At 39.5% G+C, this 144,179-nt stretch overlaps 2 protein-coding genes and 1 non-coding gene across 3 annotated transcripts in view; 1 reads left to right on the forward strand and 2 right to left on the reverse strand.

Moving 5' to 3' along the window:
- Positions 1–24,419: 24,419 nt before the first annotated feature.
- On the reverse strand, positions 24,420–113,397 carry LOC120804384 (vitamin D3 receptor A). Its single transcript, XM_040153822.1, has 10 exons — positions 113,299–113,397; positions 112,124–112,291; positions 55,201–55,348; positions 53,798–53,928; positions 41,408–41,592; positions 39,193–39,292; positions 37,992–38,169; positions 33,767–33,918; positions 32,961–33,077; positions 24,420–29,611 (listed from the first exon to the last, which is right to left on the reverse strand). Exons 3-10 carry the CDS (start codon positions 55,344–55,346, stop codon positions 29,358–29,360), a joined length of 1,263 nt encoding a protein of 420 aa, XP_040009756.1. The 5' UTR covers positions 55,347–55,348; positions 112,124–112,291; positions 113,299–113,397; the 3' UTR covers positions 24,420–29,357.
- Positions 113,398–136,056: 22,659 nt separating this feature from the next.
- trnaq-uug lies at positions 136,057–136,128 on the forward strand. The gene has a single exon. It is a non-coding gene; the product is annotated as a tRNA-Gln (tRNA).
- Positions 136,129–138,302: 2,174 nt separating this feature from the next.
- LOC120803943 (calcitonin gene-related peptide type 1 receptor-like) overlaps positions 138,303–144,179 on the reverse strand; it is a 25,750-nt gene continuing 19,873 nt past the window's right edge. Inside the window, 8 exon segments of the mRNA XM_040152991.1 lie at positions 138,303–139,531; positions 139,533–139,760; positions 140,020–140,061; positions 140,637–140,855; positions 141,651–141,717; positions 142,082–142,142; positions 143,177–143,330; positions 143,576–143,705. Of these exon segments, the coding sequence (XP_040008925.1) occupies positions 139,460–139,531; positions 139,533–139,760; positions 140,020–140,061; positions 140,637–140,855; positions 141,651–141,717; positions 142,082–142,142; positions 143,177–143,330; positions 143,576–143,705 (973 nt within the window). The 3' untranslated portion in view covers positions 138,303–139,459.

Genomic DNA, 144,179 nt, shown 5'->3' on the forward strand with positions numbered 1-144,179 from the left:
AGTGCTCATGACTTGATTGGCAATGAAAAATAAAATCAGTTGAGTCCCTCTTTAAAGAGGACTATCCACTGGCTGGAAGCCGTACCGAACAGCCATACTACAGCAGACTGTGTTTCTAGAAGTACAACTTGGCCAGAATTGAATCAATATGGTTACCATCTTTTCTGTTTCTGAGCCAAACGACAAATGGAACAGAAAAAAATAAGTTCTTGTAAACTTAATTTGGAAACAAATCTACTTTATCAGACTGTTCACTTACAATATGACTGAAATTAACTCTGTCCAAACCACAGCCATTTTATTAGAGATATTAGAGATATGATAACCCTGTTAAATATTTAGCTATTATTTGTTGACAGCCAGCTCGCCACTTGACATTCATGATAGAGCCAGATGTGGCTTGTGATATCTGAATTCAGAACCCTGAGGATGTGGAGATGGATGGAGGGAGGAAGGAGGTGAAGAGGGAACACAATGGGTCTGGGAGAAAGGGAAGACGAAGGCTATCTCTGGGGGAAAACTGGAGGGGAATTTTTGTCAACCTCTCCATCGCCCATCCTCTCATTCATTTCTCAACCTCAATCTTTCTGTCCCTCCTCACTCATTCAAATTCTGGCTTTTCCCATATCTAACAGTAACGCACACACACAAAAATATACACACAGATGAGGTTTTGTTTGGAAGAAGCAGCAGTGTGAGTTAGTGCAACAGCTGCAGGGATTAGAGACAAGGGAGGGAAAGGGAAGATGGAGTGTGTGTTTGTGTGTGTGGGCGGTTGGGTAGGTGCTGGGGGAGTGAAAATGTTGTAAAGCGAGGTGTGTGTGTATTTATGTGTGGAAGAAAAGCAAGTTGTTGGTGAGAAAGGCAAATGTGTGAAGTGATGGAAAGAGAACAAATAAACATGTCTGTTCATTCGAGTGTGTTTTCTTGCATGTTGTGTGTGTGGAGATTCACACGTGCAGATAATGAGAAGTCAGCGGCAGCAGCAGCACCGCAAACTCTATACACCCCACAGCTATAGTAAGTGTCTATATGTCGGTTTGTCTCAGTGGTGGGCTCGTGGTTTAAAGGCAGTGTGTGTGTGTGTGCGTGTATGTGCGAGATCATATACTTTGTTGCTGGAAACACCTGTAATTTCACTCAGCCAGTGTAGAGATGTAATCAGCCCTCGTCTGCAGCAGCTCACTTCTCTCTGCATCAAGTTTATGTTTTCTTTGGTTTGTCAGCAGAATGTGAAAAAACTTTTGAGTGATTTGGACAGAGATCGTTACAGACTTTGCCAAAAAACACTTGATTAAACATCTGGACCTGGGATTTCTGCTGTTAGATTATTATCTGTTTTTAATCATGACTATGGAATGAATGGAGATAATGGCTTGATTACAAATCTTATACAAAGGACGTTTGCATACTTAATGAGTCTGATGGTGAGAGGAATGATTTATTTTGGTGTATCTGCAAACCTGAGGACTGGTTGCTTGGTACCCTCGGATTTTGTTAAATCAGAGCTTAACAACTGAACTCCATCTGCTGATGAAGATCATTCAATATGATCAAAAGCTCCAGACCAGCTACTAAATTGACCTTGTGGTAATACTGTTTTCTCAACTGCTGTTTCCAAGGTCAAGAATGGACTTTGAACCTCATCTTTCAAGCCTACACAGGGGAGAAGTCCTTCAAGTTGCTACATGTAAGATTTTGCTATCGCTACATAGCCAGTGTTAGCATTAACAGCTGTTTACTTACCATTCTAGAGGAAACGTACTGAGTGGTTCAGCATCAAACTTCATTCCTTTACTCTCCAGCAGTGGAAAGCAAACCCCATATTAACTAATATTTCTATCACTTCTTTTCTTCTACTGAAGTTACCATGGTAACAAGGTAGCCCCGGCCCATCCCATCTTTTATTACCAATTTGCAATAGTGAGTCACAGTAGCGTCCATTCTGCCCTTGGTCCAACATGAGAGGATGAAGAATTAGCGCATAAAGGAATAAAGTTTGATGCTGAACTCACAACATTTCTTCTAGAGTGGTAAATTAACAGCCACTAATGCCAATGTTGCCCATGTAGCAATAGCAAAAACTTATATATAGCATCTTTAAATTGGTTAGGGAAAAAAATGAAAATTTGTACATTCTCATGACAGCTGGGAAAATCTGCTGATGAAGATATGATGATCATGTCATATGCTTGAAAGAACAGCTATTAAATTGACGTGGTGAGACGAATGGTTATTTTCTTTAGAAATTAATATTCCAGCTTAAAATGCTATAAAAAAAAGCTATAAAATGCTAGTTTATAAAATGTTAAAACTTTATAAAATGTCAAAGCAAAACTGTTTCAAAACAGTGAAACACGCCTGTTATGATTTCCACTGCCCAAGGTGATATATTCAGATTGAATCTTTTATTCACTCAACAGTACAAAACCCAAAGATTTTCAGTTTACTATCATATTGGACAAAGAAAAGCGTCAATTGTATGATCCTCACGTTTGTGACACAAAACCAGTGAATGTTTGGCATGTTTTCTTGAAAAAATGCTGTAGATGTTATTGTTATTTAACTACTGTCTCCAGGGTCAAGAATGAACTTCATCATGAACATGATATAATTTCTTTAACCCATTAAATTATAATATAGGTGTAATTGTTTCAGTCTAACAAAAGACCCTATGTAATTGCATTATGGGAAATGTAGGATCCAACATTTTTTGGAGTTTTAGGGACTAAAAGTCAGGATATCTCAGCCCCTGCTGCCACGAATTTTATTATTGTTTTTTAAATCTGTCTCATGTGAGTCCCGAACTTTATGGAAGTGCAATACTAAATCGCAAAGGGGCAATACACATTTGTGATATATGATGAGCATGGCAATACAAATGCATATTTGTTTGTATATTAGCCCAGACACAATGACATCAGGATGTGCGCTGATGTGACAGGATATGTCACTGTCGTGTGTCGCAGTGTCAGCGCAGGGCTCGCGCTAGAAACACAGCAACTTCATCACATTTGCTCCGGATGCTTCTTAACTGTATGAAGTGTCAGGTGTGTGCTAAGGGCAATAGCCCATGTATGTGTGCAGCGCTTTAAGTTTAAAGGTCTCTGGGCACACCATACTGTTTTGCCTGATGCAGTCTGCCCAGGTTATTTTTGAAGTAGATGCATCTGTAGTAGCAATTCTCCGTGTGATCACTGTCCTAGTTGTTTTATTGACTCAGGAGACCCACTTGGTTGCCCAGCAGGAGTCGGAACTATAGTCTAAATGTGGGTCCTGAGCTGCGGTCTGAGGAAATATGATGTACTATAAAAATACTGTAAAAAGTGAGGGTATTATTTTAAGAATACCTGCTGAATGTAAATGTAGTAGAAATGAGAGTCCAGTACCATGAAAATGTCTGTCCTGAGGTACACTTCAAGTGAAGCACCTTGCCCACTTCCTGTTCTTGTGGTAATACACATGTACACACACACACAAAGTGCAGGCAGACAAGCAACCATGCAGCACACAAGAACAACAAGACCATCTACCACTGTACACACAAGCAAACAGACTGGTCCCCTTCATGTGTGTTATTGCACACATGAAGAGGACCAGTCACTCATGGTCAGTGTGACCATGAGTGAATGTACACAGCTTATTTAGACACAAACACTCACATTATCCCTGTGTGATGGACGGTCATTACGTGGTGCTCTGGGACTATTTAGCTGAGGGAATGGCTCAGTGAGGGAGTTGTCAAAACAGGAAGTGTTTTATGTAGCTGAAACATTCCATTTTTAACTCTGACACGGGTTACCTTAAATAAATAACGCACTAAGCACCCATCTTGGGAGGTGACAGGCCAGAGTGTGTGTATTTAAAGAGCATATATGTGTGTTCCTACAGTGTGTGTGTGTGTGTGTGTGTGTGTATGTGTGTTTGCTTGTGTCTATGCTTGCAATTGTGCACTTGTGTGTGGCAGCCTGCTGTGCACATTCGTGCATGCTTGCATGGGTTTGCAGGTGTGTCTGTGTGTGTGTTTGTGTGTGTGTGTGTGTGTGTGTGTGTGTGTGTGTGTGTGTGTGTGTGTGTGTGTGTGTGTGTGTGTGTGTGTGTGTGCATACCAGCCCTTCCCCCAGGCACTGCAGAGGCCTCTGAGTCTTGTGAAGTCATTTCCTCTTTGATGGGGGACGTTAACTCTGTGGCTGCACATGCACAGAATTACAGTCCTCTAGACCAGGACTCACTCTGGGATCTGGGTAGTTTTAGACCCATATAGACCATTGGAGCCCAAAATCACATTTGCTGCAGTCTGTGTCATCAGCTCTGAAATAATGGACATGATGCAGTTAGATCAATAACAAACTGATTGTAGAATTGATTGATCCTACACAGTCTGTGTTGATCAAGAGACCTTCCCACTCAAACAAGAGTAACAGGTAAGCCATAACTGGTAAGATATCTGTCCTCAAAAATCAAACCCCCTAAAACTGTCCAGCACTGTCAAACCAAAACACTCAGTATCTTAGGCGACAAGGCACTTCTCAAAACACATCCATCTTCTGACCAGGTCACAGGCCAAAGACCTTGTCCTGACCTGCAAAAAAGGAACTCCAAGAATGCACTCCACTCTGTTGCGTGGTTTAAAGGGTATAGTCAGTTATAGATGATGAAGACAGCTAAACAAATAATTGACTGATTGGAGAAACTTCTTAAGATAAAAATAATGGGTGAGGAAACTCATCTACTTCATGGGCTTTTCCTTGCAGGAGGTGTGGAAAGCAGTGTGGGGCCGTCAGGGAGATCCGGTTCACCTGGACTGAGTGCCTGACGGTATTATAGTGGCAGTCAGCCACTTTCCCTCTTTGTTTTGTTTGGTTATGTTTTACAGTACTCACTGCATCATATTGTTTTCAGGGCATTTAGTTTCTTTTCGCATATATTTGGTGTATGAAAGTTTACCAGTTCTACCTCTTAATAAGGTGACGTCAAACATACAGACTCTAAAATTCAAATTGAGAGGTGCTTTATTGGCAAGTTTCAAAAAACAATGTTGCCAAAGCATCAAAATACAGTTTAGCCAAATGCACAATAACAGAAAAAAAAAACAATAAATAACACCAAGATCAATATGCATGCATATATTGATTATATATTTACAGTATGTTATATGTGGGTGTCTGTGTATGTGTCTATGTCATTCACTGTCCCTCAGGTTGTGTCATGTTGATGTATACTGGCCAGCAAGATATGCCCTGTCTCCTTCTTCTAGGAGCATTTTTAATTTTGAGATGCCGTTTGGCCCATTTAAGTTTGGAATTACAGAATTGAAACGTACCTTATTTCATTCTTCTTTCCAGGGTTTCAAATATGTTTCTTTCCATTGTGTCATAATTTGGTAGACTCTGATTGGTGTTTGGAAAGCAGTGTTGTCTCAGCACCATCTGACATAGGGGACTCTTCCCTGGGCTCAGCTCTTTGGTTTGGTGGGCTTTGGAGTGGAAGGTGTCTAGGGGGCTGGATTTGAGTTTTCTCTTTGTGGTTGTAAAATGTACCTGCAGAATTCTATATTCTGTTGGGTGTTTATCCCAACGGGTACGGCTATGATTACTCTCTCTCTCTCTTTCTCACATCTTCCCAACACGGAGCCTTGCCCAACCCTTCAGTAGCTAATGACGGTGAAAACCTGTCCAGAGACAATTATATGGACTGTCTATAACCCTGGTGTGTTTGTGAAGGACATAAATGTAAGCTATGACACTTACGCTGTGAATCATTCTGCCTGAATCCCGTTACATTGTTTCGTTTCGCATACTGGCAGATGGTTTTGCTTGCTTCATTGACAGCCTAATTACTTTGTAGACAGAGCTACATTATTATCATCATTGTTGTTCATACTAATGTAAGTTATTTAGGATGATGTAGTTAAGCTGTCAACCGTGTATTGCTGTACGCAAGAGGAGTGTATATTATTGTGTGCTAATGATAGTAATTCTGTATCGCTTTATTAGTGTATACTTGAAATGTTTATTATTTTCCCCATTATGACAAAGTGTTAATATTTGGGCTTATGTGCTAAACAACATAAGTCCCTATTTCAATACACAGTGTACCAAATAGCTATTGTATAACAGAAATAACTGTCACATTTGTTATATTTAGATTTACGTTAAATTCAAGACCATTTCTCCCCTATTGTTTATTTAAGACCACACACCTACACCCCAGCACTACCTGTATGTTCAACTCAGTTTATAGAAATAAATAAACCCTCCTACAACAAAAGATTGTCTGACCATAATCATTTCTATCGTCTACCATCCCGTACCAGTTTACTGAGGTTAGACTTCCTCACATTTTGGAAAATGAAGTCTTCAAAGTAATAACTAATGTGTGGTCTCCCTCGCATCCTGGTAACAGTATGAGCTAGGCTGTGTCAGATTACATTTCATTCATATTGCAATGAAAGACATTCTGACTGGTTCCAGTTGTGTTGAATTTATGTTGAACTTCTGCATCAATGGAATTATTCTACATTCTGGGATATACGTTTAATCACTTCCTTTGAGAGTCACATGAGATGACTGATACCACTTTCATGTCTGTACAGCAACAAGACTAGGTCAAAACCTAGCATATGGCTGGACCGCCCTTTATCCGTTTGCTTCTCTCCTACTCTCTGTGCTCACATATACAGTATTTTAATACAGCGGAATTCCCAGTAAAGCTGTTCTCATTTACATGTTTCTCTGTCTGTTGTCAGAAATGGGCCAAGTATGAAATAGTGACTGAAACACGGGTCATTAATACTACATGTTAACAAGCAGTAGCTTCCAAGCCATTTCCAAGCTGCTGCTCTGCACTGCTAAAGTCCTGGTTTTGTAACCGTGATGTCGTTTGACAAAATCCCCGTACACCTAAATTAAAGACACCAGCTGTGCTGTGATTTCAGCTATATTAACTTCTAAAACGATCACTCAGAGAGAAAGTCAGAAGCTCATTCTTGTCTTTGTCAGCTGCCGTGACGTCAACTGAATGAGACGCGTAGACAGGTGTGCCTGCACAGGGAAAGCCCCACCTCGCGCTTGCGGGTCAATACGGGCGAGTTTCTTCTACAGAAAGTAGCTAAGGTTTGTCCAAAAAGTCACTAGAAATGTCACCAATTTGGTTAATCTCAAATTGGTTACTCTAGTGACCAAGGTGCTAGTTTGGCTACACTACTTGTAAACGCCCCCTGATGACGTATTAGAAACCGTTCATGCCAATTCATTTTGAGAGGGCAACAGCCAATAGGGGAACTCCAACACTCAGCTGGCTGACCAATGGCGTGACGTCAGTACTCGCTCACTCACTCTGTTAGTCACGGGAGCTGCTGCAGTCCAGCCAAAAATGTAGCCGGCGCAAGCGGCTGGTTAGCTCATCTTAGCATTAAGACTGAAAAGCCTGACTCCATCTAAAGATAAAAAATGACTGCAATTGCCTCTGGATCTCAAATCAAAACATTATGTCTTGCTTGTTTCATCTGTTCAAAACAAAAGAGTAAAAATGTGGTTTCAGAGGGGGTTAGGTATTGACTATTTCTTGCCAGCGAACAGTGACTTCCAGGAGTTTTTTGTTTTGTTTTTTTTTACCTAGGGCTAGGTAAAAACTGGGCTAGCTGTTCTCCCCTGTTTCCAAAATGTCCCAATATTTCTTTAATGGGAAACTTAACCAAAAATAATCATAAACAAACATCAGACAATGATCCTAAGTGAGGTAAAAACGTCATTAACAATACAATTGTCCTTTAAATTAGCAGCCATTTCTAACTCACAGCGCGCTTCAAATGCTCTTGTGATACAATACAAATCTTCATGAATGCAACTTTAGGACTTTATTGCGCTCTGTTAACACTGCGTCTTCATTCTAGGTGTTTTCATTCTATGTTCTCTGGGTTTCTGGTTCCAATCACCGCTGCAGCCTTCACACAACCACTTTGTATATCAAACAGAATCCAAACTATGTTTTGAATATGAATTTCTCCTGCAAACACTGTGCAGCCTCCTCTTTAAGGAGTGTAGTATGTTTGCACGCTAGCATGAGTGTTCTTATGCAGTATAAAATAGTCTGTGCATGTGTTTATATTTGTGTATGTGGACATGTTTCATATTAGTCACAGTGACAGCAGCCTGCCGAGTCCCAGCCACACCCGGATGACGGACTGAGTAATGAAAGCTGTGGTCAGTGCTGACGTGGACATGAAGCTGCTTCCAATCAACTTACTGCGGAAAAGTAAGCAAAAGCAATCTCCATATCACACCTGATACAATATATCAATAATTTAGCGGCAGACAGTGCTTGGCTTTAGTCCAAAGTTATGTGTTGTCTCAAAAAAGTTATGATCCTGGGGTTAGTACATGGGGTTAGTAGTCTGCAGTTTTCCTTGCGTCACACTTCTCCTTTAGTTCACCACATATCTGCGCTCTGCATCATACTAATATCTGCTGATGCCAACAGAACAACAGCTGCCAACTACAGACATCGCCTTTTTGTTTCCCAACTAAATTTCTGTTCAGCAGTACTTACATGTCAGCCCACGCAATAATGAGCAGTAATTTCAGGACAAGGCGGGATGAGACGGGAAATGATCACTTAAATATTGGTCACAGTTCATTAATTTTTGATTTCAATAGTAATCTATTTTCTGCCCGCCCGTTTGCCATTTCTACTAACTGCCCTGTCATTTCGGTTCCAGCCACTCCCACCTGCCCTGCAGTATATCGGCCATTCCCGGTCGCCTGAATCCCCACACCCACCTGCTCACCTGTTCCCCATTCCTTCATTAGCTCCCTAGTGTATTTACCAGTTCACTTCCACTTTCCTCCGCCAGATTGTCTGGCTGTGGCGGTCCAGGCTTTGGGCCTGGCTTTTGGCCCTACCTGGCTTTGGATTCAGCCTTTTGCCTACCCCCTCTGGTCTTCTTTGCCTGCCTGCCTGCTTACTTCGCCCTTGCCCATTCCTCTACCTGCTTCTGCCTTCACTACCTTTAATAAAGGCGAACAGTTTGAACTTAATATCAGTATCTCTGAGTCATGCATTGGAGTCCTGTGTTTCAGAGCCGTAACAAATATTATTGTTACTGAATGTAATGTAATGTAATGTTTCAAACTTACAGATGATTAGATTCCACTTGTGCAACAAAGAATTAACACTGCTGAATTAAGAATGTAGAGAAAAATATGTGTCTCCATCAGAATAAACTTATCCATTAGGTTATCTATATACATGTACAGTACAGCGTACCGTATATACTCATCCACAAGATATAGATCATGAGGGATAAGACAACTTATTTCAGTTGTTTTAAAGAGGTGTTTCAACAATTTATAATTGCTTTTTCATTGGGTTCAGGGACAACAATGGTCAAAATCAAGACTGCATGGATGAGATATCCTGACTTTTAGTCTCTCATATGGGTGAAACTCCAACAATGCTTTTCCCATAATCTTTGTGGTTGTTTTTACTGGAAACTTCCTCAAGTGCTCCAAAGAAATTATACCACTCTTTTAACAGGCTGAGTACTACTCCTTGTGTAAAATCTGTGGAGTACCCCTTTAATATTAGAAATGAATAAATACACATCTGGAGTTTTGAAATGTTTTTAAAAATAAAAGCTCCACAACTGTGTCTGACACTCATGTGCATACTGTATGACCTTCTTCAGTCTCTGAGCTGTCAGGTATTTTAAGGCCAGAATTCTTATTGCATGATGTTTTTAGATTTCAGCAGTATGCATAGGACCCAAGCACAATGGATATAGAGTCATGCTTGCTCCTGTACAACAAATAAGAGTTGGGTGAAGTAAATGATGCCAAGAGAGAGAATTTTGATTTTCTTTTTTCATGTTGAAAAATCGCAACTATTCAATGTATAGCTGCAGGATTTTGGCCATCATGTGACACTGAAACTCTCCACTGAAAGTCCGAGTAATAAAATGATTTTTTGGTGTGTTGACAGCTTCATTGCAAGGCAGGCTTCCATACTCTTTCACGGGTTGGAAAACTCACGTCACTGGCATTAAGTGAAGAATCAATTATCAAAGGTCAAAGGATTTGCAGGGAGGAACCTCCGTCGTATTGATGACAGTTGCTGGATGAAGGCCATATCGGCAGAGCAAGATATTGTAAAGGCTTCCGCAGATTAGCTGCAGTAAGATCCGGGGTGAACAAAACAATTTACTAACCCATCTTCTCCCTTGATGCAATCCTAGCAGGTCGCCCACCCTGCAGATGGACAATTTCCATGTCTGCAGAAGCAGCAGTAGTAGTAGTAGTAGATTACCAAAGCAGACAGCATGTTAAACACAGGTCAAACTGAGAAGTCAGAGCGGAGGAGGTTTTTTCCTATCCCAGAATTCCTCCCAACCCACACACACATCCTACAATGACAGCCATCGAGTTCAGCTGGAGGAAAAAAAAAAGAGGCAGAGGGAAAGTGCACAAGGGCTTTGAAAGGGATGACAGAGATGAATACTCCTCTCGGAGAAGGTGTACATACAGATGCAGAGAGAGGAAAGAGGAGATAAGTGGAGGAGGAGACGGAGGGATTTGTTTAATCTGTTAAAGTAATTATGTGATGTCTTGGTGCTAATTGTTTTGGGAAATTACGATGACATTAAAAATGGCGAATGACTGCTGTGGTGCTTTTCTGTTGTGTCTAAAACACGACCCAAATTGTTGTTTACACATGCTCTGCGGAATGGAAAGAGGGAAATAAAAAAAAAAACAAACAAACAAAGGAAAAAATGACTGATGATCTCTCCCGTCCTGTCTCAGCTTTGAGAGAGCGGGACCCTCGGGAGGCGCTCACCAATCCTTAATGCCATTTCCCAAAAAAGACTTTCCTATTTTTACTCTGAGCCGAGATGATCCCCAGAGGGAAAGCACCCGCTCCGGGCCGTTTGGTTTTCCTGCAGATACATCGTCCCTCAAGAAAACCCAAAATAAACATACAGTAAACCACAGGGATAAATTTGGCTGCTTGTGCGGAAAAGCTTGGAGTCTCCGAGATTGCGCTCTCACATACTTCTTAAAAAAAGATGAAAGATAGCTGAGAGGCAGCGAGTCGGAAATGAGGGGAACAAACAGACGAATGGAGAAAGTTAGGAACAGATGGAATTAGGTGACTTAAAAAGAAAAACAGGGGCTGGTGGGGGCATGTGAGGACTCCTGTCAAAAGTTTGAAACATGTCTACACTGTAAACACATACAGCTTGAACACTGGAAAAGTACACTTAGGACTGCAATGTAGAAATGATCTATGCACCATATTATACGTTGATCAATGAACGGTCTTATGTCTTCTCTAAATGACTACTACGTCCTTGAACTTCACATGAAACATGCTTTAAATGTGTTGTTACTGACGACCCCCCCAACACACCAAAGAGTTCCATTATGTGTTTCTAGAAAAGAGAAAAAAATGTAAGTCCTCATATTAAACTAAAAATAGGCCCTCCAGCAGTGTATTTCTGAAATCCTGTTTATATGACCTCTGATCTGCTATATATCTGCCTTGGCAGGACATAAACCACATACTTTACTACAAGGACACAAATACCATCCAGTTAAGAAAATAGAAAATTCAAGCTGGATAGAATTTTTGATTCAAACTGTAGATACAACCATTGAAGCACAGCATTTTTGGAAACTGAATTTAGATGGTGTGAGAGTTCAAGGATGGGAGAGCTCCACTGGGGAAAAAACAGAAATAATGAGTTCTGCACTTGGTAAGTAAAAAAAAAAAAAGATGTTTACTGTACGGTATGAATCCCTCCATCTGTCAGCTCCACCCAAAACTTGAACTTCTCTTCCCTGACAGCAGAGCATAATGGAGCTCAATGCCAGACGAGTCAAACTGCAGTCAGAGGAATGAAGTGCTATACTGCAGCAGCAGAGCGAAATAGTAATGTTGAAATGGGTCCATTGTTTACACTAGGGTTCCTGAATGTTTTAATTTCTACAGCTCTTAAACGTGGTTTGTGAATTCGCCAACGTTGATAAGATGTTGACCCTTACGAGGAAGATATTTTTTGTGCTTAGATTTGATAATCTGTCTTGCAGAGTAGGTGGGACATCTCTAATTTCTAATATTTTTGGTGAACTTCTGGGAAACTATCAAGGACCCCTATGGTTCTCTGAGTTCACGTTGGGGATAAATAGAAGAGGCCAAAAGCATCTCAGCTGGAGTGACTTGGTCTAATTTTACAACCTGGTTGGTTATCTTATAGAGGGGTTAACATTGTTGAGGGAGATAATCAGATAATCACTCAACTGCTGAATCAACTTGAAGCTGTAAAATTGCTCTCACCGTTCTCAATACCCCTGTTTCTGTTTTTATGACTACAAGTAAACCAACACATCATTACACCATCTGGTATTCTCAACTTGCTAACTCCCACTGTGATTCATTCATGTGATAAAATTTAGGAGAAAAAGGTGTAAAACTGATGTTGAAAAAAGACAATAAAACTCCTCTATAATATTGTCCTAATGAAACCGATTCAGTTTTTTTTTTTTTTTAGCTACATTAATATTAACCTCACATAACTTTATGGTTCAATGACAAGTTAGTTAACATAAATATAGGGGGATATACCTGATTGTCAACTGTGGACTGACGTTAGGGCCACGTACGTGCATGAAAAGTGCTCCAGGGATAACAGTAATAGACCCTGAGCCTAAGAAAGCAAGTGGGGTGTGGTAGTGATGCGCATCAGCACGTGTCTCGCTATCAGTGGGGAGTAAAAGATTCGGTAAAATGGAAACGTATTTCTGTGAAGGAGGTTAGTGATGGACCCCAGAAACCGCTTGGGGATGGTGGAAACAAGTTGTGAACACACTATTCGCATTGTTTCACGTTTGAAGTTGATACGTCACACTTGTTGTAGCAACGTTGTCATGCATTCGGAGTCATGTTTCTGGCCACGTGGTGAACATAGATGAGTGAGCAAGTGTCTATTAGTGCATTCAGACGACTGTCATTAAATAGCTCTCTCTATCCCTCCTTTATAGCTTTGGAGTGAGTTGAGTCCTGGTGTTCATCATTCCCATACTGATGTCTCCACCTGCTGCTGCTGTGTGTCACTCTGTTTTCCATTTCCTTTTCTTTTTTTTTTTTTACTTCCGACTTAGAGTCTGAATCTACTTCTGGGTCTCCTTTTCGTGTTGCCATGGTTATTTTAACTTCTAACCCCGCCATAGTTTGGCTCTGACTTAGTTTGTTTGGCCTATTCCTTAAGTGTCATATTTATTTAAACCAACTGGTGAGCCCTTTTGGTTTCATTGTTATTTGAGGAGGAGGGTTGGAGAGAGAGTAAGAGAAAGAGAGAAAGAGGGATGAGGAGGAGCAGAGGAGGAGTGTCTGGGGTTTGGTCGTGGTCCCTTGTGGTAATATTTAATAACAAACATTAAAAATACCACAGAAATCCTTCACCACATTCCCACGCTCTGACTGGCCAGAACACACATGTTCACATAAGCATGCAACCGCACACACATACAGAACATACCCCGTATACAGTGCATATCGATGAGACTGTGTGTCCGTCTCACTTGCACGCATACTGTGCACCGGACACACAGATGCATTTCTTCCCATACCTGTGCAAAAATAAAAGCTCTTGTAGGTTCACACCAGCATTCACGGACACATGGAGCACATACTGTCACGTGCATTTGCAAGTCCGTGTGTGTGTGTGCACACTGTTGGGCGAATCACATACAACATTAATCAGTGTGTGTGTGTGTGCCTGCGTGTGTGTGTGATTTATTAAGAGTAAAAAGCTGGACAATAGAAAGGCTCAGTGAAACTGTCAAACACAGCTTCACAAACAGCCAAAACATAGACCATTCAACACACTGGCAAATTTCAAAATGTATGTACACATAAACACATACTCACTCACACACACAGAAGAAAGTACCAGGGACAGAGGAGTGGTGAAAGAGGGCTGTCCTAGGGAACGAAAGCAACGCTCTACTTTTTTAAATAATGTCCTCAAAGAGGAAAGGTGTGCGTGTGTGTGTGTGTGTGTGTGTGTGAGAGAGAGAGAGAGAGCGAGAGAGAGAGGTTCTGGGTTCACTGCTCTGTTCCCTAACTCCTGGTGGTTTTCACGATCATAACCCCATCGATAATTATCACCTATTAAACTGTTATTATTACTACCCCAAGTCTAGCGTGCGTGTGTGCTGTGTGTGTGTGTGTATGTGTGTCTTCGTCATGTCGCCAGTGGCTTTCTGACCTCGTCTCGAGGTTTGGTGATCCCTGCCAGAGATTCCTTTCCATCCCTCCCTCCCTTCCATGTTTCACATGTGCGTCAGCAGTGTTACCGCAACCTCTCTCGTCCTCCCTCTCTTTCCCTCTCTCTGTAACCCCATGATCCTCCTTGTTTTATGCACCCCACCCTCTTGTTTTCACCCGCCACCTCCCTCCTCTCCCTCATCCTCTATCGATCTTTCTCTCTCTTTTCTCCTCTACGATCCCTCTTCTTTTTTCCCTCCTCAACTGCTGCGACGCTTCCTCTCCCTCACTGCTCTTCCTCCTTCCCTTCTGTCCTCTTCCTTTACAACTTTTTCTTTCTTTCCATCTTGTTTGCTTTTTCTCCCTCTACTCATGTGACTGTAGAACCCGTTATTCCCCTCTCCAGTTCCAAAAGAAGTCAACTGGGTCAAAACAAAACCTGTCGTCAACCCCCAAACTTTCAGTTTCATATTCATAACATTTAGCTGTAGCTTCTATTCAGAGTCACTTACAATCAGTTTAAAAGTGGAGAAATATACACAAAATACAATTGTAAAACATCACCTGTCTAAAAAGTGCAAAAAGTGGATCCCTCAGTACCAGCACATGTTGCAGAGTCAGGGGTTGTTCAAATCGACAGTACTTTCTTTGACATTGTAGATCCCAAGGTTTTCAAAACTACAGCTATAATTTTGAATGATGGAATGTAAATATTTTCAAGACATATAGAATAAGTCCATTCACTGGTTTGGGGATAGGACAGTATGTATAGCTGGAATCGTATTCTCATACCGTGTGTCAATATCAGTGGTTTACCACTTATTTAAAGCTTCACTAATCAATATTTTATATTAAGAATGGTTCAGATGACGATGTGTCATGTGAAAGCAGTCACTCTTTGTGATAAACCTATCGGGAATCATCACCCAACTCTGCAGTCCCCCTCAGTTCGACAGAGCTCTCTGGCGTCTTGCAGCTCACTGCTTCGGTTCCGTCCCACTGCTCTCACCAAGCAGGTCTGTCTGCTGCCGCAGGCAGCTCTTCTCAGCGAAAAGAAGCTCTGCTAAGCCCACCACAAACGGCGCGCACACACAAGGTTAGAAGCTAGCTGCTAAGCCCAGTGGAGTACTGGGCGTCCAAAGAGCCAGGTATTCTTGTCGAGAGGTGGCGCGGATCAAAACAGAGCAAGGGCTCGCATCGGGTGGCCAGAAACATGACTCAGAAAGAATGCTAATGTTTCTCTGTATCTGCTGCAGCTTTAAGGTCAAATTTTAAGGGGAAAGTCAGTGTTCTATGGGCAAAGGAAAATTAGTCATTTTCAGTGGCATTTCAAGTTCTACTGTAAATGCTGTATGTTGTTTTATTTCACCAGACCCTCTTTCATGTTATCGCTTTCGCTGCCTCTATTCCTTCGAGGAGCTAAAGAGATTTTCCCTGAGAGACTTTGCTGAGGCCTGGAAGGACTTCTGCACCATCCTAGAAGCTCTACTCAGATCTATGAGGACCCTAGAAACTTATCTTCTATTTGTAAACTTCTTAAGACATACATTAAAAAGTAAGAGACAGTTGGAGCCTTGCCTCTGTCTTAACAGCTTCACTGAGGTGCCCAGTGTTTGAAATCACACCAGGAAAGCAACATGAAGGTGGGGAGAGAAAGCAAACAAGAGTCCTGAGTATACCTGGATGTGTGTGTGTGTGTGTGTGTGTGTGTGTGTGTGTGTGTGTGTGTGAAGCAGACGGGTCACTGTATGTTACCCAAAGTTACATTTATTGTGGGAAGACGGCAGGCTATACATGTATGTGCCTGATTAACTGTGAGAAACAGGGGGCCTAAATATAAGTGCTATATTGAAGACTCAACTCCTTCTCCCTTTGTCTGCTGCAACAGCTGTGGATGTTGGACACTTGGCTGGAGAGAAGGGAAATCAAGAATCTTAAAACATTTCTCCTCCAGTGGGAAAAGCTGCACAGCAAGGGGAGATGGTGATGTGAAAATGAGACAAGTAAGAAATACTGGAGGTGACTCCCTTCTGGGGAGAGTACCGATACATGGGCCAATATTGTCTTTTTATTTATTTATTCAATTATTTTTTTATTTGCTTTTAAATGTACTGTAACATACAAAAAACAACGTGTGTCTATTTTTCTTTTATTATTCAATATTAAAAAATCACATATTATCAGTGTTGTGCATCTGCGATGTGGCAGGTATGATTCTGTTGGAGTTTATCTTTCTGGTTTGTAAACAAACCCCATGAAAACACCATGAGTATCCGAGGGCAGCTATATCTCATTCCTCTGTGCCATAGGGCTCAAATTTTGTCCACTGAGTGTTTCACTGAGCGACATGTTCCTTCACCGTGATGAACACGGGCACTGTAGTTTATTTTGACTCACTTCTGCATACACCATCCTCAGGCTAGAAGGACTGCACTTTGACACCAGATGTGTATTCATCCATTTCTGAAAATAGTCCCCAACAAATGCACTTTTTACTCATTTTTGAGTGAAGTTGGCCTAAAAATGATGACGGCCAGCATGGTTTTAGGAGCCTTTTTAAAAAAAAAAAAAAATGAGACTACATCTAGGACTTGTTTTTAAAGATTCATATCTTTATTCGGAATGAATAAGATTGGTAGGATTGGGGCTGAGTGCCGCAGCAGGGTAGTCCTGAGAGATGGACTAACACATTGTCGGTTTCGGTCTCCTCGTGGGATTTGTTAACAGTAAGAACATCATAGATTAACTCCAGCCTTATCCTTTCACAAATAGTTGAAGTAATGTTTTGGATTTCAGGAGGCAGTTTTAGTGTCTCATTGGGGGGTTCAATCCGGACAAAACCAGAGATTATGTCTTTGTCTTAAAATGCTCAAATTTAAGGATGCTGGATAATATATCAATGGCTTCTTTCCGTTGGTACTGGCAACCAACCTTTGCCCCTCCATTGTCTACCAACAGGCAAGAGCTCGATCTCCATTTTAGCTGAGTGATCATCATTTTTCAAAGGCATGATTCGTCGCAGTGTTACGACATACTGTAACATTTAAGTAAAGACCGTCAGAACATGTCAGGATGATCAGGATATGCCTAAGGAAGGCTAGCGGGGACATCAGTAAGATTTTAGTTGATCACGTTTGTAAAGTTGTACTTTATGCATATATGTGTTTGTGTTCATGCCTCTGCATGTCTGTGTGTCAGGGCTGTTTCCCAACATGGCTGTGTGCAGTCATTATGCAGGAATGTGACTGTAGGAACCCTTGAGACGCCTGGATCTCTGGCTCATCCACAAATGTAACTCTCTTTATATGAGCTGTGAGAGCCAGTGATATAATAGTCACTCAACACACTGCAGCGTGAGCCATTAACCTCTGGTTGGCGGTCGGAGGAGAAATTAATATGGGAGAAACAGTTATTATGAAAACCGCAATGAGTGCAATATAGTGAAAGTATTGATGGTGGCTTCACTGCAGTTTATTTCAAGCCTGAGAACAGAGTCATCCAACCATGTAGAGATGTGTCATTAGCATAAACATAGGAAAACTGATATCAGTCAAAACCTGTTTGGAATTTTTGTCATGTGATTGGTCTACTTTAAAGCTATCCAGTCAGTAATCACAAAAATAGGCGCTTTCAAAAACTCCATTAGTCAATCAGTGATGGTCTCCTCTCATCCAAACTCTCTCTCATTCGTCTCCCCTCCATCCTCTGCTCTCTCACTGTCCCTCTTTGTGTGGCGTGCTTTCCACGGTCCACAGATCTGCATGCGAGGCGTCTCCTGCTTGGTCACATGGAGGAGATTGTCCTAATGATGTTTGGATGACTCCCATCAGAGACAGGCACAGCATTCTGTCATCCTCCTGCCTCCCAGACCTGGGTCATGTAGGGGGGTTTGCAAATACCGCTCAGGCGCTTGTTTCATCCTGCTCAGTGGGCCAGTCGGGTGGGGTTCGTCATAACACGGGCAAATTAGGAAAGTGTCAGATATGTCTGCAATCAAAGAGAGGTCTGAAATGATCATTCCACTTTCAGACGTCTAAGCTTGCCAGCTCTTGTTGAATTATCCTCTGTTAAGCCCCATCTATCTTGCACTGCGCATCATGTCAAACAGACAGTCTTCCTCTCTTTTCCTTTCATCATGCCGCAGCTGATGTCCGATGATTAGGAAGGGGAGTTGGGGAGAACACCAACAAACCATCGGGAGGAAAGTGAATGTAACAGCCTTTACAAACAAGGAATGTCGCTTTGTCTGTTGTTAAAAGTCTGACAACAGCGATTTGTACGGTAGTACTGGGTCTGTGACAGCTGAAAAAAGCTGACAAAATTTTAAATCTGAAATGCTGTACAATGTGAAATTGACGAGTTTTGGCTCAGATTTTCAGAACAATTCAAACAGCATCTGTTCGGTAAATCAATCACAGAAACTCTATTGCCAATGGAATTCTAAGTTTCAAGAGAGAGATAGTTGTATTCGATTAGAACAAAATTGCTCAATAATACGTTTAACCTGACGTGATGGAAAGTTTCTGTAAAAAATCCAATAGTTTCGGCTGTTTAACCTCAAATACTCAACAGAAAAACAGTGGAGGACTCCACAGATGGGTCTGTAATAACACAAAGAAAAAAAAGTGGAGCCGTTAAATGTTTGCTACAATGAAGCTTGACCAGTGCCATAGTATCACGGTATCAGTTATGAGTTATAAGCAGTTCAACCTACGAGTAATATTTCTCCTCTCAGATTGTTTAATTTGATGGACTTTAGAGTCCTGACATGGTTATCGTGTAGCCAACAGTATTTCACAAGAAAAAAAACTAAATTTGAGAAAAGATGTTAAAAAATAAATAAATAAACATAACATTGTGTAGCAGAACTATATGTATTTTTTCTTTCTTATCCCTTTAATCCTCTTTTGATCTCTCAGATTTAGATTGGGAACCATGGGTGGTCCCGACCCCCAGGCTCTGAGCCACTACCATAACATACACTTACAGCATTTGATATTACTCAGAGAAAAAAAGGACAGAGACCTGGTGAGAAAATTTTGCACCAGGATTAGCGAAGCTTGAAATGCATTGCAATCCAGAGTAGATGCTGGTCCAAGCCTTTTTTCTGAGTTTTTTGAGATTAAACAGTCATTACGTTCTGCTAAATGGTGAGTAACTGAGCAATCCCGTTCTCAAATATGACTGACCTGTCTCTAGAAATCTAGTTTCATGGGTTTATACTTTAATCCAGATTCCATTTAATGAAATTAAAGAATCCAAAATTGTGACTCTGTGACTTTAAAAGAAGCCATGAGATAGAAAAACATGGTTAGAGGCACTTTCCTTTTGTATGTACATGCATACTAACGCACACAGCTGTTCATGACTACGACAACATCTTGGTGCCCTCTACTGACCACGGACATGTACGTGCACCATTTTCAACCACCTTAACACACACTTCTGAGTATAATTGACTCTCTTCAACTACGTGACTAAAAGCAAAAGGAAAGCCTCAGACTCTGATGAGTAAAGCACAAACTAAACTGAATGTACATACGCCTCATACTTTCTTCTATACTTTTTCTATAATTGATGTGCAGGGATCGTGCTTTGTGTCTTTTTCTCCATGCAATTTCAAAATATCCCCATTTTGAACTTTTGGATTTTTTTGACAACACTTGAAAAAACAATTCAGATGAACGGGATTCAAGTTCAAGTTTATTTAAATTGTCCCAATTAGTCAGAATAACCCACAGACCTGACAGTGAACAGTTTTTCCTGGAGCTGCGTTCTACCAAAGAGTAGTCCCCAGCATTCAGAGCAAACTCCGTGGAATCTTTAATGCTGTGAACATCACAATGTCATTTATATCCATTCTGTGGTTACAGATATCGCAAAGCCAGGTTTTGAGATATGCTACTGAGACATAAAATGTGTTTTCATAATTTGGGTGAACTAACCCTTGAACCTTATTCCCTGCAGTCCGCGCGTTTCCCTTACAGAAACAGAACAAACCTTAAGACAGAACACAAACAAACAAGACAGGAAGACGAGGGATGTTTTGCATCATTATGTACAGCTGTTTTATTTGTGATTTCCCCAAAACATTATCAGTATTTTACTACATACAATGCATGTAATCAAAGTACAATGGATCAACTTCAAAGAGAAGAAGAGCAAAAAGAAAAGAGCAACACAAAAAACAGGCGGTGATTTTTAACCACGAAGAGAGACATTGGTTAAGGTTCTGTATGTATAACACTATTTATTCTTCGTATAGGGCTATTGATGGTGCCATCAACAGTGATGCCATGGCAACTGTAAATGTTGAAAAAACAAGTTTCTGCAAGAAGCACTGAGGTCTGGTGAGTTTTACTGCAATGTGGTGTGCATGTGTGAAGGTAAAGTTACTTATCTTGGGACTCTACTGAGATCAACTATGATTTTAAACTTTTTTTTGTCCTCCTAAAGATGAGAATAGGTCATGCTATGGGAGGTTACAGTCTGCTGGACGTTCTTAAAAAACAAGCTTAACGTATGTCAAATTAAATAAAATCACAAAAGTTTCATTAGACTCTGTTGCATCAGCACATGTACCATTTTTACTTGACAACATTCGTCATTTTTTTTAAAACCAGGAAAAGAGAGCCAAATGTTATTAAAAAAACAGTCAAGAGGCAAAAAATAAAGTACTGAATGAGACTAAGGAACCAGCAGAAAAACACTGATGCAGCACGTCCTGGTAACATGCACCTCCCATGAGCAAGCTACTGCCGACTCATAAAACTGATACAACAACTGAAGAAACCAACTAATGTGTGGCTATGAAGAGAGGAAAAACAGCTACTAAAACTCAATGAAACTGTCTTATCATCAGTAATACGAAGACAGATTGTCTTGTATTCTGGTTTAAATCCCCTGATATTGTCCCAAAATAAGGCTGTGGGTTCTAGGCACACCAAGGTACAACTGAGCTGAGCAATATGTGCATTTATGTTTTTTTTTTTAAAAAGACATGAAATTTTCTGTATGTACTGAATTCAGTAAAGTTCAATTTATTTCTAACCACCTGGCTAGTCCAGGTCTTACTATAGAGATTAGAGTTGTTTTTTTTTTTTTTTAAAAAAGAAAGAAAAAAAAATGATGACAACAAATCATTTTTCGACATCACACGTTTTGCAGAGCATTTAGAGACAAAAACACAAGTGCATCATTGGCAAAAACTGCTGGTGAGGGAGAAAGAAGTGCACACAAGTGTGCGGTGTGTGTGTGTGTGTGTGTGTGTGTGTGTGTGTGTGTGTGTGTGTGTGTGTGTGTGTGTCTATCTGAGTGTGTGCTGTGTTCAATGTCTGCCTTTTGCAGTCAGTCAGTATGAGTGTATGTTTGTCAGTGAGTGCAGCTGTTTAAGTGCATGTGTGAATGAGCAAGCACATATTTAAAGAGGTAGCAGAGAAATGCAATCAGATGACAATCTGTCTTGAATGACAACCATCCATCCGTTTCGACAGTAGAAAAGCTGACTTTCTATCTACTTGCTCTCCTCGGGTTCAGTGTTCCAGAGGGTGCCGCAGAACTTAACTGAGGCCACTCCAAACGGAGATCTAGTCAAAGATCTGTCAAAAAACACCTAAAACTCAATTTCCAATCTGTGGAATTTTATTTCATTTTTCATGATACAGCTAACTTCATTGTCAAGATTTAATCAACAAATAAACTTCCTATTATATGCTAGCTTCCTAGCATATTGGAAAATTGGGTGTCAGGCTAAACTCAAATTCTATTATTAATTCATCCTTATACCCAAAAGGCCATGATTCAGATACTATCTCAAAGCAATAAAGCAACTGCATCATTAAATATCAAATATTTTTAAGAATTGAATCATCTCAATCAATCTGTGAATTTTCACATCTGTCCACAGCTTTCCATCAATGACAGCTGACAGTAATAATAGAACCTTAGAGGAGCCTTAACTTCCACATGCCGTGAGCTGAAACGTGATTCATTAGTCGATATAATACAAAGAGTGATCACTAAAGGCTTGGTGTGTCATTCACAGCATATATATATATTGAAGGCCTGGTAATCTGAAAGCTGAGTGAGAGCAGCAAACAAACAAAGGATTCAGAACCAGAGTTAGGTGGAGTTAGAAGAAGGCAGAGTGCTGAGGTTGGGCTGGAGCGGGTGTGTGAGCCTCGGCTGGCTGCTAAGCAGAAAAAAGTACACGCTATTTGCATCTAGAACATCTAAAATGGGATCCCAATGTTACAAACCCTTATCAGACCTTTTGAAGAAGGCTTACAGCTAAAGAGAAACACACAGAAAACCCGCGATACAAAAGCGAAGCTGACTGAGGGACGACACTGCATTGGGCGTCATGTCCAGGCCACAGCCACTACTTTTTACATTTTAGATGTTAAGACAGAGCAGTTATCAAAGTCAAACTACCACTCCCTTTATTTGAGTCAGTATGAATCAATGCCAAGACTTCCATCTCTTGTCTCTGAACAGTTGTGTAAAGCTGAAAGCATTCGCACAGGCCTGAAGGAAAGGTTTTGAACCGTGCGGCACCAATCCAGCACTTTTGACTCGGAGCGCGGAGAACAACTGGCAACTCTGTGGAGTCCCATCAGAAAAAAAACGCAACAAACAAGTCTTCTGGCCAAATCAGGTGGCGTTCTACTACAACACCTGCTAGTTTAGTAGCATCAAAGTATTTTTGAAGGTGTTGCTCAACTCAAGCAGGACTGCCTGCCTCCTGGTTTGCGGAGTCCAAATTCTCCCGGCGCACCGTTTGCCTCTGAAGTGCGTGATGATGAGCAGACCCAGAGCCGCTGATCACCTCCGAGGTTTTATGCTACATTCACATAGCAGGTTGCATCTCTTTCCTAGCCTGCCTGAACAACTCAAGCTAGCAGAGTCCCCTTATATTTCCCTTAAAATAATTAACTTTTTCAAAACACTGTCTCGTTTAATCTTTTTATTAAGTCTGCTTATACACAGGTTTGCTGTTTTTTCGCTTTGCTGTTTAAAAGAATAGTTTGGCATTTTGGGGAATATGCTTATTTGCTTTCTTGCTGATAGAGTAAATGAGAAGATTAGCACTACTTTCCCATCTGGACACTGAATATGAAGCTACAGCTGGGAGACAGTTGGCTTAGAGAGAGATTGGAAACAGAGGCTGTGTCCAAAGGTAACAATACCTGCCTACCAGCACTCTACAGCTCACAGATGAAAATTTTATTTCATATGTTTAATCTGTACAAAAACTGAAGTGTTTTTTAACCTTTGGACAGAGCCAAGCTAGCTGTTTCCCTTTTCCACTCTTTAGGCTAAGCTAAGCTAACTATCTCCTGGCTGCAATTTCATGCTTAGCGTACAAATATGAGAATGGTATGAATTTTCTCATCTAAATCTCTGTAAGAGAGTGAATAAACATATTTCTCTAAATGTCAAACTTGTCCTTTAGGCCATAGCTGTTCTTCTACCTGACTTTATCACTTGCCTAAAACATTGTCTCTCTACAAAATCAGTTTATAGAGATTCTAGTGCTGAACTGTATAAATAGAGCTAACTCTTCTCTCAGTGATTACCAACACTTTTCTCCTACAGGATGCATCTTCCAGTTTTAACTGTGGCTGAGTTATGCTAAATTATGTATCTGGCATACACATGTATAGCAATATTAACTTGTGTCTTTTTTCCACAGATCCTTGTTTTCCAGATGGAAATTGAACAGATCAATTCAAAATAATTAGAAAATATCAGATCTGTGTCACATAAAAAACAATCAAAAGAATTTTGGCACTTCCAGCTGCTATGTGAACGTAGCCTTACTTCCATGCATCATTTTTAATATGCATTTACACAATCCAGTGGTGAAGCGATGATAAAGAGGCCTCTGATTTACTGACTTTAAGATTTGTAGGCTTATATTGAGATTTGAGGTAAAAATCATCCAGCATTTGAAAAGAAAAAAGAAATAAAAAGGAATATACTGTACATATACACATAAACGTTTCTAAATTAGTGTTACAATAAAAACAGATGCTTTATAATAAACAAAATCATGCTGCGACCAAAAAAAAAAAAAAAATAAAAATATATATATACATGTATATATATACACATATATTATATATATATATATATATGTATATGTGTGTGTGCGGAAGGGAGAGGTAGTATGTTTGGTTAAACGCAGCGCCAAAGCTTAGCGGCACGTCATCTGTTTGTAGAGACAGAGAGACAACAAAGTCAGAAAATACAGAATGAGGCAGAGATGAGGATCAAGTGAGTAAAGCAGAAAAACAGGAGAGTGACAGTTAACATTTAGAAACATTGGGATCCACTCGTATACTGACTGGTCTACTGGCAACAGGATTCTACTGGACAATCTTCTTCATACCACAACTGGCAACTAGTTTACTGTATGTTTGACATAAAAACACTGCAAATACTGAGGAGAGAGTTGTAGTGTGTCTGTTTGAGTGTATGTCTGTTGTATGAGTTTATGTTTGGTTCCCTTAAAAGCTATTGTAAAAAGTCATTCTGTAAATTATTGAGGTATCTGTTTAATGTTTCCAGCTGAGTGAGGTTTCTGTAAGTAAGGCTACTGAGGTGGAGCTGCTGACCTGGGTTGAGGGAAGGAGGGGTAAGGGGGGAGAGACTTCAGTGTTGTTTGGGTCCATTTGAGCGCTAATGGCTTCTAGCATCAGCTACAGTCCGCCTGTTAACCATTAGTTTAAAATGGTAAGCCTGATCTGTCTTGTAGGCATAACATTCTCCACGTACAACCTAAGACTTAACCATGAATAATGGAAATTAGTAAATTATCCACAGAGGAAAATCAGCGAAATGTCCATCAGCAGCATAGCAAAGTTACATAAGTGATGGTTCACTCTCAGAACCCTTAAAAACTGAGCAGACTCTCACCCCATCACCCTGTCCTGCATTCCTTTTCAAACAGATGATGTAGGTGTTGATGTTGTATGTAAAAAGTCCACTTTTTATGTAATTCAACAACTAGTCTTTAAAAATGTCAAGAGCTGCGATACAACACACAGAGTAGTGAGAAAGGTAATGTCACACTTTGGGTTTAGGAGGCGACATCTCATAAGTCACTGCACACTCTGCCTGTACAGCATGTCACTACATCTGCCTGTGGCGATTCTCCTTTTAAAAATACTGTATCTCCTATGATCTTCTATACAAATTCTACACAGTCTTCTGGATGTCCAATCCAAAGGTGTTCTGGGTCAAACAGGACAAAGGAGCCATTTCTGCATTGTCATGCATGTCATCACACGTCCAATCCCACAGCAGCTGTTCCACTAAATCTCAGACTCCCATCGGCCCTTGGTGCACCACAGTTTTCCAAAAGCAGAGCCTGACTGGCTGCCGGGTTAAAGCTATGAAGAGTAATCCTGCTGTAATTGGCTATTGCAGAAGAAGAGGCGGTTAGATGGTTGGGTGATGAATGAAGAGGCACGCCCTTGCTGTTGCTACGACAGTTTGCCATTGGCTAAATCCTGTGTCAGTCAGTTGAGGCAGTGTTAGTTTATGATCACTTGATTGTGTTTGACATCCTGCTTCTGGAAAAGCAGATGTAGCTTCTCTTTTTATACAGAGCTGGGGACTGCCTTTCCATTAACAAAGATTTAGCTCCACTGTGTTCCTTCCCATAAGGTTGCAGATCCAGGTATAACATGGCTGCACTGACAAGTCTTTTGTTATTCCATTAGGAAAAGAAGGGAGAATGAGTGCCACGTCCCTTCCTTGTCCAAACAAGAGGGTAAAGCAACAGCATGATTTAAAAAGGGCTATTCCGTATTCACTCAGTTGAAATCAAGGGGAACAAGGGAAGGGGAGCTTGTTCATTTGCACTTGGAAAAGGCTCCAGGAGAACACTCTGCTCATCTCTGCTTCATTAAAATGACGTCCCAGCGCAGCAAACCAAGCACTAGCTAGACAGCAAACTCTGACACATATTGAAATTGACAATCTTGAAAAGAACAAAAGAAAACAGAGGGGAAAAAAAAGATTTTCACCAAAATAAAAATATTATGGATATACTGTATAATTGTCAAAAGCTTATCGATTGACCTTAGAAAGAGAAAGAAAGAGAAAAGACATACATCCATAAGCTTAGAACAGACAGCGAGGACACGTCCAGTGGGAACTTACTGAGTTGTTAGGTGCCTTTAAAAAGCTGCCAGAGAGTTAGGGCTGTCCACACTGATGTTTTGTGTGTAAATCGTGCGTGAGACTCAGCCGGTTGGAATGCTCAACACAGTCACCACTGGGAATGTTCAGTCACGTGAAGCCTTTGAAATGATAACACATTAGGTTTCTGAGACCCATCACTGCACTAATGTTCATTTCAGTAAGAGCATCATCAAAAATAGGGTTGGACCAATGCTGGCCCTTCATTGAGGACTATATTAGACAGTTTGGCATGACCAAGGTATTTTCCTGCTGGTCTTTCAGGCATGTTGGTCTGTGAAACATCTAAAATCAGTATTTTGTTGATATAAAATTGGTCTAATTGGAATTTGGGAATATTGGCTAACAACACTTTCAGTTCAAAAATACCAGCTTGCACACTTGACAGTTTTCTTCAGTGCTCCCAGAAACAACTCAGTAACTTCACCAGGACGGCCACCTCTGTACATTCTAGTTAAATACAACATAAGAGTCCATCTCCTAATTGCATATAGTGCTGTATCTCCAGAGCATCTTGCCATCAACAATTGAATTCTCTTAGTATTTTGCCTACATTAATCTCTAACTATGTACAGACTTAGCAAGTGGTATTTACAAAGTTTGTCCACAAGGGGGTGGTCCAGGCCTGCGTGAGGGGAGAGCATGCACTGTGTCAACAGAAATGTGATATGATATGTAGTGATGTTGAAAAGTAACATCCTAAACCTCGCTTATGCGGCTGGTGTTGAAATGATATAAATGTGACAAAACAGTATGAGGCTTGATTTTATATTGAATATAAAAAGTACTTTCTCATGGTTTATAACTGTGTCCTGCTGTTAAGAGCATCTGAAGGATTTCATTCCAAAAACACTATAGGCAATGCATTGTTCAACTACTGCATATTGCTACCATCTGTAGAATATTCACTTTGCCCTGAAAAAAGAAAAAACAAACTAAACTTAAGGCTGATATTAATCAAGCAATGTTTTAACACGGATAACTCTGTATTTTTAAACGTAACCATTTAATGGGTATTTTAACAATCTCTAATGCATTGTATGATAATGCAATTCATAAGAGGAGTTTTTATTTTTTTGTACAGAAGCTTAGGAATGAAAATCTTGTAGTAATCGTTGTTTTAAAAAGTTTCACTTTTAGCTTACTTATGCTGTTATTTAGTATGATTAGAAATCACAGTGATGCCTAGAGCTTCAAAAACAATCTCCGTCTCATGATTGTAAGCTTACGCCACACACACCGTAAACACCAAGTACACAATATCATCAGACAAACTTTTCCCTGAGGCAACAGCTGGTAGTTGGTTTCTATCCAACTATCTAGCTCTAACTGTCTTAGCAGCAATCTAACCAGCCGAACAAATATTTTTTGGATAATCACTATCCACGAAACATGACGTTGTGTTAGCGTATGTCAGTCTACAAACTTCACAGGTCCAATAAAGACAAAATCCAACAGAGAATTGCTTCCCTGTACTGAACCCTCAGTCAGAGCCTGAACACACACCCCCTTGTGGTCCATCAATATTCTCATATACTGTACACACATCACAAAAATAGAAGGACTCCTCATACACTTCTCAGCGCTTTCTTTTGTGTGTATACATTTGTCTTTTGAAAGATTACACATACACACTCAACTGAGGAGGGGCCTTCAAATCCTCTACATTATACAACACTCAGAACTATTTGCTTCCATGGAAGCAACCATGTTTTGCTCTCTTAAATATATCTATATATATATTTATATATATCAGCTTATACGTATCATTTATATTTATATAGCATTATACATACATTCTTGTTTTGTGAAATTCCCTTTTGTCTTGTGAACAGGGAATTCCAACCGTAGCATCTCCCTCCCTCTATCCAGTCTCCTTTACTCATTCCTCCAAATCTCGCCTTTCTTCCCACCATTCCTATACTGAAACATTCCTACTTAAACTTCCTTTCTTCACTTCATCTGGACATCTGAGACCTCTCCTACACAGATACACAGGGCTTAGCAGGAATACACGCCTGCTAGACTCCCATCTTCACCAAGTATTTTTAAACCAGTGAACCGAGTATTTCCATTACATTATTGTAAGCACGCCCATGGCTGGCCATGTTGATGTTTAATATATTTGGATGTATTTACTGTCAACAAAATGTAAATCAACAACAGTTTATACCATTTAGCCACAACATAAAAAGCAGTAAGTGGTTTTAATGTTGTGGCTGATTGGTGTATAGCTATCTAACACTAGTGTAGTAACATTGCTTGCAATTTATCTGTACCTAACAAGTGCCAGCATGGTTAATATATGTAAGTCTGTGTATCTCTTTCTGTCTGTCATCAGGATGATGTGAACATGAAGCAATGTTATGAGGATGACGGTAAAAAGGATGTGACAGTCACATCCATCAAGCTGTCTCAACTGTAAAAAATGGCAGGAATCTAGACGTGATGTCTGGGAAAAGGTGGTGATGAGAAAAGGCAAATCTGGAGGTTGTGGATGTGGAGAGGATCTGGATGTCCATCTGTTCCAGATGTCTATGAGTCAAGATATCCACGTGATGTAATGAAATGTAATGCGGCACTGTGTTTGCAAAACCCTATTGGGTGCTGCAGAATTCCGCAGCCTATTCAGGTGTTTAAAATCCATAAATCCAGAGGTCCAGGAATCTGAGTCTTGCTCCTTGAGGTCAGGAGGAAGAGGAGGATGGGCAATTGATGAAGAGGTGAAGGTTACTGTCTACCTATCTGACTATCCATCTTTCTCCCACATGTCCAGGGATGTATCAAGGCCGGGGTTTTCTTGTGGAAATGGCGGTAAGGGTTGGTTAATCATCCTGTGTTTGATGAGGGTTTTTATGTATACGTGCTTGCCCATTCCTCTGCTATGACACCTCGCTGCCAAACACTTCCAGCACCAGCGGGGTGAGCTGCATGCTGTGCTCGGGCTGGAAGGAGAGCGAGCGGTACTGCTTGGAGTGCTCCTCGTTCAGGCTGCGCAGATCGGCCAGTTTCTGGATCATCTTGGCGTAGAGGAGGCGTCCGCCTGGGTGGTTGACCCGGATGTAGGCCTGCAGCGCCTCCGACAGGCGGTCCTGAAGCTGCTCAATGCGGGCGTGGTCTTGGACACCTGGACGATCTGCCATCGGAGAATGGAGAGGGCGGAATGTAGAGAGTACGTACATGTCCATTGGGAGGGAGGTCAAAGAACAAAGGAGGTAGGCAGGTAGACAACCAAGCGGAGTCAGAAAGGGGCACAAGGAGAGAGTAAAGGAGGGTAGAGTGTAAAGCGGGTTGAGGTTGAGGTGGAAAGGTGGACGGATGGAAAGAAAAAGAGAACATCAGTCAGGGCCGTTTGTTGCTTTTTTTTTTTTTTCAAACCATTGCCACAAACAAAATGTTTAAAGGTAGCGAACTGTAACTGTCATCTATGCACAAGTTCACAGTTAAATTTAATGTAAGACAATGTTTCCTCAACTAAATTTTAATCATGAATACAGATCACGCAACATGAACTTTATTTTCATATTGATTGTTACAGTTATAGTGTCAGCACAAACTATAAATACATCAAAACTGCATTCTTCTCTCCCATTTGGTTGTTGTGCTTCCAACATGTTCAGAATTTTATAAAGTCTTCTATTCTGCCTTAACCCTTTGAACACATGTACTGTTCTTGCTTGGTTTTACTCCCTTTATTTACAGGCTCATCACGTGGACATTAGTGTTTATGCCCTATGTTATTATTTCCAGGATAAATTAGACCACTCAGAAATGACATCAATTGGCATATGTGAGTGGCACTACACTTGTTCTAAAACACCTTTTATGGGGGAAATATTTACGCAATTTGACACTGATTGAGATTGTGCATATATGTCCGCAGGATTTCAACAGACGACAAATTTCTGCTTATGAATGGATAGAGGAGAGTGTCAGTTTTTGAGGGGTAAGGACCATGTTACATGATATTCTGAGCCTTAGTACTGTCAAAAATATACTAATTATGTGAAACAAAAAAAAGCACATTTTAGTAGATTTTGTTGCTCCTATGGTTTTTCTTTTCCATTAGGATTAATATATTATGAGATGCTACTTTTTGCCTGTATTTGTTTACATTTTGGTTAACCTGCCCCCATGAAAACTCATGCTGCACTTGTTAATAACGGTTACAGTTAGCACTGTAACTATGGATGTAAAGAGAACAATGAGTGGATTACTTCTGATACTTAAGGAAAAGTCTAAACATGATTGAGGAAGCAAGTTACTTATTACTATACTTACTATATGGAGTGGCGTTTTACATGATTTCTGCACAAATCTTTGGACATTTAAAGTACACAACAAAACAAAGTACACCTCTATATAGCATCACTAAAATATTAAATGACTCAAAATTGTACCATCTTACAATAATTGTATTGTTTATAGTCTAAGTGCAGAGCGTTTAGTCTGATGTATAATTAAAAACATAGACTACATTGAAAATACAGGCCCAAAATTACAACCTCAATGCAACAAAAGTGAGTACATCTGTGACCACTGCAACAAAATGATTACACCTGTGATTTCTAATTAAGGGTAATTCCATGAACGCGGTTATAAAAGTACCCTTGAAGACCACAGCTTTCTCAGTTCTGGCCTGGGTTATGTCTTATGCAACATAGCTTCACATGGTAAAAAATTGCCTGATGAAGTGAGAAACCAGACTGTGAGACGTCATTAAGATGGAAGAGGGTACAAGAGCATCAGTACGCTACTGAACATAAGCTGAAACACAGTTGCAGTAGTGGTTAAGGGATATAGGAAGAGTCACACTACCAATAACAGATTGCGCAGTGGCCATCATCGAAAAATGACGCTATGCGCAATCCATTGTTTACTCAACCTGGCATTGAAAAACAAACGGGTAAGAGCTTCTGACTTGGTATAGGATTATCTGTGTAAATTGTGTTTCAGTGCCAATCAGGAAATGCGAAGGACATTGCACGAAGTCAACCTCTATGGACTGCGCCCAAGAAGAAAACCATTGCTAACAAAGCGGCTCAAAACTGCAAGATTTAACTTTGCCAAAGACCATGAAAAGAAACCTGATGAATGTTGGCAGCACATTTTTTGGTCAGATGAAACCAAAATAAATTTGTTTGGATCAGATCAACATGTCCTGCATGTTTGGTGAGGACCTCACCAGGACCACCACAGTGGCTGCACAGTGCCAACTATGAAACATGGAGGCAATGCAGATGTGGGGCTACATGAGTGCAGGGGGTGTAGGTGTAGGGGAGATGACATTTCTAGGTGGCACTATGAATGCAAGTTTGTATACCCAAATACTATGTAAAAAGATGATTCCCAGTCTGAAGAAGCTGAGCTGGAGAGGAATTTTCCAACATGACAATGATGCCAAACACACTGCAAGAATCATACAAGTTTCTAAAGAAGAAAAGAAGTGAAAACTATGACCCGGCCAAGTATGTCCCCTGACTTCAATCTAATAGAAAACCTTTGGAGTATCTTAAAGCAGAAGGTAGAGCAAAAAAACCCCTCCAGCAAAGAGCAGCTCAAAAGTATCATCTGTGAAGGAGGATCAAATCTGTCATCAAAAATAAAGACAGACATAGAAAATATTAAATTAAATAAAAGTATGGAATCTCACTGACTGACTTTTGTTGCAGTTGGTTCTTAAATATTTTTTTAATTATAGTTTAATTAGTCATATATTAATTGGCTTCACTCTTCTTGGGCATAAGTTAAAGACAAATAAAAATGCATTAAAAGGACAGGCTTTGTAATTACTTAACATTTTAATGACACTGACCAGGGTGTACTCAGTTTTGTTGTGTACCGTATATGCACTGGAGATTCTGCTATCACTGTTAGAGCCTGTAATGTGTCTGTCTGTCTGTTCCGACTGTGTTTGACTGAGTTATGACTGAGTTTTACACAAACTGCCTGAACTGGTGCAAAGGTTTAAGGGGGAGAGTGTTTTTCCATAGAGTCTCGCTTCATTTCATTTAGTTAAAACGTTTTGTTACTTAGACAACAGTGGATTAATGTTCCTCGAGCCTTTAGGTACTGGGCTATTCAGAGAAATTTGGATATACTGAATCAATTACTCACAACAGTGTTAGGTAGTGAAAACAGCCTTTGAAATGTTTTAGATAATAAGTCTGCATCACCTATTCCTGAGGTAACCTTTTTGCTCGATGGCCTCATTCAGTTATTATGGCCCTTCACTGTTCTCAACTTGTCATTGAAAGCTCACAAATATTCATTTCTGATAGCGTTATAACTTCATACTTTAATCTGTTGAACAGAATGTTTTGTTTTCCAATAAAAGCTTTTCCATGTGTTATTGGCAGTGTCAACCACGCACAAATATTTGTGTCAATCTAGGTCATAATCAATGTTAACACCGACACAAACCCTGTGTTGCACTGTTTATACTTTGATGAAATGGTGTTGTTAGTAGCTGGAAAAAGCAGTACCTGGGGAGAGCAGGCAGATGGCCATGAGCAGCACGTGTTCCTCTTCGTGCAGGTTGAGTTTCTTCAGACCAACCTGGAACTTCACCAGTGGCTCCAACAGCTCCAGAGTGTGACCCGCTACAGAGGACAACACAAAGAGAGTCAGTTACATCTTCTCACACTAAGGCAAGGAAACATACAGTAAATTGTGCTTTCCTATTGACTCAAGAATTAAAACAAACTTTATACTATATACAAGTGGGCTTCAAAGAAGAATCATTGCTCTCTCTGTGTATTTATGCATTGCGGACAGAGAACATTACTTCCTGTCCTGCATGTTTTGAGTGAATAAGCACTGAGTGTGTGTTTGTGGCTGCTTTATTGCTTCCATGAAAATACCTGAAGTCAAAACCTCATAGTAATGTGCAAGTGTGCGTAGAAACGCAGTGTGTGGGTGATCCTTGTAAGACTCTGTTATATAAAGGGGGAAAAAAACCATCACAGCTGTGTCATCAGCTGCAACAATGAACACTTTTCTCTCCTTGAGAGCATGTACTTGTGTGCACAGTCGCATTTTATCAGTGCAGTGCTTGATGTTGCAGCCTTTATGGAAACTTCCATAGCATTTGGTAAACGAGGAAGAAGAGAAGTGTATATCGAGAGGATGTGTGATCAATAAGCAAAGTCTCTGACATGCTGTGTGTGAGCAGACGTGTATCAGAGTCCAAACACACTGCTTATTGTATGTGCTTATGTATTGCTGTTGAAAGACATAAAACATAGCCACTAATCCAGTTTCATTACTCTGGTGGTGAGATGCAACCAACCCTTTGTAACATCACTGATGCAGTATTTGAAGTCAGGTCCTCCGCAGCTCCAGGACATGTCCTCCAGACTGAATGACTGGTTGGAACGCAGCATGATGATCTCAATGGCACTTGACTTCAACAGAGCAATCTGGTCCTCTGCTGTCAGCTCTCTGGAATACGCACACAGTCACAGATACAGTAACAGAGTTATTGAATACATGTTTACACTCGGACACAAGCATTGTCATTTATGAGCATGTGCAGACTTCCGATTTAACCTGCTGGGACAGAGCCAAGTCAGGTGTATGTCTTTGGTAGTGTATTTATTTCAGCTTCCACTTCTTTTTGTTTCTTTATTTTGCTTTTCAACCTCAGGGACAACAGTTGTCTTTGTCCTGCATCAATTCCCTAAAAACCCTCTCAAATTACTTTTACTAGTTATAGGAACTGCAAATAAATCAGTCAATATTAGCATATTGTATCATGTATAAATAGCCAATAAATGACAAGACACTGCAGTTCAGACATACCACAGATATATCTGAGGTAGCTTTGTGTAGTATAACCATTACACTGGCATGTACATTTTTCAACTATAAAATACATATCTTGGTCATCAAATAAAAAAAAAAAAAAGGATGTTTATGAAAAATTTTGTTTATTTTTAAGATGAAAAAAAATATATATATTTGATGACATACCAATGACAAATTTTATACTCTCAAATATTGGCCTAAAAGACCCAGGATCCTTCTGGTTATAGCAAGTTAGCATCTAGCAACCTGCAGGTTAGCCTGAAGTTAGCCAACCAACATCAGAACAAAGAAATGCTTTTTTTAAATGGAAGAAAAAGCAACTCAGGTCGTCTGAAAGATTAATGGCAACGGAAATGCCACAGAATAACACTTCTAGTGTCTATTTTCTTTAAAAAGAGTGTCAAATGGCAGAAGATTTTTTGAAAAATGAAAAGCTAAGTTCTCAGACTGTACTGAGCAAGAAACAGAAACATGAATCAGAAATTAGAGGTCTGCAGCTGCAAGATAAACATGAAATTTTCACTTGGCCAAAAAAATTGTAGTTATTACTGATGGACTTGACTGTAAAGAGACAAAAGTGGGGCAGACAGAAACTGGAGAAAAACAAAAGAAACAGCTGAAGTTTCTAGTAAATTTTGAAATCTGTCCGAGCTGTCACGCACAGAGTTCGTGTGTGCTGTTAGCTACCTACAGCAAATTTCACTACTGTTATATCCATAAATAAACACAGACAGCAAAAACACCACAAGTGGTACAAATGAGGGGAAATGAAAATTCACTGAACAACCACTCTAGATAAAACATCTAAATGTCCTTGCAACTTTCTCACTCTTAACACACACCCACGTCATACTGTTCCATCCTACAACAAGGTCAGTTTAACAGAAAACTGGTATTTATCTGTCAGAAAGTTGTACTTAACCACCTACTCTTGTAAATGTGTGTTTGTGTTCGTGTGTGTTCGTGTGTGTGTGTGTGTGTGTGTGTGTGTGTGTGTGTGTGTGTGTGTGTGTGAGTGTGAGTGAGGGAGACTAATAAGCACAGCACGCATACTGAATGTATTAAATAGTTACTGTAGCAACAGCCAACCCTAGGCTTTGTGTGGCCACAAAAGCACACACACAAGCACAGTGCACATGCAGACACCATGTGTCTTCAGAAAACCCCTTCCTTAGGTTTCAGATATTTACTGTTATATACAGTACTGCAGTATGAGTGTCTCCACACACTGACAGAAGCAGGTGCAACTTTAGGAGGATCAAAAAACTTCAGTACCACCGTGGCTAAAGTTTTCTCTACAGTTTGCTCTTAAGAGAATTTTTGGCTGGACGTCAACAACAGGGCCAGCCCTATAAATGCGATTGTCTGTGACTGACTGAGTGAGTAACTGAGTGATGAAGTTACACCATTGGCCCTTGCTTTTTCAAAATGAATTGGCACAAATAGTTTCCATTGTGTCATCAGGGGGGCGTTTACAGGCAATGTTGCCAACATAGCGTCTTTGTCGCTACATTTACTGACTTTTCTTCACATAAGCACCGCGCGACAAATCTAGCGACTTTTTGGACGAACCTCAGCTACTTTCCATAGAAGAGAGTCGCCAGTATTGCCCCATGAATTGAACTGACCTCAAATGACCTCACAGCAGCTGACAAAGACAAGAATGAGCTTCTGACTTTCTCTCTGAGTGATCATTTTACAAGTTAATATAGCTGAAATCACAGCACAGCTGTTGTCTTTAACTTAGGTGTACGGGGATTTTGTCAGATAAAATCAGGATTTTAGCAGTGCAGAGCAGCAGCCTGGAACTGGTTTGGAAGTGACTGCTGGTTAACATGGAGTCTTAATGGGCCGTTTTTCAGTCACTCTTTCATACTTGTTCCGTTGGCTGACAACAGAAACAGAAAAACATGTAAATGAGAACAGCTATATGCTAGGTTTTGACCTAGTCTTGTTTTCTTTCAAGCTGTTATCCACTTTTTCTAAAACTTTGTCATCTAGTTTGCTGATTTTGTGCTTAACAGGATGCCCTGCTCTCTTTTTTTTGTATTTCTTTCAAGCAAATATAAAGTTCCTTTTGCACCATAATTTTTCTCCAGGAAACCACTGCAGTGTTACAGTATATCAAGCATAGAGAGAAAGGTAGTAAAATCAATTTCAAATAGTAATGCCTGTCATATGCTAAGAACCAAGACTTGCCTTACAAAATAAATAGGGATATTAAGGTCTGAATTTTGAACTCATATGCTGTTGAATTATACAATACCCCTAACATTTATCAAATGAGAAGGTAGGGGCGAAATCAGCAAGGGAACACACATTTAGCTGAACAAGAGCTTCTCAAATTAGGACCCTGGGACAACACGAGGGTTGAGGTCTAGTCAGAGTTACTCTGGTGCTCTAAGGTTGGAAACTATCTGAAAACCTTTATACAATGCATTGAGATGCAAAGATCTGCATGTTGTAACATATCTGCAGTATCTTCAAGGTTAACAAAGAAATTCAAGACTTCCTCATACTTCTATTAAAACATCCACCTAACTACACACAGCTGACACTTAGCTCCACATATTTGAATAATAGACCCACGATGCGCTGCAGAAAGGTCAGCAGTAAAATACATGGATATAAATCCAAAGCTATCTGCACATCAGCTTTATTGTTCTGTTTCCATTTCGGTTTCACCACAGGCAAACACTCATGTCTGCTTTATGTATCTCCATATAGCAGATTTCTTCTCTATTCTTTTATTACGTGGTCTCTGTATGTGCATTCATTTATTAACTAATTTCACAGCTCAGCATGTATTTATAAAGCTACAGCCTGTTCCAGCGTTTTCTTGGAGGAGCTTGTTTGTTTGGGAGTGATAATAGCATCTCACCTTAACCAATAATACGCCGCATACATGTAACGCGCAGCATACATGTGGGCAGAAATTCAGTGTGCTCTGCATGTGGGTGGGGAGCTCGTTCAGGCTGCTAGCCTTTGTGCCTGTATATGCTACTGGCTGGATGCTGCAGAATTTTATCAGTCAACAAATTATTACCAAGACTTCGTAAATTAGAGAGCTGCAGGGGTAATAAAGTTTAATCTTCAAGAAGGGTAGAAGGCTAGAACTAACACCAGAGGATTATAGCATATACTGCATATCAATATCAGAGCCCTTCTGAGCCAATCAAAGGTGTTCCTGCTGACGTGCAGGTACAGGTCAGCTTCAGCAGTCTGCCACGTCTCCTAGGAGCTTCAAATACACTCACAGCAGACCATTAAAACAATTAATTTCATTAGGTCTAGAATTAACAATTATTTTTATTATAGATTAATCTGCAGATTATTTTCTTGATTAATCGATGAATCCCTTTGTAAATAAAATGTCACAAAATAATGACAATTGTCCATCACGATTTTCCAGAGCCAAACGGGACATATATCATTAAACAGCATCATTTAAGACAAACAAAAGTACCAAATCCTCACATTTCAGAAGCTGGAAACAGCAGATGTTGTCTGCTTGATTAATGACTCAAACGATTAATCTATTATCAACATATTTGATAGGATGACTAGGATGACTCCTAGTGGTAGGATAAGAAATAGACTTTCCTAGACAGCAATGTGTGCTGCTACACTCTGATACCTCAGAATCCACCAGTGTACTTTTTTTTTTTTTTACTAAACTCAATTGTTGCAGTGTGTTTTGTTTGCACCTGAAGCCTGGAATCATCTTGGCAAAACCGATGACCTTCTGGATGCTGTAGGAGACCAGGTCAGCCAGGTGGGGCAGCATGGAAAGCTTAGTGTCCTCCTCACTGGAGTCTGGACTGCTAGCGCCATCCTGGTACATCATTAACAAGTTGCTGAAGTTCATCTTTGTGTCCACTGACTCTGTTTGAGAGGGGGATTAGGAGACAAGACAAGTGCAGAGGAAGAAAGCAGGGAGAGGGGATGGGCAGAGTAAGGAAGTGATTAAAAGGAAACATTTTGAAGATAGAAATAGCGAAGAGTCAATGAGAAGTTTAACAAGGTAAGTTGCCAGGTGAGTTCGCAGTGGAAAGATGGATTAAAATAAATATGTAGTATTGAACACTAACACTGGTTTGCATAGAGTATTTTAAGAAAACAAGTAACAAAATTCTTCGTAGAATTTGATTAAACAGCATATCAAAATAACAAGCTATCATTTTGAAGCTATAATAAGCAACTTAAGAAAAAGGAAGCTAAATATACACCAAAACAAAACTTAAATGAGTACAAACATTCATAACATGGAGGAACAAATGGGAAATTTTGGTATGAAATTCATTTTTAAATGCTGTTTTTTTGGCAACTGCAGACTTTTTCAAACTTTTAAAAACCTGAGGATATTCTGTTATATCCACATTAAACAACATAAAATATAAATAAAAACATTTATTTTTAAAATATCCTATTTTAGAATGGCACTGATTACTCCCCATCTTGGCATTTTGGGGCAAACAAACACACAAAGTTAGATATGACTCTCAGTGCAAACTTTTTAACAGGAATTAAGAGCAGGAATAAGGACACAAAGACAATACTGTAGATAGATAAATGCATGAAGGTCTTAGCATTGAATATGATATGAAAGACAATAAATTTATGACATGAGTCTCACAAGCAGACATACCACGTGCATGTCTGTTTGTTTTAAGTGAGGAGCCTTGCTGAGTAAAAGAGCAGAGGTTGTACAAATGCAGAATGGGTTTTCATTGGCACACTAAAACATAGTATGAAGGCAGAGGCAGACAGTGGGCGCAAAGTTACTGCCTATGTTTGTTTGTGTTTTTACATCAATAGATCTCTTCAGGGCTGTGTCCTTGGTAAAGTTAACCCTGAATCATGAAAGCAATTAAATACAGGAGGAGAAGGACTCTTTGTGTGTCTCACCAGGAGAGTGGTTGAATGAGTCAGAGGAAGCATCAGACAGAGAGTGAAGGGAGGCGGCTCTGCTGGCACTGCGTGTTACTGGGCCTTCACGCACTGGAGGCTGCGAACACACACAGAGAAACACAAATATTAATATATTCGCTGTAATACATTCACAACTCAGCGCACTGCTGGGCTCCTCCTCCTCGGTGCCACCTGGAGTTAAGAATCAAGTAAAAATAATCACAGAAGCAGGGTCATACGAGTTATCTGGATAACTCTTCAGACCACATTTGAGGGGTTCTGGGTTTTATCAGCACAGTTGTCCAGCTAACTTGAGGCTGTAGGAATAAGAATCTGACTTACTTTTTTGGAAGGCTACATAAAGAAAAGTGTCTGTCAGGTTTGTAGAAAACTTGATGATGTCAACAACTGTACTGTTTGATCATTTGTAACCTAAAGTAAGTGAGGGAAGTAAGGTCTGTAATCCAAATGTGTGTTGGCTTCTATTTAAGTTTACTCAATGATTAATGTTAAGAGCTCTCCAAAAAGCTACGACAGTGCATCTTTCATGAAAATATTAGTTTATCGCAGCTGTCGTGTCCTTATGAAGTGTGTACCCAGTTTATTTATCTTTAAGACAACCATTTCTGATAATTTCCAAAGCACAGGTTAGTTTTATTAGTGTGATCAAAAGTCAAGTTTTTGCATGGTTTACTTTAGGATTAACTGAGTACTTCATCTTTTAGGGTTCACATGCAGTTCAAAGTGACACTCACAACTCAGTATCTGGAAAACTCTGGTCGAGTGTGGTTTTGGCTGTCTGTTGTGCGGTATGTGACACAATCAGACTTGACAATAATAAATCAGAGAGGCAGGGAGAAGTGTTTTGAGACTTTCTCATTCCATCTGATCTGTATCCTCCATCTCATTTACTAGGACGACCCAATTGTTGTGGTCTACAGAAATAATTTCGTCTAAAACTATCAAGTCATAATGTGGAGGAAGAAAATATGATGCCGCTGTTGGGCGTATAAACGCCTTTGGTGATTTGTGTTACTGGTGTCAAGCAAATTGAAAACACACACAGGCGATGGTAGCCGATGTGTTGGTCTGAAGTAAATCTGACTGTGGTTACAGACATTATTTAGAGCTATCTCAAGATCACAGGGATGGTTCTGACTCCTTTTACTTTTGTAGACAGTACAGTCATTTTATACCACACTTCTCCAGATGCAGTATGTACCTTACATGTGTTGAAATACCACTCATTAATCTGGCTGTCAATACCACCTCCCGTGCATGTTTGACTTGTGTGATCTTAACTGATATGAACACCTGAGGACATAAATTAGAACAAAGAGCACAGTCAAGTCCATCAGCTTTGGTTCAATTTTCTCCGCCTTCAACAACTGTATAACTTGCTGGGACTGCATGTCACCATACTGGCCAGTAAACCGGTTGCTCATGTGTTTATGTGACGTTTATTTACAAGCCCTGGTTCACTTGTAAATGGTCAGCATGAACTTAAGTGAGCCAACTACAAAGATGCAGCAAAATTTAATTTATACAACTGGTTTGACCAAACAAACCAAAACGAAGGCCTGGTTTTACCCATCTGGAGCAGTTACATACATAAAGTGTTATATTCGATTCAAATACACATGCTCATCTTTGTCTCATCACTCTGTACAAGAGTTGTAGCTAAGTTATTATTGACAGGTGAATTAGTGTGATGTAAACACACTTTCAGCCCCCTAATGAAAATCAAACATGAAGAAGTGGTGACCTTTCCTGATGGTTCAGCTATAATTGTAACCTACTTTAGCCAGTTACAGTCATGGAGCACACATTAAACAAGAGACTGCCAGGGTCTGAAGTGTTGTGGTAATCCAGAGCAGATGGTATCCATATCCTATTATAACTTTTTTTTGTTTTGTTTGAATAGCAGTTTTTTAGCATTTAGCCTCAAATATACTTTCTACGGTGGCAGGCTGCTAACCTGAAAATGTATATTGAGAATACTGTACTGTATGTAACTTCTGTTAATAAAAAAATATTAATGTATCAATTTTCTTTTTACTGGAAAATGTAGTATAATGTCCAGATAGCATGCTTCAGGGAATCCTCCCTTCTGTTGATCTGCTATTCATGGTGAAGAACAAAGTGATTTTGGCTCCATCAATGATAATGTGAGTGGTTTTGGTAAATGATGAAAACTTTGTTATGGACTAACCCTGAAGCGGGAGAAGTCAGAATAGGAAGCATCGTAGGTCTTGTGGTGAGCTTCCACCAGGCAGGAAATCATCCGGGCCTGCTCGTCATTCAGCCGTGGCCTCATGGCCTCCCGAGCTGCCTCTTCCTCCTTCCTCTTTAATATCATTTCTTTCTTCCTCTGAACCTCCTCGTCTGTCAGGATGACTGAAATTTAGGATGGAAGAGACGACATATTAAAACATTTTGCAATAAATTAAAAAAAAAAAAAAAAAGCTACACAAAGAAAGTGTGACAAACAAAAACAAGCCAAATAACTAAAGTTTAACATTCAACAGAACTGACCACATATTTGAACATCATTTCACATTTAGTTCCTCAAATTACATCCATATTAATGCAAACATTAAAATCTGTATTTTGGAATGAGAATTTTTTATTGCTTGAATCCATCAAACAAGAACTAACAGAAAGAAAGTTGCAATCAAACCTTGAGTTTAACCACTGCCAACATTAAAACTACATGTATCACTTGATTGTAATTGATCTGGGCTTTTCTCATTGCGTCTAATTCCTTGTAAGTAAACACATGCACAGGTCCAAACACATGGTGTCACGTAGTGTATTGACACCACACTCTCTTTACACTATCTGCGTCACGATGTTGTTACACACAGGAAAATACTAAAGGCAATAATTGTTGACAGAGCATCGAATCATACTGGAGGAGCTTGAATAGTATAAGTAGGTTGTTTGGGCCACAAATAAATCAAAGACGGGTGAAAAAGTGATTATACTGAAGTGAATAACAATACCACCGAAAGATAAAAATAAAATATTAACATTTCTGCATCTAATCCTGTAGTCCAATGTCTAAAATAGTGTCTCAGGTTGATATCATGTTACAATTCAGATTGTACTTGTTGTCCTCTTTTGTCATAGTTTAATTTCAGTTATATGTAGAAAACAAGGCATAGATTTTACAGGAGGTTATATAATTATTATATAATAATTAGGTTACGTAATTACTTACATTTAAATTCCAAAATGCTATTTCTTTTCATTAAGGGTTGAGTAAGCAATTCTTATCTAATACACTTTTTGTGTATTCAGTAAATATCTCCTATAGGTCCTCTACCTGTCTGTTCTGTGTGTCTGCTGAATAAAGCCGGTGTTCCTACACAGCCCTGGCTCTGTAAATAGGACTTAGACAAAGTGGCTCGGATTGAAAATTCCAGCCAATCAGCACCTGGAGGCGATATTGATTATGCACAGGATGGGGAAGGGAATAAAATGGGGCAGTGGAAGCGAGAGAGACAGTGTGCTAACGTGCTACACAATAGAGAGATGGCCGATTAATAGCATAAGATGGAGGAGAAAGTCTGAGGAACAAAAGTTAACATCGGTGAGGCTTTCCAATGGTGGAGACTGCACGGTCGGACTGGGAAAGAAATGCAGCCCCAGACTTTTCTGCTGGGACCCGCCCGCACCCCAAATGAGTACATAGAGGGCCGGTAAAGAGACTGACGGGGCTGGTAAAAGCTTTAAAACCTTTATGGATGTTTTCTACCAGAATTTGTCCCGGTAGTCCTGAGGAGTAGTCTGATTATGCTGGAGAGACCGCAGAGAGTTAAAAGGCATGAAGACGTATGCAGAAGCTGCTCTGTTTCTACTTGACAGGTGTTTAAAACTTTACTTTTGCTATGTTTCACTGAGCCAATAGGTCAGTATTGTTTTGTTCTGTTTGCTAAAGCTTGTGATAGCTAATCCCAACTGGTTAGTTAGCAAGTAGGTACCGGTGTCACATTTGTGTGTCTGGTAACATTAAATTTCTTGCCCACAGACATTCTGCTTACTTCCTAGTTTGCCAAGATATGCTGTTGTTGTGATGTTAGCTATAGCAGCAGGAGAGTTGTGAGTGAGTGTGAAACCGTCTCGTCCTCTGCATGTTAGCTTTGCAGCAGCTACTCTAGACACAGTTTGCTGTCTTGTTTTTTGCTCTATATCATGGTATTTGCCTGTAAACATGGGAAGTGTTTTATAGCCACAAAGACCTAAAAAAAGAACTTTGCTAGCACAATGGATTTATTTGGATTGATGCATAATTTGAAATGCTATGCCAGGTAACGTCACCTTCCTTGGTAGGTTAGCTACAAACCTATGGTCCTCTCTTCTATCATTGTAGTTTTGTAAAAACAACCTAAAATAACTGACCTTGATTGTTTTGTTGCCACCTTTGCCAAACTCTGACCCCTTTGGCCATAATAGAGGATTTTTCAAGAAATGTCAGAGCTGTAATAAAATCTTTTTTGTCCTCGCTATGTCATAAACCAACTTCCAGACAAACAATAAAAATGTCTAGATCTTAAAAAAAAAAAAAAAAAAAAAAAAATTCAAGTCAATTCTTGGCAATGTCAGCTAACCTCACTGGCATTGTCAACGCTGCTTCAAGTGGCATCACAGTGTAAGCCCTCCACTGCCCTCATATTAAAATGCTGTTATTTGAAAGAATGCAGGAGGTGTTGAATTAGTGTCAACTCCTCCTCTAGCTTTACACATCACCATTAGCTTATTGCAGCAATTAACAAAAAAGAACAAGGCTGAACTGAAAACAATGGCCTCCCTGCTGTGAAAATACTGTGTGAATGACTGCACTAAGCACTGAAAATACAGCTGTGGTGGATCGACACGAGTTTCTACCTGAGTTAGGCACATAATCTACAGCACCTCAGTCTTTTTCCTTTTTAAAATTTTACTTTGAACTCACAGCGCAGACTGAGTCTCTGTAAAAGGTCTTTTCTATAGCTGGTGTCTAAGAGCCCTCTGAGATCTAACCACCCATAAACCAGGCAGCTGCCATTATTCTGAGTGGCCCAGTTCAAATTGTTGATATTGAGAGGCCATTTTTCAACACTTATCATTGTCTTCTGTAAATTATTTTGACTCACTTTAGTATGAGTAATAAAAACAATTCCTGCAGTACAATATTTGTCTTTTAATGATACCTAATTCGGGATGTGTGTTGCAGAGTGGCCACTGATGATGTGAAAGAGGAAACCTTGAATTAAAAGCTGTGCCTGTAAAATGAAAAACAGGTGGCTCAAATGTTCAGTGTGTGAACACAAGTCTAATGAGGGGATCTGAAAAAATCCTTCTGGTACATTTCTTGTTAGACTAGTCTGTAAAGAGCGCCCTTTTATTACTTAAATTGAAACACATTTTAACAGTATGTAACTGTCATTGTTTTAATTGAGTTATGAGATCATACACATCGTAGCAAGTGTTTGATGGAGAAAGCAAATGGGGCCTCATCCAACTGCTTTGGACCTGGAACACATTTAATACATTTTTTCCTTAAAAAATTCATATCTACATACACTCTATATATGCACATGACTACTATATATTTAAAGGTGTTGGTCTACTATATGTTTCAGAACATTATATTTTTGTCTGAGCCCAGGGAAAGAAGCACAAGCAGGAAAAGTGTTATATCATCAGTGTTTGATGCCCCGCACAACAAAAAGAACACATTTCAAGGTTCCCAGAACACACAGGAAACTGAAAATACGGTTCTAAAACCACACAAGAAGTATCGTAGAGTTATATACTCAGTGCAAATATTTGCCTCTACACCAAAAAAGATAAACAGTATTCTACATTTCATATCTTGATCACAATATCCAGCAAGTTAATGCACACAGCAGAAAGCTTTTCTTCTTGATACTGTTGCACAGTAATAATAGCACATAAGAAAGAAAGAGACAGCACATAAAGTAGAAATACTGTTCAACAACATTACAAAAAATGATCTTCTTAAGTGGTATTTTACCCTAAGTATTTTTGTCATCCAGGTCTGAGGCCTAGCTCTGTGGGTCACTGTAGTCACTGCTGGAGTAATGCGCTGACCCCTGAATGCCACGGCCCATATTATCCTTTTGAGTCTCTGCCACAGTGACCGATTACCCCTGAAGCGCTCAACTGTGCAGACAGACGGACAGACAGCATGACTGCCAGACAAACCACAACTGCCAAAGGGAGACAGGCCCAGAGTCATGAGGTCAAAATACACAGATATGACAGCAAGTCTAGTGGTCTGGCAGCTACAAAGAAACTATCTCAGAATTCATACTACAGACATCAAATTTAGCACCATTTAATGATGCTATTTGTTTAGTTTTATAGGCTTAGGTTTATAACGGTTTTAACTGCAAAGTGACCTTGTTCATGCAGGCTGAATGCAGAACAAAAGCTCCTAGCACAATTTTCTTGTTGTTATTCTGAAAAGGCTGTGACATCCTCCTCTAAATAGTTCAACTGGTTGACCTGTTTTATTGTCTCAATCTGTTAATGCAGCAATTTCTGACTGGTTTCTCTGTAACCTATTCCTAAAATAATGTCATGGTCAAGTGGCTAACTGCAACGTTTAGCCTTTACAATGGTACGTGCATATTTGGATCAAAGGAATAAATACACCAAATAAATAGATACTTCACGGTAACTGCTAATTTAAGAGACCAATGAGATGGCATGGATGACTCTAAATCAAATAGTGCTCAGATCATGCACTTCATACTAAATACTGGTTGTTTTCGTGGAAGCTGTAAACAACTATATTTGAAGTGGATTTTCAGTGATTGCACCCTGGATTGCAACCACAGAAGCGGCGTTACATAACCACATGATGTGGTGATGCAGATGACAACAACAACAGTTTGGCAACACAGGCTTAAAAAGGCAACTGAATGAATCTGACTGCTTAGCTAACCAAAGGATTTACTTGGCTTTCATCTCCTTAAACCCACCATCATTAATTAGGCTTTGGCTGTGCTCCAATGTCCATCGAGTCCCAAGCCAGGAGCGGACTGCCTAGAACCCCTCATTGGGGTGAGGATATCCAAGTATGCAGCTCGAAGGCTGATCATGAATAGGCGCAGTTTGGTCAGAGTTTGGCACAGGCTGTCAAAGCAGCTATTCTAAGGCTGGGACATGATTGAAACAGTCAGATTCCAGCCAAGTTTGAGCCCTGGATGGCATCATTAAGGCAGGAGTCTACAAAAAACAAGAGACCATCAAAGGAACATCTTGACCACCCCACAGTGCTTGGCAGACACAGGACAGTTTACCAAAGAAAGTTTGCTGCTTGGGCAGCAACTGATTGGATGTGGTGATGTGGTGCCCTGAATGGCAGAGAGGAGCAATGAAAGAAAGACAAAGAATGGCAAACAGTAAGGGGGGTGTTGATAAAAAATCTGAGTTTGGTAAAGACCAGTATTGCCACACTGACAACGAGGGAAAGGCAGAGTGTTGTGGAGGCTTGAGGGTCACAGCGGGCTTACTCATTAACCAGCCAACGGACCAGTTAAATACAATGGAGGCTGCTAACACTCAGATCTGGTGTGATATATGTCAAGCTGGTTTTGGTGTGTGGCCAAGATTTTTCCACTACTGCTCCAGGCCTGTGATGTTCACGAGGTAAATTCAGGTCAGTCAGGCATTGGGGCGCCCACACATGCTGAGTGTGACGTAAAATGGCATATCTGTAGATCACAATGGAAGTGTGCATGGTAGGATGGTGTGGGGTACAAAGACATTAGGTGACACTTTTTTTTATGCCTGATTATGTCTACTCAGTAACAACAGAAAATATTGTTAAGTTATTTTCACCAGCAACTTATCTTATATGTTACAAATCTGAAAATTAAGAGGCACACAACATTTGTGACTCAACAATCTTTTTACTGCACATTACAAAATGCTTTGAAAGATAAGCTTAATAGTCTAAAGGGGATAAAGTCTTTGTTGTTTGGATACATTCACACCTCCATTTGACATGTTTTTAGTCTATCCCACTATGGTAATTCAGGTGTAAAGGTTGTCAAAGAGACAGAATACAAAAGAGTCAGAGAGAGATTGAAGAATATGAATTAGGGAGGTAAATGGAGGTCAGCACCACAGGAGAAGCTTTGCTACTGAAAGACACAGACGGCGGGAATTCAGTCATCTGAAGGCTAAAACTCTCCCGTGATTCTAATCCTGTTACAAATACACACTCTTGCAAACAGACAAACACTGCAAGCATGCAACTACACTCACACACTCACTCACACACTCACTCACTCACTCACTCACTCACTCACTCACTCACTCACTCACTCACTCACTCACTCACTCACTCACTCACTCACTCACTCACTCACTCACTCACTCACTCACTCACTCGGAGGTCTTTTCCTGGCATCTCTCTAACCTCTGTCAAACAAGGACAGCGTAGGGGTGTTTACTACGCACTCAGCTGGCACAACTCACAGAGGGCACACAAACAAACACACACACAGACACACACACACACACACACACACACACACACACACACACACAGACACAGACACACACACACACACACACACACACAGACACACACACACACACAGCTCTAATCTGAATGCTGCTGAAGCTTGGGCAAAGCTGCCAATTTAAAGAAAGGATGGTGTAAAGGCATACAAGCACCTATTTACAAAAAATACAGGGTAACTGTATTGTAATTAAACCATGCGTTCATGAATATAATATACTATATTCCATTAAAAATTAAGGGTTATACATGAAAAACAGTACATATAATGGTAATGGATTTCTTAATCAGTCTCATCAACTGCACATCTGCAAAATCTAGTCAAAATGTCTTTCAAGAAGCCACTGAGATACATGGGTATAAAAGCTTATTTTGTTTTAAGCAAAAGTTTTTTAAAAAGTTATTTAAAAAAAAAAAAACTTTGCTGACAGAGATGTATTACTTTAGTATGAATACACTAATCTGCCAGTGCCGCAAGATACTGTAATTTAATGACAATATTAATATCTTCAGGATAGAGCAGAAAGTCCTTTCCCAAGTTTGTCATGTTTGTCAGTGCTGTCACAAGATTCACAATGAAAGATGAAACACACAAATACAGTCGTGGTTGATATCGGCACCCTTGATTTTTAAGGACAGGATTTATAATTTCTTCAGAAATAAATGCAAATCAACCAATTTTGTATAATCACAATATTTAAATAAAATGTCCAAAGTTACTGAGCAGCAGAAAACAGAAAAACAAAACTTGCATAATAGTGAAATTATACAAACACAAAATGTGCCCCAGACAATTATTAGCACCCTTCACTAATATTTGGTTGCAGAACCTTTGGCAACAGTGACAGCCTCTAAAAGTTTGTTGTAGCCATCTAGAAGCTTCTTGCACCTGTCTGTTGATAGTTTCTGCCATTCTTCCGTTGCTATGCGTTCAAGCGCTTTTAATTTTGCAGGAGTCCTTCTTGCAATGGCAGATTTCAGCTGCAGGTTTTCAATGGGATATAGGTCAGGGCTCATTGCTGGCCAGTTTAAAACAATCCATCTTTTCCTTTTCAACCATTCTTTCGTGCTGCTGGATGTGTGATCCTTTGATACATTCAGTGCCTCCAGTATCAGAAGCAGCAAAGCAGCTCACAGCATGATAGAACCTCCACCATGTTTTACTGTAGGTGGAGTAATCTTTTCCTTATGGGCTTCATTTTGTCACCTATAAACAAACTGGTTCTCATAATTCCCAAAGAGCTTTACTTTCTCCTAGAAAGACCATGGCTTATCTATGAAAGTTTCTGCAAACATTAGTCTTGCCTTTTCATGCCTTTTCTTCAATAGTGGTGTTCTCCTTGGCCTTTGGCTATGGAGCTCTACTTGGTTTAATGTGCGGCGCATGTTACGGGTTGGAAAACCACCACTCCAGTTTGCTCCAGGTCAGCCTGAAGCTCTTTAGATGTCTTGCTTGGTGTTTTTTCCACAATCTGCGTCAACCTTCACAGACTTCTCTCATTGAGTTTCTTCTTCGCGCCACGTACTGGAAGCGTCTCAACAGTTTTATGACTGTCAAACTTCTCAATAACATTACGAACTGTTGAAACAGGGATTTCCAAATCCTTGGTGCTTGCCTTGTAGTCCTTGGAACTGTTATGTTATTTGACAATTACATTTCTGATGCTCTCAGACAGAGCTTTTGTCTTTACCCTGGTTTTACACTGTAAAACCATAACACATTGGTTAATTCAGGTCATGTGAACACTGAAAATTAAGCACAGGTCTTATTTGTTTTTTTATTTTGTTTGAGCAACTAATTTAAATTCATTAAAAGGGTGCCAATACTTGTGACAAGCGTATATTTTATGTCTGTATTTTTTATTTGACTATATTAATGCATTTTTTTGTTGTTGTTCAGTAACTTTGGACATTTGCTTAAATATTTTGATTATACAAAATTAGTTAATTTGCATTTATTTCTGAAGATATTCTATATTCTGTACTTAAAATTCAGGGGTGCCAATGCTCAATTAAAAAAAACATGTATAGATCTTCACAAAACATTCATCACTTTCCATCCTTGTCAGTAGTCATAGGAGCAACAGGTCACAGGACCAAAGGCATACTCCCTAATGGCAACCGAAAACAAACAGGAACAACAATATGGATATCAATCATACCCATACACACAATATATGAGTGTGTACTTTATTAACAGCACGTGCTTGGATGCATGTGTGTGTATGTGCACCTGTGTGTATCTGTTTCTGTGTTCAGACTCAACTCCAGCTGAGATGCAAAGGGTCTATAATAAATGTGAGGCTTTCAAATTTTAACCAATCAATGCTCAATGTATTTTAAATTTTAGGGGCACACTTGCTGTGTAATTATATCCACATAATCAAACACGCCATTAGAAAAAACACACACACACACACACACACACACACACACACACACACACACACACACACACACACACACACACACACACACACACACACACACACAAAGTAGACACAGTGACATGGATAAACAGACTTTTTCCTGGCTCAAAATGAGGCAAAGGTGGTACCTCAAGCATGACCTACTGAACCTGGATTTATTTATTTTAAATAGGAAAATAAACTTAGCGCACTTTGGCTCAAAGAGTGTATGGACTGTGGCTTAAGCCTCCAGTTACCCACACTGTAACCGTTCTTCTTCTGTATTTTCCAGGTCATAAAGATGATCTGTTTTACAGCTAGAAATAAGAAACGTAATAAGGTATTGTGACTGCTCTCTTTCTTTACACTCTCAATTTGTTTTTCAAGTACACATTCTGATGGACAGAGGAGAATCTGTACATTTAACATGAATGAAAGTAAAATAGTTTTACATCAGGGCAAAGCCATATTGTGCCGAAGTGAGAGTCATGCCAACATATTTTTCTTTCTACTAATATTAATACTGGTTCGCATAAACTGAAGCTGAGTATAATACTAGTACATACATACATATATAAACACATACACACACACACACACACACACACCAACGTATATATATATATAAATAATAATACATACACACACATTATATATATATATATATATATATATATATATATATATTACATACACACATATACATATACATATACACACATATATATATACATATACACACATACACACACATACACACACACACACACACACACACACACACACATACACATACACACATATATACACACACATATATTCATACATACACACACATATATACATACATACACACACATGTACATACACATATATACATATACACATATATATGATTAGGTACATGTGCACAAAAGTGCAGAAGTATGTACGAAGCTGGCTTGTACTTGTTGCGCAAGATTTATTAAATGTTATCCCTGGAATTGTGGTGCATAATAACATATATGATGAAAATATATTACCTGCTGCTTTCAGATGACTGTGAAGGCAATTAATCAGTTCATGTGAATTCCGCTTTTAATGTCAAGCACTTATTAACTGTACGCTGCTTTTCAGCACCACTCTGGAATGATTCTGCCTTTACAGTTGTCATTAATGCAACATTGCTGAAATACATTTATTTTTGCAGAAGTGGTCAGGTTTTGTAGAGGCAGTACATAATGCCAACAACAGAGCTGCCTTTAAGTTCTCTATGCCCTTGCTATACATACGTGCAGACACTGTAGAGACAAACAGAGTAGTTGTAATACTCAGCGGCGAATACAGTGGGCTTCCTTCACCCCATGAACCTGTAGCTATGAGAAACAAAGAGAGCATTTTATACTGATAAGAGTCTCTCCCTCTCTCTTTCCTCCGGCTCGCTCTTCTCTCATCTTTTCTCAATGAGACACAGACAGTCCAGTGTCATGTGGCTATTTGTGGTCAGCATGGTTATCATTGATCTGAACCCTGACACTATTCTCTCTCTCCCCTTCTCCCCCCTCTCTGTCACACACACACACACACACACACACACACACACACACACACACACACACACACACACACACACACACACACACACACACACACACACAAATAGTCTGTTTGTGAATGAAATCTGGGCAAGACCATTGTTAATCTCTTTCAAGAAAGAGAGCCATTGTTGAACAGGACTTTAACACCCCCTGGCTTCCTTCCTTCTTTTCCTCTGTCTCTTATTCTCTTCTTGTCATCTACTACTTGTCATGGCTATGCTGATGCAATGTTATTAATGTTACTTCCTGTTAGTGGGTTAGTATTCAAATGCAAACCAAAAAAAAAAAAAAACAGTGCTTCCTCACACTTTTACATTAAATAAGGGATCGGCAGTGAGGATGTTGAAATAATTACTGGATAATATATTTGTCAACATGCAGATTAAAGATACGCCTCTGTGCTAGTCATTATGAATCAGTTGAGACAAGGTGTCATTTTGTGTTAACATGGGGTGAGGTGATGTCTCATTCTCCTTTCAAAGTACGTTGTACTTGTATTACACGCTGGTACTGTATGCATAACCAATATGGTGGTGAGCAGAGCTCTGTTAAAAAGCCTTTCAAATATAAAAGATAATGCAATTTTAATCTAGTTAAGATACATTACTATACTATGATTTATGACATTTAAATGGCAGGAATGATGGAAACTCCATCTGCCAGGATAAAAGCAGGATTAAATACACTAACTTTTATTTGCAGCTACTATTTGACCCAGGCCTGAGTTAGCCATATGGCACAGCCAGCCTCATGCATAGCCAGTATTGCCTGTCTTCTTCAGATCAGTTTACACCCGACCATTGATTCTATTGGTTGTTGTGTTTCCTGAATGTCTTTAAATATCAGATTAAAAGGCATGAAACCATTTTACTGTGAGCACAAGTCAACCTTATGCTTATCTCTCCAGGCAGCTAGTAGATCTAAAAATGCATTTATGTCATTTTTTGTACTTGTACAGAGTATTAGAAAGAAAATTAGGTATAGTTTTAATAATGATGATGGTAGCGTAATAAACAGCATCAATAAAGCAAAAACAGTAAAAAAAAAAAAAAGACCAAAAAGATTATTACCTGCAATACAGTACTTAAATTAGAGTTAGGAGGATTTTATTTTGGGTTGATTTTTAAGGGTTGAGTCTGAATACTGCACCGATTTTAATGCTGGATTTTAGTGCAAGATTTTTTATTTTATTATCCTGACTGGAAGCCAACATGCCAAGAAATAGTAAAAAAAACAAAACAGTATGAGGCAGACACAACACACTCATTAAAAAGGCTGCTCTGACATTAGGTACAGATAAGTCTTCTAGCTGGACTGTAGGCTACCATCCTCTAAATGGCTTTATGTGTAACAAGCCGGAGCTTGTGCTGAAATTTGGCATTGGCTAAAAAAAAACATCTGGTCAAGTGCAAAACACAAAAAGTCAACTGTATTTCATGCAGCAATGGCTATGGTTTTCAAGCTAAGCTTTGATCCCCAGGGCAGCTTCAGAAGCAGCTGCTTTAAAGGACTGTCAAGCCGAATCAAAGATGTTACATTTTGTCTTAATATCACCCTCGGTATCAATCCACTGGAAATCTTATCTGTGTGGGTATTTCATGACATTATTATCTATTTGATCTATTTAACAATGAAGCTTAATTCTACGGCTTTTTAATATTTGTGTATATCAAAAGCCTGTCCATCACAAACAGCTAATTGTTTTGCTTTAGCATGATTATAACACGTTGATATTTACCTGTGGTATTTCTCTCCTTTCATTATAAAATACTAGCAAAAAGACAATAGGATACGAGAATTTGTTTCCAATTCCAAAAATTTTTTCAAATCAATTGATAGGACATAGACAGTACTGGGTCCACTTCAAGTACTGTCACCTGACTCAAGAACATTGTCAAAGTGAAACTGCCCTGGAAAAAATTCCAATTATCCAATCAGTATAGGTTCTAGCAAATTATGTATGTCACCGTTAATGCACAGCTACCAATCCATTACAATGTAAGATCAAAACAGGGAAGACAACATGTCAGCAGCATTGCGAGGATGTCAGCGATCACAAAAGGTCAACTCACACTCTTTCATCATGCCAATGTCAATGCAGCGTTTGAGGCGACAGGCCTGACAGTGGCGCCGGTTGTCCTTGGTGATGGTGCAGCTTCCATTGAATGGACAGGTGAAGGAGGCTTTACGCTTCATACTGCGCCTAAAGGGGTTCAAAATGAATCATTTGTTATTTTAGAATAATCTATTCCCTGTGTTGGTTAAAGTATATTGGAGGGACGGGGGGAGGTGGCTTTATGCTTCACGCAGCACAGGGATATAAGAAGAAATGAAAACAACTGTCATTGGTGATAATGCAAATTTCCTTTAAAAAACTCTTCATACAAATATTTTAAGCCCTTTCAAGATGCAACTTATGTAAAGTATAAAGACTTCAGTAGTAGGGATGAATTGCAACCTATACTGAAATAAGCTGTCAAGTTACACTGAACTCTCCTTTAAATTCATATTATTATACTCTAGCATAAGATTTAAAAACAAACATTACAGCCTACATATTGCACTGGCCAATTTATATACACTTTACATATATTTTTTACATAAACTCTTTACTCATTACTTATCAAACTCTACCTGAACCAGCTCATTACACTCATAATAAAAATCCCAGTTTGAAGGGGTGATAACTTTATTCTTGTCCCTTTGGCTGGCAGTATTAATTACAATACTTCATCACTATTTGGAATCTATGATGAAGGAGAAAAAGTACGTGTGCTGTATTTGTCTTTGTGTGTCCATGAGTGAGTGAGCGGGACCGCGTGAGAAAGAGGGGGAAAAAGGAAAAAGGATTATGGACACCACTGAATAATGTATATTTCTCTGAAAACATTGCATGCAAGTTCATGCAGCCGGACAGAAAAACATGAACCATGACATCAAACACAGTGTATACTGATATTAGACATTCATACACGCATACTACTCTTTGAATGTTTATTTGCTATGAGGCAATGGCAACATGTACATATATTAATATTGCTGATGAAACAATATTATCTATCTCCAAAAAACAAATTCTTTACAAAGTAAGTTCAGTACAGTGCCTTTCAATGCTGCCTGAAAGTGAAAATAAGTCTAATTTTAAAATCTAGATATAGAAAAGAATTGAACATAAATGTCTGATTGGTAACTAAATGTAACTAACAACAGTTGTAAAATAGGAGATGCACTAATTCAGTTACAGTTTTGCATAAAAATCAGTGCTAAAGAATATGATGGCAAATATAAAGGTAAATAGGACGCATAATGAGAACACCAACTCCACATGCAAAGGCTGCTAATAACACCTCACACACAGACACACACAGACGCACACACACACACAAACACACACACTTCCTATAGTGCCATCACCCGAAACACTAAAAAACAAAATAGACAATGTGAATACACGCACATCAACTTAGGGACCCACCTGAAGAACCCCTTGCAGCCCTCGCAGGTCATGGCATTGAAGTGGAAGCCGGTGGCCTTGTCACCGCACACGCCACAGATCCGTGGGGCGTTGCGGTCGAACTCGTCCGGTCCGACCACCGACGTCGTCACCGTCATGGGCTCCATCACTGGAGAGAAAAAGAGAGAAGAGTTTAGAGCCCGTTTGACACTGCTGGCCTGCTTTTTGTTTCGAGTTAAACACATCAACACAAAAGATACAAAAGTAAGTGTGCGCTTCCATGAAGTTCACCAACCTCGAATGAAGCCAAAAAAATCTGTTTTTTCCCCCTGCTCTTGTGTTGTGTGGGAGTGTGGGAGTGTGTGCTTGATGGGGAGGTCCGTGTTTTCCTCTTCTTATACAAACAGGTGTCGGGCTATTAGCATATTTAGCAAAACCCATTGACAGCCACAGTCTGCATCTCGCGGCTATTGGCTAAATGACTCAGCAGACACAGGTACACACACACACACACACACACACACACACACACACACACACACACACACACACACACACACACACACAAAACACACAAAACACACACACACACACACACACACAAAATGGTACGAATCATGAAATTTCAGTGTTAATGGGAAACAAAATTAATGACAGAAAGGGGGCCATTTGCCACAGGCTAAGAAATGACTGATACATTTACAGTAATACTGCCAAGCTGAAATATATTCTAGAGTGTTCATTTTTCTACACACAGTCACACCATCTGGCCATCCCCTATGTTATAAACAGCAGAAGAGTAACACACACTGACAAGCCTTATCAATCTTTTTCTGAAAGCACCCCAGTCTGAAGCATGGGCGTAGATTTGGGTGTGGACAGCAGTGACATGTCCCTTCCAATGTCAAGGTGTTGCTGAATTGTCCCTAAAAGCATTTATTGTTACCAGTATAGTATATACCAATATAGTGTTACCATTAAGATCCATGCAGAGTTGCCAGGTTTGTGTGTTTTCTGCAACAAGTTGGTTATTATCACAAATGGTGAAAGGGATATGGGATTTGGGGGATACTCGACTTTGACCTGGCAACCCTCAATTTTAAACTGTACAACATATTTTTGGCCAGCTGCAGCCCTTCATCACTGTAGGTGAAAATGCCTCAAAAAGCAAATTGAGACATCAGGTCCTTTTTAAAGAAGAACCCAAGTGTAAGCAACAGCTGAGCTTAGCTAATAACAATGTTGTGTCATTAATCCAAACAGTCATCTTCTTTGAAATATTCACTCTTTAATGCCATCCCTCCCCCCTTTCCATGAGTGGATCAAATGCAGAGTTATTACTGCAAATGGGTCATTAAGACACGAACATTATTTACAAGGTAAATTAGCCTCAGATTGTCCAGCTGATTTATCTGTTGATTTCAGGCATCAATTTATCCTGAAAATGCCGTCAGCAGAAGTCTGCACAACACAGACACACAGACAGTTGAGCTGCTGGCTCTCATCTGAGCTCTGACGTCATAGTTCAGGAGCTGAATGAAAACTAATACGAGACCAAGTCTTTGACATGATTTCAACACTTGAGAGAGAGACAGAGCTACTGAATCTCAGGTGAGATTTGATAGTGGTTTACAGCAGATAGTTGGTTCAAACACAGATTTTTCCAGGTGTATTTCCGTGTAACACTTTCTTGACAATCTATCAGAAGTCAAAATCATGATTCAAGTCCAGTTTCAGGCAGGTTACATCAGCAAATAGCTTTGTATTCTATATAAGGTAAAGTTTCTGCTGCATCAGGCTCTTTATGTGTGTATGTGTGTGCACATGAATGAGAAAAGACAGATAGACACCAACTGCACCTACACAACCATTTATTTTGGTTGTTGGACAACAACTGCCCCTATCAAAAATGAAACCAAAACCACGCCCTTGGTCTTAAGTTTGACTGAAGAGATGAGGATATTTAAAGAAAGTCAAGAAGAAGAATATGATATGTTATGATTATGTTTCAGCTGAACTGACCAGACTACATTCATTTTTTGTAAGAAAATAACTTTTAGTTAAGTCAAGTTATTTAGATATGACTACTTAATGGCTAATGTTTTTATTGTTGTTTTTTTTAATCATCATTATCATTTTATTTATTTTTATTTCTAAAGCTAATGAAAGTTCTAAGACTGCGGGGGCATAAAACAAAAGGAGACTGAATACAAAATTACGGGATGTTGAGTGCATTGTGTTTCACAATGCAGATTTAATGAACACCCTACAACTTATGTAAGTCTACATTTATCTAAGAGTGTTAAAAGCACATTATTACATTTTACGGGCTTTAATATTCATTTAAAGACACAGTTTAGTGGCTTCTTTACTTCCCTAATATGATGTATTTTCTGCTGAAACAAGTTTTTGTTGCAGGCAAAAAGAAATATGAGATTGAGAGTAAAGTTTGTTTTGATAGAAGTTTCTATTAAAGTTTCACTGTTTTCCACAATGTGAGGATTTTCCAGACAGTTAACATGTTCATTTCATTGTGTCATTGATGGCCTGGATTCAGATTTCAGTTTAATTTAAACCAAAAACTTTTCTGACTGAAAACCAGGGAACAGTGAACACCATGTAATAATATACCAATGTACTCTTCTGCACTGGCTTTCATATCACACTAATACTTAAATTTGAAACATGCTGAATGGAAATTTGTTTGAATTTAACTGAAAGTCCAAGGGTGACTGAAAGAAGGAGAAGTAAGAGGGGAAAGCTGTAGGAAATACAGTGTAAGGAAACGACTCAAAGTGCAACAAATGAAGATGAAAGATGAAAAAATGAAAATGTCCAATGCAACAAACATGGTTAGTATGTTTTTGGAATTGCTATGCTGGAATAAAGAGATCTGGATGAAACAACCCTACAGAGAAATCCTATGTGTAAGAGTGGGAGAGGTCATGTGAGGGGAAGAAAACCAATTGAGGACGAAAAGAGGAGGTGGTACATAAATTAAACTTAGGCACAGCAGGGAAAAGTGTCATGTGGCTGCAAAATATAACCTGTGGGGGAGTTGACATGCATAGAAATAGGCTTCGGATAATGTCAAATGAGGACAAAGAGGTTCAAGGAACTGGTGCGGTGGAGCGATGGATGGATGGCGAGACAGAAATAATGAAAGAGGGGAGAGTATGAGGGGAGGCAGGTGAGAGCATATGTGAAAGATAGAGACAAACATAGTCAGTATCCATTAGCTCTCATTACATCCCAGCTTGCTGAAAATTTCAGCATCGGTTCCCAGGAAAATACAAACACACACACGCATGACACCAGGCGCTTCTGGCTGTGAAGCATCAGTCCCATTACCCAGAACACACAACTCCAGGGAAGCAGGACACACACTAACACACACACTTCACTGCTAGTGGAGTATTACTTAGTGCATGTTGACCATCTGCAAGGGGTGTGTGTGTGTGTGTGTGTGTGTGTGTGTGTGTGTGTGTGTGTGTGTGTGTGTGTGTGTGTGTGTGTGTGTGTGTGTGTGTGTGTGTGCGTGAGAGAGAGAGAGAGAGAGATTCACATGTAAGCACAGGGGTTTGTCTCATTCACAAACATATCAGTAATTTCAGGTTACAATTGTGTGTTAGTTTGGATAAGGAGTGCGTTGACAGAACAGATGTGCACACAAAAACAAGACACACACCATTAGTCATCATGTCACAAAAACAGCTTTTGTTCTGATGCAGCAGCAGGTGAATAACAAAATGGTTGGAGAGGTCAAAATGGAGAGACGGTGTGTCAAACATCTCAGCAGATCTGCAGAAACAAGACCAAAACAACTTGTGGTTTCATTAGTGGTGCTGATTAACAACACTGCAAGTAGGCTCCAGGTATGTAATTAACAAGTCTGGTGTTATTTCTCTTTTAATTACTTATCTGATACTCTTTTTTTCTCCTTATGTGTTTCCTCTTACTTGTTTCTCATTTGTAACACTGCTTAATAATTAGCATTTTTACTTATTTATAGTCAACATGATTAATTGGCAGAGAAAAGAGGGTAGACTTTTTAGCTGTCAGATTGACAGGTAATTCCATCTCTCCCTTTGTGCTCTGATTTTCTCAGGCATACACTTTCACTATATATTTTTTCATCTACTTAAATCTACTTTAGGTGATAAAATTAATTAGCATTTTCAACATTACCATTATGTCATTTTTCTTCAAGAGATGGCAGCCAGGTATAAAAATATGGTAGAAATTGCAGAGACACAGAGAAGAAAAGATTATACAGGTTATTAACTAATGCAAGTCACATAAGTTTTGATTCCTTTTTTTTTTTTTAAACATTCCTGCTTTGACTGTATTGCAGAAGAATAGTCCTCCCAGTGCAAATATGTTATGAGAGCTAAGAAGATTAGTTTATCCAAGTTTTAAAACTGATTCAATCTCACTAAAACGTGCTGTTTATTTGCATGCGCTGTACGAGTTTGAGGTTATGAGTTTGTATGAGTTTATTCAATTTTCGTGTTTATTTGTATATTCTTAGGTACTAGTTAATATGACATTCATGCCAACAAAACAAAATGAATTGAACTGGGAGAAACAAGATAGGCAATGTCATTAGACAAAAGAGGCCTCAGCCTGTGGATAAAGGATTCTTCATGGATCCGTTTTCATGAAGTGTGTGTCGACATCGGAGAACTCATTTATTAAACGTGTTACACAGCTAAGGTCAACTCATCTTTGTGCATGAGGAAGACAACAACAGATACTGTAAGCATATACACAAGTTCATACGCAGACAAATACATGATTATTTAAAATCTGTTTCTTCTTTCTAGTTAACAAAAGGAAGTGAAAGTTCTATTATTATGGGAAAAAGAGCAGTGCATTTTTAAACAGCATCTCATCTAAAAAAAACCATAGTCAAATATCTGTATTGCACAGACTAAATTTTAAGAGAATTATTTTAATATGTGATGAAATTAACTGAAATCTTTTTTTTTTTTTTAATGGCAAAACCTGAACTACTTTAACTGTCATACCAATGGATATTTGAAGAGTTAGAACAGAGAAAAAATAATCCTATAAGCTGCAGTGATTAGTTGATAAATGGACTGTCTATTGACAAAAGATTAATCACTAACTACTTTGATAATTTTTTAAGTAAAAAATCCAAACATCTCTTGTTTAACCTTTTCAAACACACTGTCCTACTGCACTGCTTTAGATGTGTTTAGGTCTGTACCAGATTCAGTCCTCACCCAACCTTGCCAATGTGAAAGGAACATTGTGAATGAATTGTTTGAAAGCTCTAAGTCTCCTGATTCTATCTGTGCAAAGCATTTTAGGATCAGCCATATCACTGCAACAGCTGTTGACACAGAATTGGTTCAGACTTATGGCTGTCGCTCCAAAGTTTTTTCCACCAGTAAGGCCCTACTACAGGCCTTATATTCCCTTTTTATGCCAAAAAAAGTGCAAGGCAAAAAAACCTTACATTTCTACCATGTTTGTGCCTCAATAACTCTTATAATCATTCTGAGTCTTTTACCTTTCAAAGGAGACCAGGGTTATGACTATAAACATAAGGGTTGAAGAACAGAACTTTTTGTTCCAGGTACACTATTTTTAGGCTTCTGCACAAAAGAGGTGGTGTCTGGGAACAGGTTATACTTCTCAAACATGAAAAAGTTTGGCTTTTATTATATTAACTCGAATATTATGGGATATTGGGCATTTGATGACATCACCTTTGGCTCTATGAAATAGTGATGGGCATTTTTAGCTGCTTTATGATGTTGAAAAGGCCAAACGATAAATCAAGAAAATAAATTGGTGGATTAACTGTTTATGAAAATAATCCTTAGTTGCAGTCTTAGTCCCTACATGACACAAAAGTATCTCTATACAGCATGTTACTTAGACACTGAAGAAGAACTCCTTGGGGTCAGGATTAGATAACTGACTGTCCCAGGATGGCTTGTTTACAATGTAGAAGTGGGACTGTGCCGTTTTGGCAAGAAAGCCAACCCCTGTTCACTTCGTATCCCATGTTACAGCATTGTGACTGCTGTCATTTACTGAACCTATAGTCCTTACTGAACGCTGACTTTTGTAAACTTTCAGTTTTGCCAGTTCTAACTAAATGCAATTCACAAGATGAATTCCCACCTCAAAGTCAAGCCCTAAGGGTGTACATTTGCAGACTAATATGAATAAGTAAAACAGAAAATGCTTAAATACACAAGGTCTGCATTTTAGTTGTACATTACAAGTTTTGGAATCAAATAACTGAAAACATAAAAGCAACAAACAGTCCTCCTCATTTTTAGAAGGTCACCTGTTCAGAAGCATCAGTGTTTATCTTGTTAACCAATGAACTGCAGCAGTATCCATTTAAGTTATGAAATACAGGTACTCAAGTCACATACCTGGTGTCATAGCTAGCTAGTCAGTAGTTGCACCTTAGCCTGTCATCCCATCCCAGATCTCTCTGTTTTATTCCTCTCTCTTTCTCCCCTTAATATTTTATTTGACTTTTTGTTTCTCCCTCCTTTTTCAATAATCTCACTCTCCTCAGCCATAAACAGATTTGTCAATGTTGCTTCTGAGAGCTATGCAGAGTCGGCTACAAATTACATCTAATGTCAACAGATGAAGCATTTAGTGAGAGGGATAATCAGGCCGGATTACAGCAGAGCTGCTCTGTCTGTTTTTGTTGATGTTATTTTCCTCTCTGCAGCAGTGAGCAGTGCAGCTGTGTGCCATCTAGTCCTGTTAAAATTCATAAACCCCCTCATAGCATGTAAACGCTAGGTCTCATGAAGCTGGCCATTAAGACCCCAAAACCATGGAGTGTGTGGAAGAAACATTCACTGAAGGATATTTGACATTCCTTTCTGAATCACTACAGAGCATAGTTTGTGTTATTTCCACAGAAATATTTTCCACAGAAAGTATTTCATTCAGAAAATGTATCAAAATATGGCCAAGCCTGTTTAAAAACGGCAAGACCTTTCAAGCTCCCAAACATAATAAAAGCCATTTTAGGACAAGGCTGTAATGGTCAACAGAATATTGCAGCACACATGTAAAGGTTACTGAAGGGGTGCTCGTTTCCACTGTAAAAACATGTTTGTAGTTATTTTGGGTTCTCCTTTAAATTATAAAATTCAGTGTATCCCATACATCGATTTAGTTGTGGCAGCCCGCCACAATATCAACATTGACCAACACTTATTGATTTTCAATTTTTTTACTATTTCAAATGGCTAAAATCTTACTTCACCGTAGAGCTGTGTGCAGCGCATCTCTCTCTGTCTCTCAAACGAGCACATTGACAACAGACCCGTCTGTGATAGTGGGACTGGCTATCAGGGGAACCGGAAGAAATCCACTGCACCATCCAAAACTCCATAAAGTTTTTACCGTCCCTGTCTGTCTCTTTACCGTGACCACACTGGCCACTGACAATACGTAATCAAGGCTCACCGACCTGACCCATGTCAAGTAGCTAAATAAAGCTGTATATTTTGTTCATTTATTTATTTGTCACAAAGTACTTGGCAATTAAAATATTAGAAGTAGACCCATTATATACGGTAATTGAAGATACCCTCCCTGTTCAGCTACCGCCACAAATGGAATCTACTTCTGCGGGAAACACTGAAAGGCATTATACACTTGAAGACGGTCATAAAAAATAATAACTGTACTTTCCCACTGCACATTAATGTGGTACTGTAGTTATTTCTGAATTCCAAGGGAGAATTTAACTTTGCTTTTACTGCCTTTCATATGCAAACATTGGTCAACAAACAACAGATTAGATGTATTAAAAAATAAATTACTTTAAAGTCTTAAATAAATGTAATGTAATGGTCTTAATGCTGTTTGGAGGCTTTTCCACAGAAATAAATTATGGGGGAAAAAAATCCCAAGCATTAGTGCCTATATTTAAAGATGTAAAAATGCAAACATATCCGTCAGTATTTTTAACAATAACTGCCATCGATGGCCAATAAACACTCCCTACTGCATTGAAAAGTACTGTACCAACATAAACAAAGCCCACCCAGTACACTTTACAACAGTGTGGAAATTGTTATACCTCCTTCAAACACAGCAAGTAGTTCTCTAGTGACTTTCTGTCTGCTTTTCTTTTTCTTTCACTCCAGCCCCTTCTGTGCCCCTTGGAAGCCAGTCAAAGTACTGTGCTGTGTTTTTGTCTTCATGCTTACTATCATAAATCTGATGTTCCGGTTTGCAAAACCTATAGACATCATGTGCTGCTAAAACGATAAGACCACCAGCAGGAAAGAGGAAAATGTCACATTCTCAATAGTGATAATTACTATGTACTGCCCTTAACCTTTAGGTAGATTTGGACTGTCAGCCTGCGTGTGAGAGTGTGTGTGAAGCTTTCCCTTACATGGAGCATGAGGTGGACTTATCAATGTATTGATTAACCCGTGCCAGTACCATCACATATCATCACCATGATTGCACGTTTTGTCACTACAACAATGAGACCCTGTCTGATGATCAATGAATATCTGGTAGCCTTTGTCTGCATGTGCTGCTTTCACCATATGAGAAATGCTTTCGGAAACCACACCCCGACAAAACTGATCACTGTGTATTTTGTTGAGAAAAAAAGCGCTGAAGTTGCTACACAACAAATCAGCATGGAGAGGGCTTAACTGCAGTGGATTAAGTGTTTTTGACCATTTCTACTGTGTCTCAATAAATGCTGTAATAAATGACATCCTGCAAAAATTGGCCATAATGTTGAAGGGAGGTTCGTGTACAGAAACATTATGGACTATGTCCCCTTTATAAGAGATTCTATTGTTGATTTAGTATTAGACTGTATTTCAGTACTGTGAAAACAATGTGGGAAACCAGTGGGGAAATTTAAAAACTGGCATATACCATTTAGAATCCAAAAGGAAGTTATTTCAGTCATCTTGTGGCTGGTGTAGTCCTAGATCACTAAAATTCAAATATGACTTTTAAACTAAAATATACTGTATGCTTAGCAGAGTGTGTAAAGAGTCACATGGAAAGTAAAACATACTGGGGATTCCTTTAAAATCACGTATCAGAAAACAGTAACAGAATGTTTGGCAGTCTTGTTTTACTGGTGTGTTTCCCACCTTTCATATCACGTTTACTGAGTGGCCATGTGTTGCTGAAGTGGTTTGAACTTGGAAACAAGGCAGCATAAAGGTTGAAGAGATTGTCCCTAAGCTGAGGGCCTGAGTTCACACCAACATACCCGCAAGCATCAGCACTGCTGAAATGTGCCTGAACTAATGCCCTAACAAACCCCTAACAGCTGCGGGGTTGCTGCTCCGTGGCTGACCCTGACCTCTGACCTCCCAGTGGAGGTGGCGAGAGAAAAGACAATTTCCCCACAGGGATCAATAAAGTATCACTACATTGTTTGAAAGAGGACCATCTTTGTTTAAATCGGTGAATGGTTACAGAAAAGAAGTTGTTGAATTTTGTTACACTCACACTGACTATGGAAATTCAGCGGAAATTTGCTGAGAAGATGCATAACACATAGAAATGTTTAATTCAGCATATAAAGAGGCTAAAAATAAATATATATCTGTATATTTCTGTTTAAGATTTGGTGTAAATGCAACCATTGTAGCTTCAGTATGAATAAGGTGCCACCAATAGATGGATCATCATGTTGATGAATGAGAGAAAAAGTTCAAGAACACCCACATCTATTGATGTGTTATACATAATACAGCAGCACACGGCACACTGCAAGCCTTCAGGTATATTAATATTATTAAGTGATTTAGATTTTTAGACAACTGAGAAAGAGCTGTCATTTATAAGTTTTACTGTTGTTGTTTTATCTATGCTCAAGTTGACAAAAGTCTCCTCTTCGTCTCTGCTCTCTCTGGTGGGCTGTTCTGAATAAGAATGTCAGACTGAGTAGTTGAACAAAATATTTTCCACCAATATTTCCTTCAAGTAGACAAAAAGTTGAGAGACTTAAAAAGGGACCTCCCTCTCTCCTTCTACATAGTTTTTCTTCAAAGCTCAGCAGTAATCCAGTACTGCCCAGTCCTATATAAAGCTCAGTATAGTAGGGTACCATAGTACATGGAATCTGTTGGATAGAGGGGCTCGCTCTATAGGCGGCACAACAGGGAGCATGGCCTACTTTTACCACCAGCTGCCTCACAGTGGGCCTCACTAACAGCTAACTGCAATAAACTCCAGTCCCGTACAATACAGCAAAGCAGCAGCCAGGCCAGAGCTTAACAAGCACAAACACACTCAAAATCCCACCACTCAAATACCAAACGGCCGTTCCTTATGTTTCCTGATGGGATGGAACACATAGCCTTCTGGCTCTGTCATTTTTGGGTTTAACTAGATTTGTTTACTGAGCTGGATGACAAAAATTCCGAGTGAAATTCGTTTGGACTTGTGTGGTTTTTCTCTTTAAGAGGTTCAGCCCCAGGTATTTGATTCCTGCTTGGCTCCATAAATCCCGGACATCAAAGATAAGTTAAGAAATCAGGAGGAGAAGCAGCACATGAACCCCAACAACCTACTCTGGGTCCAAAACTCAATGTGGGACACAAAGATCAAAGCAAGAGGGTTTTTTTTTCTCTGAGTTGGTGCCCAATGCTGGGATGTGGAGAAATTAAAATGGGTCCACAGGTATGCTCCCAAAACCGTCCCAAGTCCCTTTAATCTCAGGTAGGCTGAAAATAATACTCTAGTTTGGATTTACAGTAATAATCTGTATGCTAAATCTGGAGCGTTTTAGTTGCAAAAAAGTCACTGCAAACAAAACAGTGAAATCAATCTAAAATTGGGCTGTATTTTATCATAAGGCAAACACCAATATAAGGACTGGAACATAAAGTAAAAATATACAAAATGAATAGAAGTGTGTACACAAAAGGATGAAACTTAAATAAGCAAATAAATACTAAATACCGAATAATAATACAAATAACTGCATTATGTAAACTGAGTAAATTGCAATCCTGGAGACAACAACACAAGACATGAATGTCAGTATCTATTGGTTAAACCGGGCTTCAGTACAGTACCAAACGATACAGCGGGGTCACAAACATCAAACATGGCCGAGAAGGAAGGGAACGCTCTGATTTTATCCAATCAGATGCCTGCACATCAAACAAATGAGCCTGAGGACATTAAAAGGAGGGGGGGTTCTGAGCATGTATGTGCTTTTGTGTGTCTGTGCCAAGTCTGTTTGAAAGATACTAATGGAGTGTCCCATTTGGCTGCAGAAGTATGTTACACAGAGGGACTGATGTGATTGGTTGGTATGTGGCGCAGCCCTTGACACACACATCAACATGCTCACAATTGCGTGGCAATTGCTTCAACAAATTTGGATAAGTCTTAACAAACATATACTTGATGCACCATATTTAACAAACACACTCACAAAATGAAATCACACCTTTTGAAATGGACTCAGTCACAACTTTGTCTACAGTCTACACAAGATATTTCAATTTGTTTTTACTAATCAAAATAAAACCAGAAAAATATCTCTTTATTTATCCAGAAAGTCATCTGCTGATTTGAAGATGCATGTTTGACTTTTACAGGTTTCAGATTCAGTCTGTGCTCCGTAAAATGTCCAGATGGTTGAAAACATTCCGAAGATGCAGTATACCCAGCCCATGCTGGAAATGCAAATCTTGAACAATTTCCTAAATTCATTATCTATTTGTAAACTCAGTGTGCACTAGACCGGTGGACCATTGTAGCTGCACCAACAAAATCACTTATGTTAGCTGATCAAGCTGGTGTTATCAAGACACTGACAGTGTAGTTACAAAATTAGGATATCTTATTTTAAAAATGCTCCAATAATGCCAGCCTTTGAGGAAGTATCACAGCATTAATATATATTTTTAATCACATTTCACAAACTAAAAAATTCGCCATGTATCTAATTCTTAAGAGTGAGTAATAAATCATTAATTATTAAAATCCCCAATATACTCTAATGTGCATGTAATACAATGCCCTTCTGCGCATTAGCTATAAATACAGGCTCTACTCTGAGGTGCTGAGCTTTCATTTTTTTGACAGCATACAACCACATTCACCATTCACAGCAAAACCAGAGCAGGGTCTTATCTTCTTCACACACGCCCACTCACAAGCAGGAAAAGTGCTGAAGATGCTGCTAATTGCACAAGTTAGTGGGAGTGTGTTTTATACAGGCACTATAATAACAGGGGCTGAAGGAAGCTGAGCTGAGATAAATACAGGTGTGCATCCCGACTGACTCTCCCTCTCTCAGGTGGAGGCACACAAACATACAAGCACATGCACACATCTCTGTCTCACACACAGATTCTGACATTGGAAGAGCCCAGAACAAGCCAGCTGTGCAAACGAATAATATGTTAATGAAATGAAATCACACACAGACATACACAAGCCCTGTGGTAAGAAAGAACTGGCAGGACATGGGAACATGAAAATGACTTCTCTATCAAAATATTTTCCCCATTCATCAGATTTAAAGCAACCAGAAAAACATCTCACAAGTGTCCCCCCCTTTGTGTTGTGCTCCCTACCTCTACCACCTCTTCTTTTTCCCAAGTCTAGTCAGTGTAGCATTTTAAAAACTTCTGAATTACATTACAATCACAGGGCAAGGTGTCTGGTGTGCATTAATTTTAATTCCCTCATCTCACAAGTCTCCCCCCTTTTTGGGGCGGATAATCAAGAACTGGATTGGACCAATACACAGTTTGGCAACATACCTGGCCATTAATCTTTGGAAATCCCCAGCGTCCAAAGACCGTCTACAGGCTGTTTGCGGTGAATTGCCACACTTACACAAACAAATTCCATATGTAATTTTAATCTTTTCTGTCATGAGACTCGTAAAACATATGAGTAATAAATCCCTATTTTATTCATCTAATTCACAAGTGATTAGGTGGACTGAAATCGAAATGTGGTGTCTGATTAGATTAAAATTCCATCTATTTGAGACGATATTCAAATCTGTTTTGACCCGGGCCTGGCCTCCTTCTGTGTTCCCTCTCCTGCCGCCAATCCACAACAGCAGCTTTGAACTTTAGACCTTGTTTTCTAGGCAGAGGATGAAAACGTACAGGCCGTCGGTCTGTTGGCAGACTGACAAGGAGACAGAGAGGGAGGAGCGAGAGGAAGAGAGGGGGAGACAGAGAGGAGCTTGTAAAGAAAGGAATGAAGTAATGAAAAAAATTAAGGCGGGAACTGAGGAATGAAAGGAGAAAGGAAAAGAAATGGAGAGAGAGAGGGACCGAAGGGGCAAAGGAGGAAAGAAAAGGAGGCAAAAAGGGAACAAGGCTGGTGAAGGAAACAAGAACTGTAGAAAGTAAGATGGTTGAAGAAATAGAGGTGTAGGAAAAATAGAGAGGCAAGCAAGTGAGGATGAAAGAAATTAAATGCTGATGAACTCTTTCCACTGCACACCAGATGAGTTCTCTTCTAGTGCCACCCTTGGGCCAAAATGTCAAGTTTTACACACAACTTAGTTTTTCAAATGGGATACTCGGGAAATTGTCCTCATAGTTTACAGCTGTTTGTAATGGATGTGTATGGCAGAAAGTCTTTTTGGGCCCGAGGGTGTCACATGATCTGCCCAGTGCTGTTCCTGGCAGCTTAATTGTGATGGCTTACGGAGAACTGAGGCTGTAATGTACTGAGTGCAAAGTATACACACAGAGACAGACAACATATTTCTAGCATGGAGCTCTTCATCTTCTGAGTGTGTTTCATTTTGTTTGAGGGATGTGAAGTAGACAGAATGAAGTAGGATAGAAGGCTGAAAGCCCTACCTGTTTATTATCATTTATTATTATCATTTATTATTTGTAGCTTATACTTTCAATGTCTTTAATTGTGGTTAATGTTAAATTTCCAAACAAAGTAGCTTGACATGGCTCTTGTCTTAATTAAGGAGACAGTGAGACAAATCTCTCCTCCTATATGCATGCACAGATGAGCTGTGCATGCATATGGCTCACTCGTGGGTGATCAATACATTCTTATCAATTACTGACCTAGAGCATATAAATAAGGGCAAAGGGACGCCAGCTGATTGATTGGACATCATGTTATGCAATGTCAAAGTAGGAATCCTGCTTCCACATCGTGTACAAGTGAGCCTCACACAAAAAGGCTAATAATGATGCAAGACAGGAATCCAACTCAAAGTTAAAATATTTTCACTTTCGATATTAGACTTCACGGATAGCTGTAACCTGAATTTAAAGGCCAAACATGTCTGAACCAAATTAAATTCTTGCAAAAAAATTCAAGTTTTGCTGTGTACAGCCAAGGTCTGACTGTTTTCACCTGGTCCTGCTATACCTTGCGTTGCCTGCCAAAGCCTCACTCATTCAGCTCTGACCCCTTTTGTCACAATGCCACTTTGCCAGACACCCTACTTCTACTGGGATGATTGACTGTTTCTTTAGCCTACTGCTTTATATGACAAGCAATGTAAAAATATGTAATTTCCTATAATTGTAGAGTTTATTTAAGAATCTAGCATAATGTTAACAGGGCTCAACATTAAGGCTTGTCCACTCGACCAGGACAAGTGGATTTTTATAAGTCAAGTGGAAGAGAAATTTACTTGCCCCACCGGACAAGTTAATTACAAAAAGTACAAAAAAAGTCATGAACAAACAAAAAACAAAAAATACTGTGCGTCTTCACATTATGTGCCACTCATTACTAAGCTAGCTAAATGAATAACTGTTACATACAGAATACCATTTTGAAACTAATGCGATTTTCCCCCTCGATATGTCCGACTCCGAATGTCTTGATGGACCAAACAGCAGTCAATCCAAGTATCCCGCATTGTAGGAACCACTCACAGTTCAAAAATTTTACTTCAGAGGAACTGTGGCGGTGACGTTCCTTCAGGCTCCGCAGCCCAGCCAAGTGCAAGGGAAAAGTACAGAGAAGAAGAAACCTTACAACTGCATCGGTCAAAGAAAGAACGAAAATTCAACAGCTGGAGAGATTAATATGAGTGGGCGCATTATGACGAAGGTTTAATATTCTACAGCGTCTGCCGGGGGCAATCCAACTTGGCTGACAAGAGAATGACATCAGCTAGCTAGCTTTAGCAACTGTTTTATTTAACTATAATGCTATATACTTCACTATACACTGTAAAGATAATTTTAGCTAAACACCAACCTAGAGAGCTAGCTTGCTAACCAAGTTCGAAGTTAATTAAATACGATGTGTCTGTCTTGTCGTTGGTGTTGAAAAAACTCTTGGACAAAATAATCCAAGTAGGCTAGACCATTGGTTCTCAAACTGTGTGCCATGGGAGCTGCATGGCCAGATGCATAAAACTGTGTAGATTCACGACTGTGTGTATGCACAAAAGACAGAATTTTACATATTTATTGTTATCAGATTTATAAAGCAGCATGTATGTCTGATTGTGTTTTATACATCTCAATCATTGTGGAAACAGGCGCATGTGCACAAGCTTCATGTCCCCTCCCGTAACTGTGGGGTTGGAAATGTTATTATTGTTTTTAACAGTCTTAAATGCAACCATTACACAGAGCTGTAGCTATTTATAGTGCCTGTACCACTAATTCCTAACATGTACCTGTAAAACCATCATCACTGTAACATCTCAGTCATCAGATACATAATCAATGATTAATCTATAGAGCTCATATTGAAACAGACTTTACAAAGTGCTATGCAATTCTGGATCAAATGAAAAGATCATTAACAGGGAATTTCATGACTCGAATGTAAATAAAAAATAAAAAGGACAAAATTCACCACTTATAATTTAAAATAAATTTATAAATTAGCCCCTGAGTGACATTTTACAGAACCCTGTGTATAATGCAAAATAATACCACAATCTGTGAAACTGGCAAACAACCTAAACAAACATTGCATTTTCACTGCGCATTCTTCTTTTATAAATACCACCTATACTTCTGGGCCCTGGTGTGAATTTTGTCCATAAATACCCACTTCAACTTTTTCCCGTCTGAATTCTGCATCCAAAAAAGTAAATTATTGTCATTTTTCCTGGACAAGTGACTTTTGTGCATGGACAAGTGAAAGGTAAATTTACTCGTCCATAGGACAAGTACCTCAAAAAGTTTATGTCGAGACCTGGTTAATGTCATACTTCTGGTTTCTGGTTCACAAAATGTATATTCTATATGTTCACTGTTTTTACTTACAAATCACACATAATAGCAATTGTCCAGTCTAGTTGAGTAGGCCTGAATATTTGATACCAACATAGACATTATGCCATTTAAATTAGTTTAACTGCCTAATGTCCTGTATAACAGCATTGTTTCTATGCTAGATTTTTCCATAGAAACAAGGGCTGTCTATAATTTTGAAGATGCCTCTGCCTTCACTCAGTGGTGGACCAAGTTAAACAAACAACAAATTAAAAACAAGTCATAATTCAGACCAGATCGCTGATTATGTAAACTGTTAGCTGGTGGACAGCAGAAAGAGGTGGTAGTGAGCATTGGAGACATAGAGCAGAGTGGGAATTTTTATGTCTACATAGGTGAAAAATGTGTCTGAGGTATTACAAACAAGACAAATTACACAAGCATTAAAAGCTCAACATTCAACTTATTAAATTTCTGTTTCTAGTTTAATATATATAACATCAAATATGACCTTGCCCTACCCAAAAACATTTCTATCACATATAATATGGCATAAGCACACACTTAGACTGATTCAAGTCCAAATCCAAGCTAAATATTTTCTAAGATAAATTATTAGTTTTATTGAGGATCTGAATGTGCCTCCATTTCACTGTTTCTTGCTTCAGCTTGTTAACAACCAAAGGAAAAGGCGAAGGTCATGGCTGTTTCATTCAGGCAAGAGATGCTGTCTGAGTATTCATCCAGTGAAGCTGTCAGAGAGACAGTGTGTGTGTGTGTGTGTGTGTGTGTGTGTGTGTGTGTGTGTGTGTGTGTGTGTGTGTGTGTGTGTGTGTGTGTGTGTGTGTGCGTGCACGCGTAACAACAGCAGCCTGCAATGACCTGCTCGACAAACGCAACTGGATGTGTGTATGCATCTTTTCATGAAAGAAAACCAAATACCCAACCACCCTGATTACTGAATGTTACTCTATTTTACACTCTTATTACTCGAATTACATTCAATGAAAATCAAATGAGGAAAATAGAAAAGCTTGTTTTCTTCAATCTCACAGCTATAATCTCTGAGCCATTTAAGGATAAACATGCTTAACTACACAGACAATGCTGTATATTACAGTTAGATCTGGGCCTGATGTAACAAGAGAAAGCATTTTGCAACATAATGAAACACTGTGTACACGGCACAAAACATAGCACACAGTGTTAAGTAGCTTATTTTCCTCATTCACATATAGTGTTGCTGTAGCTCAGTTGGCATACATGGCAGACAGAATGACAAAGTTCAAACGGTTAACGATTTGGGAGAAGGTCAGTCTCCTACCAAACAGACTAGTGGACTAAGAGAGTCCCTAGTGACATGGTGACTGAAGGAAGACCAGTAAAGTAAATCTAACCAACACAGCCAATATAAATATAAAGGCCATGGACCTCCTTGGCTTGATCAAACTCGGTTTTCTGCTGAAACTCTTCAGGCTCTGTCTCTGGCTGAGCATTAGCAGTATAAATACTGTATGCAAAGACAAAATTACATTGTCCTTGAATGCATTTTCTGAAAGGTGAAAACATGAATTTTCTAAAATTAGTACATACAGTATTGAGTAAAAGGTCTACAATTAACAGGTGCTTTCCTTGTCAGGCTATTGGTTCTTCTATCAATAAAATGTACAAGTGGCTCCATAAAAACATCAAAAATATCACATATTGCACCATTACTCTGAAAGATAATGACAAATGCCCATCAAATTGACAGAAAGGTGTCTACAGCTTCCATACTACGTCTGACCAGAAGACCAAATTTTAAAATGATTGAAAATCGGGGAAAAGAAAATACTATAATTTTGACAGTAAAGGTGTATGCCTATCAGTACTGCCAACATGACATCCAAAACAAATTAAATTAAGTGTTTTCTGCTTTGTTTTGTTTGTCTGGATTAGTTCTCGTCTGGTTTGGTTTTGGTTAATCGTTTGTTTCTCCAAAATGCATGCTGATTTAATTGCGTCACAGTGATACTAACAGAAAAGGCCCATTAAAGTACAACATTAAATTCATTTGCTGGCATATCTTGTCATGAGTCATATGTTTTTAATGAGGGGCAGGTTTATGACTCCATTAGTAATAGTAATTAGTAGTCTCTTCTGTATGTTTTTATGTTGCAGGTGACAGAACTATGTTCTATTTACTGTATACATGCATATTACACACACTTACAAACACTTACACACACTTACACACACTTACACACACACACAGGGAGAGAGAGAGAGAGAGAGAGAGACTTGCTGGGAATTAATAACAAAGTCAAATGACATATTATAAAGGAAACAACATCACATCTAACGAAACGCAGCAGCACTGGCAGCTACAACTGACCTTTCACTACTATGAGAGAGCTTCCTCCATTTTCCTCCCAGCAACCAAACACAGTAGCTTACTGTCGACACACCTCCAGAATCCTCTTGGGTCCAGAGGTATAAATCCCACTTCACTCTCTTCCTCTGCCTTCCTTCATCCAGTTTAATTCTGTAGCTGCTTCTGTGATTCAGATATTCATTGATACTCCCTACACTCCCACGCCTTGCCTCTTCCTTAACACCCTGACTGTGTCCTCCCACTGCTCCCATCACACCAGATACTTCCCTTTATTTCTCTTCTCTTCTACCAGAAGCTTGCATATTTGATGCAGCAAAAACTAATACAGCCTGTAGCTATGTCAGTAATGACACAGAGTGAGGATAAAGGAACAGCAAGGTGAAACCTGAAAGTTAATGGTTAACCTGATAATTGGGGTCAGCAGGGTGAGGGCAGACTCCACAAATATAGCACAAGCCATCACTGACACGAGGAAAGAGTTTAGGGATGGGAGTGAGAGGAGGGCGGAGAGAAGATAGGAGTTTAAGGGGTGACAGAGGGGAAAATAATTTTGAAGGTTAAGAAGACAAAAATGCAAATGCAATAAAAGAATAAAATAAAGAGGATTGAAGAACTGAAAGGCAAGGATGTACTAAGAAGTAAAGGAGAAAAAGGGGGCAGGAGGAAAGTAGCAAAGGAAGGACAGATGTAAATTAAGTTTAAAAATTAAGGAGCACAAGACAATGTTCAGGCAGTAAGGAAAGAGAAGCTGAGAAAGGAAACAAGGTAAGAAGAGAGTGACAGGAAGCAGAAATGAGAAAGTGAAAATAAACAAAAACCAAAGAAAGGAGGAGGATTCCCTGAACTCGAAAGGGGAACTCTGGGCAAACATATTTACACTTCGACTTGCACAATAATCTCTCTGAAGGTACCACAACACTATATGATGTCATTAAATCAAGGGAGTGTGATAAAAGGTTATAAAAGTTCAATAAGACTGTCGGCAACTCTGTTTTATAACCAATAATTCAGCTAGTTTTCCAAGAATGTTAAATTAGAAAAGAGTGTTAGACATCAACACAATGGCTTGATTCAAATGCAGATAGGTCTTTGATGTAGTATTTATTACAGCCATTTTGAATTTTTGAGATAAATAGGCTAACAACTGCTGCATCTTGGCAGTACCACACCCCTTTTATATAAGGCCAAACTAAGTGCCTAACTTTTATTTTGATCTACACTGAAGATAAACAATCTAACACACAGCTTTGATTCAATGGTATTCATCAGCTTTAAAGCATGTTTACTTATTGTAACACAAGAAGCATGACGTCTGTCTTTATTCTCACATATGATTCTCTGGTCCATAAAAACAAACCAGTAAAGTATTGGCCATATTTAATCCACTCCAAGCCTTGCTTCTTTTGAACACCAGTGCCATGCTAAACTTAGATTAGTCTGATCCTGAGCAGTAACCTGCAAACAACAGCAATACCAATAGCATGTCAACATGGACAAAACATGATCTAACAGCCAACCACAACTTGAAGATACCCAAAGTCTTCTTTGGAGCCATATGACCTAAATAATAAGGTGGATGACATGTCTGGTCAATCCTTCATGTTAGTAAAATTGGCCTTATAAGTTAATGGTGCAAGCCACATGACACTGGAATGCTGTAGGACATTAAACGTCTGGTACTGGGAATTTCCTAAGCCTCAAATAGCCTAAGGAAGTCCATACTAAGATTAGTCATATTAAATTAAGACATTCTGAAAATAAGAGGGTATATGAAAGATGACATGATTGAGAACTATACAGCTTACTATACAGAACTACACATACCTCTGATTGCAATGGACAGATTCCACCAGAACACCCTGGCCCATCTTTCTCTACTTAAGAAGAAGAGGAATTGAATAATTCAGCAACTCCCGCAATTAACTCCGGTTAAATCAAATTCAACCATTTTAGTAACTGAACAGTTTAATGGATGAGTAATGTGTGTCTTTTGAATCCAACCACTGCATTTGATAGGGTCTCTAGCAGCACATTAGCAGTGTTTACTATACAATGTTAATATTTGGACAGCTCACCCAAGACCTGCCACAGTGAATTACAATGGTCAACGTGATATTTTTTATAAATCATGATTCACAAGAAATTATTCTAGAGAAATAAAAAAATATATATGGCTTTATATTGAATTATAGTATACTGACTACTCTATATATTAATATAAATTAGTATATACCGCAGAATATTTACAAGGCTACTGATTCAGTTAATGAAAGGGTTAAATATTCCAAAGCCTGACATGATGACAACTGACATGAAAGGAAAGTCAGGAGAAACTTAAGAATGTTGCTTTTTTTAGGAAATCTAATGTACTATGCATTATAAATTTAAGTGGCTTTTGACAGAGAGAGTGAGACAGCATACGAGATTTTAAGTTTTATTAAAGAAAAGCTGACACCTTAAATCTCAATATAAATGGCAATCATTTGTAAACTTTAACACCTTTACTTTCAAGGTGCTCATGCTTTAGAGGAGGAATTCATCCGTTTTTCTTTTTAAATAGCGAGCCATAAACTTAAAAGTAACAAATTTTCCAACCCAGATACACCATTATGGTGTTGTGAAATTAAACCCCCTTTGCTGACCATGCTTGCAGTAAAGTCCAAAAAGCAGAGTCCTTGTGATTTCATCACATTCTCGCAGTCCCAAAAAAGTTTTTTTTTTTTTTTTTTTTAAAAAAGAGAGAGTGAGGTTTTTCTCTGCCAAAATCTCCATGACAAAGTTAAAAAAAAAAAAAAAGGCAGCAGTCCAAAACTAACATATTAGCTCACTGAAATGTAAGGTGCTTAATGTGGGCAGGCAGCACTCTGAGGGAACTGTCTGTCACTTTACATTCACTTAACATTCTTTTTAGCATCCAAAACAAACTCATCAGAAAAAATATTCCTTTCAGTAATATCAAATAGTTATTGGACAATTGTTCCATTAGCTGTGGCTTGTGTGGCATATCTAAAATATTTGAAATTGTAGTTGTTACTCCGCTAAGACAAAGGCCTACAACACACATGACATACAGACCATCTCTTCCTAATGGCAGCTCTTCATGTTAATTTCCATTTAGGAACAAAAGTGAAAAAGGTTTACTTGTGTTAAACACTTCAGGGAATTACAGCATTGTTGTCAGTTAACAGAGATTTGGCATCAATGCAAAACAAGAACTTGTTACTAACTGTAATGAAAACATTTCCTGTCCAGTTTGTGTTCTGTACAGGGCTGTACAGTTTTGAGCATTCAGTGATAACATTAACCGATGTTTATCGTGTTCACCATTTTAGTTTATCGTGTCAACATGCCAAAATTTTCCAAAAAGCACTAAACACAAAGTACAGCTGAGGATGATGGGCATGTCATTACTTTTGCAGGTATTTGGTCATAAAACAAAGTACAGGACAAGTAAGTATTTTGACCTGATGATGGCGCTAGTTAGAAAGTCAAGGGATCGCCTCAGTTATTCCAATTCATCCTGAGGGCGACATTTCTGCACCATATATCATTGGTCAGTCCATCCTTTAGTTGTTTTGATATTTCAGAAAAACTGACAACCCTCTGATGCGATCCATCCATCCATCCATTTTCTCCTGCTTATCCGCAGTCCAGTCACGGTGGCAGCAGATTAAGCATGTGATGGTTAACTTTAATTCACTGTAGTTGAACTGAATGGTAAAATCACTCGTAAGAACAACAGTGAGGACACAGTCGGCTTGCTTAGAGAAAAATGAGCTATCATCCTGCTCTTGGAATCACAACAAAAAAGATCTCTATTGAGCATTATTTGCAACGTTTTAAATTACATGTGAAGGATCCTTTCATTTTCCGATTTTAAGTTGGACTTTGAAGGGAAATCCAACCCTGTTTGTTCCTAACTCAAAAGCTTCGTGTGCTATGCTTTTTGTGTGGGGAGACCGTTTGTGTAGGAACCACTAGGAGCCAAAAGTAGAGGATAAGCCTGCCCGGTATGCAACTCTAGTCCATAGCTCCCTTCATCCTCTCTAAAAGGCAGAAAGGTGAATTCCTGTGTGTATTATTTCCACGTGTTAATGGGGGTGGGCTGTGGATTGAGGAAAAAGAGATACATACAAATGGTAAACATACCCACACGTAGCTATTGGAGACAAAGGTATAATTTGTATCACCAAAACAAAGTCTAAAATTCAGTATTATGTCACTACCGTACAATATATTAAAAGACCTTCCTCCCAAAGAGACATACAACTCCATGAAAACACATTAATTTAAACAAACGAGCATGCTAAACTAAAAATTTCCTCCCGTATTATTTTCCTCTTCCAGTTATAGTTTCCTGTCATTCTGGGACTTGACATACTGGGCACGGTGATGGTCCCTGTGTAAAGCCGCCAGCATCGTTGTTGAGCAGGTAATAATAGTTATAATGGCAACATTAGACCACTTTATCTTCCAGTGCAGTATTTTGTGTGTGTGTGTGTGTGTGTGTGTGTGTGTGTGTGTGTGTGTGATAGCGCGCACACACGCTTTGGGGGGGGCTCCTCCCAGCTTGTCTAGACTGCCAAGTATGCAGGTGTAAATCAATACACACTCCCCATCCACCAACACACTACCCATCCACCAAAACACACACACTCAAAAGCTGACATTTAAACATCACTGGAATTTGAACTGTATTTAGCAGCATGCTCTCAACAAGCTTTACAACAGTTAAACAAACATTCTGCTCGACTAGAAAATAAACAAACTGATTACATGAGATAGACAGAAACCTATCAGAAGTAAGAGCACTGCCTCATAAAAACCAGGTGATTTTGATAGCTGACATGGTTCAGGGTCGGGGCAGGGGTTAAGATATAATAAACTGAAGTGATGGATCTTGAGTCTGTGCTTGAAAACAGACTCTTTCACATTCCCTGATGTGGCTTGGCAAGCTGTTAAAAGGAGAGGAGCTCTGAAGGAGAAGGGCCTGGCACTCAGTGAAGCAGAAGGGCCTCTTACTGAAAGAGAGGAGCCTGACTTTTTCAAGATAATAGGGAGCGTTACATATCCAGACACTCTTTCTCATAATTTCAGTTCAAACTGCAGAACCAGACAAGATGTTTTGCCAGTACTGGCTATAATTTGTTTCCAGTCATATCATCACTGCCAAAATTTTCATATAGTGGGCAATAAAAGATGGATATATAATAGTCCTGTAAAAAAAAAAAAAAAAAAATGTAGGCTCCAAAGAACTTGTTAGAGGGCAAAAGAAAAACTGAAGCCGAACCATCTATTGTCTGAGGTGCTGTGATAAAATGATTAAAAATAACTAACAATATGCTGGACTGTGGCTACAAATGTAAACAAATATTTTGAATAGAAATGAATCATCTTACACCATAGAATATAAAGAGATTAATATAAAGATCATCTGTAGACTAACATTTATTGAAGATTGTGAGACATAATAAAGCTTAAAATAGAATGTTTGGCATTGACATGGACAATGGATGCTGTAAATGGGATGAAGAATAAAGGAGAGTTGGATGAGGGATGTAAGTACACAGAAACAAATATAGGACTATCTACTACATAGGGTTACCTGCTATAATGACACGCACTCATTCTTTTGCACTGTATACAATGAAGCTTCTTCACTGTTGCAGAAATGAGAGACAGCAGCTTTGTGTTTGGAGAAGACAGAATCAAGTGTCTCTTTCCGGAGATCCCACAACAACCATAAGGTGTAATCAAACAGGCCTCAATTTTTAATGCCTGTAATCCACACAAGATATCACAGCTAAGCACTTGGATATCTGATCATTCTTCCCCTCACACACACACACACACACACACACACACACACACACACACACACACACACACACACACACACACACACACACACACACACACACACACACACACACACACACACACACACACAGGACGCTATGATCACTGATGATAAACCAGCCACACTTTACAGTAAATCTATGGTCCAAAAGTAAGCTGATCGAGAAAGAGGCAGATACAGAAAGAAAGGATGTGTCCACTGTTTACATAAACTGAGGTATCAGTCTATAACACAGATGGAATGAATGAGTTCTCACCAGACAAAAAAGAAAAACAAATTACACACCTTACACTCTAGTTTCTGCGCAGAATTTTCTCAAAGACAATTCATAAATAATAAAGATGGATAATTTACTTACGTAAAACTACATAATTTACATACATGAAACTAATTTGGTTGTACTGAATTTTTCATTGTTCTTTTCTATAATTCTGTTTAAATCTTTGAACTGTATTTCCCCCACTTTTATTAGTTTTTATCCATCTGAAGTAAAAAGAAATTGAATATTACTCTGTTGTTTTGCTATTATTGTCTTTTTTATGTTTTACAGTGTAATTGTCTCAGTGCAGCTGGTGAGTCAGAAAGGCAAAGACAAAGAAAATGCAGCATGAGGCTAATGACACCTCAAGGTAAAGGCACAAAAAATTAAAAGCCAAAACACAGAAATCTGACTGTTTTGAAAAAAATGCTTTGAAAAAGTATATGAAAATGGAGTTATGGTAACTGTATCCTGATCCAAAGACTGAACTGAATTAAGAATAAAAAACAATTAGATGAGATGCCGGGTTGTTTGCATCAACCTCTGTATCCTCGGCTAACAGGTACGAGCTGAAATATTAAAATGTGTTATATAATATAAGCTGTCACAGATAAGCACGTTTATGTTTCTCCATAGAGGTCCTGTCAAATAAAGGCGCGTGTGTGTGTCATGTGAAAGATGAGCATTAAAGAACACAGAATCAGCTGCTGGATAATTTGCCAAGCAATTTAATTTGCTCCATAGATTTTAGAGTGTGTTTTTATGAGATGTTGAGGATGTTGAGCATCTAAAGTCACAAAATAGACTGTTGGGAAATTTGAATCAAGTGAAGTAATAGACATATGTATACATTTATACACACCACAGTATTTCATTCATGATGACTATGAGCCTGAACATGTTTGCTTAAATGTGTGTGTGTGTTCTCCTGGGAATAACTGATAGTAGTAGTATATTGCTATCTGAAATATAGTACAATAGATAAATGACGAATGCCATTGAATTCTCTACAATGGTTTCAACTGTGAAAGGCCAGCACATAACTTCAGAAGAGTCACAGCAGTAAAGAAGTGGTTAAAGTGCAGCAGCCAGGCAAGAGATTAGCCACTGTGATAAAAGAAGAAACTCACCGGCAGCTTAACGGAGTGCAAATGGCCTCTTGAAAGGGCTCCTTCAGACCCAAACACAGACATAAGCTTCCATTCAGACCCCTATTATCTAATTCAATTCCATTCCATCTGTATTTTGATTCAGTTCAATACATTCTGCCACTGAACTAAAACTACGATTCTTTCCCTGGCATAAAGAACTAAGAGGTTTCAAAGTTGGCATCCTCAACACCAGAGTCCATCAGACAAGCACTGACCCAGCAGGACTCTTGCAAATTAAACATTCACTGCTTCCATGAGATTAAAGTAAAGTTAACTAGTAAAGTTAACTTTACTGATTTGAGTTTTTACTCATTAGTATGAGATTAAACTCTAACATTATACTGTTAGGAGACATGTCACACCATGTCTGTATCTTTTTTAATCTTATACAGGGTCAGTCATTTTCTGAATGTCATAAATTAACTCCAAACAACTATGTACAATTATGACTTGATAATGATGTTCTCATCAAAGAGTTGTCAGCACCTTAACACTGATCGCGAATCTGTACCTGTATATATATATTCACAAAGACGGACCTAAGATGTTTTTACGTTTGCAAACTAACATCAAAATGAGGTGCTCATCATAAAATGCAAAATGGTCCACCCACACGAATTTTCACCTATTTTGCCTGATTACACCTCTCTCCTGAACTGTGTGGGTGTGTGTGCTGTTCATTCTGTTGCACCTGTAGGGGCAGGGCAACTTGCACCTTTTTAGTACATGGAATTTGGTGATCTTTGGGGGCACTCCAAAACTTGAACAGAACAGTGCTGGTTTGAGCTGGGCAGGCGCCGTTTTCACTCCATGTTAATTTGGCACACAAAAGAGCGAATGCTTCAAACGAACAAATACATAATACCCATGGCTTGGCATGACTGACTCCAAAGGGAAAAGGTACTGTACTGTCCAAAGCCATGAAGTTTACCACAGCATCTCCAGTGCCTGTTTGATTATCAGCCAATAGAGATTCAGCATCATACCTGCCACCTCATATGCTGAGTAACAAGCAGCACACCAGCATGATACAAAACTTCCAGCATAGCTCTGCCCAACTTCAACACAAGCTGAGGTTGAATTAGCATGAATACCTAAATACACCTGTGTGCATTTGTAGGGCCTTTACGGCAAAAATAATCTACACTACATATGACAGACTTGAGCCTGTATATTTGTGTACTGTAATCCCAATCTCAAATAGACCTGGTTGGACCAGGCTGGTTTCTTCTTTGTGTCTTTTTTTGGTCAAAATCTTACATGGCTGAAGAACTTAAGATGATATGAGGGGAGAGAATGTAATCACAGATGGTTTTGGTCACATTTTGGATTGTTGATATTTAACTTTATCCAGAGTGACCAACAGTGCAGTTGGTGTAATGCTAGAATAAACTCAAATACCTTCATTACCAAAACTGTAAGCTATCAAATATCAATCCAAGGTCCAGGGGCAAGGTGCTAACCAATAGCATGAGCAAAGTGCTAAGAAATAAGACCGACTGCAATAATCAATATTGTTATTTTAACAGGGAATCACATGACTACTTGTATGTGAAAGGGGTTGCTCATCGTGATAAAGCTACAGATAATTATGTAGAGAATAATTCCCCGCAGGTCCCCTAGAGATGTTACAGTTCTTAATGTCTTTTAGCTCTTTGGTTTAATGGCCCAGAACTTCACTGTTATAGTTCATGCTCACTGCTCTGGTAGTGACATTTTATTTTGAACCCACTGTACACTACCTGTCCAGCACTAAACGACAGACAGACAAAGTGAGCGAACAGCTGTGAACATAGCCATACATTTGATACGGTTGGGATAATATGCATATATCTCTCTATTCAATGCCATCACTATGCTTGGGTGCCGATTCAATATGTATTTCGATTCTACAAGTACTCAAATTCGATTTCCAAATTTACTGTGATTTGTGATCACTTTTTTTAACACTACACCATGGGAAAAAGTTGAATCATAAACTTCTATAGACTATGTATATCATGAGTCATCTTTCCAAAAAACAATGCGCATCATGTCAGTGAGTCTGAGTTTTATTTCAGCAACATAAATGCTATAAACTGCTTGGCTCTGTCTTGAAGCCATGCTAACAAAAAATCTGTCATTAGGAATACCACTTAAGAGGTCAGTAGGCCATAGGCCCATACAAAAGTCTCCTACCTGTTAATTAAATAAAGAACTGTTGTAATAAAGTCAGATAATGTACTGTTATAATTAAGTCTGTTTAACATGAGGATTTATTCACTGTGACCGGGAAATCAGCGGCTTCTGGTCTCCATTTGATCAAACTAACAGTTATCTGGTTCGTGCGCCACTCTCCAATTCACCGGCTAGCTCTCTAGCTATCTGTTAGCTGCTAGCTGTTATTACACTAGTTCACTGTAAAAAATAAATCAAAAACCCATTCAGGAATCAGCATGACGATTAAAAAAATCGTTAGGAAAAAAAAAAAAAGGATCATGATCCTTAAGTAGCAAAGTATTTCCCTCAGTTGGTCATAAACACAACTACAAATGAATGCTAACGTAGGTCTGTATCTGCTGGATGTGTAAACAGACAACTCTTTGCCATTTCAGTTATTGTGGGTTTTGGAGAGAGAGAGACAGGGAATTTGTCACCATTTTCATTGTAAAAAAGATAAACTTTTAGGAGCTCACAACATACTGCATTATAACAACTATGAGCATTTCAATTTAACAAACCAAGTATTTTAATGGTATGCAAAGTTAATTTCACAACATGTTTTAGTCTATATAAAGAGGGAGAAGAGGGTTACATAGGGACAAGTCCATGCAAATGTTTCAAGTTTAACCACAGTCTGCCCCCATTATAAAATTACACCAAATGTGAAAACAAAAAAAGGGAGTCTTTTTCCACCCACTACCTGGCATCGATTTTTATGAGCGAAAATAACAGGGCTTAGTGGAAAACAACAGTGTCTGACAGAGAAAATGACTCATCTCTCGCTCCATCCCTCCATCTCTCGCTCTCTCCCTTCCTCTTTTCTAGTTACCAGCTCCAGCACATCCTGTACATAAAAACATAGCTGAACTTCAATGAGAACATAGACATCAATATATCGTGCGCAACACACTCGCACTCTGTTCCAAGAACTGATGGGGCAGACTGTCAAAAAGTTAAAGAAATAAACACAGAGTCAAAATTAGATATATAATATTCACTACATGTACAAGTATTTTTAATTCCTTGTTTTGTTTTTTTATTTAGAGAATGAACAATAAGGGAGAAAAGGAGCACAGAAAGAAAATAAAAGGACAGCAATTTTATACCTTATTTCCATGTATTAGTCATGAGGGTAGGATGTCCATAATGCCCGCATTACTTGCCAAGGTTGTCTATGTAGCTGTGGCTGCCAAGTTTGCTTCCAACATCAACTAATGTATTCTGACGTCAATAATGGATGATGGAAGAACTACATGGAGAGTTTGACTAAGATAAGAATGATTTTCCTCTATCTCTTCGAATCATCGAAGCCTTGTCGGCTACATTCTTATACCCATTCTGGTATTGAAGTTCAAATGTATTTTGAACAAAAAAAAAAAAGTACATATGCAGAATATACAGAGAATAAACATATTTCATAACATGTTGTCAGTTGATTGCTAAGGAATTGCAACAAAGAGTCTCAGGCTGCTCTGGCCAAACTCGCCAGGGTAATAAAGCTTGAGCGCCAATTCTAATACTAAGCTACAGTGAATTTCACAGTGGAGATTTAGTGGGTTTTGTTGTTTTGTTTTGCTGAAGGCAAGTCAGTGTGAGTAACAGTTGAAGGCTTGAACCTTTCTTAAATTAAAATGTGAAGAAATAAACAGTGACTGGTATAATAGATCAGATGACTGCTGTTTTTCTAGACTTTTGGTGGGTTAGTATATGCCCAGCAAAACCATCTGTTGTGGTTTTGAAAGTGCCCATATGAAATCTGTGATATCAGGTAGCAGGCTAGAAGAGCTATTGTGGAGTTGTTAACCGTTTTATCTGACTATTTCCACAACGCCACACGTATCTAACTTGTAGTTAGTGATGTGTATGTATTGCATTGTATAGTATCTTTGCCCATTTCATAGTGACCCAGAAAGGCCTGCTTTCAATAGGTAAATAAAATAAGACCTCAGGCTAACCGGGTAAACATGCCGGGCTCGTCAGCAGGGTTTACATGGCACCCTCACACAATGCATACTGATGCATGTAGTCACGGTGGGAGGGTACTCAGCAGGACAAAAATCTTTGCAGGAGAAAACATATGTTTTGCCGTTCATATAAATGGCACCAGAGTGGTTACAGATTGGAGGACCACCAGCCAGTACATACACAGGTTAAGCGCGGACTTCCTGTTAGGCTGGTTCTACATAAAGGTGTCTAATGCTGCATATTTTAATTTCCTTGTAAGCTCCTTCCACCAATTTAAAAAAATATAGGTTTTACTTTCATACATTTTTTGATATCAAATAGAAATAACAACCACCCACCTATCAAAAGCAGTATTTGCTTGCTGTTATTTAAACAGTCACATGGCACCGAGGTACTACAAAAATAAGAGAAGTGAAATTACAATTAAATATAAATTCAATAAATAAATATTAGTATTATATTACAAAAAAAAAAAAACCTTTCCATTTCCTTTGCTCTCCATCCAAAATTTCACATCTCATAGCTCGTTTCCAAGTAATGACCTTTTTTTCAAAAATATCTTCAAATCAAGATGTGCTAGTATAGGAGATATGTATGAGAGTGCATGTGTGAATTTGTGAGTGTGAGTTTACACGTGTGCATGTAAAGAACACTTGCTAGATGCTTCTCTCTCCTGATACACCACTTAAAGGAGTTCCTGCAGACTGCAAACAGCAGGGTGACAGTGTCTCTGTGTGTGTGTGTGTGTGTGTGTGTGTGTGTGTGTGTGTGTGTGTGTGTGTGTGTGTGTGTGTGTGTGTTTACAAGCGTATGCACAGTATGTGTGAGTGGCTCCTGCAGAGAAAGCCGCTCAGCAACACGACTCCAGCCTCAGCTGGCTTGATAACTGCTGTTTTGTCCTTCTCAGCACCCTTGCCTGTTGCCCAACTAACACGCAGTTTTTTTGGTTTGACAAAGAGAGAAAGCATTGTCTTCATTGGATGGAGATTTTAAAAATCTGTAAAACAGAGTAGGGAAGAAACAAGTTACATGGATTTCTAGACACAGGCTTTTCAATCACTGAATTATCTATCAAATCAAATGATAGGAAACAGGCAGGACAAACAGGTAAAGAAAATGAGTTGTGTTCTTGATAATAAAATCACATCCCTGATTAATTCTGGCATTCGTCAAGCAGGGAAATAGAGACCCACAAATTTTGACTGCTATTCTGAGTACTTTTTTAATCCCAAAGGGAAATTGCAGTGTTACAGCAGCCATTTCACTTAAATCACAAAAACAATGAGGTAGGTAAAAATCAAATACAAATTAAGGATAAATTATATACAATAACTACCCTGACTAAATAAAATATAAAAATAAATATAATCAAATAAAAGTAGTATAGAGACTAATAATAGAACCCTAATCGGACTATACTATGTGCTAAAAGTTACACTGTACAATGATAGTAATATGCTATAAGTGTATGAGTTTTATAATACTGACAAGTTTTAAAAGTGGGAAAGAGAAATCTCGCTGTTTGCTGTCAATCTCAAGAAGAGACAATAGCGACATGTTCTGAGACATATTATTAAATGTGTTTGTCCAGCGGAGATAACTTTACACAGCTCTCTCTTTCTCTCTCTCTCTCATAGAACGTCACACAGCCTGCCTCTCTCTCTATCTTTCTCTTTTCTCTCTCTCTCTCTCTCTCTCTCATAGAACGTCACACAGCCTGCCTCTCTCTCCACCCTCTATCACAGACCCGGAGTCTCTCTCTCTTTTTCCCTCACTCTTACCCATAACTTCACATCTCTTTATTTCTGTGCAGTTTCTGTCACATTTCCTCTCCAGTCTCCCCTCCTTTTCCCTGCAGCTGTCCCTCGGACTCAGGCTACCACTTTCACTGCAGCTAATGTTATTTCGGTCCGCTGTTTAAAGTCCTTTTTCTTGTTTCCATCGTTAGTTGATTTTGACTTCTACATTCATGATAATATGATACATTTAAAATTACATTTGCATGGTTCTCAATGAGAAGCTTTTTATCCCTTTTGTGGTTCTTATTGGTGGTTACACAATTACATGCATTCACCTTAGCTGAGGCTCAGGTGTTGCTGTCTACCTACAGTTTAATACTGGCACATTAATTTAGAACTGCAGTTAAAGACCGGTATCACAAGCGTCCAATTAAACCATCTAATTACTAAAAGCTAATCCAAACCTGCAAACCAATCAGAATCCAGAATTTTCAGTGGCTAAGGTTTAATATATGTATAATTCACACAATGTACTGTATATACATATCGTTATTACCTGACTTTGGCTCTCAGTGCATATGTTTATAATGATGGTTATAATGATGAGGTAAAGAATACTGGAAAATACATTTTTATGTATTGTGGGTTGGTGTTGCTTCAAGAAGACAAGAGAGGAAAGGAAGCGCAACAGACCTATATCATTACTCTAATTTACCGTTAGTCAGCTTCTTACACCACAATGTCCTTAAAGATGCCCTATGCAATATTACAATACCCCATAAAATGGCAGCAACAGTATCTGGATTTCAAAAATTTAGAAATCCAGATACTGTGATATCAATCACTGCACCCACCATGCTTTGCCAACCAGTCCAAACACTCAACATCCAACATTTTCAATACAAAGTGACCGTCTTTATGTGACCGTCCTTATGTGATATGATTGTTTCCCATACACTGACTTATTTGTGGTGGCCCGCCACAATATCAACATTGACCACCACATATTGACTTTGATTTGCATCTGTGAATAGCCCCTCCTCTCTGCTAACAGTTTATATCAAAACATGATCATGCGCGGGAGGAAGGATTGTTGTTGGCTTTTCCCCGCAGAGAAGACGGATAGCTTAGCTGCTAGTCAATATCGACTGCTCGTGCAAGTGGACAACGTTAATGTTAATTCTTTAACTCTGACGCTGAACCCCCGCTCCCTCAGTCAAGATGAATACTGAAGAATATTTTCAAAGACTCAAAAGGTCTCGTCCTGAGGGGGCGTAAGGACAGTCTGGACAAGAGGTGTTTACAAAACACAGTAACTAGAAATTTTAAAAAAAAAAAAAAAACATGGGCAAACACACATGGGCAAATTGAACAGTCTGAACAGTGTGATTAACTAATTAACTATCCAATTAATTTGTTTTGAATATTTCCAAGGTTCAACCAGAGCTGCTGTGGCAGCTGAAGCAGCAAGAGAGAGTCAGGAAGGGATAGACGTAGCTAATGAAGAGAGAGATGTAACTAGCTAGCATCAGCTACCACCACAAATAGAATCTAATTCTGTTGGAAACACTGGATTGCCTTTATTTTTACTCTTGTTCTCTAAATCTGTAATTTATTTTGAACTGGTTGAAATGTTTGTATGAAAAGTCCTAAAAGTTACCAGTGACCAGAATTTCTTTCCATCTTCAACTGACCTTCCTTCTACAGAAGAAGCCATATCTTTCTTGAAAATACTAATTTCTCTTCTAGTGATGTCACTGAAGCTGTCCTGTGTGCCACTGCTTTTATGAATTATTTTCCTTGGCATTTCTGGTATTCTTGAAAGCAGACCATAGAAGGAAAAAAAAAAAAAAAAAACGGCAGAGGGAAAATTGTGGCATTACAGTCAATGACACACCCTTAAAGTCACACAAAAGCCCCAACCACCCAAGACTTTCACATTTTCACTACTAGAACACAAACACATAATCAGAAGTACAAGCATCAGTCAAAATAGGATTTGTGAATCAAGTCTCTGGTGAAGCCAGAAAGTACACGTCTGTCAATCATGACGGCTGTGTTTTAAACAGGCGGTCTGTATCACCACATGTGAAAGCAGAATCTGATTCTGAGTGACAACTTCAACTGTAGGGACCAGTACAACTATAAACAAGTGGAATAAGGGAGGAATCAGGCAGAGTAAAATGTGTGTGCAAAAGTTTATTTGTGCTTTCATCTTTTTTCTTCTGCAAATATGCCTGAATCAATGGATTTACGTGTGTAATCACATGCATGTGTATGGTGCATGTACCAAAGAAGCTGAATGCTCTGTATTTCCCAGCCAGGTATGAGGTCTTCACCAAATCACTACAAACACACAGAGCTGCAGAATACAAAAACCACAACCAACCAGCACCATATGGAGCAGAGAGAGAGAGTGGGGAGAAAAGGGGAGGGGGCACTGAAGGAGTACAAATCATTACCTCTGTTTAGACTTGTTGTTGCTGTTGTTTGTTGCTTGGTTTTTCCTTTCTGGGTAAACTAGCATACATCTTTGGAAAACAAAACCACTGTTTCCTGGTTTCAGCGGCTGTGTATACATACGCAAATTTACAGGAACATGCGCACACACATACACACACACACACACACGCAGACACACAGAATTATGTTCACTCAAATGAAGCTGTATGTTGTCTTAGGCAGACAAACAAACCACCAATCCTGAAATCTATACAGCTATTCAGATTCAGATATTTTGATTTTTTGATTTTGACGCAAATATGTTCCCTTCCGTCACCAGCCAAAGTGACCAGCTTGAAGATAAAGTATCAAGGGGTACTAAGGAAGTTTTTTACAATTCGCACTAGCTGGAAACTTTTGGCTCTGTGTAGGAGTGGACAGTATAAACGGTATAGAAAGTACACCAGTATAGATCTGCTCTAGGGTATTGACTTTGACTATATCGTGCTGACTGGTAGAGCCCTCACAGATCTAAAGTGGAAATGACATAACTACACCAGTCGGAGGCAGCAATGTACTAAACCGAGCCCAGTCTGCCAAAAAAAAGAAGTAGAAAATTCACCGCAGGCTTCGTCGTCATCAGCCTGTGCCAGCGAATCGTCTGGAAAATGTGAGAGCCCATGCTGCTTTGTTTGGAAGTGAAGAAATGGCTGAAAGTGCTGTCCCGGAGGAGGAGTCGGTAAAAAGAACGGTGAAACTTCCAATATATGGACGTGGTTCATGTTTAAAAATTCAGACAACATGCAGAAAACGATAACCTGTAAATTACATTGGATGACAGTGGTTGCAAGACGTGATAATACAAGCAATCGTTTCTATTGCCTCAAATCACAACATGTTCTGATATACGAAGAAAGCAAAAGAAGTCCTCTGCAAACGTGAAGTGAATCATCCAGCAGTGGTGGGTAGAAAAAAAGCTGGCTCTGCAAATCAGACATCACTTTCTCAAACATTTTCCGCTATCGTTACAAGAAAAAAGTCAGCAGTGGACCAAAATAACAAATGCCATCACTGTGTACTTGTGTAAGGACATTTTTTTCTTTTTATTTTTGCAGTTTTGCACAATAAATGTTCTTAAAATACCTCTGTACTATGTGAAATATGTCCTAGTAAAACAGTTAAGGGTCCAGTAATAGCTGCCATGCAATTTTCATATCAGTGCTTTACCCCTTAAGAAGTATTTATTTTGTAATTGTAAGAAAAACAAATATACTGTGACATTCACCATTACCATCTGTGCTTCAAATTATATCGTGATATAAATTTGAGGCCATACTGCCCAGCCCTAGCTCTGTGGGTTGTAAAGCCACAGAGGGAGAGCCCAATATATGTCACCAGGTATCTGCTAATTGCACTGGACTGTGCAAATGTGTATTACTGCCTTGAGTCCTGGTGTTAATGACTCACACCGCCTATCCATAATAACAGAGGGTATTCAGTGGTCTGGAATCTGGATAGATGACGGCAGACAAGATTTAGCACCATACAAGAAAATGTAATTGGCATCACTGTGGAGGAATTGTATATTATAAGAGATAAATATTGCTCTTGAGCTGGGCTACACCATTGTTATAGCAGTTAGAAAAGTGGTGTTAAATGACTCCCTCTAATTAGTATGAAAATTTAAACAATGCTTCCTGACAACAACCCCGAATGACACTCTCAGGAATGGTCACGCTGACTGATCATGCAGCAAAAAAAATTCATCTGGCCTTTAAAGCCTGGTGAGTCCTCAAAATAAAGGACTAAACCTTTGATTCAAGACAAATGTGTGGAAACAAGACTAGGTCAAAACCTAGTATATGGCTTGACTGTGTGTGGTAAATGCGCGAAACTGAGGAAGTTTAAAACTCTTGTGGAACCGCTGTAAACAGCTACTTTGAAACGGAAAGTAGCTAAAGCCTACTCAAAATCACTAAATTATAATTAGCATACTACGCTAAATGAAGTAAAACGCTAATTAGCATATTCGTAATGTCATCACATCGTACCTGCCGGTTTAGACCCTTTATCTGTTTGCTTGTCTCCTATTCTCTCTGCTTAAATATACAGTATTTTGATACAGCCGAATTCCCAATAAAGCTGTTCTCATTTACATGTTTTCTGATTCTGTTGTCAGAATTTGGAACAAGTATGAAATAGTGACTGAAACACAAGCCATTTTTAAGCTGCTGCTCTGCAATGCTAAAAATCTGATTTTATAACCGGGACATTGTCTCAGAAAATCACCATACCATGTAATTTCTCATTCACGTCAATGTCAGCTGCCATGATGTAGGTTGAATGAGACCAGGCAGCTGTGCCTGCGGAGGGAAAGCCCAACCTTTCACTTGCGGGGTAATACTGGTGACTCTCTTCCACGGAAAGTAGAAGTCCAAAAATTCTCTAGATATTCCACTCAGTGCTTTTCTGAAGAAAAAGCCGCTAAAGGGGTCTGAAAAGTCGGTAAATCTAGCAACAAAAGGCGCTAAGTTGGCAATACTGCCTGTAAATGCCCCCAAAATTACATATTAGAAACTGTTCACAGCAATTTATTTTTAAAGAATAAAGACCAATGGGGAAACTCCAACACTTGGCTGGTTGGTGTAACTTCATCACTCATTCAGTCAGTCAGTCACAGACATTTGTGTTTCTAAGGCTGGCCTCGCTGTTGCAGTCCAGCCAAAAAAAATCAGTTTAGTTACAAGGTATTCATGGAATGAAAGCATTATGTAAGTGATTCTGAATTCAGTCAAAGCTGCCAGAAGGGAGGCTGGATAGAAAAGAAATATGAGACTGAGCAGGATTTGAGTTCTTCAAAGGTTTTCCTTTTTTAAATTCTCTTTACTTTATTTCTGACAATAGGTCCATATTTTAAAAAGTTACATTTGAATCACCAAATTCATGCACACACATATTGCACACGCAGCATCAAAAACACAAATAGTGTACATGTGGTCACATAAAAGTACTTACACCTCTCTGTAGTAATGCCAGTTGGTATATTGTGTACAACCTTTAAGTTTCTTCATACTGCTCTTTTAATACCTAAAACACAGTAAGCACCACAGTAAGCCCTTGAAGAGCCAGACCTGCAACATCCTATCTGCACTTGTGAGCATAAAACTTACAACACTGTTGATATAAACATATTTCCCATATTCCCCATTGTTTGTAAAATCTGTCTGACCTCACTACTTACTTTAAGAGCCTCTCCGCTAAAGTACGACTCAGGAACTACTTATTTTATAACCTCTTCATATCTAATTACATTCCTCTTTTTGGCATTGAATCTGATGTCAGCATCACGTTGGGAGGATAAACTCAACAACATAGCAGCTGTTGCAAAGCAGCGCCACAGCGAAAAATATAACTAATTCATCTGCACACATTAAATGATTAATTATGAGATTACCAAAAACACAACCTGTTTTACATTTAACTGCTTAGAAAACAATCAATGCAGACAATATCAAGACCTGCCCATCCATATTACTGACATGCGTACTGTAACACTAAAGGTTTTTCACGATTAATTATAATAAGTAGTATAAACGAATGCCGTCGAATTATCTAAGCATAAAATGAACATGGTGGAATTCTGACTGTGACAACTGGCAATAATTTCTTTTAGAGCAAAGTGATATAATTTGTGCATTAACTGTTCTAACCTGTCCATTATAATGCTCTAATTTCTCATCTAAGCATCCTGGAAAAGACACTGGCAGTGCTACAGGTGTAGGTGCTGTTAATTTTACTTTTTCAATGTATATTTTATGACATAAACCAAAAGCACGTAAATCATAAAATCAGATAGATTAGAATGAAATAGAAAATTCAGTAAAAAGACATGGCAGGAAGGGAAACAGGGTTTTTGACGAGCATATCTGGTAGGGCTGCCCCCTAAACGTCAATTATTCGAATGAAAATTCTGATTTGGGTACAGCCCTAATACTATGTTTACCATTAATGTGATAAAGTTTTGGACGCCTTACCGGGCTTTCACACCAAATGCAAAAGTTCAACATCGTGCGGAGCAAGGCCATTATTTCCAATAGAGAGATCGGCTGTACTCTCCCAGACAGCTATATGAGCCAAAGGAGTGCATATTGCCCCGATTTTCCACCAAGTCTTTCTTCCACAAATACGCTGACCTCTACAATGGGCGTCCAACGGGATTCTGGCATTGTTAAGAGGAGGACATTTTGAAAATTTTGAAAATTTCATTGTAGACAAGAATGGAAAAGTTTATTTAGTGCATCTCTGAATTCCTCAAGTTATGTAACTCTGCTCTCCAATTGCAGAAAATATATGAGAGGATGGGGATACATTATTGGGATTGTTTACATTGGGATGTAGCATCCTGGTCAGCTGCTTTGTAGAATTGTGTACTGCACTTCATTCCATTCACTACAATTAGCTTATGTCACTTAGGACTACAGTGAGTTGTAAGTGAAATCAACAACAGTAAACTTTAATTTTCCTGTGCACAACATTGGACAAGTTATAGTAATTACTTCAAGACAGTTTCATCTGCGTCAATATTAGACTGTTCATTCATTTCTCAAAAATGTATAGTATCTGTTACTTTGCAACTTCAAATCTGTTAACATAATGTGTTTTCAGAGCACACAGGATTTATGAGACAACCTGGACTGTTTTTGTTTTCCTCTGTCCGATTAGCTCTGTCTGATGGCATCTGCGTTGTCACAAAAGTTGTTTCCATTATTTGCTTCACTGTGGTGCAAACAATTTCCTTTCCTGGCTAAGGTGAATTAAAATACCTCACCTCCCTGCTGCCCCTGGCTCCCAGCCAGCTGAGGGGCCTCTCAGCCTGGATGATGGGGCTGAAAGCCTCTATCTTACAATGGCTGAGTATCACTGGGTTTCCTTCTAAGGATCGTTGCGTAATTTAATTAGGAGAAACAATAGGGATATTGAATTTACAATCATTGAAGGACAACATTTTTATGCTTGCTGCAAGCGTATCATTTGTGTTTATAAACAACAATTTGTCAAATAAGATGTAAAGTAGTCTGTTTGCTACATCCTCTCAGAAATGTGTTAATCCTTCCAGGTGATGCTATGCCAGGCATCTGTACTCCCTGCCTGCTTTAAGACTTTTTATCTTCAGGCTGATTTTTAGTGAGTGAAAAACATGTAGGGTTGGACTGAGGTCAGGCGACCTAACTTGACCAGTCAAAAACATTCCAATGTTTGGCCACAATAAAGACAAACTCAGTGGTTGTTTTTGCTATGTGCTGAATAATACTGTCCGGCTGCACTGTCATAAAATTCAGAAATATGCATAATTAAAAGGGGTACAGGTGCTACACCGTTAATCGAATATGGATGCAACAGACTCAAACACTGTTAAAGCTGAAACCTGTTAGTCACTGCATCATTTTAATGCAAATATGCTGGAGCAAAAAGTCAAAAACAGTGAAACGTCATTTTCCTACGACTCAACCCAAACTGTATGTACAGTCTAGAAAGTAATTTACTCCTCATCTGCACCTAACTCAAACAAACTGATATATATTCTTGTTTCCCTACCAATTCAAATGTTTGCTAGAAAAAATTCAAAATTATATACATATTTGGCTGACAGTTTTATTGCCTGGTTTTGTCAAACAGTATGTTTGACAGGGTAAAAGCACTGTCTCCTGGCACACTAGTGCTGAAGAACTGTCATCTTTGATGACTTTTTTCCCCTCCATATCATTGTCACACCCACAGGCTCCTCAGAATGTCCAGTCTTTGTCACACTTGCCAGTTCAACCCACTTGTTCAAATGCTGCTTCAAACTCTAAATGGCTGAAGAAAAGAGGCCACAAATCTGTGGAATTGTTTATAACATTTTTTTGTTTCCACCCCAATAGCCTTCAGCTCTAAAATTTAGACTAATTGAAAATGCAAAGTGTGGCTAGAAATGGCTGCTTTCCTCCTGGGCAGTGAAATAACATGGTGAGATACTGGAAACAAGCTCCACAGGCTTTTCTCTTAATCTTTTCAGTGCTGTCAAAACTGAACTATCTCTTGAAAAATTAGAGAAACATACTGTGCCAATGTGCTTGATATTAATTCAGAGCCACCTGGTCTCATGTCTTTTCTATAGCTTACGTTACCTGTTTCAGGGATGCGACTGACAGCAAGTGACCTGACATAGCTGATATTTGATCCTGAGACAATAATGCACAACTAATTTGCTTGCATTACATCCTAAAGGACACATGCATAAATAAAACAGCAAGAGAAACAGCTTATCAAGTTTGTGAAAATGCTGTAATCAAAAGCTAGGTAACCATCTGAAGTGGCTAGGTTAGACAGTGTGCACCGAGTGTGCACCGAGTTAAATACAAAACGACCCTTCCAGTGCTCTAAATACATAATGCACAAGCAAGCTTTACAGGCTAGAACACAATTATGGCCATGTGTAAGCACATCAAAACACACTACAAACACATTCACACGGCGAATCTGCAGAACAGAGTGGAAGGACAGACAGACAGAAGACCTGAGATGGAATGAGACGGAGAAACAACAGTGATAGAGGGAAGTGGGAGGATTTGATTGGAGAAGAGCCAGGGAGTGAATCTGTAGATAGTGTTGAGAAACAGTGCTGTTACGGTGAAACAACTGTGTCATTCTTCATCATACACACTGGAAATCTCGCACACACACAGCATGGACCAAATCAAACAGGTATATATTCCCTGTAGCACACAAGTTATGCACATAGAGTGACTGACACGCATGTTCACGCTGTAGCATGGCCAGCATGCCAGATCCAAGCACCCACAGTTACCAACACTGACACAAGTATCATCCATATACACTTCCATGTTAAGGCTTCAATTTTGTTTTGCCTGCTCCAAAAGTATGTTAAACACACAAGACGAGTGGACACACTGCACAATATATTCACCAATCCATCCCAATATGACTAAATACTCAGAATGTGCCAAATAAACAAATGATGGATGGTGGAGGAGTGAGAGTGAGTGTTGTTTGAACCCGTCTGATAAATAGACCATCAGCATCGCTCAGGTCTAAGTTTGGAAAGGTAGGGAATGAGTTGAAATGGCTAGTGTCAAAACTCCTGCGAATAGCCAGATAGACGAGCGAGTCTGTACAGTAAAGAGCTGACCTGACACAAAATTAGGTGGAAAGAGATGGCACTATGTTCAAATAATTTACATGATTAAAAAAAATTTTTAAAGCTATACTTTTCCTCATTCATAACAATAACAGACAAAATATCACTGTTGATATACTGCAAATATCAATATGAAAAAAATGTACACATTCATATACATAGATACACACACGTATACACACACACCTCTATAGACAGATCTAGGTCTCGGTCTCGGTCTCGGCCTCTCTCTCTCTCTCTCTCGGTCTCTCTCTCTCTCCCTCCGGCCTCTCTCTCTCTCTCTCTCTCTCTACAAAATATCACTGTTGATATACTGCAAATATCAATATGAAAAAAATGTACACATTCATATACATAGATACACACACGTATACACACACACCTCTATAGACAGATCTAGGTCTAGGTCTCGGTCTCGGCCTCTCTCTCTCTCTCTCTCTCTCTCTACAAAATATCACTGTTGATATACTGCAAATATCAATATGAAAAAAAATGTTCACATTCATATACATAGATACACACACGTATACACACACACACACCTCTATAGACAGATCTAGGTCTCTCTCTCTCTCTCTCAGTCTCGGTCTCGGCCTCTCTCTGTCTCGGCCTCTCTCTCGGCCTCCCTCTCTCTCTCTCTCTGTCTTGGCCTCTCTCTCGGCCTCCCTCTCTCTCTCTCTGTCTCAGCCTCTCTCTCTCGGCCTCTCTCTCTCTCTCTCTCTCTCTCGGCCGGGGCCCCGACCCTCTCTCTCTCTCTCTCTCTCTCTCTCTCTCTCTCTCTCTCTCTCTCTCTCTCGCGCGGTCTCGGCCCCTCTCTCCCACCCTCTCTCTCTCTCTCCTCGGCCTCTCTCTCTCTCCTCGGCCCCTCTCTGTCTCGGCCTCTCTCTCTCGCGCGCGGACTCCCGGCCGCCTCTCGCGCGCGCGGACTCCCGGCCGCCTCGCGGCCTCTTGCTCAGCCTCTCTCTCTCTCTCGGCCCCCTCTCTCGCCTGCGCCTCTCTCTCGGCCTCTCTCCCGGACTCCCTCTCTCGCGCGCGCGCCTCTCTCCGGCCCCTCTCTCGCGCGCTCTCTCAGACTCGGCCTCTCTCTCTCTCTCGGCCTCTCTCTCGACTCTCGCGCGGTCTCGGCCTCTAGACTCATCTACCGAGACACCGGTGGGCGAGTCCACCCCGGCTGAGGCAGCAGCGGCGGAAGTGTCTGCTCGGGCCGGGGAGGCAGGTGAGCCCACAGCAGGGACTGAGAGGGACTGCAGAGAACCTGAGCCAGAGTCAATAGAGTCAGTCAGTAGAAAAAGATAAAGAGACAGCTTCCACTAGTCTTACAGTCAGAGATTATACTGAAGGCCAAGATGTGTTCAGTAGCCAGGTATCAGGTGCAGGAGGAGAAATGGAGTATGACTCTGACTCAGACACTGTATCTATTGGTGAGACGCCTGACAAGAACACAAACCTCTACTCTCTAGAAGAAATAAATCAGTTCCTGGATGAAACATTTGGAAAATCTGTTAAAGTGAATGACTATTTCAGATACACTGAGAAATTCAGAGCTGTTGGAATATTAAAAAAAAAAAACTGGTTGGTTTTGACATTTTGGATGAAAAGAAACGCTTCGGGCTTTTTTTTTTTTTTTTTTTTTAAAAACACACACACACACACACACACACACACACACACACACACACACACACACACACACACACACACACACACACACACACACACACACACACACACACACACACACACACCTTTGAGGAAATAAGCAAAAAGTAAAACTGTTAAAAGGACTAGAAGGTCACTGACATGATCATGTACCACAATGTGTTTTTTCCTCTCTACTATTCCCTGCTTGTCTCATGTCTGATGCTCTTCTCTGAATGGTGGAAGAGACAAGCACAAAAGAGCTTTAATATCTGAAGTCTCTGCTCAAAAAAAAGATTGTGTTGTTTTTACAAGAGACACACACAACTCAGACAGATGAGGTAGACTGGGGTTTATGGTGGGAGGGTTCATATACCCTTAGCCAACTTTAGTGCAGGAGTAGCCGTTTTGTTTAAACCAACCACAAATACAATGGTTCTGTCTTCTACTGAAGTAGTGAAGGGACTGTTGCTGATGGTCAGAGCAGAAATAGAGAAATTTGTGTTCTGCTTTGTCAACATATATGTCCCGAATCAAGGAGCCGAAAGAGTAGTTTTATTTAACAAGCTACAGAATAAGCTAAAGAATCATCAGTATCAACTCATCATTGGTGGGGACTTCCACTGTACTGTCGATAGGACAAGCGAGGAGCCCCACCCACAGTCATCCCAGAACCTAAAACAGCATCATAATACAACTAGATCTGCTCGACACATGGAGGGTCAAACATCCACAGTCCAGACAGTACACAGGGTCAGAGGGTCAGAGACAACACAGTCAGTGCAGCCCGACTGGACAGGATCTATATCTCCCAAAGTCTCAGCTCCAGACTGGTTGAGAGCACAATTAGTCCAGTTGGGTTCACTGACCATCACTTAGTCAGCATAGATTTATTTCACCAGGTGAAAGGGTTAAATCCTAATGGAGTTTTAATAACAAACTCCTACTAGACGGGACTTTCTGCCACTGCATTGAGCAATTTTGGCAACAGTGGAAAATTTAAAAAAAACTGACTTCAGTGCACTGAAACTATGGTAGGACATTGGCAAAGCACTTTTTTTTTGTGCCAAAAGTACACCTGCCATTCTACTGCTAAAATCAAGTTAGCACTGCAAGAACTTGAAGCCAACATTAGGGAAATTCAAGAGGGCTTGCATGGCGACCCAGATCCTGCTAAGGGCCAACTGTTGCAGGAAAAGAGGTTGGAGTTGCGCTCCTTACTGCAGGAGAGATTGAAGGGAGCCCTCGTCAGGTCCGGCTTCCTCCAGCTGAAAGACATGGATGCTCCAAGCTCCTTCTTTTTCAACTTAGAGAAATCTGTAGCACAACGAAAGCAGATGACCTTAGGCTGCCAGGAGGCAGAGGGACTGCTAGTCCGGCCAAGATGAGGAACCATTTAATGGATTTCTACACCGACCTCTTTGGTGCAGGCCATTGCAACATGGAGTGTCACGAGGAACTTCTAAAAGGCTTCCTCGACTTAGCCCAGACGAGAAGGCTGGTCTGGATTAGGAGCTGACTCTGGAGGAGTTGATGGTCGCTGTCAACCTGATGGCATCAGGACGGGCGCCAGGGATCGATGGTCTCTTAAGTGACTTCCACCAGCATTTCTGGATTTGACCCGACTTACATGGTGTTCTTTTAGAGTGCGTTAGAACAGGATCTCTCCCAGTCTCCTGTCAGCGGGTGGTGCTCACCCTGCTACCCAAGAAAGGAGACCTGGCCCAACTTAAGAACTGGAGGCCAGTTGCCCTCCTCTGTACAGACTATAAGGTGCTTTCCAGAGCCTTGTCAAACAGACTTAAGGACCTCCTGGAAATAATTGTAAATATAGACCAGACTTATTGTGTACCAGATAGGAAAAATATGGACTACATTTTTCTCATACGACATGTTATTTAAGTTTGTAAATATTTTAATGTAAATTGTGGGATAGTGTCTTTAGATCAGGAAAAAGCTTTTGACAGGGTGCAGGGCTTTTGGTATTGGTGATGGTTTTCTGGCTTGGGTTTGTTTACTGTAAAAGAGGTGCACAATGTATGGTGAAGATGGGGACGGGGCTGAGCCGGCCAATCCCTGTACAGCGAGGGATAAGACAGGGTTGTCCTATCTCAGGTCAGCTATAAAGCTTAGCTATTGAGCCCCTGCTGTGCTCGCCGAGTGGTCGGCTCTGTGGACTCTCCCTGCCCAACCTTGATCGTCCTCCTACGTTTTCTGCTTATGCAGACGATAATTACATCTTTGTCTCCAGTCAGGAGGATGTTCAACATTTGCAGGACACCCTGACTCTTTATGAAAAGGCCTCATCTGCACGGCTGAGCTGGACAAAAAGCAAAGCTCTGTTGGTGGGACAGTGGCGGAATCAGGCAGGGCCCAGTCTGCCTGGAGGACTCCAGTGGGGGAAGGAGGGGCTGAAGGTGCTGGAGTGTTTTTGGGCACCGAGGGCTTTTAGATAAAGAATTGGGGGGGGGAAAGTGTGTGCTTGGTTGTCTAATGGAAATGGCTGCTACCCCAGCTGTCATATAGGGGAAGGGTTCTGGTCGCAAATAACTTTGTCTCCTCGACTCTTTGTCACAAAGTGTGTTCTTTGTTTCTTTTTCTTTGTTTTGTTATTTTTCTTTCTGGTCTTTTGGTAATGATGTGATAATCTGGGTTTAATAAATTATTTTATTCCCCCAAACAAACAAACAAACAAATATATATATATCTGGAAAAAATTAAGAGACCACTGCAAAATTATCAGTTTCTCTGATTCTACTATTTATAGGTATGTGTTTGAGTAAAATGGACATTTTGGTTTAGTCTATAAACTACAACATTTCTCGCAAATTCCAAATAAAAATATTGTCCTTTAGAGCATTTATTTGCAGGAAATTAAAAATGGTCAAAATAACAGAAAAGATGCAATGTTTTCAGACCTCAAATAAATAATGCATAGAAAACAACTTCATATTCCTTTTTAAACAAATCACAATACTACTGTTAACTAAGGAAGAGTTCAGAAATCAATATTTGGTGGAATAACCCTGATTTTCAATCACAGCTTTCATGCATCTTGGCATGCTCTCCACCAGTCTTTCACATTGCTATTGGGTGACATTATGCCACTCCTGGCACAAAAATTCAAGCAGCTCAGCTTTGTTTGATGGCTTGTGACCATACATCCTCCTCTTGATCACATTCCAGAGGTTTTCAATGGGTTTCAGGTCTGGAGATTGGGCTGGTTATGACAGGGTCTTGATCTGGTGGTCCTTCATCCACACCTTGATTGACCTAGCTGTGTGGCATGGAGCATTGTCTTGCTGGAAAAACCAATCCTCAGAGTTGGGGAACATTTTTAGAGCACAAGGAAGCAAGTTTTCTTCCAGAATAACCTTGTACGTGGCTTGATTCATGCGTCCTTCGCAAAGCCGCATCTGCCTGATTCCAGCCTTGCTGAAACACCCCCGGATCATCACCAATCCTCCACCAAATTTCATAGTGGGTGCGAGACATGGCGGCTTGTAGGCCTCTCCAGGTCTCTGTATAACCATTAGACAACCAGGTGTTGGGAAAAGCTGAAAATTGGACTCACCAGAGAAGATGACCCTACTCCAGTCCGCTATGGTCCAATCCTTATGGTCTTTTGCAAACCTCAGCCTGGCTCTTCTTTGCTTATCATTGATGAATGGCTTTGTTCTAGCTTAACACAACTTGAGCCCCCCTAGGAGCCCGTTTCAAACCATTCTCACCGTGCACTTCACCCCAGCTGCCATTTGCCATTCTTTTGGTAGGTCATTTGATGTCGGTTGCTGAGTGACATTCAAATGAGTTGACGGTCATCCCAGTCAGTGGACAGTTGTTTTCGCCCTCTGCCAGTCTGTAGTTTTGTTGTCCCCAATGTCTGCTGCTTGACCTTGTTCTTATGAGTCGCCATCTTAGAAATTTTAAGGATGGAAGCAACCTGACACTCACTGTATCCCTCTGCCAGTAAATCCAGAATTGAACCCTTCTTTTCCTAACCGAAAACTTTTTTCAAATTTTCTTTTGGCCTGGCCAATAGTTTTTTTTTTTAATTCCAATTACTTTTGAGGTACTACTAGCACTGTTTTTGCCATCCAGCTGGTCCTATTGCATGAGGATAGTGATAGTGGTTGTTATACTTTTCCTCGTTAAATAACATTTGGTTCAGGTGATCACCTAATCAGTACCTCATTAAGTAGAATGAGGTGTGCTTGTGTCGGAATTCAACAAACACTGGAATTGAATGGCTGTCATACATGTAGAGATGCTGATTTGAGAAGAATTTATAAATAGATCAATATCCATATCTATCCATCTATCCATCTACACACGTTGTTTCTTCTGCTGCAAACTCTGGGGCATATTCTACAAGCCACGATCAGCATAGCACTAAAACAAAATGTGACCCAAGCAGACTGTAGCTCCTGCCAAAAGCAAATAGAGTCTTAAATGCTACATAATACAGCACACGGGGGGGTGGGGGGGACAGAAGAGCACAGAAAAACCCTAACAAGAAAAAAATGCAGTATACAAAAGAAAGGACAGACAGAGGGAGAGAGTGGAACAGAGAAAGACAACAATATGCGTAAAATGCTGGCGGTGGAGGGGAGGAAGAAGTCCAAACGACAACAGGGGGAAATGAGGCAGAGATGGACTGAAAACGAAACAGAGTATGTTTAAAGGCAAATTAAGACTTTACTGTTACCAGGAATTTGATTTAAGACCAATTTTGTTACTAAAAAACAAAATACAAAAAAAAAAAAAAAAAAAAACACAACAGGGAAAGCTGTATTGCATTAAACCCATCCTGTACTCATTTAACAGTGGACAAATATGCAAATAAAACTTACTTTGACCACCTGAGGTGAAGCAATAAAGATAAACATTTCTGCACGTCCGTTTCTCATTTGCAAAAATTCAGCCTTATTAACTTTGCTTTTAATATCTGTCAGAGAGCATTAATATTTTTTAAAGATTTGCCGTTATATATTATATATAATCGTTGTTTTGGTGTGAGGTAATAGTATAATCATTACTATTAACTTACAATATTATCAATATTACTGACTTTAACATCACCTTAACTGTGGCTTTTAAATAAATATGGGAGAGATTATTGAGGTCAACACTTATGTGACACTAACATACATACTGTACACAATACAGCATGAACACACTGTATTCTGCTCAGAAACAAACTCATCTTGGATCCAAGCAACAAAACCTTAATCAACAGGGATATAAATCAAAGCAGAAATATCAGACATGAAAAGCTTTATTATCCTTCATTTTCCAAGCTGTCCCTGTGTTCCCTCATAATGCAACATGACACGCCGGGGGAGGGCATGACACATTAACCAAAATGAGGAGCAGGAGTTTGGACTCCGTTTTAATAATCATACAGCCCACAGACACGTTGCTTGGGTTTGGGGACTGCACTTTATGGACAAGTGCAAGATGAGCACTGTGTGAAATGAGACGAGAGAGAAAGTGAGGCAAAGCGAAGAGAAAGAGAAAAAAAAAAAGAGGGACTACTGAGGTACAGTAGTATCAGTGTCATCAGTATCATAAAGCAAAAAAAAGTTTAAAAAAAAAAAAAAAAAGATGGACGGGAAAGAAAAATTTGTAAAATTAAACTTACTGGTGCAAAATCCGTTCAAAATGTGCGTGTCAGAAGGGACTGATTGATACTCTAAGGAAAGCTGCAAACTGGATTAACACAGGCCAAGCATTCAAACGTCACAGTCCACACTGCACTTCCTTGGGTCCTGAGCAAGACACCTGCCATGACAGTTGTGTCCCCTTGCAATGCTCGAGTAAACGCATCATTTCTGGAGTTGGATACTCGGCTCTGCTCCGCAAGTGTCTTGGTGGTGGTGTAAAAAGAACCATCGCAGTTGAATTCCACCTTTCTTAAAACCCTGGCATGTTCGTGCCTTAATGTGCTGCACTGCCCTTGTAGTGAAGCTCCGCCTTTTTCTTCACGTCAAGTAACATGTCAAAAAGCAATGTTTGAAGCCTTCTTGAGGAACGCAAATCCAAAAAACTTCAGTCGACTCTGCATTTCCTTGGGTCCTCAGCAATACACCTGCAAAGTTATAAGTCAATCGGACGAGTGGTTGTCTAAAAATCGAAATACAGACAGATTCCTCCATTCGCAGTTAGATATTGAATCAATCCATTAGGACTTTAACCTCTTGAACGCTATAATCGCCATTTAATTTCCCCTGAAGGAGCTTAAAAGTTACAACAATTATCTGACATTCATCTCACACTTCAGCTTTTAAGTTATATCATGCGTATACTTAGTGGAAATTCAAATCCCTCTTTTATGGCCTCATCACAATGAATGAATGGTACCAAGAAATCAAGAACATCAAATCTTTGATGTTATGAAGCATATTTTAATTTACACAACACGTTTGGCATCTCTGATAGTCCTTTTGATCTATAAATTAGTTTTTTTTTTTTTATTTGCAATGATGGACACAGTAGTGTTAACAGGCTGGATAGCAAAACCAGGTTTCAAAAGCCAATTTTTAGTCTTTCCAAGAAATTTGTAATTCTACCGAGACCTGACTTTTAAGACCAATTATAAATCCAAAACCAGACATAAAGGTGTCAAATCTCTGTCAGTACATGATGGAACTATAAATGAACACGATAAGAAAAAAGATTAGATCTCCAGGCTGCCACCTTTTAGTTAGACACAATTTTTAGTGTTTAAACGTGCCAAGGAGTTTGCACAATGGAGTAAATGACAAATTTAAATTTTTTGTAAAAAGTTATATTTTTAAATTCTAAAATCCAAGTATTGGCACTGGTACTAAGTTAGCCTGGATCCCTGTGAAGGGCTGTGTTAGGGGAAATAAAGTCCTGCTGTGTTTAGTTAAAGCCTTCTGGAAACAGAATGTAAAATTAACTCTTTTCTGGACTTATCTGATAAATGGGTATTTATATGCTTTACAATAACACCTGTGATTACATGATGAAAATTAGATAACTAATGTTTGTATTCAAGACTTTCAGATTTTATACAAAGCCACAGAAATAGTGCCGGATAACTAAATCGAACTCTAAAAAGTCTTTGTAGATCTTAATAACACATGCTAACAATATAACCACGAGAAAGAGAGTGTGAGTGCACACGCGTAAGAGGGAGGGAGCGAGAGTTAAAGTGTTATAGCGCTGAGCCAAAACATGCTTTGTTCTGTCCTATCGGCTTTGGTCTGCTGTTCTGCATTTACACTGGATCCATGCTGTGTATGTACACGTGTCAAAAAGATGCAGGCAGGAAGAAATAGTGTGAGAAAGACAGTGAGGAAATATTTACACCAATAGTAATAAAAAATATTGACATTAAAGCACATTTAGAGTGTGTGTGTGTGTGTCTGTATATGTCTACAGTGCGCACACACGCAGCCGGGTGCCTGGTCATCCACAACACTTTTGGATGACTAATTGTCCCACAAACAGGATGAGAGGGGTGGAGCCTTCTGTGGGGGGCCTGTTGAGTTACAACCAATCCCCCTCAGTGGGCTTGTCTCTCCCTCTCTGTGCTACAGTAGCATCAGGAAAGAGAAAATGAGGAATGGAGGGGAAAGAAAAAAAAAAAAAAAAAGGTTGGGACGAGGGTTAGCAGCTCACTGAAAGCCCCTTACACTGGGCCTCAACAGACAGACACAGAAAGACTGAGCAAGAAGAAGACAGAAGCTGAATCTCATTTGCAAATGTTTCCTCCTCACTCTGTGGCAATTCCCTGAAATATCCAGAAATGTTAACACCCCTTTTTTGTAGAATACTATTAAATGATGACAGTCACATGATGATGTTATTTCCTATTTTTAATTGTGTTTGGAAACGAGGGGGTTTTTTTTTTTTTGGGGGGGGGGGGGGGCAGCTAGCCTGGCTCTCTCAAAAGTCTGAAAATAAAACTCCCAAATTTACAAGATGTATCTTGCATTTCTAATCCTTATAGAAACGATAATATAAAAAACTATTTGTAGTTTTACGAGTTATGCGCTGTAACTTTTTCTTTGCAACTTTCTTAGAAAGTAATTTATGTGCTCTCCAAATGATGACACATAAAATAGACTGTTACAAATTGTTACAAATCCCTACAAAAGTTGTCTGTATTATAAAATAGCCAGCAGAATTATATATTTTTGCTATAATAGAAGTACATATAATTATCACATATTGTTACAATATTCAGAGCAGATGGAGTCATGTTTCTGGCCACCTGATGAATGTAAGTCACAATTACAATGCAAAAATGCTGACTGCGTGCAACTCAATCTCACAATGGACTGAAGGCTTGGAGTTAAGTGTATTCTGTCACTCTCCCTGTCTCTTCTCTTAGATTGCCCACAGAGCAAGTCCAGAGACCACTTCATACATACGCGCACACACGCACTTCCAGGTTTAATGAGTGGCTGCACTAATGAGCAAGCTGTGCTTTTAGTGTGGCAGTAAAACACATTCGACTTAAGTCTCACATCAGTCTAATTAAAAAGCCTCAGTTTAAAATCAATGGAAACTGACTATTTATCCACACAGAAGGCAGTGATGGTTATAATAGACTTTTGGCTGCTTAAGGAAATATCTTTAGCCTGGAGTTTGGTAGTCTGATTCCAATTAAGCCAAATCAAAGTCAATGAATGAGCTGTGCATTTTAGGAAACACAGGCAGACTTTGATTGCTTCTTGGTAAAGGCCTGTGTTTGTGTGACATGAGAAAATGCTAGGGTTTCTACTTTTTTTTTTTTTTTTTTTAAAACAGTAAAATTTAAGGCTTTTTTCCCATGACCATTCCATTGTGTCATACAGCACAAATTGGATGAATAAAATCTGATCAGATTGTTGCCTACCTGTGGCCAGATTTCTAATTGCATTTTTCTCATGGGAGACAAAGGTGACAAACTTTCCTGACTTTTACAGAAATATCAAATATCTGCAGATTTTTTTTTTTATTTAAAAAAAAAAAAAAAAAAACACTTATCCTGGATTACTGAAGGGGTGATAGGAAGAATAAATCACCAACAAGCTGAATCTATGGCTGATGGACTTTTTTTAGACAATTTAAATAACTGAAATAAATGGCTTTTATATTATAGCCTCATCAGTATTTAAAGCATAAAATGAAATGCAAATAATGAACTTCTAAAAAAGTGAAATTGCCTGGCCTTAGGGGTTTGAAGTGAACCGGCGATGTGGGGCTTGATTCTCAAATGGCCTGTGCCAGCACAATGTCCTACACTGCATGAAAGAAAAAAAAAAAAAAACCTCACTTTCTGTGATTCAGAGAAACATCTGTTTGCACAACTTCTCCAGTCTTTGCTTGGCTACTTCAAACATGTTGTCTAAAGCTTAAGAAGCACGCATCGTGTCTTTACGCCGATCACCCACAACATTAAAACCAGTTACCTATTTTAATGTTGTGGCTGACTGATGTATTTATAGAAGTAAAAAATCTTTCTGGGGCAATATGTCAGGTCTTTGTTGTGCCGCTTTAATTTATTAATTTAGGACTTGACATAAACCTAACCCTAACCCTTGAACACCAATTCAGATTTGCTGTCTGAGTTACCTCTGTAAAGTCAGACTGATGGTGAGTTTAGTCACCAGTTAAGCATTTAAGCTGTTCTCTGGCCATGTTAAGCCCCACATGGCCATGCTAAAAGTGGGCCTCTGCTTTATCTTAAGTCAGTCTGACAGGTAAAATGGATGCTGATGAATGTTATATGAACGGCTAACTGATCTCGGATCTGTGGCTGAAGGGATTGCTCGGTCACCATGGCAAATTTTCAGAGGTCTTACATCCAATTCAATTTGTTTAGATTTGGTAGAATTGATTATTGACAGGAGTAGGTAAATAAGAAATCCATGTATTTTAATGGTTCACTATCCCTAGGCAAATTGAATGGATTAATGCCATCGTACAATTGTTGTACGAGTTAAAGGTATTGTTCAAAGCCAAAGTGCATAAATACTACACACAGGCTTATCCCATATTCAACCCCTCCCATCATGCATTCTTGAAAACTAAATGAAATAAAAATGGTTCTTGAGGAAACACTCCATAATCAACCAGGCTTGGAATTTCAACAATAAAACTGCCTAAAACTCCATGCCTCTCTATGCAACCAATACATAGGCAGTTCACTGCATCTTGATGGGTACAATATTATCCAATTAGCCTTTCATTTCCAATGGTGGGAATGAACCTCTAACCCCGTTAGTGTTCGTTGTGTGTTAAGATACCCTAGACTACAACATGCTGCACAAACCCTGTGATCACTGTGGTCTGTGCCACTGTTTACCACCACCAAATCATTCAGATGTTGAACCCTGAGAACTTGCAATTCTGTGAGCACTACTTGTATGGTATCCTGTGACCTTAAACTGAGGTGAGCCGCTATTGACGTTTATCTCGCCAAGCCCCTTAGGGGCTTCAAACAAGACCTAATCACACCAGCCACAACACCAGAGCCTCTACCACATTTATGTTGTAGATACACAACTACCTCTCATAAGGAATCCATTAGCCCCTGTTTAGCACATTCACATTAAGGAGGGAGGAGGAGAGAAGGAGACTGTGCTGTAGGAATAACGGAATAATTAAAAAAAAAAAAAAAAAAAAAAAAGGAGTAATCTGTTACATATGAATGCCATAAAGCACCCAATTGTCTGTTTTTGAGTTATTCCACACAGTGATTCAAACTCTGGCCAGGTCATGAAAGCTTTTACATTTTGCTATCGCAAGCACCTGGTGTCTGGTAGGTCTTTCCTACGGGAAAAACCTCTGCCACACAGGGGGTGTTGTGTTTTGTTTGAAAGAAGCGGAAGAGAAACTAGTCAGTACGAACACCATGGTTTAACAAACAAAAGGGAAAATTCAAGAGAAAAGACAACAAAGTACTGAGCTGTTTGAATGACTACTTCAAATTTATCACTACGTGTCTCAGTGGCATAGTGCTAGGCATGGGTTATATCCTGTGTTACAATTCTATGAAGTTAAAAATCTGTGAGACAATACTATAGCTCTTGAAAAAAAAAAAAGATTTGTTGGATTTTGTAGCAAAAGCTGTTATTTCAATGTGTCATATATATATTTAATCAATATTTGGTTGAATAGAAGTACCAGATCAGTCTCAGTATCTGAGATGCCCAATATTGACAAATTTAGATGAGGATTGGTGCCGAGAAAAAAAAAAAAAAAAAAACTTTGATATCCCTTCACATTACCAGTTGTTTTAAAACAACTAAAACTGAGTCTCTATCTGTGACAATGTATTGTGACAAGGGATCATCTAAATTTGAGATGATCAGTGCAGATTAAACTGGAAATCAGTATCCAAATATTTGTCTGAACTTTGAAAACCCTCAACTACAGCATTGACGCAGGACAAGAACTAGTTAATGGAGGGAAAGGGGGGAAAAAAAAAAAGAAAAAGAAAAAAAAAGGTTAATCCATAGTGAATAATAGTTGTTAGTGACCGACCTACTAGTCTCCTAATTGAAATGATCAACAAAACTTCCTTCTCTTATTGATCCATCAGGTTTTGATAAAAGCACACTTTACAAAAACCTAAACTGTCTATCCATCTCAGGGTAAGGACTCACCTTGCGTATGACAACACATCTTTTTAAATGTCCGCTTCAAAGATCACTATCAACATGTAGGATGAAAGAAACAGTCTTAAGAGTCTAACAATTGTTGTATCTGCATTGCAATGAGATTTCAATACAAAAAAAAAAAAAAAAAAAAAAAAAAAAAAAAATCACATTAAAAGCAAATAAGAAGCAGCACTGACTTTAAACGCCATGAACTGAACAAAGAGACTGGAAAATTTTAACTCATGGCGACAAATTGTGTGAGTGTGCAGACCTGTTGGTACGAATGTGTGTGTGTGTGTGTGTGTGTGTGTGTCTGTCTCTGTGTGTTAAAATGCACACAAGCATTCCATATTGCTGGGAATACGCTTATGTTTCAAAATAGTGTGCTGCACCTTTAGGCCCCCATGCATCTGTTATCATTTTACAACCTGCCTGTAACTCAGCAGAATACAAACCTCCTGAGCACAATGTGCTCCACTAAGCACCTCATTACAGAAAAAGGCCCTTTGTATCCCACTGAGGTAATAGGTGGGTGGAGGGAACCTTTAGATGAAGGAATCAACACTGCGAAGTGACAGAGTGATTGTGCCTTTCATTACAAAACCTCTCAATTTCCAGCTTTTTCCAGACTCATAAGTGTGATAAAGTGTACTTTGATTCCATGGATTCAGTGCATGATGTACTGTATGACTCTTAGCTGGCAACATGAAACCATGCACTCTTGGAAATGCATGGTTTTTGCCCAACAGCAGTGGGAGGTAAGCGGTCAGTGAATCATGTTATTGCAGGTTGTAGCATGTGTGTTTACTCACAATATAGGAGAGCAGCAACCCTGTAAAATTCCCCAAATCTGCTAAAACAAGACGAAAACAAGCAACCAAGAACCACAAAGTGGCAAAATAACACAAAGAATCCTAATCTCATGGTTGTCAGAGTCAAATCTAGTGAAGGTACATTGTTTTTCATCATATTCAGCAGAGTCAACGCTACAAAAAAAGAAAAAGAAAAAGAAAAAAAAAGGCTCGAACACTCCCTGTAATTCCAGTGCAGCAATACAGACAGAGCAGGACAGCTACAGTCTTTTTCATACTATGCTGACAAAAAGTCCAAATAGAAAATCAGAGATTGAGGGATTTTTTTTTTTATAATAAAGCTATAATGAAAAATATCTTTAATTTCCCTTCTGCCAAAAGGAACCACTCATAGAAATCCATTATGTTCATACATTAAGATAATGCTATTCTTTCAATAAGATTTAAATAATTATCCATTTTTATTTAAATCAGGACTGAGGATTTTTTTTTTTTTTTTTTTTTAACTTCAGCCTCAAAGTGAATCACATAAGCTGAAAATTCACTACGAAAATAGCACTCAATGATGAGCAATGGCCACCCAGGAGAAACATGACTTCAGATCATGAATGGCATATCCACACAAATTCCACAGACAGCAAGGCAGTTTAGTCTAGAGTATGAACAATAAATCTGAAAATAATAACTTTTCTCAACACTGGATGCTGTACTCAGATAGACTGATAGTAGCTGTTACCTAGTAATACACATGTAGGATACAGTAATAGGATGGAATAAAATAAGTTAACTTTTCAACATACTGTACTGTCCAGTTCTGTCTTTGGTTCCTAAGAGTCACACAACAGCATTTTATCAAACTGTAGCAACTGACTGAAGTCTACCCATGTCCATTCTGCTCCACTCAGCTCCATGCTAATCTGTCCCTTTGTCCTCCCCGCCTAAGAGAAGCAGCCTCCTCCACATCAGCCACTGACAACCTCCAGGAAGGATGACAGGCAACACAGCCGTACACATCTAAACCACATCCCAACACTCATCTGTCTGTCAGTTTACACATGCAGTCATAAATACACTTTAATGTAAACCAGTGTAATACCATCAATTTCGGTTTGTTTCCCTATCGGCGTTTTTGGATTTGCAGGGGTTTGCGCACTGGCCCTGCTGCAGGCAGGCAGGCAGGCAGGCAGACATACACATGTGGAATGTGGAGGGAAGCACCCGCCTATAACAATAACACCACACACAAAACACAACCGGGACAAGGCTGGCGTGGAAGTTTGCTGAAATGCGAATTGAATCTGCAGTGTGAAATGCCATGAGGCCTCACCGCACGTAAACACGGTGTAGCGAGGAAACAAAGAGAAAAGCTGCAAGATTTTTTTTTATGCTAATGTGCAGCGGCTAGCTCACAACTTGCATGCTAACCGAGTCTTTGGTGTGTTACTGTCACAAAACCAGAGCAGTGAATTTCCTCTTACCTGATGTGGCATATCAACCTTCACTTTGTGCAGTAGCAGAGGGGGGCCCAAATGTTGGAGCCAGGTCGCCAAATTTTCCGAGCCGGTGGAGTTGAAGGCAGGTTTTTCTTTTTTTTTTTTTTAACAATTTCCCCACGCTGAAAAACTTTTCCTCGGTATAAAACAAAACTGTCAACAGAGAAGAAAGGAGGAGTGAATTAGGCAGGGCTATCTAACGGTCAGTCGGGGGCTGGGAATTGGGTAACGTTAGAGCCCCGATGACGTCCCGTTATTTCTTGCCTGGGCACACTGTCACGCCAAACGTCATTCAATAAATCTGGCAATTCAATAGCTGCCTTGCTCAAGCAGAAGTAAACACCTCCGAGAATACGGCTTCAGACATTTCACGACTCATTTCGGCTCTTCTTGGGCATTCGGCACACAAGTGACACATGATGCAACGCTTCATCCAAACAAGTTTCAAGTTTAATAATTCGTCACGCTGCTTGCTGTCCTCCACTCCATATTTTGTTAAGAAAACGTGTGTGTGGGGGGGGGGGCGAACCATAATGTTAAAGTTAGCATGCTCAGTGACAGGAGCGCTTGCTTGTGGCTATGAGCTCTACCGATTTGAAGAACGGATCCTCACCATTTATGATAGGTCTGAAGTCATGTCACTAGGTTTGTTCATATGCCAACGTACACGGCCACACATGAATTGCCACATTTTTAAAAAGGAGTTCCGCCGTGCCTTTCCTCCACACATGAGCGTCCAGAACGTTGACGGGGCTCGGGCACTTGGCTAACAAAACACGCCAGCAGCACCAGCAGTTACAATACGAAAATGTCCTTTAATTTCCACACGCCGTGGATATTATTGTCTTACACTAGCGGAGCCGCTGTGAAATGGCCACTCTACAATGACATTACGCCTAGGCTGACTGGGTACATTGTTTGAGTCAGTGGCATGTCAAAATACTGCAGCCCGCTAGAGAGCATTATGAACAGCTAACGCTACGTTACCAGCAGCTCACTTTACTGGCCTAAAAAAGCGTGTGTGCCTCTCAGCCTGAGAGCACTCCTCAGCAAGAGCGAAACGAGAAAGAGCAGAAAAACCACAGCACTGCTACAGTGTTACAACACCTTTCGCTACACGCGACACTCCCAAAGGTACAGGAAAGTGCAAAATAACTTACATTAATCCATGCGGAGCGCAACGCAGGCGACTCTCTGTTAGTCCAGTTTTTTTAGATCTGTATCAACATAGATGGACCGCACTTCTCCATAATCCCGCCCCTACGGTTTAGCAGTCAGGCATATCTATACATATATATAATCCCCCCATTGTCCAATCAAAGCTCTCCACTCTGGGATAGTGTATGCGCCCATTGGTCGAGAATCTTATCAGTCTCGGGCTGAGTCTCCAGCTGTCTCCCTACCATATAGGGGTGTGTCGTGACGTAGCCGACAGCCTGAGAGATAGTAAACAATTTGGCTCGAAATAATAGTTAATAAAAGAATGTCTAACACATCATTCAATGTAAAATGACAAGAACTATACGCTGGAGAGACTGGGCTGGAGAAATGGCGAGAAACGTCACTGGGGTTATTACTTTTTTTGCTACACTCGTGTGTAAATTTGTGTTTTAGCAGTGCTGCATTTTGATTGTTAGTTATTTTTCCTCATGAATTATTTATGATTTACCTATACATAATAAATGAAAGTTCCACCATCCTCTTCTCTCCCTCTGATCTCTCTGTCCTGGAAACTCGTGGTAACTGATAGTATACACATACCATACCAAGAGCATAAGAGGTTAGTAAAAAAAAAAAAAAAAAAAAAACATTTTCACCAGCCCACTAAACAACTGGTCTGTGTCGATATCGTATAAATGGAGACACAGCAGAGATAATTTGTCTACTTGGTGGAAGAATTCCGAGGGAATGCTAGGGCCCCGTGGTGCTATACTGTGTCACCCTTGGGAGGTTTTATTATTGCACTTCAATCGTCCCATTACCCGCACTGTAATTAGTTGTGATTCTCTTCTTAAAACCATCTCTTGTCATTTCCAAGGATGGGCCAGTGCAGAGCGCCAGCCTGAAGGGGCTGGATTTGGGTGTCTTTTTTTATCAAGGGCACACCAACTGGACTTTAGGCTATTTGGCTGTCGCAAGGATTCAACCTGTGACCTTTCAGTACAAGAGGGAAACACGCCAGCGAGTTATCCATAACTGTCCGTACATTGCAGGCAATGACACAAATGAGACAGGCAACATTAGCCCCTTTCTGACAGATGGAAAAAAGGCAACTTGAAGCCTGCCTATTGGTGGCTTTGAGTTCTCTGTGAAAGGATTAGGGTTTTCTAAAGCTTGCTTTCTGCGCTGTGTGAAAGGAGGCTTTGAAAAAACATCCTTCTCATTCATTATGTGATATGTGGCATGCTGTTATTACACTTTAAAAACAACTATGTCATCATGTAAGGTCCAGGTCTTGACTTTCGAGAGGCAGCGCGAAGGCGTTCACGACTTCTGCCGTTGCATGTCTAAGAATATGTTTCTGCTGCCTTATCTGACTGGATGGGGCTGTTGTAAAGCAGTGTAGATGTATCCATCGCAGAGGGAGTTTGATGTTGTTACAGTTACATCAACAAGATTATCACAGTTGGCTGCATGGAACATCTACTCTGGCTAACAGCTGTAATGTTGTTGTAATCCAACTTTCTTCAAGTCTGTTTTACTATACTTCTTCATTCTATGCATAATACTGATTTACAGTACTATACCCTGTGCTTTACTAGATTATACTACACCCTATTATAGCCTCACATGCCAAGGAAATTATACATTACTTCCTATAATACATAATACTGAAAGGTTGTAGATTGTTTGGTTGTAGGTTCTGTTTACCCAGATCATATCAAACATATATTTTTTAATCACTTTCTCTCTCACAAACAAAATTTAACTTATCTCAGCTGTATTGTGATGGCAGAAGTCTAAGAGGAAAGTAACACTGGGCAGATAAAACTAAAATGATCTGCATGGCTATTTCCCACAAGTGGGAAATGACAAATGTGTGTGTGATATTTGAGTGAAACAACCTTTCTCTTCTGTTTTTTTTCTCTTTTTTTTTTCCCTGTACTTCCATTACAGGAATTTTGTCAGGGCCTTTTGGTTCTAATGTTAATTTCCTTTTGGCTGATTGAACTGCTGCCGTCATCATGATTTTAATCTTTTAAGACTGTCCGCTAAGTGCCTAAATGTAAATGTCAAATCTAAATGGTTATGTGCACATATGACATAATCATACAATGGTCAACAAGTGGTCTGACCAAGAGCCATTGTAGCCTAAAGAAACCTCTGAAACTCCAATAACTGCCTAAATCCCTATTAAAACAGTGTGGTTCTCCACAGCTCACACCTGCCTGTCTCTGTGGAATTCTGTAACATTTCTTTTCTCTCACTATTGTATAGTATAATTTACAACACTGGCTCCAGTGTTAGTGGACACCAAACACAAGAACTTTAAAACTGAGCGTAAATCAGTTTTGACTCTCTTACTTATTTGATATATAAAAGAAACTGTAACCCTGTGTGTACATACACAATCTATAGACTTGACATTCACATGTGGAAGCGTGCATGATATATTTCTTTGCAGCCTGCCTGTGTGTGCATGTGCTGGAATCTAGGCCATCCCTTGTGGCTTTGTGCCTGAAAGGCAGATCAGTCTATACGAGGGGCAGCCAGGCATATGGGCGTGTTTGTGTTGGGGCATGCGCACACAGGATTTCATCCAACACTGTGTATGTGTGTGTGTGTATATAGAGAGAGAGAGAGAGAGAGAGAGAGAGAGAGAGAGAGAGAGTGTATACTGTATGAGGTGCTTGGGCTGTCTGGGGGTATTTCCACTGTGCATACACACCACAGTATAACAGGAGCAGGAGACACTCTCACTTAAAGTGTACAAACACAGACACACACACTTTCTCTGTGGCTCTCTCTCCCGCACTATCTTCCTTCCCAGAACTCGGAATCTCTCCATCTCACTTCAGCGCCCCCACTCCCCACCTCCTAACCAACACATACACACACACCCAGCACATACACACCACTTTCTCTCCCACTCACAGGGTGAGTCTAGGAAACAGCTGGAAAAGCAAATAGTCACAAGCAGGCCGAGCCCTGGCCCACTGGCTCTCACAAATGACTGGACCTTTACTTGGATGAATGCAGTCCTCACACTGGTTTTTCAGCTGCAGTCAAAAAAGCACAAGGAACAGTGCAATTGCACAAACCTAAAGGAATGCTGCAGCAGTTGGCAAACACACTCTTTGATCCACTTTGCAGTGTGCGGCAAGAAGATTGGTAGCAGTGTCATCCTCGTGCCACAAGTTTCTCAGGGATATTTTGGCAGCTACGGCCGCACAGAGGATCACAGAGTCGAGCGAGGCTGCCGTCTCAGTAACAACCAGGCCTTTCCTCTGTCCCGATTTTAAATGTGTACGCTCCTCAGCTCTGCCTCGTTCTCCAGCTCCTTAACAATGTCATCACCAGCTTCCAACATCAATAAACTCGACCCATATTCACAACAAATTTGCTGCATTCTTTCCGATCAGACATGAGGGAATTTGATAGCTGAGCAAAACTAAAACAGGAACATGGGATAAGTTAGTCGGGAAATACTGTACGCTGTACCCACAGTGAGCCCTGTTTTCAGCTGACATAGTCCCCCTTTGATTGAAGACCATACGATTTCACGTTAGGATATTATGAGGAGCGCTCCAGTGTGGACGACATATACATTCTGTAAGAGATTACGTATATTTATGAAACTGAACAGCAATAATAAGTTGTGGATTGCATGATTTTATCCCTGTTAAAAACTAATTTAACCTCTCGAAATTTTGAGACTATGCAGAGCAAAAACCGATTGTACATTTTCAGTATGTCTACATCATAACATCCCAAATATTTGAAGACAGCCTTCTACTAAACTCTGTTCTTCTGCCCCATATGTGCCCCTGAAGGAGGGAATACATCAAAAAGGCAGAACATTTTTTGGACAGGATTCGATAATGTGGATACATTAGGGAGGTACCCTACTACAGCCTCTCATTCCATCTTTCAAAGGATGGCATGCAGCTGCATAGTCCATCATTGTACTTGAACGTATTATAAACCAAAAGGAGTGTTGAGTTAATGCACAGCAGACATCGCCTGTTCAACACAAACCACCTTCAGCCCTCTTTGTGGCAGACTGCTCTGTTCGAATCTTTACAAGCCACATAGAGAAAATTCTACGCCCAAGACCAATGGTACAATAAAACTAAAACCTTTGACCACCAACATCCCTCCGAGTCTGCAGTCTACTCTATGGAAAAGAAACATAAATCCAAAGATTTGAGCCACAGAAAAGATAAAATTGTCTTGGCTAACTTTACCTGTTGTACGTTCACACAACTTCATTTCACCTTTTGTATTACTTCCTGTACTTGTTTCATACATTTTTAATTCTTCAGTGGGTTAGACACTATTGTTATAATGTGATTGGTGGGTTGTTCTTTGCGTAGAGTTTATTGTTATTCTTGTTAATGTTAGAGGTTTCTTTTCTTTGATTTTCTGTTAAGTCCTTTCTGTTTATTAAATGCAAGACGTACAGTGCTGATGCCATTGTTATGTCTTACCTTTTTCTAGGGACACACTGTACATGTCTCACATTTCCTGAGGAAGTGATGCAGCTTTAATTGCTTCACCTGTCTGGAATCCACACTAAGCCGTGTGGCCACCATGCCTCCAAAGCTCATTTTATTTGTGCACTCTCTGAGAAATTACAAAACGTGTGCTGTCGCATTTAAGTGAAATCCATTTTTCCTTTGCTGTAATGAAACAAAAATATTTAATAAAATATAATAAAATCTGAGAAAATACCAATTCATGTTTTGTTTTATATCCACTCAGCCGAGGGGGAAATATATTTGATGGATTATTTCCACTCATTTCAGCTCTTCAGGAAGCGTTTAATGTGAAGTGGCTGGGCTGGAGAGAGGATACACACCCAGCACTCTCAGCCTGACTGAATGCAGCCCATGGCACACAGCTACATAAGTCATAAATCAGCTCTATCATAACACACCACCTGTGTATAACAAGTGTTAGCCAAAATAGTTTCAGACTGTCCCTAGAACTGAAAAGAAGAAAATAGTTCTTTGTCAGAAGAAAAAAAATGGAAGAATATATACTGCTTTTCTTTATTTTCAGAATAAAGGCATATTTGTGCTCCTTCATTGATGACACTATACTTTTACAATACACTACTATACTACACAGGTTGTCAATGGCTTTCATTTCTTTTTTAATATGCCACTTTAAATCCAGTGCTGGATTCAGATCCTATCCTAGCAATGTAAAATATTCCATAACCTGTAAAATTCCTTAATTTAAAATCCTACTTCAGTAAAGGTATAGAAGTATTATCAGTAAAAATGCAAAAGTATTAAAAGTCGAGTCATTTTTACAGTACACCTATTTTAAATTTCTTTAATTGGTTGCCTGACGGTTTCTGTATTGATGACAAAATTCTTTTACTTGTCTTTAAAGCACTTCATGGTCTTCCACGAGCCTACTTATCTGACATGTTTCCAATGTTTGCACCATATGTCATGGTCTTTTACAGTATCCTTTTCAACATGTTTTAATTGATTTCACTGAATTCATTTTCTTTTCTTTTTTGAATTATAAATATTATTAAAAAATCTTTTTTATTGGTTGTACCAGTACTTTTTCACCATTTTTATTTGTCATGTGCACTGGTCTCAAATAGTTTTACTATTTACATTTGAACTGTCTTGCTATAATTAAATTGTCAGTTATCTATAAAGCATTTTGAATTGCACCAAACTCCATGAATGGTGAAATACAAATAAAAATTAATTGAAAGAATAATTTTCTGCAGGAAAAGTGCCCCCTGTGACTCATAAACATGTATTACTTCATTATGAGATTTACACTGATGCATGAATGCATTTTACTGTTGTAGGTAATTTCAATGTAACTGGTTTCGACTGCTTTTTATACACTTAAGTAGTTTAGTCCAGTCGTCCAACCTAAGGGTTGACCCCGTCCAATAGGTCATAAGATAAATCCTGAAGATTAATGGGAGAGAAAAGAAGAAAAAAACAGAGGAGAGAAAAATGTTCCACAAAAAAAACTGGTATATGTTTTTTTGGACATTTTGATTTGCTTTTTACGAAATAATGGATCATTTATCCGTTTTGTGCCTCAAACAGTTATTTAAATGAAACCATCTGAGAAGCTTTATTGGGGAAATCCTATTTTTGGTGTAATTGCTAACAACACATAGATTTGTGAAACATGTGACAAGGAGCCCATATAGACACAACTGTTTCGTAAAGGGCCACATGCCAAAAAGACTGGAAACCCCTGTTTAAAATACAGTATGACAATGCACTGCATTGTATAAACTGAACTACACATATAACCATTTTCTGTGTAAAATCTTAATCTGAAAAAGCTAATTAGTATGGCTGTCGGATAAATGTAGTGGCGCAGAAAGTACGATTTTCCTCTGAAGTGTAGTGGAGTTGTTGAAGTACTAAGCAGCATAAAATGGAAAAGGAAAGGAAAGTCCTTTAAATTTTCCTTAAGCACAGTACTTAAGTAAATGTACTCAGTTACATTCCACCACAGCTTTCATCAGATTTCGATGAATCCTAGTACACATAAACATGTGTGTTTATTTGCTTTTACTTGTTTATTCATATCAACAAGTTAAATATCAGCACCAAGTATTGAATTTCAGTCGCTTTAATCCAAAAAAAATATGTCAGCCCTCAAAATTCCTCCCGGTGGAATAATCCACTACACTAGACAATAAAATATAATGTATACAACTAGACATACAGTATGCACTCAGTCAACTGGACTGTTGTGTAACTTAAGCATGTAAATGTTGGGGGGGAAAACACATGACCATCATTGATGTTTTCCGAACAATTAACTGATTGGGAGGATTTTTTTTTTTAAAAAAAGGTTGTGAAATTCCTCTGAGATAAGAGATGTCATTAAAGTTTAACCAGTTCAGTTTGTGCTGTTCCAACAGTCAGAGGGACGGCTGACACACGCTTCTCTCCTGTCCCCCCGCAGTCGTGAATTTTTATTGATTCTGTGTCTGAAATGTGTAGACAAATGTAAAAAGTGGGGAGAGGTGACAGAGAGGACGAAAGAAAAGTCAGAAAATGAGAAGGAGAGGCAGCACACTGCAGACGGATGAGACAATAGACTGCCGCGTCATCATTCGACAACCCTGATCAATGTCAAACTGTTGCACAACACCAAACCCCCTCTGCTTTTGTCCTTCCTTCTCCTTTCATTTCTTGCTGCCCTGCATGCTTTCTCAGTTTTCTCGCTCTGCTCAGTGCGCACAGCGAAAGTGATTCTTGAAACAGCCACAATCTGGTGGTAATAAGGACAAAATTATGCAGAAATCTCAAATGGATCATTTCATCAATATTCAAATTGTTTCCAGTTGTCTACAATGTGTCCCTCATGTCTATCCTGCAACAGAATATTTGACTCCACTCTCTTTGTCTTTTTGGGTAAAGGTTTAAAGAGAAATGACATTGCAGGGTCTCCCTCCTCTCTAGACCTGCAGTTTTCATTCCTGCCACCCCTCCCTCTCCCTCCAGTCCCCTCATGACCTCTGCCCTAGTGGGATTCGTCACGAGTGGCGAAGAGGAAGCCCAAATCACAGCTTCAAATAAATCTCTCTGTGTTTGGAAACACTGGAGATCCACTCCCACAACAAACAGATAGGAGTTACTTGACTTCTGAAAACACAGTTGATTCCATTCTAATTGGCACACGTTTCTGCACATAGACGTCTCAGCCTTCCCCTTCATTAAGCACATATCCCCTGAAAATGCCCGTGTTTCATATATAACAGTGTAATGTAATGCCCATCCCGCATCGCGTCAGAACCCAAAATGGATCCTCACGTGACGGGAGTGCCAGCGTTTGAAGCCCACGTCCACAGACAACACGCTTTCTCGTGAGGATCCCTGGCCAGAACGAGCTCAGCAACTGCTGCTATAATATAAACATGTATAAAAGATGAGGATCGGCTTTTTATAACACAGAGCGAGCAGAGCCGCAAAGCAGGGTAAGACTTTCTCTTTTCTGAGTGCATTTGTTGGCCCTTATTTGGGATTTTTTTTTTTTTTTTTTGTGGCATTTTTGTCCCTTTTTGATTCAATTTCACTGAACTATGAAATCATACACTTTCACTCCATACTGGCAATTTCCTACCACGGAGACTTCTCTTTTTATGTAGTGTACCACACATCCCACACTTGTTTCCCACATCTGGAAACTGGCAGCAGGTTTCGAAGAAGAGTGCCCTTACTCCCTTCAACCAGTCCATCTTCAACCTACCATTGTTGGTTATTTTATTTTTTGTTGACATAGAGGCGTAGTTTGGTTGGCATTTCCTTTCACCGCAGGCTGTGTGTTGTCAACATTTTCTTCATCCTAATTCTGCGTACTTCTTGTTTCCTTGTTTTTGTGGCCCAAATGCACTGAGAAGTCTCACCATTCATTTTCACATATCACTCATAGTCACATTTAAGCAATTTTCTCTCTTCATGTCAATTTTTTTCACTGAATTGTTTGTGTATTTTCTTTAAATATTGACTTGACTCCTTATTTCCATTTTTTTGTTCAGAAGACCCCAAAGTAAACATGTTACACCACAGCTCCCCATTTGCTACAAAACTATTTCTCTAATGACTTTGGGGGTATTTCCACTGTGCATACACACCACAGCATAACAGGAGCAGGAGACGCTCTCACTTAAAGTGTACAAACACAGCACAAACAAGTTCCCCTTGCTTGTGACAAGAGGCAGTTTCAGCACAAGCATATGGATGCTTCAGTGCGCAAATTTCCCCTGTTTGTCATGCATAGCTCTGTTTTCTAGCATGAGCATTGGTCCATTCATGAGCGGATGCATGTGATACAGATCACAACATCCTGAGGCACATGCTAAGCTCTAGGGGTTAAAGAGAGCACGGAGCATGTGACTGCAGGATCATACGTGAGGATAAGAAAGCAAGAGTGATGAGATAGGTTGTTACTGAATGTGTATATATGATATTATATAACTTCTATTTATTGGACATTAACATCTGTTAATATTCATAATATTAATACGGCTGGTGTTAAATTGCATAGGTAACATAGCTTTCGGTTCTCTTCCATGAAGTCTGAAGTGAATGAAAGTGATGCGAATTTATCTTAATTGAATAGAACTGAAATGTATAAAATTTAACCGCACTATCCTGGGTTGAGATACCACACTAATTACACACACTTTGAGGTAGTTCTGCGTTATGCGCGGCCGTGCAGTAAAAAGGCCCTGACATAACCTGTAATTCTCATTATTATAGCTGACACTACAATTCTGATAATCAACTTCACACAGAAAATCAATGGGTTAAAAATTGACCCAGCCTGGGTTAATACTGGTTTAACTTTACCCAGTATGGATTGGTTGTTTTGACCAAATGTGTTCTAGTTATTTTGTCTATTACTGCTGAGTTATTTGTCCAATCTACAATATGGTTATTTTGAGCAAGCAAGCTCAAGTTTTGCAAGGTGCAAAACAAAATGCATATAAAACTAAAAACTACAAAGGATACATAGTAACTTTAAAAAGAGCTTTTGAGTGTATTATAGTACCATTTAGTGTTGGTGAATAACAGTATATACACAAAAATCCCTATCACTGGGTCTGGACAGCATCTTGTCTTGGGTAGCTTTCTACCCATGGGCACCGGGGAAAGTTCACCTATGGCTGGTGCTATATTTGTCCAAAGTGAGTGATCTTTAGTGCATAATCATTTGGGTTAAGCAAAAATGCCAAACGTTCTCCGGTTCCCGCTTTACTAATGTGACGATTTGCTGCTTTGGTCTCTATCATAGGATTGTAAATTGAAAAACTTTGGGTTTTGATCAAAAACAGATGTTTTGAAGAAGTCGCCTTTGGTTTCTGGGAAATGTATTTTTCACTTTATGCTGATGTTTTATTCATCCATGCAATTACTCAAATAATCAAAAACAAAATCAAATATACAAGCCGAACAATCGCTAGATGCAGCCATAATTGTTTTATCTAATGACTTTATTTTCGACTGTCTTCAGCCTCTGTGTGTGTGCAAGCAGATAGCAGCTGCGTGTCTATAGGTCCCCTTGGATGGATGGATGGAGGGTTCTGCAGGATGCCTGTGTGTGTGTGTCTGTGTGTTGCTGTACATTCCTGGGATCTCCCTATAGGTTATCCCTGCAGTGCTGACGTTATTTCCTCTCTCATTTTGGTCATACCCGAGTAAAGTGCGGGCGGTTTTCGATGTTTTGTTGTCCTTCCAAGACAACAGGTGCAAATCTGTATAAGCTCAACTGTTTTCTACATTATTCTGCATAATTTCCCCAGAGGGTTAAAGAGACGGGGAGGATTTTAAGAGCGAGGGAAGACTTGAAAACGTGCTGTTTTTCTCCAGCTGCATGCTGGAGCCAAATGGAAAACTATACACTGTGTATGTGTCCCCTGAAGTCAAGTGAGCTTATACAGTATGTTTGTTTCCATATATCTACGGCTTACGACAATCTGTGTATTTCTGCTTTGTGTGTGGTGTTTTGAGATCTCATTTTCAGAAAAAAAAAGAAGAAGAAGAAGAAGAGGAAGAAAAACATAAACTGGCAACCCTGACGATAATGACTCGGAGCCAGGGTTATACATAGAAAAATTACACACTGCTGTGCCAACCCCTCCTGACTCAAGACTGCAAAACTGGCATCCAAAGAGATACACACATACACAGACATACTCCACACAGATTACAAGTACATAAAATGACAGATATGAGGAATACAGTCACACACAAACACACCAAAACATGACGCTCAAACAATCAGCGCACGCAGCACTTTGCCCTTTACATCCTGGCTGCACATTTACAGCCCGATGAAGCTCTGCCGCTGCTATGTAACCACCCAACTGCTATGTAACGAAAGCCGACTGGATTTTAATTTTTTAAACGCAGAGTTTTAAAAACCTGGGAGGTAAAAGGAGGAGGAGCAGTATTGTTGGAGTTCTTCAGGCAAAGCCGTAAGCTTCCTGACATGCTCAAGTTAAATCTTTCATGCGAGAGGGGAAAAGGGAGTTGTTTGTGTGTGTGCATGCGTGCATGAGTGACAGAGAGGGCAGAATAAAACAAGCTCGGTCAATCTGTGAATAAATGTTTGAGGCAATCTTCAAATTGTCAGGTTTAGGTGAGCTGAGCGGAGAAGAAATAAACTACAGTAAAACCCCACGCATGTAAATGTTTGATGCAGACTAATTTAGCTTACATTTTAAATGTGTGGTCGGACAATTCGACTCGGGAGGGAGAATAGAATAGGGCTTTTGAGGGCCCCCTAGACAGCGCTCTCAGCTCCCTGACCTGCCTTGGGTAAATGTTTGACTAAGAGTGTCCCTGCTTGTCAGATTTGTTGCACGCTACTCTGCAGAGGAGGCCTAAGGAGGGGGAGGAGACGCTGTTGTCACTTCGATATCAGACAGTGGGATAAGCACGCACAGAATTAGCCTAAACTGAACTTTTCACAGATGCCCCAGTGATTATATCATCGATGGCTGTTCATACTGTACATGTAGTCCTATTTACTGTGGTGTAATCGCTTATGTCTACTTGTGTGGTTTTTTTATTTACATAATCACTCCTGTATGTACTTAGCTGCCACCTCACTACACACTTGCTCTGTTATGTATTTATTTACATACTCATGCACTTAGTGTATTGCTCACTTACTGCATGTACTTAACTACAGTGACTGTGCGCTTACATCCGTATTCACTCATTTACATACTTACATTATGTACTTGCATGTACTTACAGAGTATGTACAACTGCATGTGTGTATGTACCCACTTTATCAATTCTGTGCTTTTTCAGTTTGTCATTAATGTACTTACTTACGTATTGCACTGATTTATTAATAATTAACAGTGTGTCTTAACAGCAATTCTTAGTCCTCTTGGTGACCATTTATAACATTACTAACATACTGACCATTTCACGTGCTTAGTGGCCGAACTACATTCTCCACTGCAGTAGGGATTTACTGGGACTCCAAGGCAAAGCAGTTTCATTTCTATAGCCCATTTCATTGGAAGTAACCTCAATGTGCCTTATGTTGACGTGCATTAACTGACAAACCAAAGAATGTAATAAAGCAGCAGAAAATGCAACATAGGCAAAAGAAGAAAAACCTTGCAAATAAAGCAATGTGAAGGGGCAAAAGAAAAAAAAAATTCCTTTTTCCTATGCACTTTGTCAAATCATAGACATGAAACCTGTGACAAAGGCTGACAAGCAAATAAAGTTCCACACACACTTGCTTACGTATCAAATGCATTTCACTTGGCAGCCACCACTGGTGCTTCATGTTATAAATGATGAAACAAGACTTAGAGTCTGCTTAGTAATTAGTTAGTAATCTAGAATCCCAGAGTTTCCCCTTCCTTTGAGTGGTTGCAGGGGGTCACCCACCCTGTCTTAAGAAGCTGCCAGCCTCAAAGAAACCTCATTAGTCTGGCTTTCAGTGGAAAGTTAATGTCTCATGATGGTCTACATGCCGCTCCAGAGGCTTTTCCACACCGGCAGGAAACACTGACTTCTTGTCATTTGGGAGAATAAAAATAGAAAATCTTTAATGTTGGTTGAAATTCTTACATTGCTTGGGGGCTTGTAGTCACCACAGACTCGTACATGGACCTCTTACAAATGGAGAGCATGAAGTCCAGTGTGTGGTCACACAAGTGTTAAAGTGGTAAAATGAGACCATTAACACTGTTCTTTTGTTATCCAACCACTTAACCTTCCCTAACCTGGGATGGATTAGAGCCCAAGACTTTCTAAGCCAATCAGGCAAGAGGAATCCCCAGAGGAACTGTTACACCAGCGTTTCATCAATTCAGATAGAAGCCCTGTGGAACCGTTTTGAGATGCCGCGACCTAAATGACCAAATAGAAAATATTTTGATTTTTATTTATTTATTTATTTGACGAGCTTCTCATCTAACTTTGCAAGAACGGAAGTGTGGCAGCACCAGAGATCTTTTCCACACTTTGGCACGTCATAGCACGAACAACTCGGATGTAATTGATAACATCAAAGATGACTGCATTCCATGTAGGTGAGCTAGTTCCAGGCTCCTGGTGTCGTGCATGCTGGCTCACTGGAACAGCTTACTGAAACACTTAATGGAACTGAGCCATCGGTAACCACATTGGTTTCACCTTTGCTCTTCCTGTTATGACAAGTCAAAATTGCCTTTACCAGCCCTGTAGCCAGATGCATATTTTTGTTTAATGCAAAATCTACAATATTAGTAGCTGTTTTCTTGAGAGCATTTTGAAATACAGTGAATTCAGAGTCGAGAAATGTCTTGTCGCAAGTTTATTTGGTAATAAATGTATACTTTTGTTTTTTTTGTAAATGTTACACTACTTAGAAGCTTTTCCTTTATTTTTCTGACAGACTCGCTATTCCCTCTTCACACACACACACACACACACACACACACACACACACACACACACACACACACACACACACACACACACACACACAGTCTTTGCTTACAGTATAAGCCTGTCTGTGGGAGTTCTCCTTGGTACAGTATGCAGTCTGTGGGTTTTATCAGAGGCGTCCCACCTGGAGGGAGTCTGGGAGCAAAAACACAGCTTCAGACAGATTTAGAGCTCTTTCTGCTCCGCAGGAATGAATGAGCAGTGTTTGTGTTGTGTGGTGTTTGAATAGTGCTCTTTTTGGAGTGAGCCTCCCATTGGTAAGTGGCTCCTGGAGTGTGAGGATGCATAATGACGCTGTTGGATAAAAGTCTTGAATCTGTAAAATGCCAACACACAGAACTGACAAAAAAATTAGCAGGATAGACACTGATTTGTGTATATTGTTTTCATGATATTCAGTCAAAAGTTTTTGTTAAGTGGTCTTTGACCCCTGTCAGAGAATGAGCCTTATCCCATAAACAACAATGTACTTTGTCAATTGTAAAATATTCTCTGCAGAATACCTGCTTTCCATGGACTGGGAGAAATGGCAAAGCCTTGCTGAAGCATATTTTTTTTAAAAACAAAACAGTTCAATATTCAAATATGTTCTCGGCCCTTGGGTCACTATTCTTCCCATGTAAGCTCTTTTTTCATAACTTTTGTTTCCTGGGTTTAAATTAAACTAATTTAATTTAATACCGACAAAATAGGGCATTTAAGGATTGAGGGCCACATAAATTTGTCAATTTAAAAATAAGAATGAAAACACTGTAAACTGGAGCTCCAAGCATATATATAAGTGGATGGATGAGCCAGCCATGTGTTCAGCAGCTGTCTGCGTTGCAGAACAGTATGTCTTCTTAAAATATAGTTCGAGACCCAGAATAGGTCACAGGCCCCTTTCTGAGCCTGGTATGGGACTCAGATTAAATTTAGTCCGTCTGACTGAGACCGAAACCAAATTTAAAGCAGGTAGCTCATAAAAACCTCATCTTGGTTATTTATCCTTTTAAACACATGGTTGGACCTTTATATGTTTATATGTAGCCTGTGTAATACGCTTTTTTAATTATTTGACAATGTTACATGTGGTTACAATTTAACGTGTAAACTTTGTAAAATATGACCCCTTGTAATCCTAATTTTACACAGTGATGACACATGGTTATATTTACACTTATATGACATTAACTTGATTCAGTATATTGTTACACATTGAACATGTTTATGTAAACACAATGTTCTTCATGCATTTTACACATGCATGAAATCACATCTTATAAAGTGATTATAAATATGCTACAGAATAACATATTTAAAAGTTTTTAACCTGAACTGATGAATTATGACATATTGCATTTAGTTTAGAAAACGTGTGTGCCGTTTCCTCCTTTCGGTCAAGTCCCCATGAACAGCACCAGGCTGTGCAGCAGTTTTGGCTCAGTGATCACGGCCTGAATTGCAGGCCAGGTGCATGCAAATACACTCTTCTTAGTGTCACACCCTCTCAACAATTACTTTTTGTATTATTACAATTTGAGCTGCTAGCACCGAAAGTCTCAAACATAAACGGTTCATGCTCTATGGGCCCAAAAAATGTGGAGGCATGAAAAACCTCAGCCTATGCACAGAATGAGCAACTTAGAAGGAATGTGGCGCCCTCTTGGAATGTGAAATCCACTTTTCTTAACACATTCATGCTTTTGGTCAAGAGAAGCGGAAATGCACGGAAATATCGTTTATCTGATAATTACCCCTGAGGGCGGCAGTGGCTGCTTTATGGCAAAAGGACACATGCTTGCTTTGAATAAAACAGAGGGCAACCTGCAAAACAAGCGAACACATTTGCAATTTTTGTTTGACTTTGTAGGTTCTCATGAGCTGTGCCTGCTTCATTCAAAAGCCATTTGATTCAGAAACGTGGTTTGTTAGCAGCTACTGATGTGGCAGGGGTTACCGTCAGGGCCCTAATCACTACCCAAAAAGAAAAGTGTCAGGGTAGGTTAATAGTGATCCTTTTTAAGTACTGCTGCAGCCTTTTATTCTGTAAATTGATTACAGCACAGACATGGAGGACAGCGGTGGGACAGCAAGCACTCAGGCAGGAACTGAGGACAGACCTGGGACAAATTAAACGCAGTGATGAAGGGAGTATTCATCTGGTGAAATATAGTGAACTGTTGTCTTTCCAATGTCATGTTTCTTTTTAGATTATTAGATAAAACCTCAGTGTGGTCCTCTCTGCGAAATCGCAGTCTTGAAGAAAGATGGAGATGATACAACAATAAACAGCCACAAAATAAGATACTGAACACATTCAGTTGATGGTTTAAAAAATCTGAGTTAAACTGTCTTCACATGAATCCACACAGAGTCCGAAAGTATTATAGCTCACAAAAGAGGCAAATATTTTGCAAGACCTTAATTACTCACTGATTATGTCTGAATAGATTTTTTTTGGGCCTCTCTCAGGGTAACATATCAGAATTTTGTGGTGCTCACAGTCATAATTTACCTTTGTTATCCTTGAATTAAAATGTATTTTCTGTACATCCTTATCCCGACATATCTAATACTGTTTGTTATTACAAGAAGGCAGGTAAACGTGCGTCTTAATTTCTATTCTGGCTTTGTTCGTCTCAGATGGACTTTTGAATGTTGTCGGTAACAGATTACCTGTGTCTGACTTTGACCGAAGTTCAGTCATTTCTGCCAGTCTAAGCCAAGATACACTTTTGAGCAACAACACAACAATTAAAAAAAAACAAAAAACACACAAAATGTGATATATCTAGATAGTAGCAATGAAATTATCTCAATAAAATAGGCTTAAAAATAACTATCACCAACACAAGTCTGAGGTCGTGATCTCAAGAAAAGAGCTTGATCTTTGAATCAGGTTCACTTTCATAACAATTGTCAGCGGTGTGTTGTCACGGTGACTTCCACCACAACTCAGTCTAGCAGATTTGAAGACTCAACTTGGCTGTTTTTGTTTGCTTTACATTGCTGCTGTCACCTCCGCGGTAGTGGGACGTGCTGACTCCCACCGTGGCCAGGCAGGCGTGAAGTGAGGACACTGAGTGACTAGATCACATGTGACAGAACTGCAGTGAGGGAACTCTGCATGTCAACCAATGGTGAGGGAAAGCAGGGGGGCGAGATGATGAAAGGAACAAAGAGCGAGGAGGAGATCTGGAGACACTGAGGGAAAAGGCCAGTCACAGCCCAGGGGAACTGAGGAAAAATGAAGGATTGGAGTTGTAGTTCGCTCATATACTGCGCCTCACCAACAAAGCATCAGAACATGAGATTAGAGGAAAACAAGAAAACTGAAGTGACCAGCTGGCGGTGTGTCAATGGGAAGAAAAAAAAAACTCAATAGATGTGGGTCGCTGTGAGAGTGAGAGAAGTGTCAAAATGAGAATAAGAGAGGTTATGCAGTAAGACCAAGGCTGAGAAGGGGGGCAGGATTCTAAAGGTGCTAATCTAAGGCTGTGTGTGTTACATAAATGCTTTCCCCGTTGTTCTGCCTGGCTGAAGTCAGGTTGCAGGAACCAATCAGAGCGTGAGAGGTCACAGTCACAGCCACGCCACTGTGTACCGCCAAGAAGAGACACAGCAAGAGCAGACACCAGTAATATGCATGGTACAAAGGGCTGATCTTAACAACGAGGGTTCACCATAGGGATGGGAAATGACTCTTTAGACTCGCTGCCTCATAGCAGAACCCCTTTGTTGTGAAGCGCTCACATGGGTTAATGTAGACGTAGAAGGGATTCAGATCAACAGGATTGGTTGGGCTTTTGAAAACCACACAAGGTTATCACAATGGGTTTCTTGACTTGCTTCTGGTCGTTGCTAATAAACTATATATTGATGATTAATTTGATGAACTGATGAACTGTGACAAAATTTGTCAATGACCTTTTTGCCAAGACAAGAGGACACTGATGATATGAAACTGATATCAGCAATTTAAAAAAAAAACCAGAACAAAATCTCTTTCTGATATTGTTGAAATAGCAAGGAGACCAAAACGGAATTTTAGAATAGCCTAAGAGTCTACAGCCACGCTAGCACTGTGAGGCTGTACTTAGGCAGAGTGGTGCTGTTAGCTAAATGCCAGCTCAACTGGCTAACATACAGACAATGACAATGCTAACATGCTGATGTTTAGCAGGTAATGTTGACTATGTTCATTATCTCAGTTTAACGTATTAACATGCTAACATTTGGTTAATAGCACTTTTACACAAAGTACAGCTGAGGCTGATGGGAATTTCGTTACTTTTGCAGGTATCTGGCCATAAACCACACTATTGGACAAAGTAAAACCGACGATAGGACTAAATGGAAGGTTAAGGGACCACCAGAGTTATTACAGTTAAGGTTACATTCCAATCGATCCAGTAGTTGCTGAGACATTTCACTTAAAACCTCAAATTCACGGTGGCACCCAATGACTGTATACATACCTTTATATTTAGTCAGTATTTAGGCCAAAGTCAGTATGCTTCATCCTCTATGAATGTCTGTACAAAATATCATGGAAGTGCATCCGATTGACTGAGTGACCCATAAAACATTTTATGCAAACAATAGTGTTCATGTGTGGCTGACTTGATGCTGCCAGCATTTCCTCTTCCCTGTAGCACCTGCAGTACCAGCAGTGCTGGAGCTATACACCATCACAGGGTCTTGGATGAAATGCATAATGGCTTGAAAGGCTGATATTTGGACACACTTCACTTAAAATGCCAAAGAGGGAGTGAATGTGTTATCATTTCAGGACAGAGGCTGCAGAGTTATAAAATAGTTGGAAGAAAAACCTCAAGAGACACTGTAAAGTGCACCTGGACATGGAAATGGGGGTATTTTCCAAACTATTTCAAGTTCAGATGAGGTCTAAATGTTTGACTGCAGTCTGCCTCACTACTGTTTTGTTTTCACTACACGTTAGATATCATTTTAACCCAGACTAAGCCACTGTCCTAATGGGACACTTCATGCTTGCCCAGCGTGACACTTGAGAGGCCCCGGTGCTCCTGAGGTCAGCTGAAGTGCCACCCCTTTGAGACATTAGCAAAAAATTGAAACCTTTATGTAAAGCTAAACTTAAACCTTTGTTCAGCAGAAGTACCCCCTTTTTTGACCCCTCGACCTGAGATGTTCTGTGCACACCAATGACACTCATATCTGGCAGCACACACAAATGTTCTAAAAAAGCTCTATTAACCAGTTCATACTGAAGCAAAGGTTTGGGAACACTGTAAGCTGAGAAAAGACTGGAGGGGTAAATAAAACAAGCTAAAGCTAAAGTTTCCGATACACTCTGTGTCCAGTTTTCATCTCCAAAATAAACCTTTCAACCAATAACAAACATTCTCTGTGGTTAACTTAGCAACCACGCCTGTCAATCTTATCCTGCTGAAACCAAACCAGGCAAATCACAGCAAGACACTTTCTGCCGGTCATAGCCTGTGAAGTTAATCGGAAGGTAAAGCTACTGTTCTCTTGTTAACTGGGGGAAAACTGTAGTTTTTGCACAGTTGCAGCTTTCCATGATTTAAAACATTTGTTGTCATTTCTTTTGACTATGATAAAAAAAAAAGAAATGAGCACATATCTAAATCTCTATATATTTCTTAAAATAATGGAAATGATCACATTGATGGTCACAGGCAGGTTTCAAGTCATATCATAAGGAAACCCAGAGTCCTCCTGTATATGGGAGTTGGCAGTGACATCAAAGCATAAACATTGTGTAGCAAGAACACAAAAGCGTCAGGTAAGTTACATACGGTGGAGTCATATTAACAGCCCGAGGGTGCTCTTTAACCACACTAAATCGTGTTTAGGGTTCATTAGCAGATGTTAGCATGCTAACATGCTAAACCAGGACGGTTGCCACTAGCATGGCTGTAGACTCCTAATCTTGTTTAATTTAACCTTTAATTCCACTAATACTATAAATCTTAAAGGATGTCGTACCTGTCTGTAACATCATGATACATGTTTTGGCTGTAGAGCAGACAACATACAATACATCTGAAGCCAAATACAATACGAAAAAAAAATCATTTTTGATTTATTATTAGCTAGGAGTCTGTTTATTCCCGCACTGAAACAAAGCTTTTAGCATTACATTTATTGTAACACTGATCTCAATCACCTACAATTTAGACAAGTGTGTATCAGAAAAATCTCAAGGTACCTTTCAGAAATCCAAACGTGTTAAGAAGAGAATGTCCTGAAGTGATTCATCCAATGCATTTAACAAGCTTTTAAAGCTCTTAATGGCTGAAATCACACTGCTTTTGTTGTCTTTCTCCATTTCTTCTTTCAGTGTAATTGTCTCGAGCAATAATGGTCCGGCTGGCAGTATTATCGTAATGTTCCAATCTATGATTAAACGGATTGAAAAATGCCTGGCATGTCTTTTTCAAGTATACACTTGCTGACTTTCTTGTGCTGAACTTCTAGCTCTTGTTGGCATATACATACTTAAAGGTTGATGCTTTAGGCTCTACTCTGATTTTTTAAACCAGATAAATAAAAGTTGGAAATTCTCATACATCGCATATGTCTCTGATTGCAATTTTAATTTGTATAAATAGTAGAATTTACACAATATTAATTCCGATATTGTAAATAACTTATTTTACATTCAGTTTTCTCTGTTTCGTTATGTTATGCTGCTGTTTTGTTAATTTCCCTTGAGTATTTTTTTTTTACTGGTGTTGTAATTTTCAATTAAGTTTGGAAGGAACAGGAACGTGTCCTCTCATCTAATCTATGTTAATCTGGTGGTCATCAAATTTCTAGGTGTTCAAAAACTCAATTTTAAAAAAGCTTTAAAAAAGATCACCTGCCTCATTTAGAACTTATTTTGGGTCTCCTCGTGTCCTCGTAGTGAGAGGAGCTGTTTTTTTTGTTTTTTTTAAATCATACACCTACCCTGTTAACTAAAAACTTTAAATCAACATTATTTAAAACTGGACGAAGGTTAAATCCACTGATTCTGGTTCACCCAATGACCAGCAGTTTGTTTAGACTGCGTCCTGGTCAGGTTCTAGAAACCCTTTGTAACAGTGCCACAGCAGCAGATGCAGTATAGATAAATGACTTAAAAAAAGTATAATACTAAATGACGGTCATACTACATATAAAATGAAACATGAAAAAACATGAAAAAAACAAAACAAAGCGTACTAAATGGTATACTGCAACACAATCAGTAACTATGACGTATATTGAAAAGGAAAAGAAATGTGAACAGAAATTAACTTTCTTTTGTATCTTTGTTTTTCTGCATCTGCGTTTCATGAACTGTAGCATTCCACACAATCCATCAAATCCTCCAATTAGGCAAAAGTAGAGATTATCACTAAAATACGATTTGTTCCAAATTAGACAGACTGTGATTACAGGGTAGAGATGAAAACAGAGACCCATCTACTCCTATGTGCTTGTGTTTGACTATCTATCTATCTATATATAAAGATATATATGTATATATATATATATATACAGTAGTCACACTTGAACTCCTGATCTTTTTCCCCTTTAGAAGTTTCATATAATTTCTGTCCAAACCACCTGATACTGACTTGAATTCCTCTATTTTTTTCATCAGAGGTAAAACAATTTGCGGTTATCATGTTCTTATACAGGACTGATCGTTTCGGACCATTGTGAGAAATTAGTCACATAGCTGTTCCTTGGCAGGGAGATTGAAAACAAATAGTCATTAAATATTAATTTCTCTCTGTTTGATGGACCTACTTCCAGCATATGGCATATAGGCTGAACCTGTAATGACATTTTGTTAAGTCAGACAGCCTTGCATCCTATGGGATTGATTTCATTCACATTCCTGCATCCAAAGTCCAGCACGACATTGATTTACCACCAATCTTTCTTAGCTGGCGAAATGTCTGTGTGTGTGTACTGGTCTTTGATGGGGCTAAGGGAGCAGCAGGCCTAGTGGGAGTGGTCTGCTCACGTGTTTGGGATTGTGATGACAGAGCTGAGTGTGTGTGCATTAAGCTGTTGGTATAGGCTAAGCTGTAGGACACCGGGTTAACGTATCCTCACAGCACCTCTCCGTTCAGCTATGGGTGGACAGGGCTGTATGGGCCAGGCTTACAGCCGCACAGACAAGAGGGGCTGAGCCACTGCGCTCAGCCCATCGCGCTTCTTCGACTGCAATGCAGTGACTGTGGTAAACTGAATTCCTTTTAGATTATACTGAATAAAAATTAAATCATTCCTATTAAAAAAAGACGTGGTATAAATAAAAGCAGAGCAGGTTGAGGTGGGAATGAATAGATAGATGCCTAGACAAATCCTCTAACGCCCCCGTGTGGTATTTTTCTGTTAGTGAAACTCAGCAATAGGAACACATAGCATATCTTTATCACGTTTACAGGCGATGTTAAGAAAGGGATGCAGATGAAATCAAACTCCTTACTGCAGTGTCAATCGGCCTACTCTTTTAAAATGTTAACCTGTACGTGACAAAGAAGAATCGAGATAGCTCATACCCTACTACAACCTATAGTTGGGTGGGGGCGTATTAAGATTTTTTTTTTAATCACAGAAGACGATACTATACACAGGCTACTGTACCTGTATTGGGCTTGTTATTATTATTATTATTATTATTTTAAAAAGAGGGATGATTTTAAAAACAACAGTCATTGCTGCTCCATAACCATCACAACTGCATTCAATGGCAGAGATGGCGCTTAGCAGAAAGGCCTCAGCCACAGGGGGCAAACTATGTTGTTGTTATTATCATTATTAATTACTGCACTTCACTCAGAGCTTTGGTCCTCATTCCCCTATCGTTAACTGTGTATTACATACTAATGACTAACATTGATATTATTGACTGAAGCCCGAAGAAACGCTCCAGTTTCGCTAAGGTTACTGGCGCTTACTACCGAGGCACGAGGTCCAGATTCGCGTCGGTCTGTCGCACTCTTTAGTTACATTTCGGCGCCCACGATCGACGTTCAAGGTGATACGTACCTTGACGTGCGTGACGTCAGCGTTAATTATTTAAGTTTCGGTGTCCTCGAGCTAGCTCGGAGAAGCGAACGGCACCAGCGTTACACACGCCCGCCACCGTTAAGGTGGAGTTAACGTCGGCAAGTGTGCAGCTGCGTCGTTGTACATTTGTTCAACTAAAGAGACTAATCAGGTTTACATCATGAAGGAACGACTGCCAGTGCGATATAGGTGTAGCTCCTCTTTAGTTTGATAAATCGACGAGCCAACCAGGCGGTACCATCCGGTCCCATGGTGTAATGGTTAGCACTCTGGACTTTGAATCCAGCGATCCGAGTTCAAATCTCGGTGGGACCTCATACTTTTCTTCTATTTGTGACAATACTCCGAAGACATGTTGTTCAGCAAGGGATCAGGTAGTAGTAGTAGTAGTAGTAATCCTGCCGCCCCCCTCTGTTTTTTATGTTTTGTTTTGCCTCGCCCAACCATTTTCCTCATAAGACGCCCTGTTGTAAAGGGCCTAACAGTAGGCAATGTCTGCCTCCCTGGCCCCATACCCTGTCTACCGTGTTCACATCGTGTACTTCCTCAGAGCAGTAATAAAATCTAAATCTCCAGTACGTCAAGGTGAAGCTAATTTCATTACTGGCTGTTGGTCATAAAATCAAAATATTCCATAAAAAATCTATCTGCAAAGTAACTAGCAAGAAGTCAAAAGGACAATATTTCCCTCTGATATGAAGGTGAGTGTAAGTGTATAAAGTAGCAGTGGAAATACTCAAGTAAAGTGCAAGTACCCCCAAACTGTGTACCTTAACTGAAGTGCAGTAATGTACAGCAACAGCCATTTATCAACCCTGGTTAAAAAAAAAAAAAAAAAAAAAAAAAAATTGTGAAACTGTGTCACAGATTCAATAATTTCACTAAGAAATACTGCTCACACTGAATACCACAGGTTTAAGTTCAAACAACTTTATTTCCACACGTAAATGGCAGTGTTAAATATATATATATATGTATATGTATATATATATATATATATATATATACACAGTAATATGCTTGAATTTAACATTTCTTTTGACGTTTTATTGGAATGTTTCTCGAATTTCTTTGCTAATATGTCTGTGACAGCTGTTTCTTTACTGGGCAGCACTGGCAGAAGTGTACAGGGTTGGTTCCCTTTGCGGATTGAGTGGAGAACCACCGCTTTTTAACAGAGCCTTCTCATAGTCAGCTGTTCTTCTTACCACAATTGTGGTTTATTCCCCATACATCAGTGTACCCTGCCGTATCCACACTGGAACATTTGTGTTCCCAGTATGTTGTGCGTGGATGCATCGTGGAAGAACACCAAAGTACATTTGCTGCTAGCTCATTTTCAAACATAAGACTTGCTCAGTACTGCACTGGAAACAGAAATGGTGCTGGTACTGTAGCCTGCCAGTGTACATACAGCACAGTGCATGTGCCATGGAAAAACTATTAAATTAGTGAAGTGGCAGTAAATTATATTGGTGCATTTGGAGAAAAAAAAAAGACGATTGTGTTTTGTATATTGTATTAAAAATAATACAAACTATTAGAAATTGTAAAACAGCCAACCTTAACAGCCACAACAATAATAATAAAGAACTTTACAAAACAATAACTACATTATCATAATAAAGACGTGACAAATCTTTGAAATTGTCTCCTTCCAATGCTGACTGAAGTGGAGCTACTAAGAAATAGAAAAAATACCTTAATTCTAACATTTATACACTAATTTGGCACAGTCTTGTTGTGCCTATATATAAATATAAAGCTACATTAGTCACAGAAACATTTCAAAATGGAATTCTAAATGTGTTGCTCTACATTTTCAGTGTATTGAAGCTTTATATAAGATTAAGATCTCCTATCATATTACAATTAAATTAATGTCATAATACAAAGTGAAAATGTAATAAATTGTAACAAAGTTGGAGGGACCGTTTGTGAAAAGAACGTGCGCACACAATGCTCACACACACACTATTCAACACAGCGTAGTGTTTCTGAATCTGCTCTATGTGTGCTATGTTTTTGCCAAAATGCCCTGACCCATGGCATTGTTAATGGAGTGAGTGAGGAGAATGACTGAGATTCAACATGACTAAAATTATTGCTACACTCCATATTTCCATTATCTCTGCACTAGTAATTCTCCTGCACTCAAAGCTCAGCTCCTAGTTTGAATTAGAAGAGTTATAACCCATAATGTTTAGCACATAATGTACTGTAGTTCCAGGAAGTAAATCAGTTTTCATCAGATCAGGCAAGAATTAACTGCAGACTACTTTACATACATGTTAACCTTTCATGTAGCCAGGATGTTATACTTTGGAAAAATGTTATTGATACATGCAGACAGGTGACAAATTAAAGGAAAAACCACGTAAAGTTTCTCAGTTGGGTGTTGGGCCACCACGAAACACCAGAACAGCTTCAGTGCTCCTTGGCATTTATTCTCCAAGTCTCTGGAGCTCTACTGGAGGGATGGACGCCATTCTTCCAAAAGTTATTCCCTCATTTGGTGTTTTGATGATGGTGGTGGAGGGCGCTGTCTAACACTTTGGTCCAAAATCTCCCAGAGGTGTTCAACTGGGTTGATATTTGGTGACTGTGAGGGCCACAGCATATGATTCACTTCCTTTTCATACTCGTCAAACCCTTCATGCCCTATGGATGGGGGCATTATCATCCTGTTTCTCCACTCATTTATTCAGGTTTTTCCTTTAAATTGTCACCTATCTGTACATTACATACAACATTATATATATATATATATATATATATATATATATATAGTCAGATGAGGAAAGATATTTTTCAATTACAGAGCTGATAAAAATCAATAAATACATTTCAGCATTATCCAAGGCAAGCTGTGGGTATTTTACCAACCAGCCTTGACCTTGATATACAGCAGCTCCTTTGCTTTAGCTACTGTGCTGTTCAGTTATTACAGTTCAGTTATTATCTTGGTTTTCTGTTACACCCTGTTTCAGCAGAAATGATACATTTCTATGTAGTCTTATACATTATTATATGGTAAAACAAATGTAAAAACGTCAGATTCAGGTCTTTACTCCTCTATTTAGTCCGTACTGTTCTACAAATACAGTAGTGTATGTTCAAAACTTTAAGCACGTTGGCAACCGCACACTTCCTCTGACTGAGAGTAAATCTTATTTCTGTTGAATATCAACAGGAAATCTGAATCAAAATGTGAACTATTACTGCGTTGCTTTAGTTGCAACACTGATTCTCAGTGTGCTGTAGTTTTAATTCTCTGAAAAACAGCTGAAATGGGGATCCTGGCTTTCCATGGGACAGTGAGGATTATCTTTCTTTGATAAAAGCATGTAAAAGAATTTCTTTGATCACATCAGTGGGCTATGACATTCATTGGTCACAGTGGGGTACGGGAAAGCATTCAGAGGCTTCATAAGGCGACAGGTTACACAAACATACAGCTCTGCCTCTGTGATATCAAGGTGGCACGTTTGGGATTTACACCTTTCTCTAGAAGACAAAAAATGACTGAAATACATACAGTACAAAACACTGCCCCATCAGTTAACCTTTATTGTGAACATTTACCTGTAACCTCTCTGTTTCCTGCAGCCTCAGTCTTTCCGTGTCACCTCCGTGCTTCATCCAGTTAGATGTCAGTGGTCTCCAGCTTGTTGAGCATGTCCACCTCCCCATTGCTGCAAGTATTGTTGTTCCTTTTGCTGCCCGTTGGCTTTCTGCTGCACCTTGGACAGGAAGTGGCTCTTTTCCTTCTGCTCAGAGGGCGCAGCAGCAGGCTGCTCCAAGCTGATGGTGGCACGGCTGGTTTCGGTGATGGAGGAGTTGGTGTGGTAGTTAAAGTGGTTGCTGGTGATGGGTGTTTCTCCCCAGCCAGTTTTGCCCCAGGCAAACTTCTGCTGCTCCCACTTCCTCTGCAGTGCTGCCTGGGCCTGGACGTCAACAATGACAGTCAAAAGAGTATTTAAATAAAAATAGTCAATATTTTATCTCTCTTCTAAATAAATGTCATTAAAATTTTGCTCTAGTTTTAGAGTTTAGTTTATTCTAGTTTTTACTGAGATTACATGAAGTATATAACACAACATTTTACATTATGTGGGTCAAAACAACTGATCTGCCTGAAGTCTGTGTTAGTTTTGAGCAGTTTATATTATCTTTGAAACATGCAATATGATAGTCCTAACATACCTCAGCATTGCAGAAACAGAATATAATTGCCACCAGGAGTCCCTGCAAAGTAATGTGACATAGATTAAATATTAATACAGAAACAGATGTCAGTGAGATTATCTGTAAATAATATATATAAATTAATCGGTAAAATCACTCAGCTTTATTTTAGAAACATGAGCCATGGGTGAGGTATAGCTTCCTTCCTTCCTTCCTCTCTAGCTCTTGTGAAAGTGAAACTGACTATCACAAGATTCAGCTGTATGTTCGATTTCCAAAGGCAAGAAACCAAATAGCACTTGCTTATTCAAATCCAAGAGCAGAACGTGGCTCTGTCATGCTTTGAAATGTAGTGAAAGTACTCTTTAGTTTGATGTTGTTGCTGAATGAAAATGGGCTTCATAGTGCTTAATATTCTGAAAAGCTTTTATGGCAAACACCAGCTGTGTTAGGAACAGAAAATGTAAAATCGTATATTCATAAGAACAACTTAGGTTATTGGTGTAAAACTGGCTAGAGCTAACTTCACCATAGGAGTTTGTTTAACACAGCAATGGTTTGAATGGGACTCTGTGGCAGGTAGCAGCATCAGCACTTTGTTCAAACTCTAATGTGCAGTTTATTCTTTACTGTACCTGGAAGTGGCAGAAGATATTTACGAAGAAATCATAGATGGCGCGGCTGATGCGTCCCTCTGGCCGCCAGGGGAAAAGGATGAACTGGACTCCCAGCAGAGGGATGAGGATGAGGGTGGCTCTCACTGCCTTCATGTAGGCCGTGGACTCAGCGCAGTGGGTCTCCTTCAGCTTGGTGATCAGAACTCGGACGATGTTCAGGAGAAAGAAGAAGTTCACCTGGAGAGAGTGATGGTGGGTGGGCGGTCAGATGGATGGGTGGATGAGAGACAGAGATAGAAATCTGTTAATATTACTGATGCATTTGACTTGATTAAACTTGAAGGGAAGGAACTTCTTTTCACATTAGAATTACATTGACTGCCCTGATGGTTGCACTATAACAACACCTTCAAATAAGGAGCCCATGAAGGTTTCTCCTATAACCTCTTTTCCTGCTATGGTCAGTTTATACCTCTGTGTAGACTGGATGCCGTAGGTACGGCATAAGTACGGTGTAAAGGCTACTCGGTTGCTCTGCATGGTATTTAAATGAAGAAAAAGCACATTGTCATTTCGATGAGTTTTTGTTGTCATTTCCATGGCAATAAATATGAGTTTAAGCACTTGAAGGCAAACATAACATTGAATTTAAGCGTCAAAAACAACTTCATAAGTTCCTTTTGAAGTCTGCTTACTTGCACCAAAAAATTAAACAATAGTGCATTTTGTGCCTCTGTTCAATCATTAACAAAGTTACACAGATCACATACAGGCACCGCAATTAAAAGTCAAAAGTATTTCCTTTACATTTCAGTGGCAAAATTAATATCAATTCTGGTTTGTAATTTTGTCTCTGATGAAAACCGGCCAATAAAGACAATAAATTGGAAACTGGCCGAGAGACTGAAAGCAGTGTACCTTAGTATATATCAACTGACTCTCATCTGACAATTTAGTAGTAATCGTATGTGAAGTCAGGGACTACCTAATATGTATATACATACGTATATTATCCTTTTAATAATTACTCACCAAGAGTGCAGCTTGAATGGGCCCATGGATGATGTAGAGCAGGTGAGTGTGTGAGCTGATCCAACACCTACAGAGCAGGAAAGCAGGAAATGAAATTAGTGACACCATTCCTGTGAGCATTCAAATTCACATTGAAATAAAAAGGCCCGAGGGCTTAGTGAAAGCCTGAATCAGCCTGAATCATCCGAACAAAGGGTTCGGAGAAATTCCACCTGATGAGGCAAATCAGTATCTTTCCATTGCTCTCAGCCTAAAAGTCATCCAACAGAGTAAAAGAGGGAGAAACCCTGGCCTGTAGTTACGTTACACAAGGCTCCATGCTGTAACATTCCGGGTCTTGATCTGGACTTGAGCTTCAGCACAGGAAACATGCAGCAGGTTTAACTACACCGGTGACATCTGCATGGATAATTATGGTAGCTAAAGCTTACTTGTCGTTAAAGAAGAGCCCGCGAGCCACAGCGTACGTCAGGGCAGGAATGATGGGAAAACCTTAGGATAAAGAACAGAAACACAGACAGAAAGATTAGACTGACCTCCTGAATCTCTACAGAGGCGTCTGCACTTGTATCACATTGTTTAAACATGATGTGAAATCTTAAACAAAATCCACCCACCATCACCTCTATAACTCACTCATTAACATGTTAGACTGTATCTTGTATGTTTAAACTGTACAAAAACCCCCATGTAAAACCATCAATTTGTGGTTTGTTAGGATTTCTGTGTTGTTGTTTTCATACTTTGGTTTTTGTACAGATTAAACAAACGAGATATAACGTGTTCATTGCTAAACTGCTGGCTGTAACCCCTGGTAAATTGGCAAATTGAGAATTTTACATGTAAGTGATTAAACGGATTAAACAAACAAGATATAACATGTTAATCAGTGAGCTTTAGAGGTGCTGTTAGGTGAGTTTTGTTATATTCGGACCCAGGCTAACTGTTTGCCGCTGTTTCCAGTCTTTGTGCTAATCTAAGCTAACCGGCTGCTGCCCGTAGCTTCATATTGGTGGCGATTCACACATCCAGCTCTTGACAACTAAGCAAGTAATTACATTTCCCAAAATGTCAAACTATTCCTTTGAGTAATTTACTCAAAATATATACAGCAAGTTGCTGTATATATTTTGAGTTCAAGAAAGCAGAAGCCACAAACTTTTCAGTTACTGTACCAGTAACAATGTAGTTACTTTTCAGGCTCAGAATCAGAGAGTTGCCTACAAAATGAAGCCGTAATGGAACTCTATTAATGCAATTCCTCCAGATTTATCTAATGACTGTATTGTAAGAAAAGTTATATGTAATAAAATCATCTGTGTAATCTGCTGGCAGCATATCTTCATGCACTTTGGTACTTAAATCTTGTCTTTGCAGACATTGTTTGAATTTTCCAGGCCATCTGCAATTACAGGCCTATATGCTGTTTTATATGGACATGACCACAAGATGGAAGCAGCTTACACTGAAACACCCCAAGAGAAGGGCTGGAAGTGGCAGTGAAATTACAGATCCTCCTGACTCACCCCATCCCAGGACGTAGTACCAGAAGAGCTGCTGTTCCCCGACAAACACGGCCACTATGATGAGCGTGTGGAGGTAGATGCCTTCACACAGCATCCAGAAGTAATTGGAAGTAGATGTATACTGAGTCAGCACAGCCAGGATCTTACAGCTCACCTGATGGACAGGGAATAGTAACACTGCACTTCAAATGTGTCATGATGAATTAGAAGCAGATTTTAACCGATGAAGACTGTAGTGAAAAAAAAAAACACCTAGAGATTGAGTAATGCACAAAGCTATGGATTATAATGCCTACTGAGCATACCATTAAGTTAAATTAGGAAATTTTTTAACATGGGGAAATTAGGTAAGTGAACAGAAATTCATTCAGTGTGATGAAATATAACTCAGTGGCTCACAGGGTTGCTGGCACCTATGGCTTGGGTATTGGCCACATTGAGTGAGAGCCACATTATAGTAACAATGGAGTTCAAGATGAAGGACAGAAACATGTTCTTGTGGAGGGAGATTCTCTGGCAGCTAAGACTCCTTAAAGATAGAGACAAAGAGAGAGAAGGAATAGTTTATCGGTTAAGGTTTAACTCTTGATTTTTAAATGCTTATACTACTATGCTTTTGTAAAGTTATTATACAATCATTAAAAATGAAATAAGATCTGTATCATTTTCATCTGCTTTCAGCATGACTAATAAAAAGTTTCCTTATAACATATAAACATATTGATGCATGTGGAATTAGATCAAAATATTTCATTAGAATCACTGATACCCAGCTTAGTATTGGTCAGTTGTACAGTACATGTGGGTTAAAACACACAAAGATCATATTAATGGGAACACTGACCATACAAGGTGAAATTATGATATAAAAGGTCAATATTGTTGCCATATGTTGGCCGCAGTACAAGTAGCTTATACCATTTCTAAGCCATCTTATACACACTGAATCTCTACAGGAAACAAATAGGAAAGAAAAAGTAAGTAAATCCATATATGAAGACTG

This window comes from Xiphias gladius, chromosome 18 (genome assembly GCF_016859285.1).
Source record: "Xiphias gladius isolate SHS-SW01 ecotype Sanya breed wild chromosome 18, ASM1685928v1, whole genome shotgun sequence".
NCBI lineage: Eukaryota > Metazoa > Chordata > Actinopteri > Istiophoriformes > Xiphiidae > Xiphias > Xiphias gladius.

Excerpts from the sequence above, each read along its gene's own strand:
- LOC120804384 (XM_040153822.1), bottom strand. The coding sequence starts at position 55,346 with ATGGAGCCCATGACGGTGACGACGTCGGTGGTCGGACCGGACGAGTTC. Across the intron at positions 33,078-33,766 it reads CATCAGTGATGTTACAAAGG|CGGGTCACACTCTGGAGCTG; the intron begins GTTGGTTGCATC and ends TGTCCTCTGTAG. Across the intron at positions 29,612-32,960 it reads CATCTGCCTGCTCTCCCCAG|ATCGTCCAGGTGTCCAAGAC; the intron begins GTACTGCTTTTT and ends CTCCGATGGCAG.